General features: G+C 43.1%; 1 protein-coding gene, 1 long non-coding RNA gene and 1 other non-coding gene across 5 annotated transcripts; 1 reads left to right on the forward strand and 2 right to left on the reverse strand.

Annotated features, from left to right (window-relative positions):
* Positions 1-938: 938 nt before the first annotated feature.
* Positions 939-1012, reverse strand: Trnan-guu (transfer RNA asparagine (anticodon GUU)). Its single transcript has one exon. It is a non-coding gene; the product is annotated as a tRNA-Asn (tRNA).
* Positions 1013-7424: 6412 nt separating this feature from the next.
* LOC126335679 (gamma-butyrobetaine dioxygenase-like) lies at positions 7425-119074 on the forward strand. 3 transcript variants are annotated; one of them, XM_049999137.1, is made up of 10 exons: positions 7425-7550; positions 8381-8460; positions 87011-87119; positions 95262-95453; positions 97408-97610; positions 98356-98490; positions 98632-98737; positions 98843-99045; positions 116776-116942; positions 118478-119074. In XM_049999137.1, exons 2-10 carry the CDS (start codon positions 8393-8395, stop codon positions 118639-118641), a joined length of 1347 nt encoding a protein of 448 aa, XP_049855094.1. In that variant the 5' UTR covers positions 7425-7550; positions 8381-8392; the 3' UTR covers positions 118642-119074. The 3 variants fall into 3 exon arrangements, with proteins under 3 accessions (XP_049855094.1, XP_049855109.1, XP_049855101.1); XM_049999152.1 differs by lacking the exon at positions 8381-8460 and having other exon boundaries at positions 7462-7550; XM_049999144.1 differs by lacking the exons at positions 7425-7550; positions 8381-8460 and adding an exon at positions 67021-67129.
* Positions 119075-125198: 6124 nt separating this feature from the next.
* On the reverse strand, positions 125199-132415 carry LOC126335700 (uncharacterized). The gene is made up of 3 exons (XR_007564897.1): positions 131999-132415; positions 127620-127793; positions 125199-126465 (listed from the first exon to the last, which is right to left on the reverse strand). It is a non-coding gene; the product is annotated as an uncharacterized LOC126335700 (long non-coding RNA).
* Between the last annotated feature and the right edge of the window lie 11764 nt (positions 132416-144179).

Genomic DNA, 144179 nt, shown 5'->3' on the forward strand with positions numbered 1-144179 from the left:
AATACTGATTATTGTTATTTATTTGTACCGGCAAGTCTAACTGAAATGAAAAAAATTATGAACACTTCCTTTTTTCATTCCAGAAGCATAGGTAACCGTTTATATTGTTTAATGAACTACTTTTAGTTTATTTTCACAAAAGACCATCGTAGGAACAAGACTGAGACATTAAAAAGACTGGCATTTAGATGCTGCCATAACTGTCAGATTTTATGCTGTTGACTAATTTTTTTTTTTAGCTTAAGCACATTTGAAGGTGATCTCGCATGAAAGTGACTGTAATTGATTATTAATAAATGACTGAAAATATGACTATTTAAAATAGGTAGTCCAGCTGTTAGTGTAAAATATCAGCCTAAATATTACGCCCCGTCCGGCTCTTGTTGTACCTGTCAACCCTAAGTGCACATAATCCTAAACAACAGTCTCTCTACTTTTTTCAATTCAAAAGCTGCTAAGAATTAATTTTCTTTCGGTGCCTGTAACGTGTGTACTTGTGCCCTACAAACAGCCTAAGGTGGAATGGCTTAACTTCTTTCTATTAAACAGTATATTTTGTTTGCCAGCTTTTTGTGGTGTTACTTTCTCAAAAGGAAACGATACACACTTGTTTTTCTTCAGTGATGTTAAACTATTGCCGTAGAAACAGCATTCCCATCGTTGCGAAACTCAGCAACACAGTTAAGTGCGAAGTTGACGGCTGCTAGCAGGCTCCATATTAAGAAATGTATTTAAGAAGTTCGTGTTATTGCTGATATAAAATTTATCCAATTCAGTATAGACGCTATTGACGCTGTGCTGGCAATCGATAACGATAACGGATGACATTTCCTGACGACTCCCGAAGAGACCCAGTAAGGAAAGTTGGTAAACGTGTTTTCTACAAAGTTTTAGACTAAACGCTTACATAGTTATTGAAAGCGGTTGACAAAAATAAACGCCCCCGGGTGGGCTCGAACCACCAACCTTTCGGTTAACAGCCGAACGCGCTAGCCGATTGCGCCACGGAGGCAGTTGCTTCTTTCGCGCCGGAGGAAGGTAATTCAGGCCGCACACAGAGTAACGGACCCTCATTATTTTGTGGTGGGGTCAGTTCTCTGCTTATTAGGCCATCATCAAATACTAATAGCACAACTGTTAATTTCCACGCCCTAAATTATTAAAAATGAATCGTTCTACAATGGTGTGAAGGAAGACTCTGTTAACTAGATTTGGTTACTTGTTAACATTCAAAGTGTCTTTTTCATTAATTAAATTTTTGTTGACCTTTTGGTGGAAACAGACGCATTGCAGTTGCTTGTTAAGGTTAGTGAAGAGAATTAAACCTTGAGATACAGCATCAATATGTTACTTAAAATGAAGCTGTTGGAAAAAAGCGTTGTTAATATTTATCGTAAACAGTCGCGTAAATGACTACATTTACTGAGAGCAGCGCTTAATATGTGGCTTACAGATTACTGATTAAGAGAAAATGAAGAAAGCTACCGGCACCCTGCGAATGAGTTCCCAATAAGCGTGAACTAAAAATCCAACCTTATTTATACAAAAGAGAAAGTTTAGAAAAATAAAAATTGGAAAATGTGCTTAAAATAGTCATTTCAGCAACCTTTAAGCGAAGACATTATGGCAATCGCATTGAAATAAGTCACTATGCAATTGTAAAATTTTATTAAGCGGCATAAGTTTGTTAATTCTTTCTGAAGCCCTTTTGAAATGCGGTACTGGGAACAAAACATTTTTCTACACGGGCGACTAATTCATGTTTTTATGGAACCTTTTCTTCTTTTCCTTGATATTTCGCCGAGTCCTTTTCCGATGTCCATCTTTAGTTTCCCGCTTAAGCATCGAACAGTAGTCAGTAAGTATGGTGACATCCCATCTTCCTTGGTACCGTCTATCGATACCACGGACATCCTGGTGAAATCGCTCTCCCTATTCTTCACTGAAAGCTCCTAGGTTTTCAGGAAAACTGTCTATGTGGGAGTGTGATAAATGGACCTTCAAGAAGATCTTGCAGTCTTGAGCTTCGTATGTTGTTAGCATCCGTTGAACAATGGTTTTGTTTTAGTATTTCCCAAAAACTTTCACACTACATCCTTGAACGATACCCAAGCTTCTTTTTGCTTCGTATTTTCCACAAAGAGGGTGTCGGTAAAAAGTTTCCTTATGTCGGGGCCAGTGAAAACTCCCTCTTTCAACTTTGCTTCTGACAGCTTCGAGAATTTTGTACATAAATATTTAAAACAGTCCCCATCCTTTTGCTGCGATTTTACAAATTGTTTCATCAACCCCAATTTGATATGGAGAGGGGGCAACAAAACCTCTTTTGGTGGTACCAAAGTAGTATTGATAACATATTTCTCTGCAGGTTTTAAAGTTTCTCGGGGTGGCCAATAACTTTTAGTCCATTGCTGTTCTCTGGCTCTACTATTCCACAAGCATAAGAAGCATGGGTATTTAGTATAGTCACCTGCTTATCCAAAAGCATCGTGAGTGTTTTGAAGTCCCGACAAACCATCCATTGATGGTTCTGATATTTGATTTTTTCCAAATGTAACTTCATCCGACTCACTCGGATATTCATCCAAACTGGAAGGTGGCTGTGGAATAGGTATTTCTGAGCTATGGGGCACTGGACATATAGCTAAGTCAAGGATAGGATAAGTTATGCTTCTTGAATCACTTTACGTCAACTGAAGTAGCAATCAGCGGTATGGTTTTTCTGCTCACACCATATCATAGCACTTCCAAATCGAAATGCATTTTTCTTACCCTTAAACCACAAACGAAGATCTTCTTCATATCTTCTACACACCTTATACGGGTCCATGGTTTACCTTGATCACCAAGTTTTAATTTAAAGTAAGCAAAATAAACTTTCCTCACAAAATCACTTATGTTTCTCTGTTGACTTTTAATAGAGTATTCACCACAGATATAACAAACTATTTGGAGAAATAACACAACCTCTTGTAGCCATGACTAGACAGAAACAACAGCACTGCTCACTTGAACAGCAATATGTCTACTGAGAGTTTTTCTTAATTTCATACGAGATATAAATCGTCATTTGACTTGTCACAACATGATAAAACTGAACAATAAGATTGTTTGCATTTGTTTCTGGCGCCTCGGCGTTCATGGTAAAACCTGCAACTGGTAACAAAGAGTAGTTAATATTGTAAATTATTTTAATTTTATTTTATCAATTATAATTGATATAAATTTTAATAATTATTACATTAAAAACATAGGTTTATTACTAATGAACATAAATACTGCAATATACATAAAAGCCTATGTGACAGAATTTTTTAAATATTTTTCCTGTTTCTGGGAGGTCAAAACCTATAAAAAAAATGTTAAAAAATCCTATGCACTTTTTAAGTCATAGACCTGTGTTATTATTCGTTATTCGTGAATAACAAATATCGTTCGAAACAGTATTCACTTGACATGAATAAAACATCTGTGAAGTGGTATGAATAATAGATAAATTTGAAATCCACCTATGTAATCAAACATTAAAAGACATGGCAGATTCATTACAATTTGTAAACGGTTCAGCATCATACTTCACAATATATACTAATGCTGACTTCCTACTCTTACATGATTGAACATCAAATACCCCTACAATAAGACCGAACATCAACTTAGTCCTAATATCAAACAATAGATATATATTCGATGTCTTAAAATACCCATGTAAATGCATCTTCTCACCTTCAGCAAATCTCTCTTCGCTCACACAATGTTTCAGTACATAAATATCTATTAACAAACACTGACCAAAGGCAGCTACACATCGAACACAGTCTGCATTGATTGTAACTAGAAACGACATACTACCCTTTTTATACGTATTGGGGTCTGGAGACACCATTGGAACATATCCAAGCCTGTTTGGCATGCCCTAACCTACTGCCGAAGTGGCTAACCTTGACGAATGCCAGGTGCTGACGTCACTTAATGGGTATTGTGGAATCTTGGGGGTTGTAATACTAGACTCCAGCGAAGACGTTTAGTGGTGGGGGCCTACCAAGGCTCCCAATTGGTCTTGTGCAACAGAGGATGAATCATGCATTGATGAAATATACCCTGGCACTTCATGCAGTCACATCTCCTGGCTTGCATTAGAGGACAGTGAAAGTTGCTTGCTTGACCTCATTCGCATTGCATCACTTTCAGAAATACGTTTCTCTTGCTTCTTCTCTCTAGATAAGTAGAACGATGCCATTGAGCATTAATATATATTATAAAGTATGATGGTGATCTGTTTACAAATTGTAATGAATCCGCCATGTCTTTTAATGTTCAATTACGAAGGTGTGCGAAATGTACAAAGACGTTCGATTACACCGACCCTTTTTTGGTTAGGCATTGGTCGTGTGCGAAATTTATTGAGAAGTATTGGGAAGCATTTCAGCAAAATTGGAAGGAACATTTTGAATTGTCGCATTGTGATTTGTTGTATTCCGGTTGGGCTAAAGAAGTAACGACCCTGCCTAAAATCATAATAACTGTTAGCCCACCTTATACCATTTAGGCATAAAAACATACTCTCGGTAGGCTTCTCTAAATTGTGTTAACAATTGATCCAAATTGGGGTCATAATGCCGCAACTCTTCTAAAACAATAACAGCTGTTGATGCATTTATTTTATTTCCATAAAATGTTCTTTGCTACAGAAGAATACTGAAGATAAGGTGGATAGAGCACGTAACTAATGAGGAGGTATTGAATAGGATTGGGGAGAAGAGAAGTTTGTGGCACAACTTGACTAGAAGAAGAGATCGGTTGGTAGGACATGTTTTGAGGCATCAAGGGATCACAAATTTAGCATTGAAGGGCAGCGTGGAGGGTAAAAATCGTAGAGGGAGACCGAGAGATGAGTACACTAAGCAGATTCAGAAGGATGTAGGTTGCAGTAGGTACTGGGAGATGAAGCAGCTTGCACAGGATAGAGTAGCATGGAGAGCTGCATCAAACCAGTCTCAGGACTGAAGACAACAACAACAAAATGTTCTTGCAAGTTTGACAGTTAGTGTCAGAATCAGAAACCAGGAAAGCTAGCCGGAGACTATCAGGATAATATCGGATATGTTCCCAGTTTATGTAAAAAAATAACGGCGACATCAGCTGAAACAATACGCCTTTATTTAAAATTTTACATTGCCAACATTATCCTGATAAGTCTCTAGCTTGCTTTCCTGATTCCTGATTCCGACACTCAAATTGACTTACTAGCAAGATTATGTTACGGAAATGAAATAAATGAATCAGCAGCTGTTATAGTTTTAGAAGAGTTGTGGTATTACAAACCCAGTTAACACAATTTAGAGAAGCCTACTGAGAAAATGTTTTTATGCCTAATGGTATAAAGAGTGCTAACAGTTATTATGATTTCAGGCAGCGTCGTTACCGACCTCTGTGGTATACATATTAGAGCCTCTATAATACACTACTGGCCATTAAAATTTGATACATCAAGAAGAAATGCAGATGATTAATGGGGATTCATTGGACAAATATACTAGAACCGACATGTGATTACATTTTCACGCATTTTGGGTGCATAGATCGTGAGAAATCAGTACCCAGAACAACTACCTCTGGCTGTAATAATGGCCTTGATATGACTGGTCACTGAGTCAAACATAGCTTGGATGGCATGTACAGGTACAGCTGCTCATCCAGCTTCAACACGATTCTACAGTTCATCAGGAGTACTGACTGGCTTATTGTGACGAGCCAGTTGTTCAGCCACCATTTACCAGACGTTTTCAGTGGGTGCGAGAGCTGGAGAATGTTCTGGCCAGGGCAGTAGTCGAACACTTTTTGTATCCAGAAAGGCCCGTACAGGACATGGAACATGCGGTAGTGCATTACCCTGCTGAAATGTAGGGTTTCGCAGGGATTGAATGAAGGGTGGAGCCACGGGTCGTAACACATCTGAAATGTAACGTGCACTGTTCAAAGTGCCATCAATGCAAACTAGAGGTGACCGTGATGTGTAAGCAATGGCACCCCATACCATCACGCCGGGTGATACGCCTGTTTGGCGAAGACGAAGACACCCTTTCAATGTGCGTTCACCGCGATATCGCCAAACATGGATGTGACCATCATGATTCTGTAAACAGAACCTGGATCCATCCGAAAAAAATGACGTTTTGACATTCGTGCACCCAGGTTTGTCATTGAGTGCACCATCGCATTCACTCCTGTCTGTGGCGCAGCTTCAAGGGTAACCGCAGCCATGGTCTCCGAACTGATATCCCATGCTGCTGCAAACGTCGTCGAACTGTTGGTGCAAATGGTTGTTATCTTGCAAACGTCCCCATCTATTGACTTAGGGATCGAGATGTGGCTGCACGATCCGTTACAGCCATGCGAATAAGATGGCTGTCATCTCGACTGCTAGCGATACGAGGCCGTTGGGATCCAGCACGGCGTTCTGTATTACCCTCCTGAACCCACCAATTCCACATTCTGCTTACAATCATTGGATTTCGACCAACGCGAGCAGCAATGTCGCAATATGATAAACCGCAATCGCGATAGGCTACAATCCGACCTTTATGAAAGTCAGAAACGTGATGGTACGTATTTCTGCCCCTTACACGAGACATCACAACAACATTTCACCAGACAACGCCAGTCAACTGCTGTTTGGTTGGAAACTTTCCTAATGTCAGCACATTGTAGGTCTCGCCACCGGCGCCAACCTTGTGTGAATGCTCTGAAAAGCTAATTATTAGCGTACCATAGCATCTTTTTCTTGTCAGTTAAATTTCGTGTCTGTAGCACGTCATCTTCGTGGTGCAGGAATTTTAATGGCGACACCAGACGCACAGCCGAAGGCCATGCTAGAAATGTGCCTCATGGGTAAAGAGGCATCCAACATTATAGGGTAAGATTGCTAGGCTTACAGTTGTTGTCAAAAAGAAAATTGAACTCTCAGTTTGGAAGTGTCTATATGAAAACTGTGTTCACCAGAGATTTGAAAAAATTCATAAGTTGTATGAAGAAATATCACAGGATGGCGTCATTCTACGTATCTAGAGAGAAGAAGCAAGAGAAACGTAGTTCTGAAAGTGATGCAATGAGAACGAGGTCAAGGAAGTGACTTTCACCGTCCTCTAATGCAAGCCGGGACATGTGACTGCATGAACTGCCAGGGGATATTTCATGAGTCATCCTCTGTTGTGCAAGACCACCAGTGACCTTGGTAGGTCCCCACCCCTCAACATCTTCACTGGAGTCTATTATTACAACTCCAGCGAATCCGTGATGCCCATTAAGTGACGTCACCACTCAGCGTTCGCCAAGGTTAGCTGCTTCTGCAGTAGGTCAGCACGTGCCAAACAGGCTTGGATATGTTCCAATGGCGTCTCCAGACCCCAATACGTATAAAAAGGGTAGTACGTCTTTTCTAGTTACAGTGGATGCAGACTCTGTTCGATGTGTAGCTGCATTTTGTCAGTGCTTGTTAACAGATCTTTACGTATTGGAATATTGTGTGTGTGAAGAGAAATTTTCTGAAGGTGAGAAGACGCATTTACACACATATTTTAAGACATCGAATATATATCTATTGTCTGATATTAGGACTAAGTTGGAATGTATGCTCGGTCTTATTGTAAGTGTATTTGATGTTCAATCATGTAAGAGTAGAATTCAGCATTAATATATATTACAAAGTACGATGCTGAACCGTTTACAAATTGTAATGAGTCTGCCATGACTTTTAATGTTCGATTACGTAGGTGTTCTAAACGTATCAAGAAGTTCGATTACACCGACCCTTCTTTGGATAGTCATTGATCGCGTGTGAAGTTTATTGAGAAGTATTGGAAGGAACGTCGTGGATTGTTGCATTGATTTGTTGTATTCCGATTGGACTAAAGAAGCATACAATGCGTCCTTTCATTCAACAAAGCTGAGGAAACCTCAATTGTATTTGTTTGGTGACAGAAATATAGGGAAGTCGACGTTGATTGAAAAAGGTGTTAGGTCATAAACAGGAAGTGTATGTGTCTTATTGTTCCGAATTTTGATTTGGAGGGTATAATCCATCTATTCATTCTGTTATTTTGTTGAAGAATTTGAGTGGTTTAGATGGAATCCTTTTGCAGGTATTTTGAAGAGAATTGTTGAAGGTAAGCTGGTAACAATGAATGTTAAAAATAAAACCAGCCTAACAATTACTCATTTGGGTCTCGTTATATTTGTGTCAAAAGAAATGGCTATTGGTGATGTGGCATTGTTGTCTCCATTAAATATTGTCCATGCTAATTGCCGTAGCCGGCATTGTATGTTTGTTAAGGATAAGACTGACACTTCATTGTCCCCGTGTGTTTACATTTTTTGTTAGTTACATGTATGGATGTCGTTGTACCCCCTCCCTTGGTCATGGGCTGCAATAGAGGTCAACAACTTGTCTTTAAATCGCAGGTAAAACTTTGCTCCAAATCTTTTTCATTTATTAAGTGAATGTACTTTTTGTTTATTTTAAATTAGTTCTCAGAAACCTTTATTTTTTCAACATCTCATCACAGAGTTTCTTTGATTTCCGCAGATTTACCATTCTGACACTAAAATGTTCTACCCATGAAATGCATTCCTGAATTTGTCTTTTTTCTAAGAATTTTTATTTAAGACATTATTTTTAAGTAACATTTCTCTATATGTATGTATGTATAAAGGCCTGAAGATGAACAGAACATGTTCGAAACGCGTTGCATTATGTTAGATAAAGCATAAAATAAAAAGTGACTGGTAGCAGTAACTTGAAATAAATAATCATCCCACACAGTCAAAGTTCACAACATAGCCATTATGGCTGAAAATAAATAGTTTGAGTTACTTCAAGTAGTGTGTAAGTCCAGGGGACCGATGACCTCAGCAGTTTGGTCCCTTAAGACTTCATACACACACAAAGTGGGACTTTCATACATTTTCTTGGCCAAAAAGTGGGACAATTTTTATTTCTCGATAATATCACTTTTAATGCTAACATTTCTTCTTCCTCTGCAAATATAGCCTTCGCTGGTGTGTGTGTGTGTGTGTGTGTGTGTGTGTGTGTGTGTGTGTGTGTGTGTGTGTGTGTGTACAAAACCAAACAAATAATGGAAAGACTGGAAAGAATACATTTCAAATTTTCTGAAATTTACTTATTATGAAATGTAACATTTATAACACAGAATGTAGAAAGACACACAGTAACAATTACTACAAAAAAAAGTTCTTAGCGACCACAAGGAATTTATGGTTTTGTCGATTCCCCACTGCAATCATATTTTTTCGAAGATGAAACTTCATCCAGCAACTCAGGTTTGCCTAATAGGTATGAATAGAAGTCAGCACAAGTGTATTTACTGAAGTTTAAACAGGTCAGTAAAATACACTTAACGCTCCTCACCGTAAATCTGTTCCTGTCATCTGTCCACTGTGACGATAGTAAGCTGAAAACTCTTTCAACATTTGCATTGTGGGCAGGGAGTGAAAAGAATTACTGCGCTATATTAAGCGATTCTCTGAACTGTTCATTAAACTGGAAAGATCTGAATAACCTACACCATTTTTCATGTGCCATCAACTGATTCAATTGTTCACTGTCTGTTTCCACTTGTTGTTTTACAAATGACTGTATATGAAATATTTCATCAAATACGAGGCTGTCATTTAATAGAATGCCATTTTCATTTAGCCACATTAAAGTATTTTCATCTGCTGACCATTCTGGTGATTCTGTGAGCATCATTCATGAGAATACAGAAAACTCAGCTATTTTTTCTAACCATGAGCGTAAATAGTCTACTGAAGCATCATAAAACATTGATACTGCTATGTCAAATTTCTTAACAGACTGGTCATCACAATCATTCAGCAGTATTTTTACACTTAATGGTACAAAATGTTCATGTTTCCTTGAATTTAGACTTGTCAAAGCTTTATTTAAGACTGCTAATACTTCACATATGGAATTATTCTCTTTCTCAATGCTCAGAATGGATTGTTGGAAAACACTCCTTTGTGAATGTTCAAAAACTAAATAACATTCAATTATAGGATCACTGAAAAAACTCTAAGATTGCAAGGCACTTTGAGTTAGACTGTGAGAAAAATTAAGATTTCAAAGGTTCATGCATTTTCAAGATCCTTTCTATGGTTGGCAACAATGAAAGCCACCTTGTTTTGGAAAAGAAAAGTAAATTTTTGTAAGTGACACCAACAAATTCAGAGAATTCAGTGAGTTCTGCAACACGAATAGAAAAAATATGAAAATGTTTGTACAACTTCATGACCATACAGTCAATGTCAACGAGTAAAACATCACAAGCACTTTGAAGTGTGTTATGAACAACATGTGCTGAACAACCTATGTCAACAATGTTAGAGTTTTTTAATTTTTCTTTCAGATGTGTGAAAACATTATTACCGTCTTTCATTATCCCCCAAAATTACAGTTAGTATTGTCTGCACCAAATGCAACACACTTGGAGATGATACTGTATGACTATATAACATGAGAAAGATAATTGGAAATTGTTTCGGACTTTTCGTTGTGCAATTCATCAAGATCAAGCAATTTCGTCTGCAGTCCACCCTCACTTACAGAAAAATACGGAACTATCACAGGAAAAATTTTCTGATGCCCATAGTTGCCAGCATCAGTAGATATTGAAAAGTTTTTTGCAGTGTTTACAGCAGCTATTACCTGTTTCTGGGAATGCGGAGCTATAACATTGTTGATAATTGCGTCCCACTTTGTTCTTCCGCACGAAACATTTTCTGCAATCTTAGAATCAGGATTTTTTTTATTTAGTTGAACACTGCATCACTAGAATGACAGATTTGGTGGTGTTTAACAACGTGGAATGACAGGATTCCTTCTGCTGCAGCTATGTTTTTCTGTTCCTGTGTATTTGAAGTTAAAAAATATCTCGTCATTTTTTGCGTGGAACCTGCCGATCGAAGATTCTGCCTGTGTTTCTCTGATTCCATATCATGCTTGAGATCTGCAGCACCATCATGAGACACAGTTCCATTTTGCTTTAACAGTCATTAACTGCAGCAGTGAAGCAAGGAAATTTCCTATGAAGCTCTTCCGAAAACTTTGATTTTCGTTTCGGCATCGCCACGACTTGCTTCACGAAACTGATACTGAGTGCTGACAACAATGGCAAGCAAAAGCAAAGAAAATAAGATTACGCAACAATTACAGTGCTTAAGCTGAACATTATCAGGGGGTACCTACGTACGGAATGTCAGTTTAAATTGATAGTTTATAAAATCGATACTCAGAAAATATTTTAACTACTTTGCAAATGTCTGAAAATAATCCTTGAAAATCGGGACATATTGCATGCCTTAAAAAAAAGTCGGGACAAATTTTTGAGCCTCAAAAAACGGGACAATCCCGATTAATCGGGACGTATGGTCACCCTAGGCAGAAAACATAAACCCAGCGGCTGACGGCTGTCACTGAAGTATGTATTGTTCTTGACAATAGGAAAACAATAACGAAACTAAACAGCAATGCTGTATAGATACAAATAAGTTAGAAATATGATGTACTAATGAAAAAAGAAAGAGAGCTTATATGGTGAAAAACGAAACACTGCTCAGTGACAAAAAAAGTTCAGTACAAAGGTAATATTTTTCGGACGGCCGATACTATCACTGTCCATAACTGCGGTGCAGGAGCAGGAGCTCCCCGCAACAACCCTGCCACAGGATGGCGCGCGCGAGAAACTGTGCCACAAACACAACGCCACGTGACCAGCGCTAGAGCATGGCTGCGGTAGCCAATAAAACAATGACGTTTCGTGGCAGCCCGCGCGTTGGGCAGCTAGGATTTCCTGTCTGCGGCTGCCGTCAGAACACGTCGGATTGCACGGCAACCAGCTGGCTCAGCGCAGCCTGTTGTGAGCAAGGTGTCTCTTGGAGAACATAAGTGGCTGTCTGCAGTACCCGTGGACTTGTCGAAGTGGCCAGACCTTGTCGGCATTCCGAGACAAAATTCGCGATGACTCTCGACTGCTTGTAGGACCTAGGGGAATTTCCAGTTCTAGAGGGACGTACAGTGTGTCTTCCAATATATATTTCTTTAAAGTGACATTATCAAGTGTTTCCTGAAAGCAGGTTAGACAATAACAGTGGAATACGTAACAAGTGATATAACTGTATAAAAATCCATATTTGTAATGCTTACTTACAAATGTTATAAATTGCCCAAGATGGCCTACTGTAGTATTAAAACACAGTATTAGAGTCGATATTTCTGGCAGAGCCTAACGCTTTGTTTCATTACTGAGTACACCGTTTTGACTGAATGACAGTTGACTAAGTGTCAAATTGTCTTGGTCAAAGAAACTCCTGTTGCATGCAGGTGACATTTTTCTTGTCTTTGGACTCAGTGTCTGGTAGGATAGGAAAGGTTAGGAGCAATTTATTTTCTTCTATGATATCCATTCTGTTACTTTTTCCTATTTTGTGTAAAATTTCGAGGTTGTCTTCGATTTTCAAAGGGTGGCCTGTGTCTTCAGTGTGAGTTGCTACTGCTGATTTGTTACATTTATCAGGCCTGTAGCAGTCTAAATGTTCTTTGAATCGGGTTCTGAAATTTCTGCCTGTTTGGCAGATATAATTTTATTACATTGGCTGCAGGTAATTTTGTAAATGTCAGATGCATCAAGACTTCTATCTGGTGGTTTTATATTGTGAATAAGCTTCCTACTTACGTTGTTGTTGGTGCTGAAGCTGATTTTTAGCTTCTATGTTTTTGAATAGACTTGCTAATTTTTACATCTTTACAGTACCCGTCTCTCTTAGTATACAATGAAGTTCCCTGTTCACAAACAGTAACAAACCTCTCGATAATATTCGCTGCATCCATAAGTATAGCAGTCCAGCTAGTCATTGACGTTGTTTAAAGTACATTTTAGTGGGTAAACATACAGCTTTGTACGTGAAATTAACACATGACCAACTCTTAAGTTGTGTAATTTTGCCTCAATTCAGAATTAATACAATACAGTGCAAATACTTATTGCACTCGCTCAATTAACCAGTAAGGTTTGAAGCAATATTTATGATGTACATATCATCAGTCATGTAAATCCTGTTATATGTGGTGGAGCATTACTTAGGAATAAGTGCAAATAATTCTTAGACAATGTGTCTAATAGCGTACTTTAAGACGACAGTATGTCATCTTAGGCAGTACAAATATGGATTTTTATACCTTTATATCGCTTGTTATGTATTTCACTATTATTGTCTAACCTGCTTTCCGAAAACACTTGATAATGGCACTTTGAAACCGAAATCATGATTGTGTAAGTGTAAATGTAACACTGCAGATAAACAGTCCAATGGTGGTAAGGACCTTAAAGAAATGTTATGACTGTGGCCCCACATTATGAAAAAAATTATTCAAAAATATAACCACCTGTTTCTCACACATATTTACATAAAACACATACTTACACAGGGTGGCCCACTCGAAAGAGGCTCCACAAATATGTACTTAAATTACACTTAAAGGCTTTGCATAAATATGAGGAAATGAAGATAATATACCTTGATCATTGGGAAATAAAGATGAATCACTAAATGATTTGTTCCTGTAGCCCTCGTCACTTAGGCCACCCAGAGGAAAAAGTCAGGTGGTGTTAAATTAGGGGACCCTGGGGGCCACGATCCTTTCGAACTCACTCAGCTAGGGAAAAATGATTTGACCTCAGCCATGGTTGGTTGTGGCATGTGGCACCGTCCTGTTGGTACCAGCCGAACGTAAATTCTTCATCGTCCAACTGGTTCACAAATTCCCGAAATATTTGGATGTAAACTGCACTTGTCACAGTAGAGTCGAAAAACATTGGTCCCATGATGCCCCTCTGTGATGTTGCACAGGTCACGCCAATCTTTTATGAATTGTGGGGTTGTTCGTCTAGTGCATGTAATTTTCATTAGTCTACACTACAAATGTGTGTTTTGAGAGTTTACATAGCCAGAAAGGAGGAACTACGCCTCAACACTGAAGCGTACTGCAATATTCCTGGCTCCTAAGCAACAAATTGCTGAAACCAAAGGCAAAATGTAATGTGTTTATCTTTGTTATTGGCATTAAGGGGAAATTTACTATCTTTTCGTTCAAAAATCGATTTTCAATTGCATTTTTGTATCCATAAAAGTGTTTAGAATCCATCCCTGAAACATTTTTTTTGTTATTCGCGGTTGAACAAAAAAATGCACCTGCCTGAAATCGGCCTTTTTCACGCACCAGGACTAGTTATTGTACCGGTGCTTGGGAGGAAACACAAAATTCAAATGAAAGTTTGAACGAGTGTGTTTGGGAGTTAGCCCCCAAGCATTTGCATTCTGGTGGGAAGACTGTGGAGATTGCGACTTTCCTGGCAGTGAGCAGCTTCAGCGAAGGGTATTCAGCAATTCTGAAGACCATGACAACGATGGATGTCACCCTGGGACTCTATTCGATGCAGTTCACCAAGCATTCGGACGACCACCGGATTCAAGCGGCCGAAAACCGCTTGTCACCCGCCTTACGAGCGGCTCTGCTGCAGCGCAGGATGGCCCAGATCGAGTAGAACGCCATGAGCAAGAGGAAGGACTAGTTTATGGACTCGGAATAGCAGATTGAACGTACGTTGCATAATATTGCATTTATATGTAGTCAAAACTTCAAACGCGGTTTTCTCGAAATGACGTTTTCTTTATCGCGCGTTATGGTTACTTCAAATCTACTGAACCGATTGGCATGATTATTTGTTTCTGACGAAGCTAACTAAACTGCCTAGGAGTTGTACCGCTTTTATTCCGATCCATCAACTATAAATATTTTTATTTGGCCGACGAAGTCGGAAAAACGATGAAAATACCCTATTTCTTTTTTCAAATGGTCGCCATTTTGTTTACTATAATCAAAATAACTTAAGCGAGGTGCAACTCTTAAAGAATCTTATGCCCTTCGCTAACGTCAACTCAATTTTGATTTCAGACGAGCCGGCTGACCTGTGACATACCACGCGTGGAAGTCTATATCCAAATTTTGTTTTGTTCCGACGGCAGTTCCGCCTTTGCTCTTCGACATTTCCTGTCAAAAAAAATTCCAGTTTGTATGGGAAATATCAATAAACATTTTGACTAAATTTGACATTGGTATCTAAAACACATCCCGAGTAAAAATTCTCAAAGAACATGCTTTTCTCGTGCCAAATAAAGTAAACCTCCCCTTAAGTTCCTAAACAACTGTAAACCTGAATGGGGCTGCCTTTTTTGCAGTTCTGTGTCATGTGCTCCGTAACATTCCACATTCCTGAGATAAAAGTCGAACAGACTTTGCAGGAGAGGCCAACAATCATTGTTTCACGTCAGTCACTTTTTATTTCAATGATGGCAACCGTGCCCCGCTGTGAAGATCCATCTTGTTCACTTTTTGTATAGCACATCAAGGCGGTATATGCCGGTTAGCAAGCCGTGCAACAAAAATTCGCAGACATGTCTTGGTTCAAATGGCTCTGAGCACTACTTCATCAAGAGAAGTGACTGGCGTATTGTGATGACCCAGTTGCTCGGCCACCATTGACCAGACGTTTTCAATTGGTGAGACATCTGGAGAATGTGCTGGCCAGGGCAGCAGTCGAACATTTTATGTATCCGGAAAGGCCCTACAGGATCTGCAACATGCGGTCGTTCATTATCCTGCTCAACTGTAGGGTTTCGCAGGGATCGAATGAAGGGTAGTGCCAAGGGTCGTAACACATCTGAAATGTAACGTCCACTGTTCAAAGTACAGTCAGTGCGAACAAGAGGTGACCGAGACGTGTAAGCAATGGCATACTGGGTCATACGCCAATATGGCGATGACGAATACACGCTTCCAATTTGCGTTCACCGCGATGTCGCCAAACACTCAGGCGTGATGCTGTAAATAGAACCTGGATTCATCCGAAAAAATGTTTTGCCATTCGTGCACCAAGGTTCGCCATTGAGTACACCATCGCGGGCGCTCCTGTCTGTTATGCAGCGTCAAGGGTAACTGCAGCCATGGCCTCCGAGCTGATAATTCATGCTGCTGCAAACCTCGTCGAACTGTTGGTGCAGATGGTTGTTGTCTTGCAAACGTCTACATCTGCTGACTCAGGGATTGAGACGTGGCTGCACGATCTATTACAGCCTTGCGGATAAGATGCCTGTCATCTCGACTGCTAGTGATACGAAGCCGTTGGGATCCAGCACGGCGTTTTGTATTACCCTCCTCAACCCACCGATTCCATATTCTGCTAACAGTCATTGGATCTCGACCAACGCGGGCAGTAATGTCGCGATACAATAAACCGCAATCGCGATAGTCTACAATCCGACCTTCATCAAATTCGGAAATGTGATGGTACGTATTTCTCCTCCTTACACGAGGCATCACAACAACGTTTCACTAGGCAACGCCGGTCAGCTGCTGTTTGTGTATGAGAAATCGGTTGGAAACTTTCCTCATGTCAGCACTTTGTAGGTGTCGCCACCGGCGCGAGCCTTGTGTGAATGCTCTGAAAAGCTAATCATTTGCATATCACAGCGTCTTCTTCCTGTCGGCTAAATTTCGCGTCTGTAGCACGTCATCTACGTGGTGTAGCAATTTTAATGGCCGGTAGTGTAGAAAACATAGAAAATCGACAGCTAAAAAGAAATTCTAATTCTAAATGTATTCGAACGCTTGATGAGCCCATTAGTGCAGAAAGTTGTGACTAAGTTGTGCAGCGTCTGTTTCTTTGCGCGCGTAGCAAGTGAGCGAATGAGTGAAGTGCAAGCTGCGTCCTTCCTCGTGCGCCTGCATAGCGAGTGACGTAACCTATACATAGAGTGACACAGGAATGCAAGTGACTGCGCAGCAGTAACTACGAGCATTTGATGTAGAAAACGTTTTCAAGAAAACTGAAGTTTTATTAGAGTATAAAATACGTAAAAATCTGTTGCTGTTGTGGTCTTCAGTCCAAAAACTGGTTTGATGCAGCTCTCCATGCTATCCTGTCCTGTGCAATACCTCCTCATCTCCGAGTAACTACTACAACCCACACCATTCTGAATCTACTTACTGAACCTATCTCTTGTTCTCCCTCTTCAATTGTTACCCTCCGATTCAATCCAGTACTAAATTGGTGATCCCTTAATGCCTCAAAGTGTCTTACCAACCGATCACTTCTTCTAGTCAGGTTGTATCACAAATTTCTCTTTTCCCCAGTTTTATTCAGTACCTCCTCTTAAGTTACATGATCTACCCATCTAATCTTCAGCATTCTTCTGTAGAACCTCATCTCCAAAGGCTTCTTTTCTCTTCTTGTCTAAACTGTTTATCGTCCAAATTTCACTTCCATGCATGGTTACACTCCATACAAATACTTTCAGAAAAAACTTCCTGACACTCAAATCTACACTCGATGTTAATAAATTTCTCTTCATCAGAAACGCTTTTCTCGCCATTGCCAGTCACGGTTGCAAAATACTAACACGAATCCTTTACAGAAGAAGGGAAAAGCGGTAGAAGCCGACATCGGGGAAGATCAGTTTGGGTTCTGGAGAAATGTAGGAACATGCGAAACAATACTGACCTTACGACTTCTCATAGAAAATAGGTTAAAGAGATACAAACCTACGTTTATAACATTTTTAGACTTAGAGAAACATTTTGACAGTGCTGACTGGAATTTCCTCTTTCAAATTCTAAAGGTGGCAGGGGTAAAATTCAATGAGCGAAAGGTTATTTACGATTTGTACAGAAACCAGATGGTAATTATAAGAGTCGAGGTGCAGGAAAGGGAAGCAGTGGTCGAGAAGGGAGTGAGGCAGGGTTGTAGCCTATCTCCAATGTTATTCAATCTGTATTTTGAACAAGCAGTAGAGAGAACGAAAGAAAAATTTGGAGTAGGAATTGAAGTCCAGAGAGAATAAATAAAAACTCGGAGGTTTGCTGCTAGAGACAGCAAAGGACTTGGTAGATCAGTTGAATGGAAAGGAGGATGTAAGATGAACTTAAGTAAAAGCAAAACGAGAATAATGGAATGTAGATGAAATAAATCAGGTGCTGCTGAGGGACTTAGGTTACGAAATGAGACGCTTAAAGTAGTAGATGGTAAGCAAAATAACTGAAGATGGCCTAAGTCATATATTATGTAGACTGGCAAAGGCAAGAAAAGCGTTTCTGAAGAAGAGAAGTTTGTTAACATCGGGTATAGATTTAAGTGTCAGGAAGTCGTTTCTGAAAGTATTTGTATGGAGTGTAGCCATGCATGCAAGTGAAACATGGACGATAAATAGTTTAGAGAAGAAGAGAATAGAAGCTTTCGAGATGTGGTATTGCAGAAGAATGCTAAAGATTATATGGGTAGATCACATAACTAATGAGGAGATACTGAACAGAATTGGGGAGAAGAGGAGTTTGTGGCACAACTTGACTAGAAGAAGGGATCGGTTGGTAGGACATAATGGCATCAATGGATCACCAATTTATTATTGGAGGGAAGCGTGGAGGGTAAAAATCGAGATGGGGACCAAGAGATGAATACACTACGCAGATTCAGAAGGATGTAGGTTGCAGTAGGTACTGGGAGATGAAGAAGCTTGCACAGGATAGAGACGCGGGGAGAGCTGCATCAAACCAGTCTCTGAAGACGACAACAACAACAACAACAATTTCCTTTCGCCTGCCTCATTTATTGCAATTTTATATTTTGTCCTTTCATCGTTTAATTTTAATATCTCTTGTGTTACCCAAGGATTTCTACTAGCCATCTGCTATGGCCAACAGTTTGAACATTTTCGATAAATGAGGGGTTTCTATGTTCACATTAAACTGGATTTTGAAATTATTCCGTATCTTAATAAATATTAGAGATACACTCATAAAAAGAGAGTACACATTTTTCTGGGACTCCCTGTACAATTATTCTTTCAATGCGGTCTTACGGAGCGGAATTGAATCTCACAGAATTTTCATTTTCCATAATCAGTGAATATTCTCTACTTCTTAAAGCTATGCCAGAGTCTTGTTGTAAACTTCGTGCGATAACCTCGAGAACAACCAGGCTGTATTTCCATGTTTCCTGTCTTTGCCTTCTAAACCTTGTTCCCTTGCTTTCCACTACGCAACCAGGTATTTTTATACTAAATATTACCAAATATTTGGGACTTCTAAGGTTTTTTAAAGAATCACTGAATCTATTAAGTAAAATAACTGTGAAGCAACTTTCGCTAAGTTCCCAGTTGAAATTTTAATACTGATACTATAATTTCCACGGCAAGCATGAATCCACTTCCTATACAAGCATTCCTCTTTTGGACACTTATAATATTTCACTAATGTATCTTTCGTTTTTCTATCGGTGTGGCTCCAGGTAGAGGAAAGCCTTTCTTAGTAGTGGCATAAGGAGAAGGGGGTGGGGGAAGGGGGAGGGGTGATGGCGGGCCCATCGCCCCCGCTGCCTTTTATTCACGGGACAGTTCCCCGTTCTCATTTGAGAGCAGGCTGGCAAGGGGTCCGTGCCTATTCCTCATTACAGATTTCGTCCAAATTTATGGTGTATGCAGGGTTTGCCCTGAAGTAAAAGTGAGATTAGTGGAAGCTCCAAATGGCCAAGAATTTAGAAAAAGGAAAGGAATTATTGGCGCCGACCGGGCCAGATGTGATCCGTTATGTTTGCCTAATTTCAAAGCAGCAATTGGCGCAGCGAAAAAGAGTACGGAACGGTAATACGACGGTCGCTGGTTCGCGTCTGCATGTGAAAACTCTTATTCTGCACATTTTCAGTTTTTTACGCTTCTTATATTGCAAATAAACCGGAATAATCGCCAGTATATTGCATTTATTAATATTTTCATAAAAGGTATCAAAAGGAAAAGCAAAAGAAATTTGGGATTAAAAATGAACTTCCAGGAAGGGTTTCTAATTTTTACACGAGAATTTCGTGTATAAAATTAGATTGTTTTATGATTTTATATTTGACTTACACTTAAACGCAGTGGAACCTGCTGTTCGCCTGCAGCTGCAGTGGGCTAGTCGAAGGTGAAAATGAAGCTAACGGAAGTCCTTATTTACGATTCCTGCTAGGAAAGTTACTTGCAGAATTCTCGTGGACGCTTTAAGTACAATTCTTTCTTGTAGATCATTAACATTCCCAATTTTTCTTTGCCATTCTTTTGTATGACTTTTATGAAGATATTAATAAATAAAATGTGTCGAGCATTTTTCGGTTTATTTTCAATGTAAGTAAAGTACAAATTGAAAATAAAAGATGTTGCACATAGGGGTTAGAACCCACGACCCTAGTGTTACCGCCGGTCTGAGTGACCGAGTTATTCTAGGCGCTACAGTCTGGAACCGCGCGACCGCTACGGTCGCAGGTTCGAATCCTGCCTCGGACATGGATGTTTGTGATGTCCGCAGGTTAGTTAGGTTTAAGTAGTTCTAAGTTCTAGGGGACAGATGACCTCAGATGTTAAGTCCCATAGTGCTCAGAGCCATTTTTGAACCTAGTGTTACCGTTCTGTTCACTTTCCACTGCGTCAACCGCTGCCTTGAAATTGCGCTACCATAAATGGTTCATCTCTCACCCCGACCCGCGCAAAAATCCTCTTTTATTCTAAACGCTTGGCTATCTGAAGTTCTCACCTCCAGCCAAGCCCTGCATATGCCATAAATTTGGCGAGATCGATGATTACTAGCACACGCGATCCCTTTGTGAGTGGACCTGGGGCCGTCCTGGAGGAACTGGAAGGAGTAAAACTTGCCGCCCCTATCCGGGACTGAACTCTGGCTCCCAAGCCCGGAGTCTAGTGCCCTGTCGGCTAAATCAGCACAGCCACACTTGGCATGTACTAATTTAATATTCTTATCTTTTAAGTGTGAGAATAATCAACCTTCAGCAAATATTGTGATTATGAAACGTTTGTGACACGATTAGTATTGTGTCTTGCCTTGTTCTTGGTCGTCGAGCAGACGCGCAAAACTATAGGCCTATATCTCTGACAACGATCCGTTGTAGAATTTTAGAACATGTTTTTTGCTCGCGTCTCATGTCATTACTGGAAACCCAGAATCTGCTGTCTAGGAGTCCACATGGATTCCGGAAACAGCGATCGTGTGAGACCCAACTCGCTTTATTTGTTCATGAGACCCAGAAAATATTAGATACAGGCTCCCAGGTAGATGCCGTTTTCCTTGACCTCCGGAAGGCGTTCGATACAGTTCCGCACTGTCGCCTCATAAACAAAGTAAGAGCTTACGGAATATCAGACCATCTGTGTGGCTGGATTGAAGAGTTTTTAGCAAACAGAACACAGCATGTTGTTCTGAATGGAGAGACGTCTACAGGCGGTAAAGTAACCTCTGGCGTGCCACAGTCGAGTGTTGCTTTTCAACATACATATAAATGACCTAGTAGATAGTGTCGATAGTTCCATGCGGCTTTTCGAGGATGATGCTGTAGTATACAGAGAAGTTGCAGCATTAGAAAATTACAGCGAAATGCAAAAAATGGTTCAAATGGCTCTGAGTACTATGGGACTCAACTGCTGTGGTCATTAGTCCCCTAGAACTTAGAACTACTTAAACCTAACTAACCTAAGGACATCACACACATCCATGCCCGAGGCAGGATTCGAACCTGCGACCGTAGCAGTCGCACGGTTCCGGACTGCGCGCCTAGAACCGCGAGACCACCGCGGCCGGCAGCGAAATGCAGGAAGATCTGCAGCGGATAGGCACTTGGTGCAGGGAGTGACAACTGACCCTTAACATAGACAAATGTAATGTATTGCGAATACATAGAAAGAAGGATCCTTTATAGTGTGGTTATATGAAAGTAGAAGAAACACGAGTTAGCAGTGACTTCTGTAAAATATCTGGGAATATGCGTACGGAACGATTCGAAGTGGAATGATCATATAAAATTAATTGTTGGTAAGGCGGATACCAGGTTGAGATTCATTGGGAGAGTCCTTAGAAAATGTAGTCCATCAACAGAGGAGGTGGCTTACAAAACACTCGTTCGACCTATACTTGAGTATTGCACATCAGTGTGGGGTCCGTACCAGGTCGGGTTGACAGAGAAGATCCAAAGAAGAGCGGCGCGTTTCGTCACAGGGTTATTTGGTAAGCGTGATAGCGTTACGGAGATGTTTAGCAAACTCAAGTGGCAGACTCTGCAAGAGAGGCGCTCTGCATCGCGGTGTAGCTTGCTCGCCAGGTTTAGAGAGGGCGCGTTTCTGGATGAGGTATCGAATATATTGCCTCCCTCTACTTGTACCTCCCGAGAAGATCACGAATGTAATATTAGAGAGATTCGAGCGCTCACGGAGGCTTTCTGGCAGTCGTTCTTCCCGCGAACCATACGCGACTGGAACAGGAAATGGAGGTAATGACAGTGGCACGTAAAGTACCCTCCGCCACACACCGTTTGGTAGCTTGCGAAGAATAAATGTAGATGCAGATGAAATTCCTTCTGGCATCACACATTCTCAAACTCGTCAAATGAGTTGTCACCAAAAATGCCAGTTTTAGAATCTTGATTCCTCTTCGACGAATTATTGCAGACGCCCATTGATGGAAGTTAATATGTCAGCTTTCGTTTAAATTCGTCAACGCTGTCATTGTCACCAATATGGCGCACTCTTCCTGTGGTGAAATACTTCTACATATTGCCAGTTACTTCCTCACTGTGGGAGATCTATCAGCTGAGTAACGTTGTGTGAGTGTGTGTGTGTGTGTGTGTGTGTGTGTGTGTTTGTGGTTTGAGGTTTTCGGCGGCTAAACAGCGTGGTCATCAGCGCCCAGACGCATAGAAACAGGAACACATGCGGTGAAGGGACGAAGGCGAACACCGAACAAGGAGAACGGCTAAAAGACACAGACCTGACGCAGTTCCAAATCCTCACATACAGAAGCAAAACAAGAGGAGCCGAAACGCACTAAGAAGGGAACGGAAACACAAGGAAAAGAGAACAGAAATCGAAGTGAAACAAGTAGGTAATCGTGACTGACGGACCTCTTACCTAACACCTGGGTGAGCCAGTCACCCAGCAGCACATTAAAATCCTCTCCCTAAAATCCGAGGCAACAAACTGGACAGGACACAAAACCGTAAGACCTTAACCACAGTCGTTGCGTCGTCTTCCAAAATAGAGGGCAAATCCGGTGGCAGGGAAACCGCCGCCCTCTGGTCAGAGAATAAAGGACAGTCAAGTAAAATGTGGCGGACAGTAATCTGGACGCCACAAGCTCTGCAGATTGGGGGGGTCCTCCCGCCGGAGTAAAAAACCATGCGTTAAGGGACTGTGCCCGATGCGGAGGCGAGTCAGGAGAACCTCACCCCGCCTGCATGACTGGTTGGACGTACGCCATGGCCGCGTGGTGGCCTTGACCAGACGCAGCTTATTTTCACCGCCGTCGTGTGGCATTCCAAGAACGCTGATTACAGCTCTCCTTGACATTGACAGGGTCGGCAATGACGGAACGAACGGATGCGGTTACACAGGTCTTAATATATCGATTTGTGAAGGTGGCGACCCGTAGCAAGCTGTCAGCCGTAGACCCGTATCAGCATAGGCATAAAAAAAGAGCGCTGGGAGTGTCGTCATTTACATGAAAGGACCAGTGGAGACACCGTCAGTGTTTACTGTTTACTGTACGAGTGACCAACTACACACACACACACACACACACACACACACACACACACACACACAGAGAGAGAGAGAGAGAGAGAGAGAGAGAGAGAGAAAATTCTCTTGAACTCACCGCTCTTTAACAGTCAAACAGCAGTATCATAACTCATCGGATTGCTTCCGACTGGAAGCTTTATTAAGAAACTCAATTAGCTTTAAATTGGAAGATATATAGTTAGGCTTGACTGTTATGAACGTCAATCGAAATTACGAATTGTTGTAACCACTGACATTTATTATACTTTCCACTATGCATGTCTGAGTATTACACTCCAGCATCAGGTGGATACTGGGCATGGATGTGTTGGATGTACGAATTTTTGTGGCCTACACCACTGACTTCCAGTAAGCGTAGGCCTCTTGGTCCAGGGGTAACATCTTTGATTAGTAATCAAAACGTCTTCAGTCCCGGGTTTGAACCACACCACTGCTTAAGTTTTGGATAAAAAACATCAGCAAGGCGGCCGAAGACTTACGGCATAAGAAGTCACCTCGTTCTGCCAAAAGCCACGTCGAAGAGGGCGGAAAGCGGACAGAGGTTCAGGACTCTCTCTTGCTCTATGGTGATGATGATGTTTTGTTTCTGGGGCGCTCAACTGCTCGGTTATCAGTGCTCGGACAAATGCCCAATATTTACTCAGACCAATGTCGTCACTTTCAGGAATGATGATGAAATGATAACACAAACACCCAGTCCCCAGGCGGAGCTCTTGCCCGACGTACTGCGAACAGTTGAGTGATAGGGTTCTTATTATCAGAATCGACAGCAAACCAACAGGGGCAACGACAGTTGAGGTATACATGCCGACGTCGCAAGCCGAAGATGAAGAGAGAGAGAGTCAGCATATGGTAACACTGACCGGGTAATTCAGTATGTAAAAGAAGACGTAAGTCATGGGGGACTGTAATGCGGTCGTTGGAGTAGTAGAAGAAAGGGTTACTGGGGAATACGGGCTTGGTACTAGGAATCAGAGAGGACAAAGACTAATAGAGTTCTGCTATAAATTTCAACTTGTAGTAGCGAATACCCTGTTCAAGAACCACAAGGGGAGGAGGTATATTCGGAAAAGGCCGGGAGTTATGCGAAGGTTCTAGTTAGCTACATAACGGTCAGATAGAGATTTCGAAATCAGATATTGGATTGTAAGGCATATCCAGGAGCAGATATAGACTCAGATCACAATTTAGTAGTGATGAAGAGTAGGCTGAAGTTTAAGACATTGGTCAGGAAGAATCAATACGCACAGAAGTGGGACACGGAATTACTAAGGAATGAAGAGATACGCTTGAAGTTCTCTAAGGCTATAGATTCTGCAATAAGGAACGGTCATCTCTAAAAAGGGCAATCACAGAATTTGGAAAGAAATACATAGGTACAAGGAAGGTAACTGCGAAGAAACCATGGTGAACAGAAGAAATATTTCAGTTGATCGAAAAAAGAAGGAAATACAGAAATGTTCAGGGAAATTCAGGAATATACAAATTCACGTTGCCGAGGAATGCAATAAACAGACGAAATGGCTGTATAAAACGTGTGAAGAAATCGAAAAAGAAATGATTGTCGGTAAGACTGACTCTGTATATAGAAAAATCAAAACAGCTTTCGGAGAAATTAAGGAAGGGTGGTAATATTAAAAGTACAATGGGAATTCCACTGTTAAATGCAGAGGAGAGAGTAAATAGGTGGAAAGACTACACTGAAGGTCTCACTGAGAGGGTAGACTTGTTCGATTACGTGATACAAGAAATACGGGATCCAGTACTGGAATCAGAATTTATAGAGCTGTGGAGGACCTAAGACCAAATAAGGCAGTAGGGACAGAAACATTCCATCAGAATTTCTAAAATCATTGGGGTAAGTGAAAAAAAAATGTTCAGGTTGGTGTGTAAAAGAAATCAACCACACGATTCCGAAGACTGCAAGACCTGACAAATGCGACAATTATCTCACAATCAGCTCAATAACTCATGCATTCGTGTTGCTGCGAAGAATCATGTACAGAACATCTGTTAGACGGCGATCAGTTTGACTTAAGGAAAGATAAAGGTCCAGAGAGGCAGTTTTGATGTTGCGGTTGAAAATCCACACTAAAGACAAATCAGGCATAGGATTTGTCGATCTGGAGAAAGCGCTCGACAACGTCGAATGGTGCAAGGTATTCGAAATTCTGAGGAAAATAGGCGTAATCAATAGGAAGAGACGCTTAATACACAACATGTACAAGAGCCAAAGGGGAATAATACGAGTAGAAGACCTAGAACGAAGTGCTCGGATTAAGAAGTGTGTAAGACAGGGATGTAGTCTTTCGTCGCTAAGCGGCAATGATGGAAATAAAAGAATCGTTCAAGGGTTATTGAGAAAAGTTCATGATAGTGTTGTTCTCATCAGAATCGACAGCAAAACCCACTTCGACAACTATAGTTCAGTTATATATCTCGACGTGCAAGCAGAAAATGAAAAGGTGGGTAAAATATATGAGGATATTGAACATTTAATTCAGAACGTAAAGGGAGATGAAAATATGAATATCTACACTACTGGCCATTAAAATTGCTACACAAAAGAATGCAGATAATAAACGGGTATTCATTGTACAAATATATTATACTAGAACTGACATGTGATTACATTTCCACGCAATGTGGGTGCATAGATCCTCAGAAATCAGTACCCAGAACAACCACCTCTGGCCGTAATAACGGCCTTGATACGCCTGGGCATTGAGTCAAACAGAGCTTGGATGGCGTGCACAGGTACAGCTGCCCATGCATCTTCAGCATGATACCACAGTTCATCAAGAGTAGTGACTGGCGTATTGTGACGAGCCAGTAGCTCGGCCACCATTGATCAGACGTTTTCAATTGGTGAGAGATCTCGAGAATGTGCTGGCCAGGGCAGCAGCCGAACATATTCTGTATCCAGAAAGGCCCGTACAGAACCTGCAACATGCGGTCGTGCATTATCCTGCTGAAATGTAGGGTTTCGCAGGGATCGAATAAAGGACAGAGCCAAGGGTCGTAACACATCTAAAATGTAACGTCCACTGTTCAAAGTGCCGCTTTGGTGGTATATATTCTGTCTATACGGGTTGTAGATCTGCTGTTGGGATACAGGAACATTAAAACATTCAGTCTTATTTTAACCCAAGTGTCTGTTAAGCCCATACTGTCTCCAAATATTTGCAACTCATCACAGAAGTTGTAATGTTTAGCTTGGTTTTCAGGTCGCAACACGCAATTACAGTCACCGTCTGTCAATAGTTCGACGATTTCTTCGTGTCTGTCACTTGTTCCGGTCGAAGCACAAATGTTAACAAGGAGAGTCATAAAGCTGTGCTGTAATTCGTTTACCATTTTCTAAGGCGGCTTGCGCTTTGCATCGTATGTTGTCTATGTGTAGGACCGTACGTGTTTATAATAGCGACGTGTCTCATTCATCTCCTGAAGATTTTTACCACAGAAGCGTCATTAACTGACATTTAAGTATAAGAAATCGTACTGAAGGTGAGGTACTGGCGATAAATCTTCAATGTACCATTGCTTTAAAGCGACATACTACAATAACACGCAAGTTTTCAAAGTTGTCGACTCCCATGGTCGACTTGCCAGTAAACCGAGCGAGTCAAAAACATCTCTCTTATAAGAGTTGAGGAACGTGAAGGGGAAGCATTGGTTGAGAAGGAAGTGATACATGGTTATAGTCTATCCCTGATGTTATTCAATGTGTGTATTGAGCAAGCTGTAAAGGAAAGCACGCACATATTTCGAGAGGAAATTAAAGTTCAGGGAGAAGAAACAAAAGCTTTGAGGCTAGCTGTTGACATTGTAATTCCGTCACAGACAAAATGACTTGAAAGAGCAAGTGAATGGAATGGATAGCGTCTTGACAAGATATTATAAGGCGAACATTAAGGGGAAGGGAATGTAATACAGTTAAGTCAGGTGTTGCTAAAGGAATTAGATTAGAAATGAGACGTAACCAGTAGTAGATGATTTTTGACATTATGGCAGCAAAATAACTGACGATGGCCGGAGTAGAGGCATTGAAAAACACAGACTGGGCATGGCACGAAAAAAATTTTCAAGAAGAATTTGTTAATGTCAAATATAAGTTTACTTGTTAGGATATGTTTTCGACGGTATTTGTCTGGAGTGTAGTCTTTAATGGAAGGGAAAAACGGACGGTAAGCAGGTCAGATAAGAAGAGAATAGAGGTTTTTAAAATGTGGCGCTACAAGAGAATGATGAAGATTACACTACGTGATCAAAAGTATCCGGATACCCCGAAAAAACATACGTTTTTCATATTAGGTGCATTGTGCTGCCACTTACTGCCAGGTACTCCATATCAGCAACCTCAGGAGCCAATAGACATCGTGAGAGAACAGAATGGGGCGCTCCGCGGAGCTCACGGTCTTCGAACGCGGTCAGATGATTGGGTGTCACTTGTGTCATACGTCTGTACGCGAGATTTCCACTCCTAAACATCACTAGGTCCACTGTTTCCGATGTGATAGCCAAGTGGAAACGCGAAGGAAAACGTAGAACACAAAAGCGTACAGGCCGACCTCATCCATTGACTGACAGAGACCGACAGTTGAAGACGGACGTAATGTGTAATAGGCAGACATCTATGCAGACCATCACACAGGAATTCCAAACTACATCCGGATCCACTGCAAGTAGTATTACAGTTAGGCGGGAGGTGAGAAAACTTGTATTTCATAGTCGAGCGCCTGCTCATAAACCAGAAATCACGCCGGTAAATGTCAAACGACGCCTCGCTTGGTGTAAGCAGCGTAAGCATTGGACGATTGAACAGTGGAAAAACATTGTGTGGAGTGAATAACCACGGTACACAATGTGGCGATCCGATGGCAGGGTGTGGGTATGGCGAATGCCCGGTGAACGTCATGTGCCAGCGTGTGTAGTGCCAATAGCGAAAGTCGGAGGTGGTGGTGTGGTCGTGATTTTCATGGAGGATGCTTGCACCCCTTGTTGATTTGCGTGGCACTATCACAGCACAGGACTACCTTTATGTTTTAAGAGCCTTCTTGCTTCCCAGTGTTGAAGAGCAATTCGGGGATGGGGATTTCATCATTCAACACGATCGAGCACCTGTTCATAATGCACGCCCTATGGTGAAGTGGTGACACGACAATAACATTCCTGTAATGGCCTGCACAGAGTCCTGAAAAGAATCTTATAGCCCACCTTTGAGATGTTTTGGAACGCAGACTTCGTGCCAGGCCTTACCGACCGACAACGACACTTCTCCTCAGTGCAGCACTCCGTGAAGACTGGGCTGCGATTCCCCAAGAAACCTTACAGCACCTGATTGAACGTATGCCTGCGAGAGTGGAAGCTGTCATCAGAGCTAAGGGTGGGCCAACATCATACTGAATTACAGCATTACCGATGGAGGGCGCCACGGGCTTGTAAGTCATTTTCAGCCAGGTGTCCGGATACATTTGATCACGTAGTGTAGATGGGTAGATCGACGAGGTATTGAATCAATTGTAGAAAAAAGAAACTTATGGCATAACTTGACTAAAAGAAGGGATTAGTCGATAGGACATATTGTGAGGCCTGAGGTAATGGTCAGATTGATAATGATGGGAAATTTGCGTAGGAGGAGGGAGGGGAGGGGGGTAAATATTGTAGAGGGAGACCAAGGAATGAATACAGGAAGCACATTGAAATGAATGTGAATTGCCGTAGTTGTTCGGAGATGAAAAGGTGGCACAACACGGATTAGCGTGGAGAGCTGCATCAAACCAGTCTTAGGACTAAAGACCACGACAACACCGATATACGTATGTGATGTAAACACACCGGTCGTGTTTACATCACATACAGTCCGAATACAGTGTTTGTGGAGTGCGTCGCAGTCAGCAGCGAACGTAAACAAACGAGAACTTCGACCGACCGATGGGTGAGGAGCGGAGCGGGGGAACAAGACACTCGAAGAGCTGGCAGGGATAGGAAAAACCGAGCGGTTAAAGCCGGTACCGGTATTTTAGCCCTGAATAACCAGTATTTTTACGTATGTCTGGTTGAGGTTCTTACAGATATTTTTTATTTTTTTACAAATAACCAAGCAAAAAATCCGAAATATCAATTAGCCATAGCAGTAGTGCTAACGCGTCATTCGCTTCAAAATATTAAAGATTTAGCTGCCGTTTCCATGAAATAATGAAAGAAGAAGGAAATTATGGTAATAGTAATAAATTAAAAACTTGAAAATGATTCATTCATAGAAGTCAATGGAAATAGAAAGTAGTTGATCTGCTGCCTGTGGTTACATAACATGCCTTCATCTGCTTGTAGCCCTTGAAAACAGACGAATTAACACAGAAACTGAGTTTTTTCAAACCCAGATTTCACCCTTTGCACAAATTATTCATAGTGCCCAAATAGTGGTGTGATCTCCGATAACAAAATAATTTTTGAGGAGTGTTTCAAAAAATTAGTCAAAAGGAGAATACCGGTGATTTTTTGTAGCATTTAACCACTTAGCCGGCCGGATTGACCGAGCAGTTCTAGGCGCTACAGTCCGGAACCGCGCGACCGCTACGGCCGCAGGTTCGAATCCTGCCTCGGGCATGGATGTGTGTGATGTCCTTAGGTTAGTTAGGTTTAAGTAGTTGTAAGTTCTATGGGACTAATGACCTCAGAAGTTAAGTCCCATAGTGCTTAGATCCATTTGAACCATTTAACCACTTAGTACTTTTTGAGAAGAGTAGTTAACGGTGGGTATACTGAGTCTTTTTGTGTGCCTGTTTAGATCAATAATTTGGTTCAAAATGGTTCAAATGGCTCTGAGCACTATGGGACTTCTGAGGTCATCAGTCCCCTAGAACTTAGAACTACTTAAACCTAACTAACCTAAGGACATCACACCCATCCATGCCGGAGGCAGGATTCGAACCTGCAATCGTAGGGGTCGCGCGGTTCCAGACTGAAGCGCGTAGAACCGCTCAGCCACACTGGCTGGCGTTCAATAATTTGATTCTACGTATTTTGAAACTGGGAGGAACAATATTTTTCAATCTGTGTTTGATTTATACGTTTATTAATCTACAGAAAATAATAGGGATCATCATCATCATTTCATCATAAGGATTAGCAAAGACGTTAATTATGAATGCCCGGTAAGGCGCAGACAAATGAAATAAAAACATTTGTTTATTGTTTCTACATGATTTTGTTTTTTACACACTCTCTTGTATGTAGAAGTTCTGTTAAGTAGTGCCGTGGGGAGGATGACGGGCTCCGAGTATTTTGTATCACACATGTTTGAAATAAGAAAGAAATCTGATACCAGTGTTAAGTATTTCTTATTCAATTGAAACCAGATAAGTAGGTTCAAAAAATGGTTCAAATGGCTCTGAGCACTATGGGACTTAACATCTGAGGTCATCAGTCCCCTAGAACTTAGAACTACTTAAAGCTAACTAACCTTAAGACATGACACACACCCATGCCCGAGGCAGGATTCGAACCTGCGACCGTAGCAGTCGTGCGGTTCCGGGCTGAGGCGCCTAGAACCTCTCGGCCACCGAGGCCGGCCCAGATAAGTAGGATGTTGTTCCACAAACGGCAGCCCTCCGGAACTTGAGAGCAGAGCCAGATACAGTGTTACTTAAATCGGCCAAAGATAATTCTACCGTTTCTGGCGTTAGGAACTTGCTTATTAATAATAGTGATGCTATAACTGTTGGTTGGTAATATTTACTGACAAAATGCAACCTAACGCTAGATTGCGTACTTACGCCTATCCTGTGCGGCTGTTTTTTAGTACGACTTTAAAAGAGAGAGAGAGAGAGAGAGAGAGAGAGAGAGAGAGAGAGAGAGAGAGAGAGAGAGTATTAATTGATCACCGATGCGTCGGTTCTCGATTGTGTTCAGGAGACGTACGGATTGATTACGCGAATAATTGCCCTTTTGACCCGGATTGCCTTCACGCAATCAGAATCTTCGATGAAAATATCTAAGGGACCCATTTGAATATAAAAGTGGAAATGAAAGCAAATGAGTGGAATTTCGTAAGAGAAAGATTAACAGATCGAAAGTTGAACACATTAGTGGTCTCCCAAATACAATCGAGACACCGCGATATAGAGCGAACCTGTAACAAAGCTCATATACAATTTTAACATCGTTTTTGGTTAGTGAAACAAAAGAATAAGAAGAAAATTAATGCATCGTAAAATGTTAATACATTTTGAACAAATTGGCTAAAATGGCTCTGAGCACTATGGGAATTAACATCCATGGTCATCAGTCCTCTAGAACTTAGAACTACTTAACCCTAACTAACTTAAGGACATCACGCAACACCCAGCCATCACGAGGCAGAGAAAATCCCTGACCCCGCCGGGAATGGAACCCCGGAACCCAGGAAGCGAGAACGCTACCGCACGACCACGAGATGCGGCGAGCAAATTGGCTTTAAACTTCTACACATTGACAAATACACAATAAATGCATGACCTACATCTGATATTTATTTTGTAAATGGTGCAGTCCAATAATCGCTGCTTTGTCAGTCCGTTCCTTCTTAAAATTAAATTTCCTTGCGTGTGCGTAAGTACGGTGTGTCCTCACCCGAGTTCATGTTTGTTCGTCGTTTCACATAGTTTTTACACAAAATAAAAATACAAGTTGTAGTAATACTATGTAGTACGTCTTAACATGTCGGCGACCAAAAGTACACATGATAATGAAGTCTCTAGAATATTTCTTAACAAAAGATATTGTTCTTTCTTCTGTTTCGCAGCTTCTTGCTATCAAGCGCTGCGGCAATGATTTTAAATATCTGCTCCCAGCGAATCATAGTGTTTATTTAGAGTATTTAAACGTTGGACGCACCTTTTGGTATAAGCGCACATTGAAAAAAGAATATTTCATCTCTTTACTCTCGCGCTGTGAAGCTTAGTATCTTTAAGAAATACAGCTCGTTGGCTGTCCTTTTCTTTAATGACAAATATCTCACATGCAAAGAAGCTGAAATCGAATAATATTACACGTTTTAATGCTACGAGAGGACTATATTAATAAGATCAATGTTTCATTAAACGTCTCAACATATCGCAAAATCGATAAGGACACTACTACCAGAGTGGTGCGGAAAACAGCACAACTTCTAACAGTTCCTTACCAAAGGAGGTAATTAATAAACTGAAACCAAATAGTTCAGTTCCACCTAGGCTGTACGGATTGCGGAAGATCCACAAGGATAACGTGCCATGACGTCCAATTGTGAGCAATATTGGAGCAGCCACCTACGACTTAGCAAAGTATTTGGCGTCTTTGCTCAAACCAATGGTAGGAAAGTGTGCACATCACATAAAGAATTCTGGTGATTTCATCAGCAGACTTAAATTATTGCAGCTGAAAAGTTGTGAATTGTTAGTCAGTTTTGATGTAGTTTCACTTTTTGCAAACGTACCTCTTCTGAAATCACTAAATCTCATTGGCAATAGGTTTGGAGCTGACATTACAGCGCTGTTTGAGCACACTCTCTGCTCCATATACACTCCTGGAAATGGAAAAAAGAACACATTGACACCGGTGTGTCAGACCCACCATACTTGCTCCGGACACTGCGAGAGGGCTGTACAAGCAATGATCACACGCACGGCACAGCGGACACACCAGGAACCGCGGTGTTGGCCGTCGAATGGCGCTAGCTGCGCAGCGTTTGTGCACCGCCGCCGTCAGTGTCAGCCTGTTTGCCGTGGCATACGGAGCTCCATCGCAGTCTTTAACACTGGTAGCACGCCGCGACAGCGTGGACGTGAACCGTATGTGCAGTTGACGAACTATGAGCGAGGGCGTATAGTGGGCATGCGGGAGGCCGGGTTGACGTACCGCCGAATTGCTCAACACGTGGGGCGTGAGGTCTCCACAGTACATCGATGTTGTCGCCAGTGGTCGGCGGAAGGTGCACGTGCCCGTCGACCTGGGACCGGACCGCAGCGACGCACGGATGCACGCCAAGACCGAGGATCCTACGCAGTGCCGTAGGGGACCGCACCGCCACTTCCCAGCAAATTAGGGACACTGTTGCTCCTGGGGTATCGGCGAGGACCATTCGCAACCGTCTCCATGAAGCTGGGCTACGGTCCCGCACACCGTTAGGCCGTCTTCCGCTCACGCCCCAACATCGTGCAGCCCGCCTCCAGTGGTGTCGCGACAGGCGTGAATGGAGGGACGAATGGAGACGTGTCGTCTTCAGCGATGAGAGTCGCTTCTGCCTTGGTGCCAATGATGGTCGTATGCGTGTTTGGCGCCGTAAAGGTGAGCGCCACAATCAGGACTGCATACGACCGAGGCACACAGGGCCAACACCCGGCATCATGGTGTGGGGAGCGATCTCCTACACTGGCCGTACACCTCTGGTGATCGTCGAGGGGACACTGAATAGTGCACGGTACATCCAAACCGTCATCGAACCCATCGTTCTACCATTCCTAGACCGGCAAGGGAACTTGCTGTTCCAACAGGACAATGCACGTCCACATGTATCCCGTGCCACCCAACGTGCTCTAGAAGGTGTAAGTCAACTACCCTGGCCAGCAAGATCTCCGGATCTGTCCCCCATTGAGCATGTTTGGTACTGGACGAAGCGTCGTCTCACGCGGTCTGCACGTCCAGCACGAACGCTGGTCCAACTGAGGCGCCAGGTGGAAATGGCATGGCAAGCCGTTCCACAGGACTACATCCAGCATCTCTACGATCGTCTCCATGGGAGAATAGCAGCCTGCATTGCTGCGAAAGGTGGATATACACTGTACTAATGCCGACATTGTGCATGCTCTGTTGCCTGTGTCTATGTGCCTGTGGTTCTGTCAGTGTGATCATGTGATGTATCTGACCCCAGGAATGTGTCAATAAAGTTTCCCCTTCCTGGAACAATGAATTCACGGTGTTCTTATTTCAATTTCCAGGATTGTATTTTTTATTTAACAACGAGTTTTATGAGCAATCAGATGGTGTCGCCATGGGTGTCCTTTGTCTCCCCTGGTGGCCTATCATTTTATGGAAGACTTTGACGAGTGAGCACTCGCCTCAGCCACTTTTAAACCAACAGTGTTTTGGAGATGTGTTAATGATACTTTTATAGTTTGGCCTCATGGTTTGGATCGTTTCCATGAGATGTCCTACTGGCAAATAAAGCCCCATGAAGAAAGTTGAAAATATACAGCATTTATTTGTGGTGGCAGAAGCTACGAATTCCGTGTTCTATCTTCTGGACTGAACATTAGCGCAGGAGTGTTTGTATCTGAATTGGACAAGGTTTTAGGACCAGGATTGCTTAGCAAAGTCACTGTTTATGTCGACGACATACTTATAACTACACCCACTTGGTTAGAACACATCAGGCTCATTAAACAGGTGCTTCAACGATTTGCAGATCATGGAGTAACAGCCAGTTTAAAAAAGTCTAGTTTTGAAAAGGAGCATGTCAGATTTTTAGGACGTGTTGTGTCTGAACAAGATACGAGGGTCAGTCAAAAAGTAATGCCTCCTATTTTTTTTCTACGTTTAATTGTCAGGAAATTTAAATGCAATTACATAGGTTGAAAACCACAACATTGAGGATCATTTTGTCATTTTTCAATGTAATCTCCGCCCATCTCTACAGTTTTGGTCCATCTTTGAACAAGGGCATGTATCCCAGCACGGAAAAAATCACAGCTCTGCTTCCTAAGCCATTGACGCACGGATGTTTTGACGGTCTCCTCATCTTCAAAATGAATCCCACGACGAGCTTCTTTTAGTGGCCCGAACAGATGGAAGTCTGATGGTGCCAGGTCAGGGCTGTATGGGGGATGAGGCAAAACTTCCCATCCAATTTTGACAATCTCGTCAGAGGTGTGACGACTGGTGTGTGGTCTTGCATTGTCATGCAAAAGAAGAACATCTGCCATTGATTTTGTTGGGCGAACTCGCTGAAGACGTGCTTTAAGTTTTTTGAGGGTTGTGACGTACTGAACAGAATTTATTGTGCATCCCTGCTCCAAAAAATCAACCAGAATCACACCCTCTGTATCCCAGAAAACTGTTGCCATAACTTTCCCTGCCGATCGCACAGTTTTGAATTTTTTCTTCCTCGGCGAGCTTGTGTGACGCCACTCCATTGACTACCTCTTTGACTCGGGTTCAAAAAAATGCACCCATGTTTCGTCCCCGGTCACAATTTTTTTCAGAAACTCATCTCCCTCCAAACGGAAGCGCTGCAAGTGTTGGGAGGCTATTGTTTTCCTTGCCTCTTTATTCTGATCGGTTAACATTCTTGGAACCCACCGTGCACAAACTTTTGAGTACCCCAATTGTTTAATAATCGTGATCACACTGCCTTTATTAAGAGAAATAATGCGACACACTTCATCTGCAGTCACCCGACGGTCACCACGAATGATGTCATCAACTTGCTGAATGTTGTGTGGAGTCACTGCACTCACCGGCCTGCCGCTCCGCTTTTCGTCAGTCAACGGTGTTTGCCCTTCAGCTTCCTTACAACGACGAACCCATCGTCTAACAGTGCTGACATCCACTGTCACAACACCATACACCTTCTTCAGTCTTTCATGAATGCGTATGGGCGTTTCACCTTCTGCATTCAAGAATTCAATCACACAACGCTGTCTCAAACGAACATCGATGTTGGCCATCTTACAAACTTCTGCTGTGCTGCCACCTGTTGACACAGAAAGTTACTACTGCAGTGGATTGCAGAAGAAGGTTTGAGGAATGGCGCCAAATTCAAATTTTTCACTTAACTTAATTTTTTTAAGTAGAAAAAAAATGGGAGGCATTCTTTTTTGACCGACCCTCGTATATTACGTGAGCCGAAAAAACATGATGCCTTACGCAATTGTCCAGCTCCAAGGAATAAAACACAACTAAAAGATATTTTAGGACTAGCGTCCTTTTTTCGTAAATTAGTACCACAGCAAATGATGAACAGTGATGCATTGCTCAACTTGTTACAAAAAAATAGGCTTTGGTTATGGGATGATAAGTGTCAAGAGAACTTTAGTCAATGTAAACATTCTTAGTCACCCTGACATTTCCAAGGATTTTTATCTATGCAAAGATGCCTCATCTCAAGGGCTGGAAGCATGCTTGATCCAGATTCGAGAGGAAGAAGGTAAGGAAGTACGCAAGGTCATTAGTTTTGCTAGTAGTATGTTATCAGAAGCAGAAAGATCTTACTCTGTGTCAGAATTGGAAAGTTTAGAGGTAAAACGGGCATTTAAAAAGTTTGAATATTTTTTGTGGGGCAAGAATACCAAAGTTGACTGTGACCATAAGTCACTGTCATTTCTTTTAACAAGTAAACTATTGCACCGTAGATTAGCCAGATGTTGTCTGTATATACAAGAATTCAATTTGGAAATCAGTTACATTAAAGGAAGTCAAAATGTTATTGCAGGTGCCTTGTCTAGGTTACCACAAGGTTTAGAGGTATTTGGTGAATTAACAGAGCAGGATGCAGAACTCAGAACGTTATTAATGCAAGGTACAGCACAACAGTCTGATTACCATGAGTTTTGTGGGCAAAAGAAAATTATACAACAGCAAGATCGCAGATGGAGGAAAGTCATGCAAACCTTAAGCAAGATGAAGATGTAAAGGTAAGTAAATGGTATCAGGAGTACAAGTGCGTTTTATTTCGTAGGAAACATGAAAAATCTGATCAATGATGTGTGTGTATTCCTGAAAATTATGTCAACGAATTTATAACACACACATGAAGGATGGGGACATTATGGAGTGAGCAAATGTACTGCAAAAATTGCAACACTTTGTTACTTTCCAAATTTGAGAAGACGAGTCCTACAGGTATTAAGAAAGTGTGCAATATGCAACCGGGGTGGGCGAGTGGTTCTAGGCGCTACAGTCTGGAACCGCGCGACCGCTACGGTTGCAGGTTCGAATCCTGGGTGTGTGTGATGTCCTTAAGTTAGGTTTAAGTAGTTCTAGGGGACTGATGACCTCAGAAGTTAAGTCCCATAGTGCTCAGAGCCATTTGAACCATTTTTTGTGCAATATGTCAAGTCAAAACAGTCCATTGTGTCAAAATATACTGAGCTACACCCAATACTCACAAAAAACCCTGTAGATATAGAATCCCTGGTCATAGCTGGTCCACATCCGAGAAGTAAAGGAGGAGTTAGATACGCAGTAGCACTATACGATTTTTCTCGAAACATGTCACAATGTATGCCATTAAAAACGCAACGGCCACAAATATCAGAAAAAGAATTGAAGGAGACTATTTGAGAAGAGTAGGTAAACCAAAGGTACTACTAACTGATTGATTCATATTTCGTTGGGCAAAAGTGGAAACAATCTATGACCTCACAGGGCATGAAGCACATATTAGTAAGCCTTTTTCACCCAGAAGCAAGGCTAGTACAACGAGTCTTTATCTTCAACAGGTTTCACACCTAACGAATTGATGTTTCGGACAAACCGAATGAAATGACACTACAAGACAAAATCAAACAAGCCATGGTTACTCTAGTAAACAGTGTCGAGTACAGAAGGAAAATTTATAACAAGAAACTGAAACGTGTTACACAGTTTTTTGAGGGGGCAATGAGTCCTCTTACGGACGCACTCTAAATCAACAAAATGTGGAAAACTAAATAAGAAGTGGCAATTTCTCTATTCAGGACCATATGTAATTTCCAAAATGTCATATCCTGGGACGTACAGATTAGCCTATGAGAAAACAGGGAGAGACAAGGGTCTCCACCCTCACAAAGATATAAAAGCCTTTATATCGTAGAATGACGAAGCGGGGTAACATTTTTTTTTATCACAAGATAATTGTACATAATGTACATAATTCTAAGTATAATTTTTCTTCTGAGGTGTATTTTAAGATAAGGTAATGTGTATAGGCATAAGTAGTTCCTTTGATATGTACACGTAGGCATAAAATTAACAGCAATGGGAAGTAACACACCGCTTCATGCGAAGCGAAATTATAAACGAAATTAGCTTATGGCTCAGCTGTCCGCGCTCAACAATACGCGCTGACGTCAGTAGTGGGAGAGGAGGCATTGACCTGTGCGCATGCGCGACAGACTGACAGAAGGTGTAACCAAGTAGGAATGCGACATATACAAGTACTTAACTTAAAAACAAAGTAAACGGAAATATTACGCAATTACATCTACTATATAAGAACTAAGGAACCTATTGATATAAGTACACAGAGATTTAATTAATTACTAAGGTATACAACGTATTCACAGGCAAAAAGAAACATTTGAAAAATTATACGAGACGTATAAGCTAAGGACTAACGACAAAATACTGTGAGAAATGCCAAATAATTTTCTTCGTAGAGTAAATGGTCATAAAGGGGAACGGAATAAACGAATGCCTAAGAATTTACACAAAATACGTAAACCTCTGCGGTAATATGCAATGACCAAATGTATCAGTGGCCACCGAGCTAAATAATGCAATTAGTTTTAAGTTTTCTCTTTCAGCGACCACTACATCGTCACGGCGCAGAAGAAGAGAATTACGTCGATAGTAGTAGGTACCAAATGAAGAAACGGGCCGAACCTCGAGTAAACAATTTAGTTGTAAGGATATTTATACAAAGGTCATACGGCAAATGAAAAATGAAATATGCATCGTCGCAGTGTGTCTCCGTGACAATTATCAGTATCTATTCGCTGCAGAGTACACACAAACATTTAAGCGTGTGATTTTACAAAAATCAATTAATTATGTCGCGTCACATGAAAGCTTGAATAATGACATTTCCAGGTAATTGTGAAAGATAAGTCTACGATGGTTAAAACATCACATTTCACACTAAGCTACACGTGAATTGAAGTAAACAGCACTAACACATGAAGAAACAACATGATACTACATCGGTGATAAATCGGTACACATTATATCAATGAAGAAAAAGTTCCTTGCCAACTAGTTCATCATTGTACGAGTAACATTTCCTCATTAATTCTTGAACCGGTAGATGAGTATTTCCTTTCTTCGCTCCAAAACAAGAAGGCGGCGCCAAGTGTAGTTAGGCCAGCAATGCGCAATGTTTTAGTCGTATTTCCAATATTTTTCTCCCTCGTCTACCTAAGGAAGGAATGAGCACCCATAAGTGATAAAAGTCTATCTATAAAATGAACTACAAATGTGTCATATGCTTGTATTGTGTCATAATAATGTGATACGTAATTAATTTGTACATGTGATGTGAATGAAGAGAAGTTGAAACTAACAAACAGACTGTAGTAACAGAACCCAGTTAACGAAAAATTTATGCCATATTAAAACTTAAAAAAAATGTATGTAGTATAAGCTATAGATGGAATGACATCCATAGGTATAAGCTATCATGTTATGTATATTGCTTAAGTCAATACTTGTATGAATTTTCATTGAAAACCAAAGTCTGTATGAAGAAAGGAACAGTAAAGACAAGCAATTTATACAGTGTTGTAGACGGCTATGTGTGTTTTTTAACAAGTGGACGGTCGAGTGTGGCGACAATAACATGCGTGTGCAACGAAATAATTTCTCAGTATCGTGGCTCACAACAAGTGAGGTATAGTTGTTCGAGCCGGTACTTACCTCATCGACGGATGCTGTTGGTCAGGGTTCTGTCTGCTGAAAATGCGAGTACGATGGGTGGTAATGACGCCCGGGCTGTAAAAATGGAGATCTTCTGCCACATAACTTTAAGATTTATGTATCGAATGTACATAAGTAGTTCATGAGACTAATGTAATTTCAGTGTTTTTGAAAAAGAAAGGAACACAAATTTTCACCACTTTTACTTATAATTTCCGGATTTTCTGCAGACGCAGATCTGCTACTGTAAGGATAACAGGTGCATCACAGTGTGCAAGGGAAGTGAATGAAGTTGAAGTACACGGGGCAGTACGATACTTGGGTGTAAAACGTCTAAAGTGCACACAGGTACCCCCGACGTAGGTGCTTGCTTGAGGAATACGATTTACTTTTATGAGAGATCTGTTACACAATCCACACAAGGCAGCTCACATTTCCGCAGTGTCAGTGCAAAGTTTGAAGAAATCACATTGATAAACCACTTTGTTGAAGCAGAAAGGATGGGAAACTGGCACCTCCATCTTGACACTGTTCAAGAAATTGATTCCATATTTTCACGTTAATGGATGCTGTTACTACCCCAAATATGTTCACCTACGTGTGCAAGGTATGGTGACTCTTAAAGATAAGAGATGCATTAGGCTTACAGAAATTCACAACTGGTGGCTATTTCACCATCAGACGCTCTGACAAGTTTTGGACTGGGATAAGGTCGAATATGTCAGCTGAGCAAACCCTCATGAAAAAATGAAGAGTTTGGTGGGCCGACTCGTGAACGAGGTATAAAGGACAGCGTTCTCACTCGCTGAACTCTCGGGTCAGTTGCATTAGAAAATACAACAGAATCACATACTGACATGAGATGTTCCTATGTTGCCTGGGATAATAGTGATGTTAATAAACTAAATCAGTGGTTATCCAGTCGCAGTCCTTTGTCAGCTGTTAAATAAACTAAACTAAACTCCTCACGAACAAGACACGAAGGCCCAACGGTACCGATCGGCCGCCGTGTCATCCTCAGCCCATAGGCGTCACTGGATGCGGATATGGAAGGGCATGTGGCCAGCACATCGCTCTCCCCGCCGTATGTCAGTTTCCGAGACCGGAGCCATTACTTCTCAATCACGTAGCTCCTCAGTTTGCCTCACAAGGGCTGAAGTGCACCCCGCTTGCCAACACCGTCACCCATCCAAATGCTATCCCAGCCCGACAGTGCTTAACGGGAACCGGTGTTATCACTGCGGCAAGGCCGTTGGCAAACTGTTAAATAACTAATGTTAATGGGTAACGGAATTGACTCGAGGTGAAAACGTTAACTGCCATCTGTGTTGAAAGAATGGTTCTAGCGCAGTGGTTCCCATTGCGCCTTCCATTACCCCTGAGTTCAATCAGACATTAGGTAGTGCCCTCGCCCTCCCTCCTGCCGTCTGTCCTCCACCGCCCCCCACCCCTGCACCCAATACTCCACATTATCACCAACTTTAGCACCTAACTAAGCTGTAGAATGAAAGACTTTCCTTGGAACATTTTTATTTTTAAAATGATGAAAGACGCGGAAGACGAATAATAGTGTGTGTGTTTGTGTCAGAATGGAAGAAGAAGTAATTTGCGGCGCATTGGAAGTGCTTCCAGATAAGAAAGCTAAGTATCCACAACGAGGGTAGACACTTGCTACATACAATACATACACCCCCTGTATTACTCCTCTCCATTGCGGCACGTGCGTTACCTGCACACTGCAACCTCATTTAAAATCAAACAATTTCAGATGTGCGCGCTATGCTTACTGTTTCCGAATCATTTGATTGCTGGACTCCTTACTTCTGAACAGGCACAAATTGGGCTATTTTAGACTGTTAACGTTTTTTTGTCGAACAACTTCAATAATAATACTGCGTACAGTCTTATGTAGTTACTGCTATGTCGTGCTGTCAATTAATGCATTTATGTGTTTCGAAGCGAGTAATGAAGTTATTTCTGGATGACTGCAGGTAATACCTACAACTTGGAGAAGATATTCTCTTGAGATATATAGCAATTTTTTATTCGTATGTCTCACTTTTATCATGAGCAACATTTGGGACAAAGCACTACATATGTGTGTAATGGGTGGAGTATGTGAGGAACCTGTAACATCCACCTGATTAATGCTTCCAATTGAGAAAAAGGTATTATTGATCATTTATAGAATTAATATTAGAGTCCTACAAAATTGTGATAATAGTTATGATCTTTCCAAAATAATTTAGTTTCGTGACTGAAACAGAATAAAATCGTTTAGTTTTTACTCCTTAGAAAATTACATTTCGCCCCTCATGGGGTAATTACTCCAGGTTGGGAACCTTTGTTCTAAAGCAATGAACAGAATTACGAACAGCAACTGAGGTCATGAATTTCCGACGTAAATATACATAGTTGAAACTTCCTGGCAGATTAAAACTGTGTGCCCGACCGAGACTCGAACTCGAGAGCTTTGCCTTTCGCGGGCAATTGCACTAGCATCTGAGCTACCGAAGCACGACTCACGCCCGGTACTCACAGCTTTACTTCTGCCAGTATCTCGTCTCCTACTTTCCAAACTTTGCAGAAGCTCTCCTGCGAACGTTGCAGAACTAGCACTCCTGAAAGAAACTGCCGTCTGCTTCACGTCTGCTGTGCAGCGAGCTACCTTAATTTAAGTATTAACTGTATTTTTCTTACTTGTCACTTTTTCTTCCGTGTGTTTTTGCTTTTAGGAAGCTTTGGCTGTCGAGTGCTAGTAATAGTGTTCCATAGATTTCGTGTTTGTTTTGAATACAGTCAGAGAGTCCCTTTAGTCAGCCATAGTGCCAGTAGTGCTAGTGTTTGTTTTGAATACAGTCCAGAGAGAGGTAGTGCTATTTTCATTGTTTTCTACAAGAAGTGGCTAGCAATCACAGTTTAGTCAACAATCAGCCGCCTTTAGTGAATTAGCAGTCTAGTTAAAAGTTGATTAACTCTCTACAGTAAATTGATTTCTTAGGATGGATAGGATGTGTGACTGCTGTGTCGGACGCAGGGGGAGCTGGCCACTGTTCGCGAACAGCTGACTGTGTTGATGGCCGCGGTCAGCCGTCTTCAGGCTGCTGCCTCGGAGTGTAGCGGCAGTTGGGAGTCTGGTGCGTCGCAATGTACACCCCAGGTGTTACATGCTTCACCCACTGTCCCCGCTGTCGAGACATCTTCGCGGGTACCGGGCGCGGTTGGGCCACCCTCTCCCCAAGGGGAGTGGCGGGTTCAAGGGCGTTCGCTGGGCACGAGGCGGAGGGTAAATGTGGACGCTGGCCGTGTGGCATCGCCCGCTCTGCCTGTGAGGGGACTTGTGGCTGCTCTTTCAGCAAGGTCCGAGCAGGCACACGGGGGGAGGGGTTTATTAGTTATTGGGAGCTCCAACGTTAGGCGGGTGATGGAGCCCCTTAGGAAAATAGCGGAAAGGTCGGGGAAGAAGGCCAGTGTTCACTCTGTCTGCTTGCCGGGGGGTCTCATCCGAGATATGGAGGAGGCGCTGCCGGCGGCGATAGAGAGCACTGGGTGCACCCGACTGTAAATTGTTGCTCTTGTCGGCACCAATGACTCCTGCCGTCTGGGTTCAGAGGTCATCCTCAGTTCGTACAGGCAGTTGGCGGAATTGGTGAAGGCGGAAAGCCTTGCTCGCGGGGTGGAATCAGAGCTAACTATTTGTAGTATCGTTCCCAGAACCGATCGCGGTCCTCTGGTTTGGAGCCGAGTGGAAGGCTTAAACCAGAGACCCAGACGATTCTGCGGAGATCTGGGGTGCAATTTTCTCGACCTCCGCTATCGGGTGGAGAAATGTAGGGTCCCCCTGAATAGGTCAGGCGTGCACTACACGCCGGAAGCGGCTACAAGGGTAGCGGAGTGCGTGTGGAGTGCACATGGGGCTTTTTTAGATTAGAGAATTCCCTCCCTAGGCTCGACAAGATGCCTCCTGAGACGCGGCAAGGAAGGGGTAGTAGGCAAAATGCAACACGGAATAACAATATTAATGTGCTAATAGTAAACTGCAGGAGCGTCCATAGGAAGGTCCCAGAACTGCTCTCATTAATAAACGTTCACAACGCCCATATAGTACTAGGGTCAGAAAGTTGGCTGAAACTAGTCGTAAACAGTAATGAAGTCCTAAACTCAGATTGGAATGTAAACCGCAGAGACAGGATGGACAGAGAAGGGGGAGGCGTCTTTATAGCGATAAGAAGTGCAATAGTATCGAAGGAAATTGACGGAGATCCGAAATGTGAAATAATTTGTGTCAATGTCACGGTTAAGGCAGGCTCAGACATGGTAATTGGATGTCTCTATAGGCCCCCTGGCTCAGCAGCTGTTGTGGCTGAGCATCTGAAGGATAATTTGGAAACTATTTCGAGTACATTTCCCCACCATGGTATAGTTCTGGGTGGAAATTTTAATTTGCCGGATATAGATTGGGAGACTCAAACGTTCATAACGGGTGGCAGGGACAAAGAATCCAGTGAAATTTTTTTAAGTGCTTTATCTGAAAACTACCTTGAGCAGTTAAACAGAGAACCGAATCGTGGCGATAACATATTAGACCTTATCGTGACAAATAGACCCGAACTATTTGAAACAGTTAACGCAGAACAGGGAATCAGCGATCATAAAGCGGTTACGGCATCGATGACTTCAGCCGTAAATACACTCCTGGAAATTGAAATAAGAACACCGTGAATTCATTGTCCCAGGAAGGGGAAACTTTATTGACACATTCCTAGGGTCAGATACATCACATGATCACACTGACAGAACCACAGGCAGATAGACACATGCAACAGAGCATGCACAATGTCGGCACTAGTACAGTGTATATCCACCTTTTGCAGCACTGCAGGCTGCTATTCTCCCATGGAGACGATCGTAGAGATGCTGAATGTAGTCCTGTGGAACGGCTTGCCATGCCATTTCCACCTGGCGCCTCAGTTGGACCAGCGTTCGTGCTGGACGTGCAGAGCACGTGAGACGACGCTTCATCCAGTCCCAAACATGCTCAATGGGTGACAGATCCGGAGATCTTGCTGCCCAGGGTAGTTGACTTACACCTTCTAGAGCACGTTGGGTGGCACGGGATACATACGGACGTGCATTGTCCTGTTGGAACAGCAAGTTCCCTTGCCGGTCTAGGAATGGTAGAACGATGGGTTCGATGACGGTTTGGATGTACCGTGCACTATTCAGTGTCCCCTCGACGATCACCAGAGGTGTACGGCCAGTGTAGGAGATCGCTCCCCACACCATGATGCCGGGTGTTGGCCCTGTGTGCCTCGGTCGTATGCAGTCCTGATTGTGGCGCTCACCTTTACGGCGCCAAACACGCATACGACCATCATTGGCACCAAGGCAGAAGCGACTCTCATCGCTGAAGACGACACATCTCCATTCGTCCCTTCATTCACGCCTGTCGCGACACCACTGGAGGCGGGCTGCACGATGTTGGGGCGTGAGCGGAAGACGGCCTAACGGTGTGCGGGACCGTAGCCCAGCTTCATGGAGACGGTTGCGAATTGTCCTCGCCGATACCCCAGGAGCAACAGTGTCCCTAATTTGCTGGGAAGTGGCGGTGCGGTCCCCTACGGCACTGCGTAGGATCCTACGGTCTTGGCGTGCATCCGTGCGTCGCTGCGGTCCGGTCCCAGGTCGACGGGCACGTGCACCTTCCGCCGACCACTGGCGACAACATCGATGTACTGTGGAGACCTCACGCCCCACGTGTTGAGCAATTCGGCGGTGCGTCCACCCGGCCTCCCGCATGCCCACTATACGCCCTCGCTCAAAGTCTGTCAACTGCACATACGGTTCACGTCCACGCTGTCGCGGCATGCTACCAGTGTTAAAGACTGCGATGGAGCTCCGTATGCCACGGCAAACTGGCTGACACTGACGGCGGCGGTGCACAAATGCTGCGCAGCTAGCGCCATTCGACGGCCAACACCGCGGTTCCTGGTGTGTCCGCTGTGCCGTGCGTGTAATCATTGCTTGTACAGCCCTCTCGCAGTGTCCGGAGCAAGTATGGTGGGTCTGACACACCGGTGTCAATGTGTTCTTTTTTCCATTTCCAGGAGTGTAGAAATATTAAAAAAGGTAGGTAGATTTTTCTGTTTAGCAAAAGTAACAAAAAACAGGTTACAGAGTACCTGACGGACCAACACAAAAGTTTTATCTCAAGTACAGATAGTGTTGAGGATCAGTGGGCAAAGCTCAAAACCATCGTACAATATGCGTTAGATGAGTATGTGCCAAGCAAGATCGTGAGAGATGGAAAAGAGCCACCGTGGTACAACAACCGAGTTAGAAAACTGCTGCGGAAGCAAAGGGAACTTCACAGCAAACATAAACATAGCCAAAGCCTTGCAGACGAACAAAAACTACGCGAAACGAAATGTAGTGTGAGGAGGGCTATGCGAGAGGCATTCAATGAATTCGAAAGTAAAGTTCTATGTACTGACTTGGCAGAAAATCCTAAGAAATTTTGTTCTTATGTCAAAGCGGTAGGTGGACCACAATAAAATCTCCAGACATTCTGCGACCAAAATGGTACTGAAACAGAGGATGACAGACTAAAGGCCGAAATACTAAATGTCTTCTTCCAAAGCTGTTTCACAGAGGAAGACTGCACTGTAGTCCCTTCTCTAGATTGTCGTACAGATGACAAAATGGTAGATTTCGAAGTAGACGACAGAGGGATAGAGATACAATTAAAATCGCTCAAAAGAGGAAAGGCCGCTGGACCTGATGGGATACCAGTTCGATTTTACACAGAGTACGCGAAGGAACTTGCCCCCCCCCCTCCCCCCTCTTGCAGCGGTGTACCGTAGGTCTCTAGAAGAGCGTAGCGTTCCGGATTGGAAAAGGGCACAGGTCATCCCCGTTTTCAAGAAGGGACGTCCAGCAAATGTGCAGAACTATAGACCTATATCTCTAACGTCGATCAGTTGTAGAATTTTGGAACACGTGTTATGTTCGAATATAATGACTTTCCTGGAGACTAGAAATCTACTCTGTAGGAATCAGTATAGGTTTCGAAAAAGACGGTCGTGTGAAACCCAGCTCGCGCCATTCGTCCACGAGACTCAGAGGGCCATAGACACGGGTTCACAGGTAGATGCCGTGTTTCTTGACTTCCGCAAGGCGTTCAATACAGTTCCCCACAGTCGTTTAATGAACAAAGTAAGAGCATATGGACTGTCAGACCAATTGTGTGATTGGATTGAAGAGTTTCTAGATAAAAGAACGCAGCATGTCATTCTCAATGGAGAGAAGTCATCCGAAGTAATGGTGATTTCAGGTGTGCCGCAGGGGAGTGTCATAGGACCGCTGCTATTCACAATATTCATAAATGACCTTGTGGATGACATCGAAAGTTCACTGAGGCTTTTTGCAGATGATGCTGTGGTGTACCGAGAGGTTGGAACAATGGAAAATTGTACTGAAATGCATGAGGATCTGCAGCGAATTGACGCATGGTGCAGGGATTGGCAATTCAATCTCAATGTAGACAAGTGTAATGTGCTGCGAATACATAGAAAGCTAGATCCATTATCATTTAGCTACAATATAGCAGGTCAGCAACTGGAAGCAGTTAATTCCATAAATTATCTGGGAGTACGCATTAGGAGTGATTTAAAATGGAATGATCATATAAAGTTGATCGTCGGTAAAGCAGATGCCAGACTGAGATTCACTGGAAGAATCCTAAGGAAATGCAATCCTAAAACAAAGGAAGTAGGTTACAGTACGCTTGTTCGCCCACTGCTTGAATCCTGCTCAGCAGTGTGAGATCCGTACCAGATAGGGTTGATAGAAGAGAGAGAGAAGATCCAACGGAGAGCAGCGCGCTTCGTTACAGGATCATTTAGTAATCGCGAAAGCGTTAGGGAGATGATAGATAAACTCCAGTGGAAGACTCTGCAGGAGAGACGCTCAGTAGCTCGGTACGGGCTTTTGTTAAAATTTCGAGAACATACCTTCACCGAAGAGTCAAGCAGTATATTGACCCCTCCTACGTATATCTCGCGAAGAGACCATGAGGATAAAATCAGAGAGATTAGAGCTCATACAGAAGCATACCGACAATCCTTCTTTCCACGAACAATACGAGACTGGGATAGAAGGGAGAACCGATAGAGGTACACATGGTACCCTCCGCTACACACCGTCAGGTGGCTTGCGGAGTATGGATGTAGATGTAGATGTAGACATGGCTTAGCCACAGCCTGGGGGAGGTTTCCAGAATGAGATTTTCACACTGCAGCGGAGTGTGCGCTGATATGAAACTTCCTGGCAGATTAAAACTGTGTGCCCGACGAGACTCGAACTCGGGACCTTTGCCATTCGCGGGCAAGTGCTCTACCATCTGAGCCACCGAAGCACGACTCACGCCCGGTACTCACAGCTTTACTTCTGCCAGTATCTCGTCTCCTACATTCCAAACTTTACAGAAGCTCTCCTGCGAACCTGTAAAGGATACAATAGTTGCTAACTATATAAACACGATCAAAGGAAAGTAGCTCTGGGTCCTCTGATGCTTTCCCACAGGATGATCTTCTACAAGAAATCTGATATGAAAAAATACTTAGAGTACGAGCTTGCTCCCTTCCCATTCTCACTTTTTTTCTGAGGAAGGTATTCGCAATGGACAAAGTCTACATTTTACTCTGCCTTCGGGCCCTTATCAAGCGACTCAGAAATGGGAAATAGCGAAATAAAAATGTGACCTACGTACAGTGACATCATGTTCAGAATGCTGTAGTAGTCTTCGATGGGTACCCCACAGAGGAAAATAAAAGCAACACAAAAAACACCGAAAGGCCACATCTTTTGCAGAATTTCTCTTTGATTGTACCATGTTCCCGCAGATGCCAGGGGATAAATTGTTATCGAATGGAAAAAAAAATTGCCGCTTCATCTCATTGCTTCAGAAGGAAGCACAAATGGTCACCAAGCAGGAAACAGAAGATGCACATTTGTTAATTGTGAAAACTGCCGTTTCGTTGTCTTCCGATCATAGTTCTGTTGTTGTTATCGGAGAAGACATCGATCTTTTGGTTTTGGCGACGGCTTTATCGTCAGACAATGTGTTCTTTTGCAAATCTTGGAGGGGCTACATAGGAGATGCGCTGTATTCCAAAACACCCTTCAGATACAAAGACATTGGGGAAAACATTGCATCTCTCCGTGCAATAACTGGTTGTGACGCCACCTCCACTCTGTCTGGACAGAGGAAAACTAAATTTTCCGCCGCACTTGAAAGTTATGCTCCCGACAATAGAAGTGCAGGAAAACAAAAGAATGTGAAAACAACTGAAAATTTCCTTGTGGGAATTTATTGAGGTGTCTCGAACACTTCTATAGACGAGTGAGATATCTTCGCTTTTCTAAAGTTGCTGCAAACACCAGATTGTATTTGGCACAACTACTTCCAGCAAGGGATGCAGTTCAATATTATGCATATAGAACTTATCCATAAGTTCCAACTTAGATGGGGCACAAAAAGACATCCTCAAGTGGCCTGGAAGAAGGGTATTGGTGGTTTAACTCCAGTGCCAATGAATAACGACCCAACTCCACAGGCACCGATACTCTACTCTATGCAGCCACTGTGCATTCGAATCACGCGGGAATACACCACAGGCTGAATTCAACATGGAAGGGGACAAGTTGGATGATCCACTGCCTGTGGGTAGATGTGATGAGTTGTATACATCAAGCACATTTGAGTCAAAACAGCAGAAAATGGGGAACTTTTAACTTCATATGTAGTGTATATCAGTAAAATAAAATTTGAGATGTAATTTTAAATTTAAACTATATTTTGTTGAAATATAACTGTATCTAAAAGTGTTAAAATTTGTGTTCTTCTATTTCAGAAATACGTATTTCCCAGAAATTATATGAATCTAATTAACTCCTTATATATATATATATATATATATATATATATATATATATATATATTGCACCCGTAATGGCTTAGAGATGATGTTACATTCAGGAATACTGTTTTTGACTGTATTTTCTGTTTCGAGTCCAATTGAACTGAAATTGCGAACGTAACGGTTCTAGGTGTGAATAGCGAGTAGTTACAAATATTTTGCGTGAATCTTGAAGGAAATTAAATCCTCTACAACACTGGTTAATATGCATTGTGCACAAAACTGCACTTGAAATGTTATTACGAAACCACTAACATACCTAATTTTTTTGTGATTTCTTGACTTTTTTTTCAGACTTCCACAGTAGCTGTTCCGAATTTTTGCACCATGTTGTATACGAAACTTACAGGAAACTAAACGCTCTTTAAAACTGATAACGGCATATATTTGCTTAAAACGCACTGGCATCGCGTTACTGACGAGAAACTAAAAAGTGTGGCATTTCGTAGTGGTTTTTTCAAGACGCTGGATAACGCACAAGGGGGACAAGATCTAAAAGTTGGATTTTTCACGAAAGCGGTTTTACATAAAACGAACCTGAAAATCAAAATTACTCCACATTTTGCAGTCCAATCCTTCACTGTACTGGATCATATAACGCGCTTTGGTCTTACTGAACCATTACTGTCTATCGAAGTAAATCCGAATTTAATGTAACTGTCGCCTTATTCCCTCTTAGAAAAAGAAAACGAAAATGCAAACGAATGCAATCATTGCAAACTAAAGCGTATAAATAATACTTTTTTAATAAAATAAATAAATAATAAACTAGTATATATACTATCTTTAGTTTTAGCTAGCTCTATTCGGCAACGCTTTGCTGTAGGTCAGTCTGCTTAAACAGGAACGAAATAAAAGAGAAAGCACACTTTATAACGTGTATGGGAGTCGGATGTAGGTCCTAATCTCCTACTCTCCCTTCTGTCCGTCCCTCTCCCCTCTTTCCGCCCTCCTCTCTTTCCGTATCCTGCTGCCCTCCCTCTCTCTCCATCTCCTCCTTCCTGTTTTCTGTGTCCATTTTCTCCCACTTCTTCGTCCATCTCCTCTTCCCCTCTCTCTCTGGCCTGGAAGCTTGTTTATCGTTATTGCAAATTCAGATTCTGTAGCAATATTCTAACGGTAAATCGAAAGGTCTTAAATACAACTTTCCTGTTTGCTAAGAACGTTTCATGACAAAGTTCTATAGTTTATGTGTTTACACATTTATCACACACACACACACACACACACACATATATATATATATATATATATATATATATATATATATATATATATATATATATATATATATATATAACAAAGTTATATAGTTTATGTGTTTACACATTTATCACACATATATATGTTTTATAGTATATGTATTAAAATACGCATATGTTAATGAACTAGATATGTAAAAACACTCTCGCATTAGAATTCAACGTTATTCAAAATTTCAAGGCAATCGGCCAAGACCAATAGCAGATTAACGATTTTGAGCAGACCAACATCGACATTTTTATAACGTTCCCCTTTTATTACATATATTTAATACATATACCAGATGGCGTTCCAGTGGATATACAAAGCGAGTGAGTATACGAATACAGTGTTGTGCCAAAATCTGTGGAGAACTTTCGGAAATTTGAGAGTATGAAGAAACGAAATCTCCGCTCGTGCTTATATAAATATATACTAGAAGACGTCGACGTAGTAATACTAAACACATGAGTATTCGAATGCAATGTTGTGTCAAAATTTCAAAGCAACCCTTGGAGACATTTACGGAGATTTGAGATTTTGAAGAAACGAACGTCTACGTACTTATGACAAAATGTAGATGTTCCTAATCGCAAATCTCCGAAAGCTTTTGAGCGAAAGCCTTGAAATTGACTCAGCACTACATTGGAATAGGCATCTTTTTTTATACGTCTATTTTAAATGTGTATAATATCTATTTTTTAATAAATTTAATAATAGGGAGACATTTTCACAGGAAATCTCAAAGTTATTTATGTATGTATATATTACATGTCATATATTAAAGAAAAAGGTATTTAAAAACACGCCTGTATTAGAATAGAAATTAAGCAATCGGCGAAGAACTTTCGGAGATACTCGATTTTGTACAGACATTTACATTTTTATTTATATAGACTGCATACCGCTATGTGATGCGCTGTTCTAAGTAGGTAGTCAACGACGTGTACCAAACAGTTATGACCTTGTAGTACAAACATAGGTAGACTCACGCCTATATTTCCTTTTGAATTATCTAGTTTTGATTAAAAAAGTTTAATGTAGAAAAATGTGTACTTGCTACTTACTTTTATGTCAAGTCATAAATTGAGAAGAATGTCGAGGACTGTCAGTTAAACTACTGAAGCCGCCGAACCACCAAACAGCTAAGCAGAATCACTGACACTGCCGAGCAAGACAAAAGCAAGCGAGTGATTAACTGACCGGCTCGTGCCATGCTGTGACGTCAATCACCAGCGATCGTACACACGCGCCGCTGCTCGCCGGCCGCGAGGCGCTACACCGCCCGCTTAACGCGGGACTAATAATTTAAAAAGAAAAAAAGTCTGGAATTCTACATCTTTCACCGAACATATTTTACATCTTGCGCAACACTGATAGCCCGCTGAACACTGGTTTGGAACCAATGGTCTTGTGCGTTTATGGAACAGTGAGTGCTTATTCATTTTACACAGATTCAGATTACTTGTTGTTACTATTGTTTATCTGAAATGTATTAAGAGATAATGTGTCGTTGTATACTCATAGCCATGGATATTCTATAATTTGCCCCGTCATGACGCAAGTTTCTTACGTAGTCACATATGTACATTTTGGTTTGGTTAAATTATTTACCGATGTTCTACATATCTCCTACCCCTCACAGTCCATTTCTTCCCACCCCGTATTCCCTCACCCCTCCCACTGTTACACCTTGAACCTTGTTTATTGTTAATGCAAATTCAGATTCTGTAATAGTATTCTAGTCACAAGTCATTAAACGTGAAATACAACTATCCTGTTTTCTGTGGAAACTGCAGAGGAAGAAAACAAAACAGTATAATGTTCTGCATCCAATCTATGTTTAAAAATATATGATGGGAAAGAATATACAGTGAAGCGCCAAAGAAACTGGTGTAGGCAAACTTATTCAGATACACAGATATGTAAACAGGCAGAATACGGCGATGCGGTAGACAACGCCTGTACAGGGTGTTTCAGAAGTGATGGTCAATACTTAGCGATATGACAGGGATGCTCATTCTAACAAAAAAAGTCAAATGAACAAGGGCTCTAAAACGCATACCTTAAAAACTGTGAGCAGTTCTTGAATATCAGTACTGTGAAACAAATCTCTTCTTGTGCAAGCTCTTTGCTTTCCATAATTTGCGAAGTGGCAATACGGATCAAAACAAGAAAGAAATGTCTAGTAAACATGTGCTCTAAAATGCATACCTTAAGAGCTATGAGCACTTGTTTATCTTCGCTACTTTGAAACTCAATCGTTCTAATGAACAAGTGCTCGTAACTTTTGATCTTTGCATTTTCGAGAACATGATTACTGGACATTTTTTTCTTGTTTTGGTCCATACTACCACTTTACAAAATATGGAATGAAAAGAGCTGGCAGCAGAAGAGTTCTGTTTCACAGTATCGGGGATCAACAATTGCTCATAGCTCTTAACGTATTCGTTTTGGAGCCCATGTTTAGTTCACTTTTTTGTTTCGAATCATCATTCCTGCGCCGACCGCTGTGGCCTAGCGGTTCTGGGCGCTTAAGTCCGGAACCGCACTGCTGCTAAGGTCGCAGGTTCGAATCCTGCCTCGGGCATGGATGTGTGTGATGTCCTTAGGTTAGTTAGGTTTAAGTAGTTCTAAGTCTAGGGGACTGATGACCTCAGATGTTATGACACATAGTGATTAGAGCCATTTGAACCATCATTCCTGCCATATCCCTCAATATTGAATCTCACTTCTGAAACACCCTGCATAAGACAACAAGTGTGAGATTTAAGTGAGTTTGAACGTGGTGTTATTGCCGGCGAACGATCGATGGGACAGAGCATCTCAGAGGTAGTGATGAAATGGGGATTTTCCGGTACGACCATTACATGAATATACCGTGAATATCTGCAATCCAGTAAAACATCAAATCTCCGACATCGCTGCGGCTGGAGAAAGATCCTGCAAGGATGAGACCAACGACCACTGAGGAGAATCCTTCGACGTGGCACAAGTGCTACCCTACCACAAATTGCTGCAGATTTCTATGCTGGGCCATCAATAAGTGTCAGCGTGCGAACCGTTCACCGAAACATCGTCGACATGTGTTTTCGGAACCACAGTCTCACTCGTGTAACCTTGACGACTGCACGACACAAAACTTTAGGCCTCGCCTGGGTCCGACATTCGACTGTTGATGACTTGAAACATGTTGCCTGGTCGGACGAGTCTCGTTTAAAATTGTATCGAGCGAATGTACGTGTACGGGTATGGAGCCAAGCTCATGAATCTATGCACCCTGCATGTCAGCAGGGGACTGTTCAAGCTGGTGGAGGCTCTGAAATTGTATGGGGCGTGTGCAGTTGGAGTGATATGGGGCCCCAGATACGGACTCCGACAGGTGACACACACGTAAGATCCTGTCTAATCACCTGCATCCAATCATGTCCATTGTGCATTCCGACGGACTGAGGCAATTCCAGCGGGACAATGCGACACCCCATATCTCCAGAATTGCCACGGAGTGGCTCCAGGAACACTTCTACTGGCCAGCAACCCCCCCCCCCCCCATATCTGGGATGTTTTGCAATGTGCTGTTCAGAAGAGATCTCTACCACGTAGTATTATGGACAATCCAACAGGATTCATGACGTCAGCTCCCTCCAGTACTACTTCAGACATTAGTCGCGTCCATGTCACGTCGTGTAGCGGCATTTCTGCGTGTTCACGGGGGCCCTATTCGATATTAGGCAGGGGTACTAGTTTTTTTTGGCTCTTCGTATATGTGTGGGAAACAATTCGTCTAATGGTTTATATGCCACGCTATCGTAGTTAAAACTGCCTGCGGCAAAGGAAGCAAAATAGCACATTTAGTCGGTTTTAACAGAAAACATGTGTATTGTTGATTGAAAAATATATAATTGATTTCCATCTGAAAGTTAAATGGGGTGTGTTTTAAAATGCGAAGTGAATTGGTCAAGAACATTTGAGAGTTTTGGCAGCATGTTTCCTCGTTATAAATTACACCAATCTGTATACTAATTGACAAATCCGGCAATTCCAGGGTATTGATTTTGCCACTTTTCTGTTAGAAACGGAAACAGAAAATGAACTGTGTTTGTAGAGCCGTATCGAAAAAATTTCGCTTTTATGTATTGGTGGAAACACCTTGAAATTATAAAACAGTCGTACAAAGAAATATGCATACTGCAGAAATGTTTAAGTACGGCTGCTTCGCGCGCGTGTCTACAACGCGATTTTGTAAACGTCTGGGAGTTACAGTGGCTGCAACAACACCTATAAGACACCAAGTGTTTCACAAACGGGCAAGGGGTCTTATTTTTAAAGAGTTCTCGTTCTTCAAACATAAGGCAGTTTCAGGAAAGCCAGTCTGGGAGGTTACCACAGTGGAGCAACGCACTGCAGGGTCCTATGGCGATATTGGTGTACAGACTGTCAGATGAATTTGCAAGAGGCCAGGTTGTGTTGCAGGCAACAGGAAGAAACTTAGCACGCCAAAGCGCCTAGCAGGACTCGACGACTTCGATCAAGATGTTTTACATCGAAAAATTTTCGAATTTTATGAAAGAGGCGAGTTCCCCACGTCAGCGATATTGCTCCCTCTTCTGCGTGAAGCTACTTGGATTGAAGGAAATGCAAGGTCAATGTAAAGAATACTGAAGAATATCGGATTTAAATGTGTAAAATCTAATGAGAGATGGAAATTTTTAATGGAACAAAGTGATATTGGTGCTGCTAGGATGCGGTTCTAACAAGGGAAACGCCCCATCGCACCCTCCTCACATTTAGTAGTAATTTGGCACAGTCAAAAACACAGATCAAGCAGGGAAACAGGAAAAAGGTGTAGCGAACTGTGAAAAAAGATGCAAACTAGAAAGTGAGCGGTCCAAGCACAAAATATGCAACATAGAGCGATGTACGCCAGTAATGACGTAATTGTGTGGTCACGGTGTTGGACTGTAAAACGGAAGGTCAGTGTTCAAATCTCCCTCGCACCTCTCTTTTTTACGAAATTACAAACTTTGTCCGGCCACTGACGTGTCTGTTTTCCTTCAGTAGGCTTGGAACTTGCCGTACTGTACTTTGCTGTATATGGTAAGAATATATTACCTTCGCAAGTGAACAGTGACAGCAGCCGAGTGCCGCATAGACCTCGCACAGAAATGAAAATAAAGTAAACGGATGTGAGCTATGTTAGAACAAAGGAATTCAAGAGTCAAAACTTCCAAAATGGAACGTAAGAGTTATAACAAGTGGTACTTGTAGGTCAAATAAGAGGTACGTACGTCTAGAGGTCCCTTCCTTCCTCGCTGTTGGAAGCGACCGTTACACCACAGAACACAATCAGATTTAAATACAGTGAGCAGACACATCAATGGCCGGACGGACAGCTAAAAATTTTGTGAAAGAAAAGCGGGGCACGAGGGAGATATGAACCTGGTTGGGGTTGGTTTGGTGGAAGAGACCAAACAGCGAGGTCATCGGTCTCATCGGATCAGGGAAAGATGAGGAAGGAAGTTGGCCGTGCCCTGTCAAAGGAACCATCCTGGCATTTACTTGAAGCGTTTTAGGGAAATCACGGAAAACCTAAATCAGGATGACTGGACGCTGGATTGAACCGTTATCCTCTCGAATGCGAGTCCAGTGTGCCAACCACAGCACCACCTCGCTCGGTATGAACTTGGCTCTCCCCCCTCCCACATATCCACGACGTCATGGCCACCAAAGCTCGATCGATGTTGCAGATTTTAACTTCGACCGTTCACTGATTCAGTTTTGCTTCTTTTTCCATAGTTCGGTACACCTTCTTTCTGTTTTCTTGCTTGATCTGTGTTCAGTTTTTGACGGGCTTTCCGCTGGACCATCTTACAACTAAATCTGGGTGGATGCGATGGGGATTTTCCATTGTAAGAACAATGCATGAAGTCAGGTCAAAGGGAATTTCAGCTGTACGTTACCTGCACGAGACTTGGCTAAATCAAAACCACACTAGAAATTTAATTTGGTAAATAACAGAGGGACAAGGTGCCTTGGAAGTTCCAGTGCGGAAAGGACGGCATCTTATAATATGTCACGCGGGTTCCGTTGCTGCCGGATTTGTGCCTCAAAGTAAACCTGTATTCTGATCAAAATCGAAAACCAACTCTGACCACCACTCCGAAATGAACAGAGAAATATTTCGAGGATTGTTTCAGAATCAACCGTTGTCTTATTTGCATCCAGGCCCTCTCTTTGTTGTGGAGATTTCAAGCTATGACGTTGTCATAGTAGACAGGCTTCTCAGTACAAACACGGGAAAGTTATTCTTTCACGCCTGCGAAGTAAAATTATACGACTTCTTGAAACACTAACGAGAGCAGAGCTGTTGGAGCGCGTTAATATTTCAAAAGGCAGCGGTAAAAAAATACGAAATTCTTTCCATAGCTCTGCAACATGGCAACAATCTAATACGAATACTACCTATAACTGCCATTATAATCCAATAGAACTGGTGTGGGCAAAGGTGAAGAGATACGTGGCAGATAAATATGCTACCAGAGTCGTTCAATAAGTAATTACCCGCCCCCCCTGTTTTTTTTTTTTAAAGCCATTAATATAAATAGACAAACGTCTTTCCTGGCGCTTCACATTTGATGTTTGTTCTGTGCACCGATGAAGTTTCGAAGCGTTCAGGCAGATGGCAGAGCCGCAGTACAGCGTCAAAATGGCGTCTACATACGACCCACGTTACAAGCAGTGTGCAGAAAAATAAATCGTGGTAAACATCCATAAGCGTTTGTGTGCAGTGTGTGGAGATGCTACAGTTGATAGGAATACAGTTGGGCGATGCCTAAACAAAGGTACAGCCTCAGGAAATGCAGAAACAGAGCTCCATGATCAGCCACGCTCGGGACGTCCTGTCACAGCCACTGCTCCAGACATGCTCAATCGTGCGGATGCCGTTATTCGTGCCGACCGGCGCATCACAACTCGACAATTGGCTCTACAGTTGTCGGTCAGCATTGGAAGTGCGTCTGCAATTATCGAGATTCTCGGATATTCAATGAGCTGCTCACAATGGATTCCACGAATGTGGACCACAAGATTCAAAGAAAGGCCATTTCATCTGAATTGTTGGAGCGTTCTGAAACAGTCGGAGAGGTTTCTATCGCGGATCGTTAGGGGGGACGAAAGCTGGGTGCACCACTTTACGTCGGAAACAAAAAGACAGTCCATGGAGTGGCATCATCCTCATCACCACACCAGAAGAAATTCAAGACAACCCCCTCTGCCGGAAAAGTCATGTTGACAGTCTTCTGGCATTGTGATGGCGTCATTCTCGTGGATGTGATGCCATGAGGGTCAACCATAAATTCAGAGGCATACGTGAGGATTCTGAATAAACTCCAGAACCGTTTACGACGTGTTCGATGGGACAAGAATCCAGCAGAAATCTTGCTTCAACACGATAATGCATCACACACAAGACTGAGAACCCGGGAACGCATCCCCATATTGTGTTGGACATCATTGCCTCATGCACCCAACAGTCCAGGCCTGGCACCCTCTCTTTGGGCCGCTTAAAGATTCTCTACGGGGAATACTGTTTGAAGATGACGAGAGTGTTAGTCATGCAGTGAAAACATGGCTACGCCTCGAGGTCAAGAGCTTTTACTAGCAGGGAATATACACTCTTCCACAACGTTGGCGTACGGCCATAGAACGTGTTGGAGACTACGTAGAAAAATAGGACATGGACAAGACATGTTGATGTATATTGTCACCAAATTCTGACTCTTTAACAGTAAATATGTTCTGAGAAAAAAATGTGGGGCATTACTTACTGAACGACCCTCGTACGATTTAAGTAGCCGACAATGAAAGACTGATCCATGAAGCAACAGGTAGAATCACCGTTGCTGATTTGGAACCTTGCGTACGTCACACTGACAAACTGGAGAAAGAAGATATCCAGAAGGAAGTTGTTAGACACGAAATAACGGATTCGTTAGTTGTCAATCTGGCACCCACGTCCAGAGGCTCCAGTTCTGAAGGCAATGGCAGTGAAACATCTGAATAAAAAGGTAAGTGAATGGAATGAAAATTTATTTTGTAATTTTCACTAAACGATTACTTTCCTGTCTAGCTGTCTGTGCAGTAGAAAGTAGTTCAGAGCATAATCTGTTCTTTATTTACTTATCCCGCTCTTCTGACTGCAGTACATCATAGAAGGTTCTTTAAGGACCAATTTATTATAGAATCCATTCTGCAGTGCGAGAATCTGTATCACTGGTTTCTCTTCGTGTCTTTATGACAGGGAAAGACTGAATACACATTCCATTCTTTCATTAGAATCTCATACTTATTGGCTACACTTAATGAATTTATGCCAACTGCTTTGCCGCAGCGGTAACACCGATTCCCGTCAGATCAACGTAGTTAAGGGCTGTTGGGCTTAGATAGCACTTGGATGGGTCACCGTCCGGTCTGCTGAGCGCTATTGGCTAGCGGGCTGCACTCAGCCCTTGTAAGACTAACTGAGGACCTACTTGATTGAGAGGTAGCTGCTCTGGTCACAAAAACTGACAACGGCTAGGGAGCGGTGTGCTGACCACATTCCCCTCCGTAACTGCAGCCAGTGAAACCTTTCGGAAGAGAATGACATGGCGGTCAATAGGCAACGTTGGGCCTTCCGAGGCCTGTTTGGACGTAGTTTAATAAATTTATCACGAAACGGGTTGTGGTGCACAGTCAAGCAGACCGTAGCAAAGTAGGTTAAATTTCCGCTATTGCAGCCGAGCTGACAAAGCAGCAGTCCTTGCGAGTTGTGCGGCCAGAGGCCATTAACGTTGTTGCCGGGTATACGTCATCAGAGCAGGAGCAGTAGCTCAACTCGATAATAACGGGCAAGACAGTTGGTAGTGGCCTTGTACCAGGAACCGTTCAAGTATCTGCCTGTTTGATTTACGGAAAGCCGCGCGGGATTAGCCGAGCGGTCAGGGCGCTGCAGTCATGGACTGTGACGCTGGTCCCGGCGGAGGTTCGAGTCCTCCCTCGGGCACGGGTGTGTGTGTTTGTCCTTAGGATAATTTAGGTTAAGTAGTGTGTAAGCTTAGGGACTGATGACCTTAGCAGTTAAGTCCCATAAGATTTCACACACATTTGAACATTTACGGAAACTATAGCGTATCTACAACAGAATGACAGGATGGTAATCTGAACTTTGCACTTTCCGAGAACCTATGACATCTGAGCCACTGAACTGCCTTGGTAAATACAATCACTGGCTCAAATATATCGTAGGGCACTTTATGTTGAAAACTGGGGTATCTCTAGTTTAATAAATAATACTAGTTTGGTATAATAAAACTGACCCGCAAATATTTACAATAAGAGACCGGCAATATTTTCTGGTGTTCGCACTCTTTTCGGGTATTTACGTTTTTCATTTGCTACAGAACTCATCATTTTGCCTCTAAGTTTTGCGTTGCAGACTTGGCTGGAGGTTTAAACTCTTGACCAAACAGTTCGCAGGGGAGCTTCTGTGAAGTTTGGAAGGTAGGAGACTATGTGCTGGCAGAAGTGAAGCTGTGAGGATGGAGCATGGGTCGTGCTTGGGTAGCTCAGATGGTTTGCCCGCGACAGGCAAAGGTCCCGAGTTCGAGTCTCGGTCCAGCACACTGTTTTAATCTGTCAGGAAGTTTCAGTTCTCCACACGTTTTCTACAAATTGTACTTTGCTTATCACTCGACAGCGAAAACGTCTTGTTTTATCGTGACTACCCTTTTGTCTTACGTACAACCGCTCATTAAAACACGTCTGCTTCTCTTACGTTCTCAAACGTAATGACACAGCGAAGTACTCGGAACAGAGCATGAAGGAGGTGCGCATGAGCAGATATGTGACAGCAACAGAATAGTGCATCGAAGATGCGGTTTCAGGGATTTGCTGTGATGGGCAAGTCTCCTGTTCATTAACAAGGCCCAGTTCTGCGGGCCAGTCTTCTTTTCCTCAAATCATGTAATAACAATTACTGTAATGGTAATTACAATAACTCCGGTTGCAATATTCCTCGGTTATCATCCTATTGGGCGGTTTAATGCCGTTGCTGGATGGGGAAAAAGATATAGGAATGTTATGGAGCGCTACCCGCAACACTTATGGACCAGTAAAGCTGGAAATGCATCGTTGAATTATGTGAGGATCTTAATTTGTACATGATTTCCACATATTGTCGCCACCTACCCATAAAACAAACGTCATGACTAGGAATATTTCAAACAGACCATGTTGCTATATCTCGAAGGCGTTTTCCAGATATAATGAATGTTTGATTCAGAAAGGAGATAAGGATAGACGTGATCAATATGTATCTGTCATATTCGTTAGACTCTTACTTTCGAATATAATGAGCAATACAAAGTTGTGTCAACATTCGACACCAAGAAATTAACCAGAAAAAGAAAATAAATTTAGAGAGCTTACTCGACCGACAGAGAAAGACTTCGAAAATACTAAAACGCAATTAGTACAAGTTGTAAAAGATATAGCGGGGATGAAAAAAAATTTCGAACAAATATTGAAAAATCGTTTAACTGCCTGGAGAAAATACCACAGAACCAAGAAAGAAGCAGATAGTGGCGCGGATCAAACCCTATGAGCAAAACCAGCAAAGAAAATACGCAGGTAGACGCGAAAGTATAAGAAAGAACCATTGAACAAGATGGAACACCACAATCATCTAAATGAGTACAACGAACATTACAGATACTTTTAATAAGAGGATAGGGTACAAGGATACATTCCCCTCCCCTCCAATCCTTTCCACGGATTTTAGGAGAAAGATGGAAGCTGTACAATTTCAAACGAATAAAACTGTAAAAGCCTTGTCGAAAACTTTAAGAGACTTCCAAAATGTGAAAATCCCACTAGCCCAATTATAACTAATAAACCATAAGATCAAACATCATTCCTCAACGCCTCTGTCAGTTTTCGAAGGAAAGATGAGATCTTAGCAACGTCAAACGACTAAAACAGTAAATTCTTTCTCAAATACCTTCAGATTTTTCCAAACGGCGAAACCCCAACGAATCCAATTGGAACTAATAAATCATGAAATCTGAAACCAGTGGCCCCTTTTACGGATTGCTGTGAGGTCAAAGTCTCAGACGAGTAAAAAGCAACAGGGCAGCATGACAAGATTCCATACTAGCACGGTTATGGAAACTTATACCTGAAGAACAAGTAGATGCTTTTCTCAAAAACCGCAGTAAACATTACTCCTAGTAAGGTCATTGTCCATCCTGTAATGACTAAGGCAAGTCGCGCATAAACCGCGAGAATGTCAAGAACAACTGTCATAAAAAGGTCTGATTACAAACACTGTCAAAAATTTGTGGAACAAGTGATTCATTGTAATTTACGAGAAAAATATCATATGGCATTGGTAAACAAATGGCGTGATGATAAGCTGAAAAAAAGGTCGAAAATAACAAGACTGCTCATCCAGACTTGTGGAACTCTGAAATAAAATGCACCACACATTACAATCGTGGAGTAAATGATGGATGTTGATCGAGGAGTTCGCTGTTCCAGCCAGTAGTAGCAAAGACGATAAACAATAGAAGAAACTTATGAGACACCAAGACCTGACATTGAACTTCAGATTCTCTGGTAATCCAGTGAAAGCGATTCCGTTAGCTATTAGCGCACGTGGTGGTCTCTTAAAACTATTATCGTTGATAAAATACCCACCTGCCATTTATAAAAAGTCGCTTCTCTGATATCCACACACATTATCCGACACATCAAGCAAATATGAAATCTAGCGTAGTGACCTTTTTTCCTGTGTTTTCTGTTGTCTTTTATGCCAATAATAATAATAATAATAATAATAATAATAATAGTAATGAAATCGAGTAACACAGACCTAGAAGCACTCAATACACTTACACGATCACAATGCCACAAATATAGAATACATCACATACATTCACCAACAGAAGGATTCACATTAAGCAGAAAGGAAGGAGGAAGGGGATTTATCGACATAAAAAACCTACATTATGGACAGGTAGACAATTTAAGAAAATTCTTTCTAGAACGAGCAGAAACTAGCAAAATACACAAAGCAATCACTCATATAAATACATCGGCTACACCACTGCAGTTTCATATCCACTTCTACAACCCTTTAGATCACATAACATCAACAGATACGAAGAAAGTAAATTGGAAAAAGAAAACACTACATGGCAAGCACCCGTATCATCTAACACAGCCACACATCGATCAAGACGCATCCAACGCATGGCTAAGAAAAGGCAATATATACAGTGAGACGGAAGGATTCATGATTGCAATACAGGATCAAACAATAAACACCAGATATTACAGCAAGCATATTATTAAAGATCCCAATACCACAACAGATAAATGCAGACTTTGCAAACAACAAATAGAAACAGTAGACCACATCACAAGCGGATGTACAAATCTAGCAAATACAGAATACCCCAGAAGACATGACAATGTAGCAAAAATAATACATCAACAGCTTGCCTTACAGCATAAACTTATAAAACAACAGTTTCCCACATACAAGTATGCACCAAAAAATGTACTGGAGAATGATGAATACAAATTATACTGGAACAGAACCATTATAACAGGTAAAACAAACACCACATAACAAACCTGACATCATACTCACCAATAAAAAGAAGAAATTAACACAACTAATCGAAATATCCATACCCAATACAACAAATATACAAAAGAAAACAGGAGAAAAAATTGAAAAATACATCCAACTGGCTGAGGAAGTCAAGGATATATGGCATCAGGATAAAGTTGACATTATACCAATTATAATATGAACTACAGGAGTCATACCACACAGTATCCACCAGTACATCAATGCAATACAGCTACATCCAAACTTATATATACAACTACAGAAATCCGTAATTATTGATACGTGTTCAATTACCCGAAAGTTCCTAAATGCAATATAACATATACCGTACAGTTAAAAGGAAGTCACGCTTGATCAAGATCCACGTCACTTTCTACTTCTGACCAGACATAACGTCTGAGATAAGAAAGAAATGATAATATTAATAATAATAATAATAAATATATAACATCACCCTGGATGTCAAGAGATTCAGATGAATTGTTTCCTGTAATTTCATGATTTAGTTTCATTGCACGGTAAAAACGTTTGAGTATAACGAACTGAAGACTCATTATTTATTAAGGAAGACTTACAAACCATAAACGGGACCGGAAAAAACTTAAGTACAATAGCTAGCCGACACACTGGAGTGTCTCAAAGGTGTCTCTGGTTGACCCCACAAAAGTGAGAAGATGAATTTGTTGGAAGACAGGAAGAACAAGAAGACTAAAGGTAAACAATAGCCTACGTACTCTTTAAAGAGCCGAACGAAATAACAATAGAAATAAATAAAGAACGAAACATTGCATTATTCACTCACTACTTAAAAAGGGAGACAAGCAAAATGTCAACAGCTACGGAGAGGTGCCACTTCTACCAGTGGCACACAAAATATTATCAAACTTTCTAGTGAAGGGATTCGAAGAAACATGAGACAAATAACTGTGAGAAAGCGGGGGTGGCTTACGAAAGATGAGATCCTACACGGAACAGATTTCTAGCTTAAAATCAATTACTGACTACAGAATGTTTATCAGCAGACCAATAACCGTGTCATTTACTCTTTTCAAGAAAGCATCTGATGCTGTGGTAGAGAAAGAATCTTAAAATGGCTAGAAAACTTGGTATTAAAGCAAAATTAGCAAACGTACGTCGTGTATCTCTAACAAAACGATGTCTAAACTGAATTTATGGGAGAAATATCTTACTTATTTGAAATAAAAACAAGGCAAGGAAAATGCGCATCGTCTTTGCTGTTCACCTGCGTTTTATTAAAAGTTGTAAGGATCTTGAATTTGAAACAAAAAAAGTCACAAAATTGAACCAATCGCCGAGTGGTTCTAGGCGCTACAGTCTGGAACCGCGCGACTGCTACGGTCACAGGTTCGAATCCTACCTCGGGCGTGGATGTGTGTGATGTCCTTAGGTTAGTTAGGTTTAAGTAATTCTAAGTTCTAGGGGACTGATGACCTCAGAAGTTGAGTCCCATAGTGCTCAGAGCCATTTGAACCATTTTTTTGAACCAATACTTCTGGGAAGAAAATAAAATGAAATTAAGATCAACTGGCTGGTCTGTGCGTACGATTTTGTAAAAATTTCAGAAAATCTGACAGAAGCAGTTACTCAAATCAATATTCCCGAAAAATAGCTGATAGAAATGGTCTCCGAATTTCAGCTGAAATAACAAATTTTATGACAAAAATTTAACAAATACACTGAAGTACATATAAATGGAAACAGCTAAAATAGTGTTTAGTAAATAATCTTACAGAAGAATGGACTAAAAAAATTTATAGTACATGTACGTGTTAATAATATGGAAATAACATACGTTTTGTCGAAAACACCTGCACAAGAAATCCTTGTCTAGTAAACGAAAACTCTGCACCGTGGATGTAAGAGCACTAAGTTTATATGCATGTGAATGCTTAACGATGAACTATAAGGTGGACAGAACAGAGATAACTGGAAGACGTATTATTAGGAAGGTGACGGATGCAATACAAATTACAGTTGTTTGGTAAACGAGAAGTAACGAGGAGATATACCAAAATATACAGAACGTATAAGAAGTAATGACAAAGTGTAGATTAATCTTCTTTGGACACCCCTGCCGAATGTGTAAGAACAGGCTAACGAAACAAATATCCCCATGGTCCTGGAAAAAGAAGTCAGCTGGAACATGGATTACAGAAATAAGAAAAGAATGACAAATCAACATCAAAGAACAGAACAGAAACGTTTATTAAATTTAGAAGGCTTTCAAGGCAGAGAAAATAAAAACCAGTACTGTCAACACGTATGATGGATTTACGGTACCTCCTTGTTCTCGTGGGTAACCAGCGTTCGTGTTGGACTAGCGAAAAACCGGTGCCTGGAAACCGAGAGGTCGTCGGTTCGAATCCCGGCCGGACTACGGAAATTTTCAGTCTGCCCGTAATCTAGCTTTCATCCCTCAAAGATGTAATGAGCCACCAGGAACGACACGTGGTTCGGACTCCACGGTAAACTGTAGTTTCTCTTACCCCGTTAGATAGCAGGGACAGATGAGGGACACACAGGTAGCCGATGTGGGGCCCAGTTGAAAGACTTGCACCCGGCCACTGAGGCACACGGCATTGTTATTGGCAGCGTGCGTGCTGTCAGATTACGGGGGACAGGCCTCATAGGTCAGAAGCTCAGCTCGCTGATAACGCGCAAGTGATATGCGCTCGTTTGGAAACCCACCTCCAGTGGGACAGGTCGGCTTATATAAGGCCCAGTCGCCACTTGGTGGGCTCACCCTCACCAGAGCGACACGTTTGGGGCTTCTCGTACTGACTGTCCGAATTTGCAGGGTTTCTGGTTTCGACCTCTACTAGCAAGACAACAGGTAAGCTGCCACCCAGTCATGTCTGATATGTCTCAGTGCCTGTACACTGGTTCATATTTTTATGGTAGCGAGAGGAGAAACCAACCGACGTGAGTCAATTACCTGTCTGGCCATTCAGTTTGATAAGGAGAGGTCCTTCACGGTGCAATCGACTTTTTGAAACCATCTATACGGTTACGTAGATTACGGTTCCAGGTATCACACACTGCAGCCATTCAGCCTGGTGGGCGCTCCTTCGCGAGCAACTGACGAAAAAAAGAATCGAATTTTTACGTGCGGCTGCGGCTCAATAGCATTAAAAAAAGTAGTATCATATAGACTGGTTGCATAGTGTATTTTATGGGTTAAGGCCTTCAGCTGCGTAAAATTTCTTTTTACTTTTAATTTTTCTCGAAATGACTCTCTGATCATTATTTTTACTCAATTAATTGACGAAATTTTTTATTTCTGTTCCTTCGTCACATCATTTTAATCATTATATCAACTTCTTCATTTGCTCTCATTTTTCATTGTCACTCTTTTTCCGCTTGAAATTTCTTCATGTTATTTCAGTTAATTTTATCTTTTAATTTTCATTTAATTTCTTTCGTTTTATCATCCTGTTTTCTTCGTTCATATTGTTGGATTCATTATTTCTGTCCCTTATTTTGCTTGAATTTCGTTTTAATGATAATCCAGTCTTTCGTTTAAATCTTCAACTGCGTTGTTTTGTCCATAGTGCAGTAGGAATTTACGCTACGTTTTAAATGTTTGTATGACGATTATCATCCAAAAAGACAACACACCTTTTAGCGAATAATACATTTTTGACATAACTGTACAATAAGTATAAATATATTATTTCGACTTTTGTTTTTTAATCGACAGATCGGCATTTTCAAATATTTAAATAAGAGATTAATATCACTATATACACATTCACAAAAATTCCGAGTGGTAAAAGAATGATATAAGGATAAAGCGACAAGAAATGAAAAAGTTCATACGATGATTAAAATGATGTGACAAAGGAACAGAAATAAAATATTACATTTTCAGCAATTCACTGACTGATATAATGGACAAAGCCTATTCAATAAAGATTTTAAAATAAAAAAATATTCATGAACCTGACGAGATTCAAATCGACACATGAAGGTCTTACCTACACCACACAACGAGTCTGTGTAATACTACCTATTACTGTTATTGAGCATCAAGCAAAATTACGATTTTTTTTCTTCAATTACTCGCAAGCCAGGGCCCGCCACGGTGAATGGCTGTAGGGTGTGAAACAGTGGATCTTAGCCTACGTCATCGTAGAGATAGTTTCAAAAATTTGATCTCACCGGTGGTGACACCTCCTTACGAGATGTTTTGCGGTTGCTCTAATCACTTGAAAGGCTTGCAAGACCCCCCCCCCCCCCCGCCCACCCCCCCCACCCCCCCCAAAAAAGAAAAAAAATCTTAAAATAAAAAAACCAACTCCCATGTGTAACACAGTTTCGTTTTAAGAAAATCTAGTTTTTCACCCATCTCCATGACTTATGATGCCATATCTCATGAACTACGTGTCGTGTAATGATATAATTTTGCAGGTATATTCAGTGATATACCTGATTACTACCTGCAAAATTTGTTGCGATTACAGCTGGTGGTACAGAAATAATAAATTTAAACGGCGGGCCTGATGCTGAAGTTTTCCTGCACGAATAGCGAAAATGAAGAAAGCGATAATCCTTTTTCCTTTCGCTGTTTCACGAGGTGTGCCTGTGAGAAAACGTTTCCTAAAGGTTTGAAATTATACGTGAGGTTTGCTGGAACTCGCTAACGAGACGACCGCCTCTATACGTCGTCACTGAATACGTCGAAATTTATGGTGTGTACAGTGCTCGGCCAGACGTGAAAGTAACAGAAGTGGGAACTCCAGATGACAAAGCGTTCAGAGAGACAGCATCTTTGGCACGGATCGGGCGAGGCACGAGGCATAGCTTAGCTTCCAGGTAGCCGTGGGCGCGGCGGAAACTACAGAACGGCAATGCGAGGTTCGTGCGGTCGAATGCCTATGCGGCAAACTCATTTTCAATTTTTATGTTACGTTGCAAATAAACTGAAATAACCAGAATGAGATTTTGACTCTGCAGTGGAGTGTGCGCTGATATGAAACTTCCTGGCAGATTAAAACTGTGTGCCGGACCGAGACTCGAACTCGGGACCTTTGCCTTTCGCGGTAGAGCACTCGCCCGCGAAAGGCAAAGGTCCCGACTTCGAGTCTCGGTCCGGCAAACAGTTTTAATCTGCCAGGAAGTTTCAAAGTGAAATAAAGTCCACTATATTGTATTTGTTAATACTTTTATAAAAGGCATGAAAGGAATAGGGAAAGTACAATTTAGAATTGGAAATAAATGTCCAAGAATTGATTTTAACGTATACACAATATCTTCGTAAATAAAATTAAATAATCTTATTGTTTTACAGTTGCTTAGGTAATGTTCACTGTAAAAACAAAGGAAGCAGTAGTATTCTCGGCATCCTGCTCACGTAATGAACACCGCATTTTCAGAGTTACGTGGTTTTCTGTAGAAAAACTTTTTTTTGCATTCATAAATGATTCCCTCTCATGTACGCGTAATACATCATATCGCCAAATGTTGGCGAGGATAACTCGTGATGTACAATGGGATGTATTTTGACGCTGTCTTCTCTGGACGTGAAATCTTTTTCTCTCTGAATGAGGAAAGAGAGTTTTGAAGCTGTTTGATCAAATTTTTTTTTCTGACTATAACAAAATGACATCACAGAGCTAAACTAGGAGAGAAGATTTGGGAGAGAATCACATTAATACTGCACAATGGTAATCCTTCTTCACTTTGAAAAGTGAAGTTGTGGATTTGTTTCTCTTTCCACGAGCTGGCCGCTGTGGAAGAGCGGTTCTAGGCGCTTCAGTCCGGAACCGCGCTGCTGCTACGGTCGCAGGTTGGAATCCTTTCTCGGGCGTGAATGTGCTGTCAGTCTTAAATACTGGCTGAATATGATCTGGGTAATTTGCGCGTCATGGGTTACGCTGCCCAAGTTGTATACGCAGCTCCTAAGAGTAATACCTGCCTTATTGCGTTACACTTTCAATGTAAGATTATACCTCTTAATAAGCATATTATAACAGCATTTAAAAATTTTAATTTCGGCCGAAGTACATAAAACCAAATTTTTGTTACCCCTGAAAGCTATCAGAAATGCAACCTGCAACAGCGGGATCGTTTGATGTAGAACTGGAAATGTTTTGTGCTCGCATATTATGACATTTCTAGAGACCGAAAAATGTCCTCTTTAAGAATCAACATGGATACCAAAGATGGTGATCGTTTGAAACCCACCGTGCTTCGTCCACGAGACCAAAAAGAAGTTGATACTGGAGTCTAGGTTGATGCAGTGCTCCTTGACTTTCGAAAGCCGTTGGATACAGTTTAAATCACGCACTGAATTAGGTTTTCGCTGATGATGCATTACGAGAATCAAACCTCCCCAACACAGCAGCAGCCAGCAGAACGACTACAAGCTCTTACAACGACAACAGTAAACCAAGCGTTACCATGACTGGAAGTGTCTGCATCTACAGCTACATGATTGCTCACCAATTCACAATTAAGTGCCTGGCAGAGGGTTCATCGAGCCACCTTTAAGGTACTTATCTACCATTCCACTCTTGAACAGCGCGCGGCAAACACGAACACTTAAATCTTTCTGTGCGAGCCCTGAATTTTAGTATGATGATCATTCCTCTATACAATATATTTTCACACGCCGAAGAGAAAGTTGGTGACTGAAGTTTTATGAGAAGACCCTGCCGCAGCGTAAAACGCGTTTTGTTTGAATAGCTGCTCCCTCAATTCTTGTATCACATCCGTGGCACTCTCTCCTGTGTTTCACGATTATACAAAACGAGCCAACCTTCTTTGAACTTTTTCGATGCCGTCTGTTAATCCTATCTGATGCGGACCGCACACCGCACAGCAGTACTCCAGAAGACGACAGACAAGCGTCGTGTAAGCAGCCTCTTTAGTAGGCCTGTTACATTTAAGTGTTCTGCCAGTAAGTGGCAGATATTGGTTAGCTATCCGCACATAATTATCGACGACTCCGATCCAATTTAAGTTATTCGTAATTGTAATCCCTAAGTATTTCGTTGAGTTTACAGCCATTACATTTGTAAGATTTACTGTGTAACTGAAATATAGCGGATTCCTTTGAGTTTTCAAGCGGACGACTTCACATTTTCCTTTACTAAAAAGTCAATCGCCACTTTTTGCGCCATACAGATGTTGTTGTTGTTGTGGTCTTCAGTCCTGAGACTGGTTTGATGCAGCTCTCCATGCTACTCTATCCTGTGCAAGCTTCTTCATCTCCCAGTACCTACTGCAACCTACATCCTTCTGAATCTGCTTAGTGTACTCATCTCTCGGTCTCCCTCTACGATTTTTACCCTCCAATGCTAAATTTGTGATCCCTTGATGCCTCAAAACATGTCCTACCAACCGATCCCTTCTTCTAGTCAAGTTGTGCCACAAACTTCTCTTCTCCCCAATCCTATTCAATACCTCCTCATTAGATACGTGATCTATCCACCTTATCTTCAGTATTCTTCTGTAGCACCACATTTCGAAAGCTTCTATTCTCTTCTTGTCCAAACTAGTTATCGTCCATGTTTCACTTCCATACATGGCTACACTCCAAACAAATACTTTCAGAAACGACTTCCTGATACATAAATCTATATTCGATGTTAACAAACTTCTCTTCTTCAGAAACGCTTTCCTCGCCATTGCCAGTCTACATTTTATATCCTCTCTACTTCGACCATCATCAGTTATTTTACTTCCTAAATAGCAAAACTCCTTTACTACTTTAAGTGTCTCATTTCCCAATCTAATTCCCTCAGCATCACCCGATTTAATTGGACTACATTCCATTATCCTCGTTTTGCTTTTGTTGATGTTCATCTTATATCCTCCTTTCAAGACACTGTCCATTCCGTTCAACTGCTCTTCCAAGTCCTTTGCCGTCTGTGACAGAATTACAATGTCATCGGCGAACCTCAAAGTTTTTACTTCGTCTCCATGAGTTTTAATACCTACTCCAAATTTTTCTTTTGTTTCCTTTACTGCTTGCTCAATATACAGATTGAATAACATCGGGGAGAGGCTACAACCCTGTCTCACTCCTTTCCCAACCACTGCTTCCCTTTCATGCCCCTCGACTCTTATGACTGCCATCTGGTTTCTGTACAAATTATAAATAGCCTTTCGCTCCCTGTATTTCACCCCTGCCACCTTTAGAATTTGAAAAAGAGTATTCCAGTCAACATTGTCAAAAGCTTTCTCTAAGTCTACAAATGCTAGAAACGTAGGTTTGCCTTTTCTTAATCTTTCTTCTAAGATAAGTCGTAAGGTCAGTATTGCCTCACGTGTTCCAACATTTCGACGGAATCCAAACTGATCCTCCCCGAGGTCCGCATCTATCAGTTTTTCCATTCGTCTGTAAAGAATTCGCGTTAGTATTTTGCAGCTGTGACTTATTAAACTGATAGTTCGGTAATTTTCACATCTGTCAGCACCAGCTTTCTTTGGGATTGGAATTATTATATTCTTCTTGAAGTCTGAGGGTATTTGGCCTGTCTCATACATCTTGCTCACCAGCTGGTAGAGTTTTGTCATGACTGGCTCTCCCAAGGCCGTCAGTAGTTCTAATGGAATGTTGTCTACTCCGGGGGCCTTGTTCCGACTCAGGTCTTTCAGTGCTATGTCAAACTCTTCACGCAATATCGTATCACCCATTTCGTCTTCATCTACATCCTCTTCCATTTCCATAATATTGTCCTCAAGTACATCACCCTTGTATAAACCTTCTATATACTCCTTCCACCTTTCTGCCTTCCCTTCTTTGCTTAGAACTGGGTTGCCATCTGAGCTCTTGATATTCATACACGTGGTTCTCTTCTCTCCTAAGGTCTCTTTAATTTTCCTGTAGGCAGTATCTATCTTACCCCTAGTGAGATAAGTCTCTACATCCTTACATTTATCCTCTAGCCATCCCTGTTTAGCCATTTTGCACTTCCTCTCGATCTCATTTTTGAGACGTTTGTATTCCTTTTTGCCTGCTTCATTTACTGCATTTTTATATTTTCTCCTTTCATCAATTAAATTCAATATTTCTTCTGTTACCCAAGGATTTCTAGCAGCCCTCGTCTTTTTACCTACTTTATCCTCTGCTGCCTTCACTACTTCATCCCTCAGAGCTACCCATTCTTCTTCTACTGTATTTCTTTCCCCTATTCCTGTCAATTGTTCCCTTATGCTCTCCCTGAAACTCTGTACAACCTCTGGTTCTTTCAGTTTATCCAGGTCCCATCTCCTTAATTTCCCACATTTTTGCAGTTTCTTCAGTTTTAATCTACAGGTCATAACCAATAGATTGTGGTCAGAGTCCACATCTGCCCCTGGAAATGTCTTACAATTTAAAACCTGGTTTCTAAATCTCTGTCGTACCATTATATAATCTATCTGATACCTTTTAGTATCTCCAGGGTTCTTCCACGTATACAACCTTCTTTCATGATTCTTAAACCAAGTGTTACCTATGACTAAGTTGTGCTCTGTACAAAATTCTACTAGGCGGCTTCCTCTTTCATTTCTTAGCCCCAATCCATATTCACCTACTATGTTTCCTTCTCTCCCTTTTCCTACACTCGAATTCCAGTCACCCATTACTATTAAATTTTCGTCTCCCTTCACTATCTGAATAATTTCTTTTATTTCATCGTACATTTCTTCAATTTCTTCGTCATCTGCAGAGCTAGTTGGCATATAAACTTGTACTACTGTAGTAGGTGTGGGCTTCGTATCTATCTTGGCCACAATAATGCGTTCACTATGCTGTTTGTAGTAGCTTACCCGCATTCCTATTTTCCTATTCATTATTAAACCTACTCCTGCATTACCCCTATTTGATTTTGTGTTTATAACCCTGTAATCACCTGACCAGAAGTCTTGTTCCTCCTGCCACCGAACTTCACTAATTCCCACTATATCTAACTTTAACCTATTCATTTCCCTTTTTAAATTTTCTAACCTACCTGCCCGATTAAGGGATCTGACATTCCACGCTCCGATCCGTAGAACGCTATCCTGTGTAAATCATTGTGCCATTGGGTTTGATCATTTGATGACTTTACAAGACCGTAAATGACAGCATCATCAGCAAACAGCCTAAGAGCGCTGTTCAGATTGTCTCCTAAATCGTTTATGTAGACTGGGAACAATATAGGGCCTATAGCACTTCCCTGAGGACGCCAGATATTACTTATGTTGTACTCGATGACCTTCCGTCAGTTATTACGAACTGTGACTTTTCTCACTGGAAATAACGGATCCAGTCACACAATTGAGGCGATACTGCACAGGCACGCAATTTAATTAGAAGTCACTCGCGCGGAACGGTGTATTTTCTTTAAATTAATAAGCGCGCTGTAAATTATAAAAAAAATATCAACTCAATACTAAATCCTGTGTCGCTGCTGGCGGACACGGCAGTACGGCAGCTCGGTGACGACCCCTCGCCCAACACACGTGCGCACTGCAGCAGGCGGACTCCTACACTGGCTTCAAAACTGCCAAAAATTGCCGGCCGGAGTGGCTACGGTCGCAGGTTCGAATCCTGCCTCGGGCATTGATGTGTGTGATGTTCTTTGGTTAGTTAGATTTAAGTAGTTCTAAGTTCTAGGGGGCTGATGACCTCAGAAGTTAAGTCCCATAGTGCTCAGAGCGATTTGAACCATTTGCCACAAATTAATCCGTGCGCTGCGAAGTACGACAACAATATCTTAGATTCCAGAGCTTATGTATGCACGCTGTAGCCAACCTTTAAATCCTAAGAGAGTATTGACAACTCTCAGTACCACCATACAGCGAGACCTTCAGACGTGGTGATACAGATTTCTGTACACACCGGTACCTCTAATACAAAGTATCACGTTCTCTTGCATTGACCCATACCTGTATTCGTCGTGGTATACTATCCACAAGCTCATCAAGTCACTGTTGGTCCAGATTGTCCCACTCCTCAACGGCTATTCGACGTAGATCTCTCAGACTGGTTGGTCAATCACGTCGTCCATAAACAGCCCTTATCAATCTATCCCAGGAAGGTTAGATAGGGTTCATGTCTGGAGAACATGCTGGCCACTCTAGTCGAGCGATGTCGTTATCCCGAAGGAAGCCATTCACAAGATGTGCACGATGGGGGCGCGAATTGTCGTCCATGAAGACGAATCCCTCGCCAATATGCTACCGATATGGTTACACTATTGATCGGAGGATGGCATTCACCTACCGTACAGCCGTTACGACGCCTTCCATGAACACCAGCGGTGTACGTCGGCCCCACATAATGCCACCACAAAACAGCATTGAACCTCCACCTTGCTGCACTCGCTGTATTGTGCGTCTAAGGCGTTCGATCCGTGTTACCTATAAATACGTCTCTGACGATTGCTTGATGGAATATGCGACACTCATCGGTAAAGAGAACGTGATGCCAATCCTGAGCGGTCCATTCGGCATGTTGTTGGGCCCATCTGTACGCGTTGCGTCGTGTCGTGGTTGCAAATATAGACCTCGCCATGGACGTCGGGAGTGAAGTTGCGCATCATGCGGCCTATTGACCATGGTCTAGTCATAACACGACGTTTGTGGCTGCACGAAAATCATTAGTCAACATGGTGACGTTGCTGTCAGGGTTGCTCCGAGCAATCATCCGTACGTAGCGGTCATCCACTTGGGCGGCCTGAGCGAGGTACGTCATCGACAGTTCCTGTCTCTCTGTATCTCCTCCATGTCCGAACAACATCGCTTTAGTTCACTCCGAGACGTCTGTACACTTTCCTTGTTGAAAGCCCTTCCTGGCACAAAGTAACAATCCGGACGCGATCGAACCGCGGTATTGACCGTCTAGGAATGGCTGCACTACAGACAACACGAGCTGTCTACCTCCTTCCTGGAGGAATAACTGGAACTGATGGCTGTCGTATCCCCTCCGTCTAATAGGCGCTGCTCATGCATGGCTGTTTACATCTTAGGACGGGTTTAGTGACATTTCTGAACAGTCAAAGGGACTGTGTCTGTGATAAAATATCCACAGTCAACGTCTATCTGCACGAGTTCTGGGAACCGGCCTGATACTGGCAGAAGTAAAGCTGTGAGTACTGGACGTGAGTCGTGCTTCGGTAGCTCAGTTGGTCAGTCGGCTTTCGGCCGTGGTCGCGTGCGGACCGGCTCCGCGCGCCGGACAGCGCACCGTAGTTTGTTTACTTCCGCGTCGCGGTATTTCGTGTTGTGTAGCGTCCATTTCTATTGCACCTCATGGCGCACTGTTACCGCCGAGCGACAGTTAAAGTAACATTCCAAGCCGAACATGCTAGACCACGCGCTTTTGAAATTGAGCAATTCATTCGCGAAGAGCTACGTCTGGACCCTCAGGAAGTGATAGGTATTCATTTCTCTATCACTAGCAGCATCGTCTATATTAAGATGACGACGGAGGAAGCGTGTGCTAACGTAGTTCGACAACACGCACGCGGACTCAAGTTCAAACATTCTGACGGGCATATTGGAGAGGTGACGGTCGATCACGCTGGTTTCGGACTTCGAACAATCCGGGTTTTTGAGCTCCCTTTCGAAGTGCCGCAAGATGTGGTCGTCGAAGCTTTCCGACCCTATGGCAATGTTGTGGGGCACATCGCGGAGAAATGGCAGACATTCACGACATACAACGTGTTGAATGGTGTCCGCCAAATCAAAATCGAACTCTCCAAACATGTACCATCCTATCTGCTGATAGGTGGTGTGCGAGCCATCGTTATGTATGATGGCCAGCCGCGGACGTGTGCCGGTTGCGGACAGGAGGGCCATGTTCGGTCAGAATGTCTCCGCCGACGTTTGCTCCAGGTCCCGACCAGTGACTCAGCTCCCAAAGTGACGGCCGCTTCTTTACCAGATAGCTACGCCACAGCCGTACGCAGCCCCGATGCGTCACTTCAGGAAGCACCTCTTCTCCACCCGACACTCCCCACTGGAAATGACGGTGCTGCCATGGCCTCACCGGCACCATCTCCTCTGACGGCTACGACACCACCAACTCTCCAGAGCTCGATGGACATCGACGCGAATGCGGTGCCTACCTCTGCCTTTCTTCAGACTGGCGCGACCTCGGACATCGAACATCCACATTCTGATTCAGAACAGCACCTCCGAAAGCAACGGTCGCCCAGAAAACGGAAGAAGAGGAGTCAAACGCCATCTGACGACACACTTCTTCATGTGGCATCACAGGCAGTGGAGCTGATACACGACAGTGATCTCCCTTCGAGCGTTCTGACGACAGGAGAGGCTGCTCCTGATGTCCCATCTGAAGAACGATCTCACACGAATATGACGGATTCCAAGGAGGGTGCCTCCCTGGACCCCACTACAGCAGCGTCGCTACAACTCGCCCTCGAGGAGTGTGACAGTCGCTCACCGTCTGTTCCAGTCTCCTGGGCTGATGATATCGACGAAGGAGCAGTTCGAGATGGTGGTCCTCCCATCAGGCAGTGCCCCATGGAGGTGCCTGACCCACCTTCCAGCCAGTGATTACGACAACGGTGACTACGTCAGATGTTACACGCCAGCCAGACATCTCTGCCAGAACATCTGTGCCAATGGTGGGAGCACGCCCCCAACATTACCGCATAGTGACGATGAATCTGGCCACCATTCGGGCCCCCCATAAACTGGCAATGTTCCGTGAGACCATTTATGCTGCTGATGTCGACATTGCCCTCCTCCAAGAAGTGTTTGTCGCCGATTTCCATGCCCCCACTGGCTACGTGGCACACATCTCCCATGCTTCTGACAACGGTAGTGGAGTTGCCATCCTCCTCCGTTCTGGACTCCCTGCTGAAGATGTAGTGTACCTTGCTAATGCTAGGGGTATGGCTCTCACGCTGTTCGGCGTCCGTATCGTCAATGTATATGCGCCGTCCGGCTCCAGTCGACGTCGTGATCGACACACTTTCTTTGCTGACGAGGTAACGCCGCTGTTTGAGGGTCCCCTAGATGATATGGTCCTCGGTGGCGATTTCAACTCCACGCAAAGGCCTGAAGATCAATTACCGCATCATTCCCCTTGTGCGGCCCTCTCCGTCATCATCGACAGACTCCAGCTTGTTGACACATGGACAAAGGTGCATGGCACCCGTGCAGGTTTCACATATTATACGGGGTATTCATCTAGTCGTCTCGATCGTATATACCTCACACGTTCCCTTGCTGCCGACACTCGACATGCCGAAGTATGGCCTCTGGCTTTCTCTGACCATGACGCCTACATCTGCGATGTCGTCCTTGCCCGCCAACAAGTGTGGCACAGCCGCGGCTTGTGGAAATTCAACGTTTCCCACCTGACTGTCCCTGACTGTCGACGAATCGTTGAGGATGCGTGGGCCCTCTGTCATCGTCGTCGCCCCGCCTACGCATCCACCTTATCGTGGTGGGTATCATGCGCGAAACCAGCTCTGCGCAGGGCGCTGATAGGATATGGCAAAGACTTCAAAGCCTGGCAAGCGAGCACCATGGACTTTTATTATGCAGTCCTTCGTGACTGCACTTCGATGGCCTTCTCTCCTGATCGTCAGGTGATGGTGCATCGTGCTAGAGCGCAGATCACTTCCCTCACGCGACGACGCTTAGAAGGGACTCTTGTCAGATCCTGCACCCGTGACCATATGCCTCATGAAACGCCATCGATGTACCACCTTCTCAGGGAACGTCGACGTCGTCGTCGAACCCTCATCCACGATCTCACAGATGCGGAAGGACGACGACACACTACGCAATGCGACATTGGTCACGCTTTCTATTCTCATTTCCGTCAACTGTTCGCTGCCGTCCCTCATCCCCCGACCTTAATTGAGGAGGTAGCAGCAATGACTGTCAACACCATGCCAGAGGATGTGGCTCAAGAACTTCAGGAACAAGTGACCTCTGATGAAGTCCTAGATGCTATCAAGGTGGGGGCTGCCAACAAGTCCCCTGGACCTGACGGCCTCCCCCTCGACTTTTACAAGTATTTTAGCTACCTTTTGTTACCTGCTTGGACGTCCATCTGTCGTGAATTGATGTCACCCACAACGATGATCCCAGCCACCTTCCTTGATGGGGTCATCATCCTGGTCCCTAAGCCACATGGGCGATCACGGATCTGTGATTACCGGCCCATCACTCTACTCAACAGTGACATGAAAATTTTCACCCGTTTGTTGGCCTCACGCCTCAAGAAGGCAGCAAGATCCGTCACCTCCCTTGATCAGACTTCGTTGGGCGGTGACAACAACATCCATACGGCCCTTTGCCGTTATCGGGACATGATTGCGCTCGCGCGCTCGCGACATTTACCTGGCGCATTGGCATCGCTTGACTTCCGTCAAGCTTTCGACCGTGTCGACCATACTTTTCTGAAATCGGTCCTCCAACACATGGGTTTTCCGGTTCGTACAATCACCGTGGTAATGCGGCTCTTGAGCGGCGCAACTTCAAGAATACTCTGTAATGGTCGCCTCACCGCGCCTCTAGCGATCGAGCGCTCTGTCCGACAGGGATGCCCACTTTCCACGATACTGTATGCTTTGGCATTAGAGCCCCTCCTACAGGGGCTTCGCCAACGCCTGGTGGGCCTGACATTGCATGGGCACCGCTTCTGTTGTACAGCCTATGCTGACGATCTAGTCCTCTACCTCCGCAATGAAGACGATGTTCGCGCTGCTCTGACTTGGGTGACGACTTATGGGGAGGCATCGGGCAGTTCTCTTAACATTTCCAAATCGAAGGTTCTGCTCATTGGTGAGGGTCTACCAGAAAGATCTGTCGCTCCTCTAAGTGTGGCCACCAGCGTCCGCTGTTTGGGCATTGATTTTATGAATGACCTCCGTCGCTCAGCGGCAACCAACGGTCGACGTCTCCTACAAACGATCAGGGCTGGCCTTGTGGACCACCGGCTTCGATCCCTCGACATTATACAGCGCGCGCAATACGTGAATGTTTATCACGTCTCACGCATCCCCCATGTGGCACAAGTGTTCCCGGTTCCGATTACCCTCGCACGTCGTATGTTGATGGCGATGGGATCCTTTGTCTGTGCCGGGATGTTATTTAAAGTTCAATATTCCTCCCTTGCCCTCCCGCGGGAGCGTGGTGGAGTGGGCTTATTCCATGTGCCAGACAGAGTTACCGCACTTTTTGTTAGCTCCCAACTGAAAGTCTGGCGTCGCTGCCCGACGAGCCTGACCGGACTGCTTTTGCGTGAATACGCACCAGTCTCCATGTCAGCCCCGGTCATGTTATCCGACATTCCACCCCCCTTTTATCACTTTCGGTACTTCTTCTTTGAAATCAGTTACATTCTGCACTCCTTACCCCTTCTCCGTATACTCCAGACAAAGACTGTATACGACACCTTACAAATGTGTCAAACCCCCAACCCCATTGAACACAAGTTTCCCCAGATCATATGGCGCCGTGTGTGGAAAGCAGTGCATGCTGGTTACCTCGACACCAGCGTTCAGTCCACCTGGTATATCACCGTCAATGGCAAACAGGTCAACCAGTTTCGTTTGCACCGCATCCGCCTTGCTGACACACCACTCTGTGTTCACTGTGGTGTAGAGGACACGGACGCTCATCGGTTCTCATGTGGTCCGTCTGCTGACGTCTGGAGGCTCGCGCAGCGTATCCTGGCTTTCCTCACCCGACAGCCGCCTGCTCAGATTATTTTCCTGACGCTTCTATTCCCGGATGTGATTCATTACCCCACAACAAAAACTAATGCCGTGAATTGGATACGCGGTCATACAGTCCGCTACCTTTTTGGGCCCGATGAGAAATCAGAACTAGGTTATTGGACGTACCTTAACGATCGACATTGTGCACTTGTTCGCAACCCCAGATACAAGCAGTTCTTTTCCAATTTTCTACGGAGCGCCTTTCATGACCCGCCTTCCAGCTGGAACGTCCAAGCCATGAGATGCTGATGCTTTTTTGCCGATATGATGTTCTGAACGTACTACACACGGAATCCCCACTAAAATTTCGAGAAGACACGTTTGGATGTTCCGCCAATCAGACGGCGCAAGCGACTGGTGCAACGACTGCCATAATACAAAAAAATGAATAAATAAAAACATACATACAAAAAAAAACAAAGAAAAATAAAGAAAACAAAAATGCAATACAATAAACTAAAAAAAAAAAAAAAAGTTGGTAGAGCACTTGCCCGCGAAAGGCAAAGGTCCCGAGTTCGAGTCTCGGTCGGGCACACAGTTTTAATCTGCCAGGAAGTTTCATATCAGCGCACTCTCCGCTGCAGAGTGAAAATCTCATTCTTCTTTTGATATGTTTATAGGCCTATGAAGACATTGTAATATCTCAAAAATAGCACGTCGGATCACAAAAAGTTATAATTCCAATTTGTTTCTCTCGGAGGGTGACATCCAACAATACCACACTCGACCCGCTACCCAAAACCCCTGCGTGGGTGGCGGGGTGCAGCTTTGAAATCGTCAATGGGAACCGCCGTTTTTTATTGCAAATTACGATTCTACGGCAAAATCTATACTCATTTTTTATGAGGACAGTAACTGTTCTTTAAAGAACAGATACCATTGATGACCGTGCAGCTTCTCTAGAATAATTGATAATTAATTGAAACCCTCAGCTGCCGATAGGTGTTGTTGATTTACCTCGATGGGGATAGCTGTCCCCAACGAGGTATATCGACAACACGTGTCGGCAGCTGAGGGTTTCAATTAATTGTGATCTATACTCATTTTGTTTGAAGCATTTTCTTAGTATCGCCACAGATGACACTGTAATTGAGGGAACAGAAATTGGTACACAGTCGTAATTTACTACTTGCTACTCAGTGGCCCTTGAATATTACTCAGTGGCCCTTGAATATGCATTGTCATGTGAGACTCCAATTCCATGCTGCGAGGGTAGAACAGCGTATTCGGTTTCTGTATTTTTGGAGCCCTGCAGGAAAACATTCGTGACCATCGATTGCTTTGGACGAAGAGGTGCACGTCTGGGTACTACCCTGGTAACGTTGGCAACCGCAAACATATTTCAGTGAAGGTATCGACCGTCTTGTCTCACACTGGGATAAATGTATTAACAGATATGGTGACTACTTGTGAAATAATAAACGATTAACTTACTTTTTTTCTTTTGTATCGTTTTCATTCTGACGTCTTCTGACGTCTTTCATGCGATCCACTTTCAACGGAAAGCGTTGGTTTGTTTCCCGTTTCGTGTTTTCCTGTCCCTGATAATACATACCGATAGACCGAGTATCACACTACACTAATTTAGGACTGCCCTATGGACCGTACACGTAAAATTTCACTTTAAAAATCATTTTGTTTATAGCGGGAAGCAAACGGAAGTTTTCTTTCGACACTGGGCATCGCATAAAAGACGTGGTGAGCAGCATTTATTTTGGCTGACTAGCTACACATATCAAAGACGAAATTGCAAATACGTGCCGAAAATTCAGAGAAAATGCGCCTGACAGTTCCTAGGAGAGATACATAACATTCCACAGCCAACTAAAAACTTGTAGGTAACGTGACCACTCTTACAAATAATTTATTAGGCGTGACCCAGTATCACAAACACTGTATTTCGCCTCTTCCAACTCGGGTGTTCCGCGTCTCCGTGGAGTACCACAGTTACTCCTGTTGACGATGAAATTACCCCTTTCTCGTAGCCGTTGCGTAGTTGTGGCGAAAGGGTATGCGATAGAGTCGGGCGTTTTGGATGATGATCTTGATGAAGGTGGCGAGAAGCTCCTCCATTACCATGAGATTGGTGGTACAGAAGGCTCATGTCGGCGTATTCTGCAAACGTATACTCAACGATGCTGCTCTAACTCTGAGACACTTTAATCAATTTTTTTGGGATTTGTTGCCCGCCAGTTACGCAAAAATCCGTTTTTCTCAGTACCCAAATATGTTTCGGCACCACTGCGCCATCATCAGTGGGTTTTCGTTTTTATTTATTCTCCAATGTGAATATTTATGTTACATGATAATAAAACTATGTGCCTTTTTAGTTCAAACAACAGATCGTTTTTTTTTTTGTAAATACATTTACATTTGGTGAGCATGAATTTTCTGGACCACTTTTGTGTTAATTATTACAGGTAGCTCGTCATCTGCAACCAAACGATGTTGATGAGAAATTTTTTTCTTTTTTTTTGTGGAGTGTTAACCTATCTTCTAGAGTCTAATTTTGTTTTTCGCTATGTTTTCGCGCCTATTTTCGTATTTACTTACTTTTTCGTGTGGAAAGCACTTACATTCTCCGCATCATGCTGAGATGTTGTGATGCATACGTAGCTGTAACAAGTATGTTCCACAAATAACGTAGTAAAACGCTTTTCACTACACCAGAACACAGTGTGTTATGTGTCCCAGCCCAGACAGTGTTCATTTGTTCACCAGAGAGTTCGGCACCAAATGTGTATTTTATTTGCATGTTATCTGTTTATCTGTGTGTGTGTGTGTGTGTGTGTGTGTGTGTGTGTGTGTGTGTGTGTGTTTTCTGTGTGTTTCTTAACTGTGTGTGTTGTCTTTTATATGGCATTCCTATTTGTGTGCAAATGGTGCGTCTTTGCAGATTTTAGTGTATTTATTTTTCGTGTGTGTGTGTGTGTGTGTGTGTGTGTGTGTGTGTGTGTGTGTGTGTGTGCGCTTGTGTGTGTGTGTGCAGACTTTATTTGTTTGTCCTTTTTTTATTTGTAAAGTTCCTTTAATGTGTTAAATATTGTGCCCTTGAAGAGTGTTGTGTATTCGCTTAAGATCTGTTTTCCTTCCGCTGTTGAATTGTGTAAAAAATGGTTCAGATGGCTCTGAGCAGTATGGGACTACGTATACATCACAACATCTCAATATGATGAGGAGCATGGAAGTGCTTGCTACGCGAAAAAGTAAGTAAATACGAAAATAGGCGCGAAAACATCGCGAAAAACGAAATTACACTCTAGAAGATAGGTTAACTCTCAGAAAAAAAAGATATCATGTTTGAACTAAAAAGGCACATAATTTTATAATCATGTAACAAAAATATTCACATTGGAGAATAAATAAAAACAAAAACCCACTGATGATGGTGCAGTGATGCCGAAACATATTTGGATACTGAGAAAAACGGTGTTTTGCGTAACTGGCGGACCTCAAATCCCAAAAATTTTAACTGCATCGCGGAAAATACAAGGAGCTGCAAATCAAAAGATGAACTTCAATCAAACTTGAACCACGTTAGACAGGGGTAGGACAGACGTCAAATACCATCAGCCAATTCGAAGTAAACACCCTCCATCGTTACTACCCTTTTGCACACCAACATGGCAAACATGTTTTCAAACGGCTGCAGCTCGGAAACGGTATGTTTTCGGAGATAGGTTCCAGTTCACAATATATGAAGACATCGGTGACCATGCAGCTCTCTTAGAACCAAATGATAATTAAATCAAAACCATGAGCTGTCGACAAGCGTTGATATACATCAACGGGGACAGTTGAAATTGTGTAACCCGATGGGACTCGATCTCCTGCTTACATGACAGACGCTCTATCTATCTGAGCCACCTATGGCACAGAGGGTAGTGCGACTGCAGGGATTTATTCCTCGCACGCTCCCCGTGAGACTCAAATTCTCAACTTAATGTCCACACACTAAATTCATAGCGCCCCTGTCCACTACACTCATTACTCGTGGCACACAATCTTACCGAGTCCCGTAAGAGTTTGGGAAATGCGTGTGCATCCAGCACCGAAGAAGAAGGTCAGTGGCCGGTAAGCCTTAACTACATGAAGATTGTTCTTTCGAACATCTTCTTGTAGTCAAGGCTAACCGGCCATTGACCTGTGTCTTCTGTGCTGGATGCACACGCATTGTCAGTGGCCGGTAAGCCTTAACTACATGAAGATTGTTCTTTCGAACATCTTCTTGTAGTCAAGGCTAACCGGCCATTGACCTGTGTCTTCTGTGCTGGATGCACACGCATTGCCCAAACTCTTACGGGACTCGGTAAGATTGTGTGCCACGAGTAATGAGTGTAGTGGACAGGGGCACTATGAATTTAGTGTGTGGACATTAAGTTGGGAATGTGGATCTCACGGGGAGCGTGCAAGGGATAAGTCCCTGCAGTCGCTCTCTCCTCTGTGCCATAGGTGGCTCAGATGGATGCCGGCACGGTAGCTTAGCGTGTTCGCTCAGAGAGCCGGTTGTCCTCTGTGATAAAAAAAAAAAAAAAAACTGAGTGGAAGGATCAGCAAACGAACTTCAACGGAAGTCATGTGACGTCCGCAAAGACCAAACACAAAGATAACAACGAACAAAACGCAAAATAATAATAATTATAATAATAATAAATGGATAGAGCGTCTGCCAGGGGATTCCGGTTCTGGCACACATTGTGAACTGTCGTCGTTGATGTATATCAACGCCTGTCAATAGCTTACGGTCTTGATTTAGTTATCATTTCAGTTCCAAATATTGTCTTCTCAGTCCCCTAGAAGTTTGTAACGAGCGTTTCCGAACACGCTATGTATTGGACAAAGGACAACGTTGCCCGAAAATAAATTAAAATAGCTCCAATCCCCTAGATTCGACAAAGGTTTTTCGGCAGTTTTCCTTGGCTACCAGGCGAATGCCAAAACTGGAAATCTCATCCCCAAATGTTGCCACTTGGTATCCCTTCTGCCACACAGCTAGCCTGCTAGAATATTTGGCTGAAAAGGATAACGTTTCACAACAGCTCTCTCGCTCTAGTCAGAATCGAATGGAAAAATGCGTAAAATAATTACTTTTATTATTTATTCACTTATTTAATCTGATCTGATTAGTCTCTGTAAGTCCATCTTAAATAGATAGTTGCGAGACTTCGGCTGTTCAGTATAAAATGACAAATTAAAACACCTTCCAGTAGTTATTCTATTTGAGGTACCAGTTTCGGCGCTACATAGCGCCATCTACAGGCCCCTGATCGACGTGTAGGAAGAATCACAGCTCTGGCCAACATTCAGTTGAATGGTATTCATAGATTACTTCTTAACACAGGAATTCCTTCGATCAGCACTAGCCAACAGTTGACAAACATAACATTGCATGTAACGTTTGTCTAACAGACGGGAAGTGATGATCGAAGAGATCGCTGTGTTACGAAGAAATCTAGCCTACGGCTACCAGTCACTGTATGCTGGTCCCTACTTCGCCTAGACCAAAGGTGGCATTCCTCCTACATGCCGGTAAGGGGCGTGAAGATGGCGTAATGTAGCGCTGAAACTGGTGCACAAGTAACATAACTGGAAATTTAGACTGCTGAAGATGTTTTCGATTCGCCACTTATTATTTTGCACCGATTAGGGTCATCAGCCCCTCTCCTACACCGGACCAGGGTTTCACACGTGTACAGTATGTATTACATCATAATTACCTCAGAAAAGAACAGTTTTAATATCACAACTAGTATTAAAATGATTTTACTGCCTGAAATGGCGGTCTGAATATCTTATATTGAATATGAACTGACAAAGCTAATACTGGCGTTACTTGTACTATTACAGCTCCAGCCACTAATAATAATAATATTACAGTAATGACAATAACTGTGACATTAATACAAATAGTGATCAACAACCAACAACATTATGATACTGTATGTTACAGCGTACATTACTTTGAGATCGGAGCCGGACACTACTTCCCAGTGAGCAGTGTTCACTGTTATAGGTTTGTTCTCTCTGTGTTGCAGGACAAAGAAAATGCTGCGTAACCTGGTGGCGAGTGCGTCTCGCTCTCTGGTGTCTGTGAGCAGGAAGAGTCGTTTGGTGTCCACTCAGACTGGAGTAGCAGCTCAGCAGGTACGGCCAACACTGCTAGAACTCCAATGGCTTAGCCTCTGTTCTGCATGTATGACAGTTAATCACGCACCTGCCACTGACTGTGTTCAGCACGTGGGGCATCTCACCACGTTCTTTTGTAAAGGTCCTGCTGAAGATGGTCTGCTGTTCCTAATAGTGCTAACTTTTTCTGTACGAGACTACTGCCTTAATCTAAATAAGTAGATATGTAAATAGAATGAGATTTTCACTCTGCAGCGGAGTGTGCGCTGATATGAAACTTCTTGGCAGATTAAAACTGTGTACCCGACCGAGACTCGAACTCGGGACCTTTGCCTTTCGCGGGCAAGTGCTCTACCAACTGAGCTACCGAAGCACGACTCACGTCCGGTACTCACAGTTCATTTTTTCACAATCTTAAATGTCTGGATGTTGTTTACCGAGGGCTTTGAAATTTCGATACGACGTTGCTTTTGAATACGTATGTGTTCTTGTGCTGGATGTTCGGAAATTCCCGTTACAAACTTTAGGACTTATGCAGGGGTGTGATTACATAATATTTAGTATAGGAACTCGTGTCCGGAAACGTACCGTCTCCGTTCTACGACTATTTCAATTCATATATGTAACTCATCCACTTCTGCTTGAGGAACTGAATTACGAGGTGCATTCAAGTTCTAAGGCCTCCGATATTTTTTCTAGTTAGCTACTTACCCGAAATCGATGAAACTGGCGTTGCTTCTCGACGTAATCGCCCTGCAGACGTACACATTTTCCACAACGCTGACGCCATGATTCCATGGCATCGGCGAAGGCTTCTTTAGGAGTCTGTTTTGACCACTGGAAAATCGCTGAGGCAATTGCAGCACGGCTGGTGAATGTGCGTCCACGGAGAGCGTCTTTCATTGTTGGAAAAAGCCAAAAGTCACTAGGAGCCAGGTCAGGTGAGTAGAGAGAATGAGTAATCACTTCAAAGTTGTTATCACGAAGAAACTGTTGCGTAACGTTAGCTCGATGTGCGGGTGAGTTGTTTTGGTGAAACAGCACACACGCAGCCCTTCCCGGACGTTTTTGTTGCAGTGCAGGAAGGAATTTGTTCTTCAAAACATTTTCGTAGGATGCACCTGTTACCGTAGTGCCCTTTGGAACGCAATGGGTAAGGATTACGCCCTCGCTGTCTCAGAACATGGACACCATCATTTTTTCAGCACTGACGGTTACCCGAAATTTTTTTGGTGGCAGTGAATCTGTGTGCTTCCATTGAGCTGACTCGCGCTTTGTTTCTGGATTGAAAAATGGCATCCACGTCTCATCCATTGTCACAACCGACGAAAAGAAAGTCCCATTCACGCTGTCGTTGCTCGTCATCATTGCTTGGCAAGATGCCACACGGGCAGCCATGTGGTCGTCCGTCAGCATTCGTGGCACCCACCTGGATGACACATTTCGCATTTTCAGGTCGTCATGCAGGATTGTGTGCACAGAACCCACAGAAATGCCAACTCTGGAGGTCATTCGGCGATCCCCCAAAACAATTGTCTCCACTTTCTCGATCATGTCGTCAGACCGGCTTGTGCGAGCCCGAGGTTGTTTCGGTTTGTTGTCACACGATGTTCTGCCTTCATTAAACTGTCGCACCCACGAACGCACTTTCGACACATCCATAACTCCATCACCACGTGTCTCCTTCAACTGTCGATGAATTTCAATTGGTTTCACACCACTCAAATTGAGAAAACGAATGATTGCACGCTGTTCAAGTAAGGAAAACGTCGCCATTTTGAGTAGTTAAAACAGTCCTCATTCTCGCCGCTGGCGGTAAAATTTCATCTGCCGTACGGTGGTGCCATCTCTGGGACGTATTGACAATGAACGCGGCCTCATTTTAAAATAATGCGCATGTTTCTATCTCTTTCCAGTCTGGAGAAAAAAAATCGGAGGCCTTAGAACTTGAATGCACCTCGTAGGCGTGACGCAGTGCAGTTATTCGGCAAGAATTCGAAAGCAAATGTAACGAAACACCCATTTATCACATAACCACATTTGTTTGTTTTAACACTTAAACATTGTGGGTTTACATTATTCCAGTACTACAAACAACCCAGAACACTGTACGTACAGAACAGTTTTGATGCATTACAACAGCGGCTCGATGTCGCTACCGCCAACGTTGTTACAGACATTGTACATTCGGAGCATGTCCTGGACACATACGTCATCCCACCTGATGTCTCCACAATGTCCAGTGCAGCGGCCAGCACTCGCACCAGCAAATCACCCTCTGTATCTACAGGAGACTCGTAAATTAAACTTTACATACAATCTCAGAAGAAGTAGTCCATAGGAGTTAAATCCCGCGATCGCGGCGGCAACGCAGTTGGACCACTTCGGCCTATATTCTTTCACCATATCGCCTGTTGAAGGGTGAGGTAATGCAACATCACACTAAAAACGCGTCGTTTCCTGAAGGACATTCAGTGGCACAGCTTCCAAGAAGGGGTGCAATACGTTTCGTAGGAAGCTCAAGGATGAAGGACCAGTTAGCTTGAGTGGAAGCAGATGTGGACGCGCTACACATCTGAACTGATACCATTGACATGGGTTTCTATTCAAAATATTATGTACCCACTCCCCTCTGCAAGTCCTACAAGTCTGTAACAAGAATTTCCGAACACCTTGTATACCGGCTGAGCGTCTTCTCTTGAACGTAAATATATTTATAAAGTACACACATCAAAAAAGTTTTACATCACCCTGGCTCCCAGAACTGCTGATGATATTGTATCACAGTCCTTTCGACTGTTCAGAAATGTCACAAAACTCGCCCAATGATGTAAACAACCGTGCATGAGCAGTGCCTATTAGACGGGGGGGGGGGGGGGGGGGGAGGGGTGGGGAAGGGGGCACAGCCTATCAGTTCTAATCATTCTACCGCTCGCCTGTAGTTCAACCATGCCTAGACGGTCAATACCGCGGTTCGATCGCGTCTGCATTGTTACTTTGTGCCATGTGCCAGGAAGGGCTCTCAAGAGGGGAAGTGTCCAGGCATCTTTGAGTGAGCCAAAGCGCGACAAGAACTGGCGATGACATGCTTCCCTCAGAGGCCACCCAAGGGCTACTACTGCATTGGATGACCGCTACCTACGGATTATGGCTCGGAGGAACCATGACAGCAACGCCACCATGTTGAATAATGCTTTTCGTACAGCCACAGGACGTCGTGGTACTTCACTCCCGACGTCCATGGCGAGATCCATCTTTGCAACCACGACACCATGCAGCGCGCGGCACAGATGGGCCGAACAACATGCCAAATGGACCGCTCAGGATTGGCATCACGTCCTCTTCACCGACGAGTGTCGCATATGTCTTCATCCACACAATCTTCGGAGACATGTTTGGAGGCAACAGGGTGAGGCTGAACTCCTTACACACACTGTCCAGCGAGTGCAGCAAGGTGGAGATTCCCTAATGTTTTGGGGTGGCATTATGTGGGGCCGACGTATGCCGCTGGTGGTTACGAAAGATCCCGTAAAGGCTGTGCGATACGTGAATTACATCCTCCGAACGATAGGGCAACAGTATCGCCAGCATATTGGCGAGGCATTCGTCTTCATGGACGACAATTCGCGCCCCCATTGTGCACATCTTGTGAATGGCTTCTTTCAGGATAACGACATCGCTCGGTCAGAGTGACCAGTATGTTCTCCAGACATGAGCCCTATCGCACATGCCTGGGATAGATTGAAAAGGGCTGTTTATAGATGACTCGACCCAACAACCACTCTGAGGGATCTACGTCGAATCGCCGTTGAGGAGAGGGACAATCTGGACCAACTGGCTGTGGATAGTATGCCACGGCGAATACAGGCATGCATCAATGCAAGAGGACGCACGGGGAATGGGGGTATTAGAGGCACCAGTGTGTACACCAATATGGACGTCCACTTTTCACGGTCTCGCTGTACGGTGGTGCAACATGCAATGTGTGGTTTTCATGAGCAATAAAAAGGGCGGAAATGATATTTATTTTGATCACTATTCTAATTTTCTGTACGTGTTCCGGAACTCTTGGAACCGAGATGATGCAAAACTTTTTTTGATGTGTATATAATAGCGAACACAGAAACATTGTTAGCAACACCTTGAAAAGCTCTTGCCTGATTTACTTCAAATATATCTATATAAATCGACTAGGAAAAAGGGGAAGGAAGAGATGCTCAGAGAGAGTGAGTAGGGGGAAACGGAGTAAGAGGGGGGAAAGTGATCTACAGTGAGATGTGGTCGGAATCGAGGGACAGAGACAGGAGAAGGAGATGCGGAGGGGGAGAGGAGGAGATTAAGACATATATCTAGTTCCCATACATAATTAGCAACTGCAAAGCATAGCCTAGTACATAATGAATTCAAACTTGAAAACGTTAAATTGTATCTTTGACAAAATATAAAAAGCAATATAAATTGTAATTCACTCAGGACGGATAGTTATTGAAAGTCTGTTGGTAATGGTTATGATTTATTTAGAAAGAGACTGAACTTCTTTCTTCATGCATCTGATTCTGCACTGAAACAAAAAAATACTTAACTGTAACTAAATATTGATTAGCAATAATTCATTAGCAATAACATCAACGATAAAGGCAGTCGTTTCGTAACACTCAGCAAAACATGAATTTTTATTATCTCTAAATATAAAATGGGAACTTCGTTGCGTGTAACAAAGCGACGTTTCTTGTCAGTATAAAGGTTAAAAAAACAACGATATTACTTTTCGAAATCCTCCCCGAAATAGGGGTCAGCGAGCAAAAGTATATGCGATGGCAGAGATTTAAATTACCTGCGTTGCATCTCTGATGTAGCCAACACACACTGCTAGACCACAGGCATAAGTTATTTTCTCATAAAGCATAGTATTTTATGCTTTATTTGACTGTGACTACAAAGCCCCCAATGGGAAAAGACTTCCTGCTTGTAAACATCTCTGACACCGTTCTAGCATTACTCACTTTCTGGCCACTACTAATTTTAAAATCATTTCCTTTTAAAATATCTCTGTTGCGGAAGGCCTTACTAAAATTATGTTATCAGAGTGATTTTTATATGCAACATTTCTTGTTTTTTGAGAGGGGGTGTTATTCTTCTTTAGTAACAATCTTTGACTTAGTATTAGGCAAAACCGTAAGCGATATCTCTGGATAGACACACATGTCAGCCGTTACTGACTCGTAAAACAATTCCTTATGTACAATTAAACTGAATAAAGTTACACCAATAAAATGAAGTGAACTTTTCAAGTGTAACTTTGCATACTGTAGACAATTATTTATGGATATTATTTTAAAGAGTGCAGTTCGAACATGTACAAAGAAGTGACTAAATATAATGCAACTCAACAATACAAATTACATTACGATAGCAATTCTTTGTAATTTGGTGGACACAGATGTTTTTACGGCTTTAGCAGTTTCTGTAAAACTGTTATACCTTTAGAAAAAAATGGTTCTCTTATGTATATATTCTCTCTCCATATATATATATATATATATATATATATATATATATATATATATATATATACACAACAAAAAGTGCATACGTAGCTGTGTACTGATTTGTTTTCTTTCTGACAGATTTCACAGAAAACAGGAAATTTGTATTTATGGCTTATCGGCTTATGGTTACACATGTTTTGACGTTGTTGATAAATGAAGAGATGTCACTCACGATTCGTTGGTATATTTAGATACTGGTGACATTGATATAAAGGGTAAGATCACGGTGCTTGATTTGCAGAGAAAAATCCTCATCTAGTGTGGTCTGAGCCAGTGTTTGGAGATATTGTGGGTTAAGTGAGGAAAAAGTATGAAGCATCAGACCATACATGGTGTGGTCTCACCTGGCGGAATATCTTAGATAAGGTTGTCCGTTTTCATGGAAATGTGGGACTATGAAACCAAGAATGGACTTCTGCGAATTTAAGTGTTACAAGGAGAGCGTGCAGCTTAAACTGACTTGTTCAAGTAGCTGAAGATGGAGTGGTCTTCCATATGAGAGCTGATACAATTGACATGATGATGAAATATAGGGCAGACATCCGAGTTTCCCGAGTGGATGGATACATTCTGTAGGATGACTGTTAGAAACCTTCATCTATTGGCTTCTAGTGATGGCGATCGTTCGTTAACAGGGCACATACAGGGTGTTTCAAAAATGACCGGTATATTTGAAACGGCAATACAAACTAAACGAGCAGCGATAGAAATACACCGTTTGTTGCAATATGCTTGGGACAACAGTACATTTTCAGGCAGACAAACTTTCGAAATTACAGTGTTTACAATTGTCAACAACAGATGGCGCTGCGGTCTGGGAAACTCTATAGTACGATATTTTCCACATATCCACCATGCGTAGCAATAATATGGCGTAGTCTCTGAATGAAATTACCCGAAACCTTTGACAACGTGTCTGGCGGAATGGCTTCACATGCAGATGAGATGTACTGCTTCAGCTGTTCAATTGTTTCTGGATTCTGGCGGTACACCTGGTCTTTCAAGTGTCCCCACAGAAAGAAGTCACAGGGTTTTATGTCTGGCGAATAGGGAGGCCAATCCACGCCGCCTCCTGTATGTTTCGGGTAGCCCAAAGCAATCACACGATCATCGAAATATTCATTCAGGAAATTAAAGACGTCGGCCGTGCGATGTGGCCGGGCACCATCTTGCATAAACCACGAGGTGTTCGCAGTGTCGTCTAAGGCAGTTTGTACCCCCACAAATTCACGAAGAATGTCCCGATAGCGTGATGCAGTAATCGTTTCGGATCTGAAAAATGGGCCAATGATTCCTTTGGAAGAAATGGAGGCCCAGACAAGTACTTTTTGAGGATGCAGGGACGATGGGACTGCAACATGGGACTTTTCGGTTCCCCATATGTGCCAGTTCTGTGTATTGACGAAGCCGTCCAGGTAAAAATAAGCTTCGTCAGTAAACCAAATGCTGCCGACATGCATATCGCCGTCGTCAATCCTGTGCACTATATCGTTAGCGAATGTCTCTCATGCAGCAATGGTAGCGGCGCTGAGGGGTTCCCGCGTTTTTATTTTGTATGGATAGAGGTGTAAACTCTGGCGCATGAGACGATACGTGGACGTTGGCGTCATTTGGACCGCAGCTGCAACACGACGAACGGAAACCCGAGGCCGCTGTTGGATCACCTGCTGCACTAGCTGCGTGTTGTCCTCTGTGGTTGCCGTACGTGGTCGCCCTACCTTTCCAGCACGTTCATCCATCACATTCCCAGTCCGTTGAAATTTTTCAAACAGATCCTTTATTGTATCGCTTTTCGGTCCTTTGGTTACATTAAACCTCAGTTGAAAACTTCGTCTTGTTGCAAAAACACTGTGTTCTAGGCGGTGGAATTCCAACACCAGAAAAATCCTCTGTTCTAAGGAATAAACCATGTTGTCCACAGCACACTTGCACGTTGTGAACAGCACACGCTTACAGCAAAAAGACGACGTACAGAATGGCGCACCCACAAACTGCGTTGTCTTCTATATCTTTCACATCACTTGCAGCGCCATCTGTTGTTGAAAATTGTAACTACTGTAATTTCGAAAGTTTGTCCGCCTGAAAATGTACTGTTGTCCCAAGCATATTACAACAAATGGTGTATTTCTATCGCTGCTCGTTTAGTTTTTATTGCCGTTTCAAATATACCGGTCATTTTTGAAACACCCTGTACATTTAATTCAGTTGTAAGTTAAGAAGTTATGGTTGCTATGTCCAGCTGTATGTGGGGTGGGATTGGTTGCATATACTATGTATGGCCCAAGGGAAACATGCGTGAGGATAGTTTCCGCATGATGTAAATTTGGAGTTAAGTCATTATGCGAAAACATCTGCGTAGTTGCGGATGGGAGCTGAGGGTTCAACATTAAGACTCTGTGGTAAGTCTCCTTTGTAATGAGTTGATGATTATCAGGTGCAGTTTCGGTGATGAAGTGGCCTTAGTTAGATGAGTGGGCACCATTTAACGTTTTCAAGAGTTTTAGGACTAACGTAAGTTTACAGTACTGTGTACTATAACGTGGGATAATGAAGAAGTAATAATAATACTCGCGACAGTAATAATAATATATTTGTCGTATGCTGTGTGCAGCACCCAAAACCTGTGGCGACGGTGGACGGTGAGCTGGTGTCGCTACAGCTGCCCTCTGGGGAACACCACAAGTTTCCCGTCATGTGGCTCAGGGACAACTGCCAGTGCCCTAAGTGCTTCAACAGCCAGCAGATGTCGCGCATCATCTACTGGGACGAGCTGGACACCAACATCAAGCCAGCTGACATACAGGTAAGTCTCAATGCCTTGTCCCTTGGATCGGTATTAACGTCAGTTCTCTAGACATTACGAACTGTTTTATAATAAATGAAAAGCAACAGTTTGCTTTTGTTCTACAATATAACTTTTATTGTTAACCGGTTTTCGGCTTACAAGGCCATCTTCAGACATTTACTGAGTATTATCAACAAAGTAGTTACTATATTTGCAAACAACATTGGAAGAGAAGTAACACGTCAAGACTGAAGTAGAAACATACAGTAAGTAACATCTTTGACAGCGTGGTGGTAATGGAATGAAAAAGTAAAAATTGAACAGTACATAAATAACAATGAAGTAGACAAGAAAACCTTTAGCACAAAATAAGAATGGCATGCCTTCATAACAGTTTCTATTAATAAACAGAACTAATAAAATAAAATAAAATTAGTGCTAGACAAGGATACATCAGGAGGTCTGAAACATGGAGAGTGATGCACAAACCAAATAAAGAAGAGGCAATTATCAATGTAACTACAGAATACACAAGGAACTTAAGCAATATCAATAATATAAACAGAAATAAATAAATGCAGGAAAGTGGAGGTGTTTGAGGGAACCTACAGTAAGTGCAATCTTTGAGAATGCGGTGGTACCGCATTTTAACATTAACAATATAATGTGGTCCAACTAAAACATTTGTATCTCTTTACGTACTACACTAATATGTAATAAAATTGGGGTTCTTATTTTTAAAAAACTCAGTTGTTATCCGTTTGACCTTTGGCAGCACCATCTAGCGGGCCAACCATAGCGCCATCTGGTTTCTCCCATCAAGCTAGACGAGTTTCGTTCTTTGCAGTTTTTTCGTTTGGCGCTTATTTCGTGAGGTATCTGGCCCAGTCACGATCAATGGACCACCCAGTATAAATAAGCTGGAGAAGATTAAAGCATGGGAGGCATCATTTCATGGAGGCAAACGTCCTTCATAGAAGAGGATATCTGGTGTGCCATGACAAACTGAACATATAACACATTTTTAGTGTCATTAAACGACTAACTAGACAAAAAATGTTTCATTTTATTGGCATTTTGAGCAAGGACATCAAAGATATTTTAAAACAATCGTGGTAATTGCCCCCCTGTGCTGGTAACGTATTCTACAAATTCGCCACACACACCATTCACATTCCTTGCTGCTTGCGTTGGACCTGTTGACATTTAACGTAAACCACAAGTAGTCAGAGTGTCCTCAGATCTGTATTCATCTCAATCACGTACATAATTGTGAAACACACACGTGCTTCTTGTAATACGAGGACTGTTCGGAAATTAAGGTCCGATAGGGCGCGAAATGGAAGCCACTGTCAAATTGTTTAATTTCCAACAGTTAGATATACTTTCCAGATACTTCTCTACATAGTCGCTGCTCCGACTCGACATTGCATATGATCAAGCACTTCACATCTTCATTGACCCTGCAGAGCGCGGCCGAGAATTGTCATGAAGGAAACGCATGACAGCTCTGCTATGCGGGCTGCATGACATCAAGCGAATCTCTCACCAGGCCTTCATACTTGGCAGGAGACATTGCTTTCTAGGCATCTTTACGTGCTCACTGTGCCCTCAGAGCAAAGAATGACGTGACACGATCAAAAGGGCACACAAGAGATACTGCCCAACTCCTCCGTGCAAAGCCTCAACAGGTTTTCACTGTCATTTCCATTTCGTGCCTTGTCGAGCCGTACTTTCCGAATACGAATAGCCCCCGTATCTTCGGGAATTTCTAGAGATTGATTGTCGATGAAAAAATCTACAATCGTTGAAAAGTATGCCGAAAGCACTTTCAGCAAAGTTCGTCAAAGGAGCTCCGCAACATTCAGAAATACGGAGAAAGACTTCCCGTCATCCTGTATGTGGATCATCGACATTCTCAACAATACTATTCAGTGAATTTGAGCTGTGGATATCTTCCTCTTTCTTACAGGCCGACAGAGAAAAGTTATCTGTGAAGTGGTCAGACGGCCATAGCAGCCAGTACAAGCTGGAGTGGCTCCAGGACCGCAGCTTCCACCCAGAAGACCAGAAGAAGTGGCTCGATGAGACCTACAGGCTGCCCAAAGCTGGCTGGAATGCCGAAAACTTCGAATCCATCCTCCAGAGATTCAAGTATAGCGACGTCGTAAACAGGTAAAAGCTACGACATGAAATGAGCCACGACTGTGTAGTGGAACGAAACAATTTCCAACATCTTCATGACCGCATTTAACATCACCTTGCTCTGCAGTTTTTCTTCTTTGGGTTGCTGCGTAGGTATTCATCTACTTTCATTAACTTTAAAACTGACAGTAACTGATGTTTTACTGGATAAATACTTAGATGTTCTCTGGAGAGGGAAGAACGTCCGTTACAGTTCGTCAGCAACAACGAAAATTTTCTCTCGGCGTTAATTCCTTGCTGTTTCCACTTCTTGTCATGCATTACTTCCTTTTTAAGTTCGCAGTATTCATTCTGTCGAAACGCCAAGCTTTCCATTGCTTTTCGTTTTCTATTTCTTTTGTATACCTCCTTTCAGTCTCTATTCTTCTTACGAGATATTTGCTTTCGCGAACATAATTTTCAACGATTTCTCTTAAGTGCATCGTATCTTTTTTTGTACAATGATTTTTATTATGTGAGCAACACTGTCCTATTCCTATCGTTTTCAAAAGTTTTTATGTTTTCTAAGAGGACCATTCAGTCTTCATGGTTGGTCTACTCCACACACGCTTTTTAAAAATTACTACCTCCAAATATACTATAATTTTTAGTAAACTCAAGAGACACAACCAAAGGATGATACCAGATCAGTTTTTGTTATTTTTCTTACTCAAAAAATAAATTTTTGCGTTTTATTTACTTAGCTACTTTATCGCCTCCCGCTCTTCTTTTCTAGCCAGGAACATTTTCGTGGGTGGCTAGAAGCAATGGCCAAGTATGGTGTCGCTATTATGTACGACACACCTCCAACGGTAGAGTCATTGCGTGAACTGGGAGACAAAGTAATGTACCCTAGAAGGACTCATTATGGGTAAGATCTTTTTGTTTTTAATTGTATGAAACACTGGATAGCACTCTGTAGTGCAACGTTTTCTCTTCGTTACCTTGTGGCGACTGGTGAACATGCAAAACCCACGTAGACTACACACGTTCATTTTTCGTTACTTTGCAGTTTGCAGTACCATGTGAAGATCAAACCCGACGCTACAAATGTGGCGTTCCTCAAGGATAAGCTAGAGATGCACACGGATCTTATGTATTGTGAAAACAAGCCCGGGGTAAGATATTCTCACTGATATGGTGGAACGAGTGAAGACTACTAAAAGTCTAGTCTACATAAATCCCACAGTATGATAACTAATAAAACATATATTTTTTTCCAGATAAATATGCTTCACTGTGTGGTGCAGACGAAAGGAGTTGGAGGTGATAACCTCTTGACTGACGGTTACTATCTGAGCGAAAAGCTGAAAGTTACCAACCCTGAGGCGTACAAAACTCTGAGCACCGTCCCTGTAACGTGGTCAGACGTTGGAAAGCATGGAGGGAGGCTCTTCTACTTCTTGTACAGGACACCTGTCATCACGTAAGTCTGGTGCTATACTTCCGTGCTTTAAGGACGGGACCTCCTACGAGGGTTGGAACTTTAATAGAGCAACTATTTACTTACAGCTCGTACAAAATAGATACGTTAAGGAATGCATTAAGGAACACGAACGGCACATGCGGCTAAAACAAAGTTCAAAATCGGCAGTAACGGAACATCATGAGAACTGTGGCTCTGACATCGATTTTAATAACGTACGTGTTCTGGCTAAGGAAACAAACTTTTATAGAAGAAAGGTCCGAGAAGCGATTGAAATTTCTAAGAATGCATCTAGTTTCAATAGAGAGGACGGCTATAGGCTTCCGGCATCGTGGCTCCCCGCCATCAAGGAAGTAAATACGCATAAACAACGCGCTGCAAGTCACCTCTGCGGACAGTAATTTGGCTAAACATTCCCCCTCTCTTGCTCTGTTCGTTTCGAATTTAGCCACTGATGACGACTAACTAATAGCGGTAGCAGGAATTTCAACCAATAACCCTATTTCCAGCTTAAGTGTGGAATAGCGCCCTTCTATCCAAAGACGATGGGCCGCCAATGGTATCCACTGGAGATTAGCTAACAACGCCCCTTCTTCTGCGTCAGAGCGGGAATATTAGTGTTGTGGCGGCGACCGGACTTATCTTAGAAGAAAGATTAAGGAAAGGCAAACCTACGTTTATAGCATTTGTAGACTTACAGAAAGCTTTTGACAATGTTGATTGGAATACTCTCTTTCAAATTCTGGAGGTGGGAGGGGTAACATAGAGAGAGTGAAAGGCGATTTTCAATCTGTATATTGAGCAAGCAGTGAAGGAAAAAAAGAAAAAAAATTGGAATAGGAATTAAAACCCATGGAGAAGAAATAAAAACTTTGAGATTCGCCGATGACATTGTAATTCTGTCAGAGACAGCAAAGGACCTGGTAGAGCAGTTGCACGGAATGGACAGTGTCTTGAAAGGAGGGTATAAGATGAACATCAACAAAAGCAAAACGAGAATAATTGAATGTAGTCGAATTAAATCGGGTGATGCTGAGGGAATTTGATTAGGAAATGAGTCACCTAAAGTAGTAAAGGAGTTTTGCTATCTGGGGAGCAAAATAAGTGATGATAGTCGAAGTAGAGAGCATATAAAAAGTAGCCTGGCAATGGCAAGGAAAGCGTTTCTGAAGAAGAAAAATTTGTTAACATCGAGTATAGATTTAAATGTCAGGAAGTCGTTTCTGAAAGTATTTGTATTGAGTGTAGCCATGTAGGGAAGTGAAACGTGGACGATAAATAGTTTAGACAAGAAGAGAATAGAAGCTTTCGAAATGTGGTGCTACAGAAGAATGCTGAAGATTAGATGGGTAGATCACGTAACTAATGAGGAGGTATTGAATAGAATTGGGGAGAAGAGGAGCTTGTGGCACAACTTGACGAGAAGAAGGGATCAGTTGGTAGGACATGTTCTGAGACATCGAGGGATCACCAATTTAGTACTAGAGGGCAGCGTGGAGGGTAAAAATCGTAGAGGGAGACCAAGAGATGAATACACTAAGCGCATTCAGAAGGATGTAGGCTGCAGTAGGTACTGGGAGATGAAGCAGCTTGCACAGGATAGAGTAGCATGGAGAGCTGCATCAAACCAGTCTCAGAACTGAAGACCACAACAACAAACAACAAACGACGACCGGAACGGTCGCGGGGTTAGTATTGGAGGGCAGCGAGGAGGGTAAAAATCGTAGAGGGAGACCAAGAGATGAATACACCAAGCAGATTCAGAATGATCTAGGCTTCAGTAGGTACTGGGATATGAAGAAGCTTGCACAGCATGGAGAGGTGCATCAAACCAGTCTCAGGACTGAAGACCACAACCTAAGGACAATACACAACACCCAGCCATCACGAGGCAGAGAAAATCCCTGACCCCGCCGGGAATCGAACCCGGGAACCCGGGCGCGGGAAGCGAGAACGCTACCGCACGACCTGCGAATGTCTGAAGTTTCTGTATAGTCTTGTGGTGAGTTTGTGGATTACCTCCGTGAGAGTCTCAAGTCGGTGTTCCCGGTGAAGGTCCGCGATGCGTGTGTATCGTGGAGCATTGCTTATGATTTTGAGTACTTTGTATGAGCTGCAGACGGCGCAGGCGTGTGGGCGCAGCGTATCCCCAGACAGGGGCTGCGTACGTCATCAGGGGTCGAATAAGTGTCATGTGCGTGGACCTCGACACCCTTCTGTTCAGTGTGCTACGCCTGTTCAGCATAGGGTAGAGCTATTTGAGCCTCGCGCTTGCTCGGTTGGTCATGTGTTGTATGTGGTCCTTCCAGAGTAATTTCTGGTCTAGCCAGACACCGAGGTATTTGACTTTCTCACGGAAACGTATTGGGCGTGTATGTAGAGTTATTGGTCTGCAGTATCGGTGTTTGCGCAGTTGCTTCGGTCTTCTATTGAACAGAACGGCTTCGCACTTGTCGACGTTTACTCTAACACGCCATTTCTCCAACCAAGGCTCAGCCACTCTGAGTGCAGTCTGTAAGCGTGACGTAATGTTTGATGGTTTTCAATCTTGCGCGAGGATGGCAGTGTCATCCGCGTCGATTGCCATCGTTGTGTTGTGTGTGGTTGGGAGATCGTTTATGTAGAGGTTAAACAGTAGGGGCCCTAGGATGCTTTCCTGGGGTACTCTCGCATGTATACCGTGTCGTGTTGATTGTTTTCCCTGCACGTCTGTGTTGAAACTCCTATCTGTGAGGTATTATTATTTAGCGTATGGCAAGTACAAATCACGTTTATAGAGAAATAAGCTGCTACAATAACTTTATAACTTTGGCACTAAAAAACAAGACATAAAGAATTAAAGACAGTTATGTCATGAACAACATATATATAATTACAAATTAACATTTAGGTTTTTAATATATTGAACTGCACTTCGGGTCGCATCCAGGAAGTCCGTTGTTTGACCTGGTTAGGCTCTCAGAGGGCACTATGCAATGATGTGCCGGATCGTCTGCTTCTCAGCGCCGCAGTCGCACATTGGGGATGGTGCTCTTCCCCATTTGTGTAGAGAGTCCGCACATCGACCGTGGCCCGTCCCGATCCTGTTGAGGATGGTCCAGGTTTTACGTGGTAACCCAAATCCTGGAGGTCTGTTCGACGGTTTCAGTAAGGTGTTTGCCTGTGGTGGTGCTGATTCTTCCCATTCCACTTTCCAGCGTTCTTCAAGACAGAAACCATTTTCCTCCAAATCTTTGGCCCTTATAAGAGGTGGATGTCTAGAGCGCAATCTATCACCGTCAATGCCATTGCTCAAAGCGTGAATCGGAAGTTGCGGGTTGTCTTGTATTTTTTTAAATTCTCTGAGAAGCGCATGTTCTCTTTGCAAGTGAGGTGGCGGTATGTGGCTCAGTACAGGTAGCCAGTGAATGGGGGTTAATTTTATTGCACCTGAAATAATCCTCATAGTTTGGTTCAGTACTGTGTCCACCATCTTGGTGTGAGCGCTCTTTAGCCGAACAGGGGAACAGTACTCTGCCGCAGAGTAGACAAGTCCCAAAGCAGAGCATCGCAAGGTAGAGGCGGATGAGCCCCAGCTGGTACCACATAGTTTCTGAATGATATTGTTCCTAGTACGGATTTTTGCAGCAGTGTTGATGAGGTGTTGTTTGTAGCTCAGGGTTCTATCTAATGTCACTCCCAGGTATTTTGGATTTTTATTATAAGGCAGAATATTGTTATCAAAATATATCTTAAGGCGTCTGTTAGCCAACTTATTATTCAGGTGGAGACACATAGCCTCAGTTTTAGTTGGACTAGGTTGTAGTCTCCATTCACGAAAGTACGTTCCCAGCAACGACAAGTCGCTTGTCAGGCCAGTCTCAGTATGCTCCATATCTCGATGTTGTGTAGCTGTGGCCCAGTCATCTGCATATTCAAACTTTTCAGATTTAGTATTAGGCATGCTATATACATGTTGAAAAGTAGCGGTTCCAGGACTGATCCTTGAGGCAAGCCATTATTGAGCTTCATTGTTTTGCTCCTATAATTTCCAAGTATCACCTGGAATGGTCTGTTGCAGAGCATCTCGTTGGTAAGGTTAGCCATTTTCAAACATGGCACGATGCGGAGTAGTTTGTAAATCAGGCCTTGCCTCCATACAGTATCATAAGCCGCCGTCAGGTCTATAAATACCACGGATGTTTTTTCTTGTCTTTGGAATCCTGCCTCGATGTAGGAAGTTAGTGAGAGGACTTGATCTGTGCAGCTCCTGTTTGGCCGGAGGCCTGCTTGTTCCACAGGGATACACTTTAGGATATCTTGACTTATTCTGTTACATATAAGTCTCTCCAGTAGTTTGTAGATCATGCTAAGAAGGGCAATTGGGCGGTAGCTGTTTGGTTGGTCATTCGGTTTACCTGGTTTCAGTATCGCTATTATTTTTGCTTTCTTCAGGGTATTTGGTATTCTTCCAGTTTCTATCATGCTGGAGAAGAACTGTGCAAGCCATAATTTTGCAAATTTACCGCAGTGAATCAGAAACTCTGGATAAATTCCATCAAAACCTGGGGCTTTCCGTGGCTTGATATCTCTCAGAACCAGTGTTATCTCTTCGATTGAGAAGGGCTGCGAGTGTAGTGAATTGTTTCCTACTAAGGATTTCAACTTTTTAAGTTCCTTTTTAACTTTTATGGTATGAACTTGATCCCCTGGAGCTCTAGAGGTTTTACTGATGTGCGCCGCAACTGTGTTTGGAGAAATAGAGCTTGGCCGTTGGTTCCTGCTACGACCAGCAAGCTTCCGAAGTAGCGACCATGCCTTTCTACTTGATTTTGTGAAGTCCATTTCCTCAACAGTCTCTATCCATTTAATGCGCCTGGCAGCGTCCAGACTGTGCAATAAGTCATCTGCAATCTCCCTATCCCCATGCTCTAGGAACTGTTTATAGAGCTCTCACTCTCTTCATTCCACCCCGGCACGTATTCTTTTTGTAAATCTCCGAGGAAAGCTGTTCTTAGCTGAGCTGATGACTGCTCCCACAAATCTTTTGTAATTTTTATAAGTTGGAGGTATCCATCCAAGGCGTTTATCAAGTTTTTCTGAGAAAGTAGCCCAGTCTTCTTTCCCAAAGTTCCATCTGGGCCGAGGATACGAGGAAATTAGGGGGATAGTAAGGCCTATTTCTATGAGCACTGGACGATGTTGGGAGTGAGGGAAGTCCCCAAGTATTCTGCAGGAGGCTGGTATAGGTTTGTTATTAGTGTCAACCGTAACAAAGCATTGATCAGGGTGGGATTCAGTTCCCCATGCAGCTGACTTAAACGTACTCTTTGGTCTTTGGCGTCAAAGATTAACTGTGTATTGCAATCTTCAGCCCATGAGCCTGTGAGGTATGAGTGTGTCAGACGGACCAGCTCATCGGGGAATCCTGCGTCGCTGAGTTTGCGAATTAGGCCGTTGTGCCATAGACGGTCGAAAGCCTTTTCGATGTCCAGGAATACCGCCCCTGTTCCTTTGTTTGTGTTCAAGCCATGTGTTGTATGTTCAATGACCCATAAGAGTTGTTGCGTTGTGGAGTGGTGATTCCTGAAGCCGAACTGCTCCGGTCTCAGGATTTCATTTGTTATGCAGTGCCTAGTGATGCATTTGACAATCACCTTCTCAACAATCTTGCTGAACGAGCTCAGAAGGCTGATGGCGGGACCCGCGGAGCAGCCCGCGAACAACAACACAACGGAAGAGGACAGACGTAACTAACGATGGACAGAAGAACAACAACAAGATCGAAACAAAAACAACGGAGTCACAAGAAAACCTAACAACCGCGTCCACTTGTACACAGAACCAGAAAGTAAATAAGCTGTCTAAGGCGAGGCGATGTGTCCAGAGACGTGCGCAAGATTAGACTGGCTGGCTGAGCTTTTTTTTTCTTTATTGCTATTTTAAACACGTTGTACAAAAGTGGGCTGTCAGCAGCATAGTATGCTGCTCTTCACCCGCGAGTGGTACAATATATGACATAAAGGAGGTACAGATAATACTATAAAAATTGTGGGCAAAACCTGTAGACACGAAAAACAATATACATGAAGCCGTTCATGCTGGACAAGAAAAAAACACTAAAACCTGTTGACACAGCGCACAAAACATGGACGACTGCGATGGCACAGGTGAACAGTGGTGGCGTGACAGCGAAAGAACACTAAACACAAACTCGAAGGCACACACACGAGACACTGATGGCAATGATCTCCGGTGGGCGAATGTCCACCGAGCGTGTATGAGTCTGGGGACCTGCCAAGAGAGGAGGAGGGGGGTGGGAGATGGAAAGGGGAGGGCAGAGATGCCAAGGGCAAGGGAGATAGGGGGAGGAAGGAAGGGAGGAAGGGGGAAGAGGGGTGGAGGAATGGGGGATGGGGGGGGGGGGGGGAAAGGAGAGAGAAGGGAGGGAGGGTGCCCAAAGGAACAAACACAGGAAGAGCGAGGGAGGATCAAAGTTGGTAGGAGGGGTAGATGGAGGGGAGGAGAGCATCATCAGGGATGGGGAGCTGGCGGAAGCCACCTTGGGAGAGGGTAAGGAGAGTGGAGAGATAGAGAGCATGTGGGATGTGGGAATACAGGCGCAGCAGTGGGCGGGGGTGGGAGAGGATGGGTGACAAAAGTGGGTGAGGAGGATCGAGTTTAGGCTGGCTTAGCAAGAGGCAGGCGCTTAAATACTCTATCGGGGGCGCTGCTATTGGCCGCTGGAACCACGTGTTCCACTGTGGCACCCGCACACTAAATGCGGGCCAGGAGGCGCGCGCCACCATAGCATACGGCGCGATGGCCCAGAGACCTCTAGGGGTCTTCGACGTCCATGACGTCTGGCGGGGATTCAAATTCCGTGACGCGTGGTACCAAATTTAGCCTATGACTATGGCTCACCAATGGTAGCCATATGATTTTTAACCAATACCATTACTTCTCTGACACGAAAACCTGACAACTCCTCCTTTATAAGAGGACGCGACACTCGTTCTAGCAGTAGATCGTAAGGAAGATCCCAGCAGAGGGGTCGGAACGTCGATCATTTTAGAAGACACATGACGCGGTCTAATACCCCAGAAGATTTTAACTTCAGTGACAACGGCCACGAAAGCCAGCAGACTTAAATAAAACAGATACGTGTTTCAAAGTTTTACTGACCTTCAAAGTAGTCACCAGAATTGTGTATAACGCTTTGCCAGCGATGTGGAAGTCGTAGGATACTCTTAGCAGTGTCAGCTATGCTGCCAGTTCGGGCGACGCGGTCTATTGTCCGACGAATTTGTAGCAGTTCTGAGGCGAAGCCGTGGTGAGGTTTTTCCTTCAGTTTAGCAGGACGTGTTTGAGCATTGTCCTGCAAAATGATGGTCAGGTCCTGCAGAATGTGTCATCGCTTCTGTCTCTAAGCTGGTCGTAGGTTGTGTTCCAAATATGAGCAGCATAGAGACAGAAGTGATGACGCGAGGCCGTTGGGATCCAGCACGGCGTTCTATATTACCCTCCTGAACCCACCGATTCCATATTTTGATAAGAGTCATTGGATCTCGACCAACGCGAGCAGCAATGTCACTATACGATAAACTGCAATCGCGATAGGCTACAATCCGACCTTTATCAAAGTCGGAAACGTGATGTTACTCATTTCTCCTCCTTACACGAGGCATCACAACAACGTTTCACCAGGCAACGCCGGTCAACTGCTGTTTGTCTATGAGAAACCGGTTGGAAACTTTCCTCATGTTAGCACGTTGTAGGTGTCGCCACCGGCGCCAACCTTGTGTGAATGCTCTGAAAAGCTAATCACTTGCATATCATAGTATCTTCTCCCTGTAGGTTAAATTTCGCGTCTGTAGCACGTCATCTTCGTGGTGTAGCAATTTTAATGGCCAGTAGTGCAAAACTCTATCACAATAGCATTCTGATATCAATTGTAGGATACAGGTGAGCAGTCTGGGGCCACAGGGTTACGAGGGTGATGCCTGCCATGGCCGTAAGGAGAGTGCAGCGAAATATGCTCCTGCGCTCTGTAGGGGCATGTAGGACAACTCCAAGGGGTAGCATTATCAGTGTCGATGGGACTTTGTCCTCTTAATATAAATATTGGTGTAATAGGTAAGAAAGGAGAAGAGAGACAAAATAATTTAATTTCTGGGGATTCACGTGGGGAACAAATCAGAAATTAAACGTAGGGTGGAGGATCTATGGCACGAACACTGGGACAACGACGAAACGGGTCGTAGAACACACGAGTTGCTGCCCAACATTATGGAGCGATTACAGCTACACTACTTTAAGCCATCAAGAGGACTGCAACACTTCCTTACTGGACATGGACCCTACCTGGCATACCTATGCCGGTTTGGGAAGCGGGCTACACCTACGTCTGACTGTGGGGCCACACCAGGCACCCAGGACCATGTGGTGTATCAGTGTCACTTCTTCGACGAGGTAGCGGCACATTTAAGACATCAGCTACCCAATTACGACACATACCACCTGCTCAGACAAGAGGACCACTTCCATATCCTGAATAAACTTGCAAATGAAATATCAAGCAAGGTTATAAAAGAATTCCTAAGGAACAACCATTAATAGATCATACCCGATCTAAAATCCGTACACCTATCTCGTTCCGCCAAGGCGTGGACCTGGCCAGGCGCTTCACGTCTAGGATTGGGGAGGGGGGGGGGGGGGGGGGAAGGGGGCACGTTCTAACCGATTCAGACATTCACCAAATATGACTATAGAATTAGTTTAGGTTAGACGTAGGATGAGACAGGATAACTCCATTAGCACAGTACTGCAGCGATTCACTGTTCTGGGCCAGCCTGGTGCCAGGGGCATGCCCACTAGGATTAGCTAAGTGGGCACGCCCAACTATGCAGGTTTGTAAACGATGGCACAGCTGTAACGCTGCAGGTAGAGTAGACTAGCAATAAGTAGTGGATAAGTAAGACCCTGGTAACCAGAAACACAGCAAGTAATGCCCATAGTGGAAACAGGAACAACACCACATTCTAGAACTAGATAAGCTGCAGTAAGTGTAATTGTAATAAGCATAAATTAGGACCCACTAATGTATTAGGTAGGGGGTTATTTTGTATCATGTATTTGAAGAATCTATTTACAATTTGTACAGAAACCAGATGGCAGTTATAAGAGTTGATGGGTATGAAAGGAAAGCAGTGGTTGGGAAGGGAGTGAGTCAGTGTTGTAGCCTATCCCCGATGCTATTCAATCTGTGTATTGAGCAAGCAGTGAAAGAAACAAAAGAAAAATTTGGAGTAGGTATTAAAATCCATGGAGAAGAAATAAAACGTTGAGGTTTGCCGATGACTTTGTAATTCTGTCAGAAACAGCAAAGGACTTGCAAGAGCAGTTGAATGGAATGGATAGTGTCTTGAAAGGAGGATATAAGGTGAACATCAGCAAAAGCAAAACGAGGATAGTGGAATGTAGTCGAATTAAGTCGGGTGATGCTGAAGGAATTAGATTAGGAAATGAGACACTTAAAGTAGTAAAGGAGTTTTACTATTTGCGTAGCAAAATAACTGATGATGGTCGAAGTAGAGAGGATATAAAATGTATACTGGCAATGGCAAGGAAAGCGTTTCTGAAGAAGAAAAATTTGTTAACATCGAGTATAGATTTAAATGTCAGGAAGTCGTTTCTGAAAGTATTTGTATGGAGTGAAGCCATGTATGGAAGTGAAACGTGGACGATAAATAGTTTAGACAAGAAGAGAATAGAAGCTTTCGAAATATAGTGCTACAGAAGAATGCCGAAGATTAGATGGGTAGATCACCTAACTAATGAGGAGGTATTGAATAGAATTGAGGAGAAGAGCAGCTTGTGGCACAACTTGACTAGAAGAAGGGATCGGTTTGTAGGACATGTTCTGAGACATCGAGGGATCACCAATTTAGCATTGGAGGGCAGCGTGAAGGGTAAAAATCGTAGAGGGAGACCAATAGATGAATACACTAAGCAGATTCAGAAGGATGTAGGCTTAGCAGGTGCTAGGAGATGAAGCAGCTTGCACAGGATAGAGTAGCATGGAGAGCTGCATCAAACCAGTCTCAGTTCTGAAGACCACAACATTAACATTTGAAGAATAAAGATTTAAAACAAAAACAAGATCGTACATAAATAAAAAATTAATTACCTGCCGTGAGGTCTGTCACTGAATGCGGCGTCGCATGCACGATTGACAGTTATTGCCATGTGGCTATCGACACACAAACATATTTATGTATTGTTCGAGGCATACAGTTATATCACTAAGTGATTACAGTTATAAATTAGGGCAGTAAACAAAGTCCAAACAATAGAATCAAATGATCACTTTAAATGAGAATTCTGACGCTAAATCGTGGAACTAAAGTTCATTTGTGTTCTAGTACAGTTACTGTACGTTAATCAATTACTTGGAGGCTACATCTAAATGAATGTTATCTATTCACCTAAAGATTAATTTCAATTAATGCTAGGTATTCTGTCACTTGAACGCTACGCCCAACTGGAAGACTGTTTACGTGGTGACTAAGTCCAACGAGGTAGTGGTCTCTCGTAATAGCAAAGATTCATCGTAGGAATAGCTTGACAGCTCGTTGACTTACTGGAGTAGCGTGTATCCTGCACTAGCTCAGTAACTGGAACTCGTTCACTAGGTGCTGGGCGGCCTCTTAAATGCTCGCTGTGCTGGTTCGTCATTCTATTACCAGTCGCCGGCCGCGGTGGCCGTGCGGTTCTAGGCCCTTCAGTCCGGAACTGCGGGACTGCTACGGTCGCAGGTTCGAATCCTGCATCAGGCATGGATGTGCGTGATGTCCTTAGGTTAGTTCGGTTTAAGTAGTTCTAAGTTCTAGGGGACTGATGATCTAAAATGTTGAGTCTCGTAGTGCTCACAGCCGTTTTTTATTAACAGTCGACCACGTGATCGGCCTAGAAATAGTCTGACGACTGTAGCAGCACTGGTGGCCATAGGTTGGCACGCCAGTAACCATGTTTATATTTAAAACTGTGTGCGTGACCGAGACTCGAACTCGGGACCTTTGCCTTTCGTGGGCAAGTGCTCTACCATCTGAGCTATCGAAGCACGACTCACGCGCGGTACTCACAGCTTTACTTCTGCCAGTATCTCGTCTCCTACCTTCCAAACTTTACAGAAGCTCTTCTGCGAACCTTGCAGAACCAGCACTCCTGAAAGGAAGGATACTGCTGAGACATGGCTTAGCCACAGCCTGGGGGATGTTTCCAGAATGAGATTTTCACTTTGCAGCTTCTGTAAAATTTGGAAGGTAGGAGACGAGATACTGGCAGAAGTAAAGCTGTGAGTACCAGGCGTGAGTCGTGCTTCGGTAGCTCAGATGGTAGAGCACTTGCCTGTGAAAGGCAAAGGTCCTGAGTTCGAGTCTCGGCCGGGCACACAGTTTTAATCTGCCAGGAAGTTTCATATCAGCGCACACTCCCCTGCAGAGTGAAAATCTCATTCTGAATGTTTATATTTATTTGCTATTGACGCCTGCCGGTGTGGCAACCTGTCAGCCGTGGCTGATAGACAGTGAAGCCGAAGTCGTAGGGTACAGCAAAAATCTTGCTAACTCCTTTTCTGTTTCTGCTGCGCGTCTCTGGAACAAGTTGTCGTACACTCTCTGCACAATTAATTACCCTGATGCATTTTTTAAATAAAGCTGAAGCACTTCCTTTTATGAGTGTCGTAAATTTTCCCTTTAAAATTAATATTCATGACCAGTTTCTCTCTGTCAAACAGGGAAGCAAATGCTCCCGTTTTCTCTGAGTTCAAAATGGTTTAAATCGCTCTGAGCACTGTGAGACTTAACATCTGTGGTCATCAGTCCCCTAGAACTTGGAACTACTTAAACCTAGCTAATCTAAGGACACCACGCACATCCATGCCCGAGGCAGGATTCGAACCTGCGACCGCAGCGGTGACGCGGTTCCAGACTGAAGCGCCTAAAACCGCACGACCACACCCACGGCTTCTCCGAGTTACTCCTCTTTGTGTCTTTACCTTTCACTACAAGATGTGCTATATTATTCGCCACTCTCTTCAATACTTGTGTTCTGTCAAGTTCCTCCTTTTAAGCACATTCCATCCCTTATCTCAGTCCATTGCTACCAGCGCTCTCTACCGCACATCAACTAGTCTTTGTCAATCTACTTTTGAAGAACTATTTTTTTCTGCTGTAGCTACTACTGTTTACACTGTTAATGGTACTGTTATTTCTAATTCGAAATAAATAAATAATAAAAACGTGCTGGGTCCGGTGGACAACGAGGTTGTGGCCCTCACAACTACAGCCCCTGGATCCGGAAGTGCCTGCGTGATGCCAGCGGTGCAAGCATGTCCTCGTGCTGCCGGACCTCTCTGCTGCTCCGTCCCAACCGAACTCGCGACACACCCGACCCAGAAAACACTTCCCGTCCTTCCAAAGACAGTACGGGTACTATATATCGATAAACACTGCTGCTGCCACTTGCGGACAGACAACGCTAGCAAACGTAGTGGCGCCAGTAAACAGAAGAAGAAAACGAGACGCCACTATCCCTATTACACGATGCCTATCTACCAACGGCACCAACCCGAGCCGCACATTGCTCAGCCGAAATCGAATTTCTTGACATCAACTTCATTAGGTATACAGGGTGTTACAAAAAGGTGCGGCCAAACTTTCAGGAAACACTCCTCACACACAAATAAAGAAAAGATGTTATGTGGACATGTGTCCGGAAACGCTTAATTTCCACGTTAGAGCTCATTTTATTACTTCTCTTCAAATCACATTAATCATGGAATGGAAACACACAGGAACAGAACGTACCAGAGTGACTTCAAACTCTTTGTTACAGGAAATGTTCAAACTGTCCTCCGTTATCGAGGATACATGCATCCACCCTCCGTCGCATGGAATCCCTGATGCGCTGATGCAGACCTGGAAAATACCGTATTGTATCACAGCCGTCCACAATACGAGCACAAAGAGTCTCTACATTTGGTACCGGGGTTGCGCAGACAAGAGCTTTCAAATGCCCCCATAAATGAAAGTCAAGAGGGTTGAGGTCAGGAGAGCGTGGAGGCCATGGAATTGGTCCTCCTCTACCAATCCATCGGTCACCGAATCTGTTGTTGAGAAGCGTACGAACACTTCGACTGAAATGTGCAGGAGCTCCATCGTTCATGAACCACATGTTGTGTCGTAGCAGCATGGTAGAGTATCCCGTATGAAATCATGATAACGTGCTCCATTCAGAGTAGGTGGAAGAACTTGGGGCCCAATCGCGACATCACCAACAATGCCTGCCCAAACGTTCACAGACAATCTGTGTTGATGACGTGATTGCACAGTTGCGTGCGGATTCTCGTCAGCCCACACATGTTGATTGTGAAAATTTACAATTTGATCACGTTGGAATGAAGCCTCATCCGTAAAGAGAACATTTGCACTGAAATGAGTATTGACACATTGTTGGAACCATTCGCAGAAGTGTACCCGTGGAGGCCAACCAGCTGCTGATAGTGCCTGCACACGCTGTACATGGTACGGAAACAAATGGTTCTCCCGTAGCACTCTCCATACAGTGACGTGGTCAACGTTATCTTGTACAGCAGCAACTTATCTGACGCTGACATTAGGCTTATCGTCAACTGCACGAAGAATTGCCTCGTCCATTGCAGGTGTCCTCGTCGTTCTAGGTCTTCCCCAGTCGCGAGTCATAGGCTGGAATGTTCCGTGCTCCTTAAGACGCTGGTGAATTGCTTCGAACGTCTTCTTGTCGGGACACCTTCGTTCTGGAAATCTGTCTCGATACAAACGTACCGCGCCACGGCTATTGCCTCGTGCTAATCCATACATCAAATGGGCATCTGCCAACTCAGCATTTGTAAACATTGCACTGACTGCAAAACCTCGTTCGTGATGAACACTAACCTGTTGATGCTACGTACTGATGTGCTTGATGCTAGTACTGTAGAGCAATGAGTCGCATGTCAACACAAGCACCGAAGTCAACATTAACTTCCTTCAATTGGGCCAACTGGCGGTGAATCGAGGAAGTACAGTACATACTGACGAAACTAAAATGAGCTCTAACATGGAAATTAAGCGTTTCCGGACACATGTCCACATAAAAGCTTTTCTTTATTTGTGTGTCGTAGCAGCATGGTAGAGTATCCTGAAAGTTTGGCCGTGCCTTTTTGTAACACCCTGTAGATGTAGAATATAATAGTGACATATGAAAATGTATGCCAGATTCGAACCTGTGTTTCCTGCTTATCATGAGCGGTTGACTTAATCACTTCAACTGTCAATGCGCCTCTCAGGCCGATCCAACTTCCGCGTGTCACACTGTTTACATCTATATATCACAGTCCACTGATTTCATCATCAGTGATCTACGAAATAGAGATGTGGACAGTGTGATACGTGGAAGTTTGGGTCGGTCCGGGCAGTGCGCACGAATAGCTGAAGTGGTTAAGGTGAGCACTCATAGTAGGCGGTAAATCCGGATTCGAGTCCTGGTCTGGCACATATTTTCACATGTCACTACAATGTATTAGATCTATACCTAATGCTGTTCATGTCAAGAAATTCGAGTCAGTGAATTTATTTCGAATTATTTCGTCACCTGTGGGTTTTAAAGTGTCTGTTCTTTCAGACGTACGCGTAAAAATTATTTCCAAGTATCCGATTTCATATTAAATGTAGAACTTATTATAACATGTACATTAAGGTGACAAAAGTCATGTGATACCTGCTAATAGCGTGGTGGAACTCCTTTTTCTTGACGTAGGGAAGCAAATCTACCTAACATGGACTCAACAAGCCGTTGGAAGTTCCCTGCAGAAATATTGAGACATGCTGCCTCCGTAGCGGTCCATAATTGCAAAATGTTACTTGTGCAGGATTTTGTGCACAAAGTGACGTCTCGATTATGTCCCATAAACGTTCGATGGGATTCATGTCGGGCAGTCTGACAGGCCAAATCGTTCGCTCTAATTGTCCAGAATGAGCAGTGCTGAGGCTCGTGTTGGTGCTGTTTGTAGGTTTCCGCCCTGTGTTGGAAGTCAGACCGTATCCATTAGTTGACTTGATTGCGATTTTTTGTCTTCTTCTCATCTTGACCGGCGCCACGCGTTTCGCAAGCGTTGCCTGCCCGCTAGTGGCAGCAGTGGCGGTTATCGATATGTAGTAACTGTTGCCCTATCTTTGGGGCGACGTCATTGTTTTTCCGGGTCGTGTGAGTGTGGCAGTGCTGGAACACGCCGGGACCGCTGGCGGAACGTATGGACTGCCGGATGAAGGGCTGTGGTCACGAGGGTGCACGACCTCGTCGTAAACCGGAGCCGGCAAGCTTTAAGATGAGAGCATTTCAATCCAAGTAGAGAAATCTCCACCATTGTGATATCTGGCGATTCTCCAGTGACTTCGTGTTACTGCTCGTAGTGTTCCAAAGGCGAAGAGCAGCGAGTGGAATGCTTGGGGAAGGCGGATCTGATTAGCTTTCCTCGACTTCTTATTACTATTTACTGCGTTCAACTTGGTACAATTTGTTAAGTTCAGTCAGATAACGCCCCACTTACCTGCCCTGGGGGCCGGTTGGTGATTCTTCTACTCTGGTGGTAGTGATTCCTTTCTCGTTCTGGGCACTCTAAGCACAGTATTCTGTGGACGTAGTGCACCCCGCCGGTTCCGGCTTTGACGTGTTACTCCGTTGTAGGATTTGGTTTATCGGACGTCAGGTAGCTTAAGCAAGATTATCATTAGTCATTCGTTAGACTGCCACTAGTCTGAGGTACCATCTTCTAAAGTGACTGCAACTCTTGGCTGCCTATCTCATCGGTCGCGAAAGTGTTTGTTGTCTGACATTCTCAGAGGTCGATTTCTGGAGCATCGCCTGTGACTGTTCGTTGTGTTTTATTATCGTATTATTTATTACCATACCTTGTAATTCCTACATTAAAGGTTATGTATGTCTAGTTAATAGTTCCAGTCGCCTTCTGGGATAAATATAGCAGTGTAAGGGTTGTGTTACAAGGTTACCATCATATTTCACCAGTTTGGTGGTTAGTTGCTTGTTTCTTTTAATTAACCTTTGCTTGTATTTGCTGTTTTACAGTAGGTTCCTAAAATTTTTATATAATTGCCGTTCATGGCGTGTAAAGCCTTCAGCCTTGGTTGTGGTCATTTGGTTTTGAAAAAATAATTCGATATTGGCATTTTAGCAGTAAGCCTTAAAACATTATTTACTGCCATTCCTGGCGTCTGATACCTTGTGCTGAGTTTTTGGCCACTTAGTTTTAATATTTCAGTACCTGTAAGTTGTAATTGCAGCAAGTTATTAATCATTCCTAATTTATTGCCATTCTTGGCGTGTAAGGCCTTCAGCCGTGATCACAGTGGCTTGTTTTTTTTTTTTTTAACATTATCTGTATCTATATTTTATGGTGATTCGCTAAATAGTAACGCACTGAAAACACAGTTGTTTATTCCTGTTGTGTCTGGAATTACTGTTTTAAAAATAAATGTGTGTAACTGATCACGGCCCCGTCCACAATCGTAGCCGAATCCTATCTTCCCTTGACCATCAGGTTTCACAGAATGTTCAAACCAGTTGCGAACAACTGTGGCCTGATGACGTGGGCATTATCATCCAAAAAAATTCCATCGTCGTCTGGGAACAAGTAGACGAACATAACTATTTCCAGTCGATGATCGATGCATTTGCACCAGAGGACCCAGCCAATTCCAGCTTGTACAGTGCATCGTCGACAACTTGGGTCCATGGCTTTGTGGGGCCTGCGCCACACACAGACCGTACCATTAGCTCTCACCAGTTGAAATCTGGACTCATCTTCCCGGGCCACGGTCTTCCAGTCGTCTAGTCCAACCGATATGGTCACGAGCCCTGGTGAGGCGCTGCAGCTCACGTGCTGTTGGCAAAGGCACTCCCGTCAGTCGTCTGCTGTCATAACCCATCAACGCCAAATTTCGCTCACTGTCCTATAAGTTCGATGTACGTCACGCACTCATGTCTGTGGTTATTTCACGCAGTGTTGCTTGTCTGGTAGCACTGGCGACACTACTCCAACGCCACGGCTCTCTGTCTTTAACTGAAGGCCGTTGGCCACTTCGTTGACAGTGGTGAGAGGTAATGCCTGAAAGCTGGCATTCTCGGCTCACCCTTGACGTTATGGATCTAGGGATACTGAATTCCCTAACGACTTCCGGAATGGAATATCCCGTGCGTCTAGCTGCACCGACCTTTACGCGTTAAAAGTCTGAACTTTCGTCGTGCGGCCATAACCACGTCGGAAAACTTTTCACATGAATCACCTGAGTACAAACGACAACTCCATCAAGGCACTTCCCTTTAATATCTTGTGAACACGATACTACCGCCATCTGCATATGTGCGTATCGTTTTCCCATGACCAGTCTATATCGTAGTGAACGTAGTGTAAAATATGTACAATATATCATTTCGTGTAACAGAGGGCCAGATAACTATAATACTGCCAGTATAAATAAATAAATAAATGAATAGTCCGTGCGAGTGTATGTTGCAAAGTATTGTGTCGGAAAGTCCTGATTCCCACTTGTGTCTCTATATATAAGAGAAACTTTGTCACTTCTCCAGATTTGGTGTGTCCAGTTTCACGGCTTTCTGGTTCAGTTACTGAATGCAATATTCCTTTTTTTCCAGCAATGACTTGTATGGAGAGTTCGTGAGGATAAATTACAGCCAGCCTCAGAGATCCTCACACTTCACTGCCCCCCTTGAACAGGTAGTCGCCTGGTACAAAGCATACGACATCTTCACCAAAGAGCTGAATAGTCCAGAGAACCAAGCTCGCATCAAGACAAGACCAGGTAATTAGATAGCTCCACACTTGCAAGGAAGGATGACTGATACACTACCTACAACGTGCAACTTTGAAATACACTACTTGCCATTAAAATTGCTACACCAAGAAGAAATGCAGATGATAAACGGGTGTTCATTGGACAAATATATTATACTAGGAGTGACATGTGATTGCATTTTCACGCTATTTGGGTGCATAGATCCTGAGAAATCAGTACCCAAAACAACCACCTCTGGCCGTAATAACGGTCTTGATATGCCTGAGCATTGAGTCAAACAGAGCTTGGATGGCGTGTACAGGTACAGCTGCCCATGCAACTTCAAAACGATACCACAGTTCATCAAGAGTTGTGACTGGCGTATTGTCACGAGCCATTTGCTCGGCCACCATTGACCAGACGTTATCAATTGGTGATATATCTGGAGAATTTGCTGGCCAGGGCAGCAGTCGTACATTTTCTGTATACAGAAAGGCCCGTACAGGACCTGCAACATGCGGTCGTGCATTATACTGATGAAGTGTAGGATTTTACAGGGATCGAATGAAGGTTAGAGCCACGCGTCGTAACACATCTGAAATGTAACGTCCACTGTTCAAAGTTCCGTCAATGCGAAAAAGAGGTAACCGAGACGTGTAAACAATGGCACCCAATACCATCACGCCGGGTGATACGCCAGTATGGCGATGACGAATACACTCTTCCAATATGTGTTCATCGCGATGTCGTCAAACACGGATGCAACCATCATGTTGCTGTAAGCAGAACCTGGATTCATCCGAAAAAATGACGTTTTGCCATTCGTGCACCCAGGTTCGTCGTTGAGTACACCGTTGCAGGCGCTCCTGTCTGTGATGCAGCGTCAAGGGTAACCGCAGCCAGGGTCTCCGTGCTGATAGTCCATGCTGCTGCAAATGTCGTCGAACTGTTCGTGCAGATGGTTGCTGTCTTGCAAACGTCCCCATCTATTGACCCAGGGATCGAGACGTGGCTGCACGGTCTGTCACAGCCATGCGGATAAAATGCCTGTCATCTCGACTGCTAGCGATACGAAGCCGCTGGGATCCAGCAAGGCGTTCTGTATTGCCCTCCTGAACCCACCGATTCCATATTCTGCTAACAGTCACTGGATCTCGACCAACGGCAGCAGCAACGTCGCGATACGATAAACCGCAAACGCGATAGGCTACAATCCGACCTTTATCAAAGTCGGAAACGTGATGGTACGCATTTCTCCTCCTTACACAAGGCATCACAACAACGTTTCACCAGGTAACGCCGGTCAACTGCTGTTTGTGTATGAGAAATCGATTGGAAACTTTCCTCGTGTCAGCACGTTGTAGGTGTCGCCACCGGCGCCAACCTTGTGTAAATGCTCTGAAAAGCTAATCATTTGCATATCACAGCATCTTCTTCCAGTCGGTTAAATTTCGCGTCTGTAGCACGTCATCTTCGTGGTGTAGCGATTTTAATGACCAGTAGTGTACGTATGCTACATAATCTATAACGCAGCCTAACTGGATATCGTGTTCCGATTTCAGGAGAAATTCTGATTTTCGACAACATTCGGCTGATCCACGGTCGAGCAGCGTACGACGACAATCCAGGCAACGAGAGGCACCTCATAGGCCAGTTCGTCGACTGGGACGAAGCGTTAGCCCGCCTCAGGGTTCTCCGAAAGGATGCCGGCCTCGTCAAAATCTAACGCAACTTCTCCAGAGCTCCGATGCAACATTCAGTGGTGAACAACAGCAGTTAAGCCACATCACCATAATGTACAGGATATATCTGAAGAATTGAGTGAGACAAATAAGACATTTTCCTGTTGACAGGCAGAAATATGACTCATTTTCTTCCAGAATGCAACACTGACTTATAAGATAATCTCTACTGTTGGACTTGTTTTCTGTAGCTGTTTGTGTATGAATGTGTTTTTGTGTCTATTTGTGAATGACAGCATTACGTGATTTAATGTATTACAAACGTAATAAAACTGATGTCCTTGTTTAATTATTGAACCGCTCAGTCACTGCGCTATTGTTAGTGACTTTCAATGCATTTCATTATCGTTGTGCAGCAGTTTTTGTCTATTTTTATTCTCAGAATGTAATAACAATAAATTATTTTTATGTTCATTATCTCCAGTCGAATTACCGACCAAAATCGTAATTTCCTTCTTATACCTTCTTACAAGGTTACTACAATTTAAGCTGTAGCACACCACAAATTTCCTTCTGAAACGCTGCTAACACATTTGTTGGAGAAATTCTTGTCTGTGATGTACCTAGTGCGTCAGGTAGCATGTCAAAAAACGTTTTAAGCTTCAATTAATTATTCATCTTATTTCAGGCATTTGACGGGACATTCAATCCACCCCATAAAAAAAAAAGAAAGGCTGCTCTTCTAACTATTAAAAGGAAAGGAGAGCATCATAATCAAATCTCTCTTTTCTGCACACGCACACGCACGCACACACGCACGCACACACAGACGCACGCACGCACACACACACACACACACACACACACACACACACACACACTACCGCTCGCGCGCTTTTCCGTGTGACTTACATTACTTGCATAGAGTGATATTCTTTACTGAAATGGAGATCGTTTCGTCAAAACACCTTGGCATGGAATTACATTTCCTTTGCACGAGTTGACCAAGCAGCCCGCTTCCATCGATCTCAGTCTTTCTCCTATGTACACTCGCTTCTACCATCGCATGCAATTTTGATCATCCAGCATTATATACCCTTCTGACTGTCGACTCTCAGAACTAATTCTGTTCAATTGTAGTTGTAGTTGAGAGCTCCAATGTCAGGCGCGTAATGGGGCCCCTTAGGGATATGGCAGCAAGAGAGGGGAATAAAACCAATGTGCACTCCGTGTGCATACCGGGGGGAGTCATTCCAGATGTGGGAAGGGTCCTTCCGGTTGCCATGAAGGGTACAGGGTGCACCCATCTGCAGGTGGTCGCTCATGTCGGCACCAATGACGTGTGTCGCTATGGATCGGAGGAAATCCTCTCTGGCTTCCGGCGGCTATCTGATTTGGTGAAGACTGCCAGTCTTACTAGCGGGATGAAGGCAGAGCTCACGATCTGCAGCATCGTCGACAGAACTGACTGCGGACCTTTGGTACAGAGCCGAGTGGAGGGTCTGAATCAGAGGCTGAGACGGTTCTTCGACCGTGTGGGCTGCAGATTCCTCGACTTGCGCCATAGGGTGGTGGGGTTTCGGGTTCCGCTGGATAGGTCAGGAGTCCACTACACGCAGCAAGCGGCTACACGGGTAGCAGGGGCTGTGTGGCGTCGACTGGGCGGTTAGATGGCCTCGGGCAACTACAGAAAGGGCAACAGCTTCAAAGGGTGCGGGGCAAAGTCAGGACATGCGGGGATCAAGCAGCAATCAGTATTGTAATTGTAAACTGTCGAAGCTGCATTAGTTAAGTACCGGAACTTCAAGCGCTGATAGAAAGCACCGAAGCTGAAATCGTTATAGGTACAGAAAGCTGGCTGAAGCCAGAGATAAATTCAGCCGAAATTTTTACAAAGTCACAGACGGTGTTTAGAAAGGACAGATTGCATGCAACCGGTGGTGGCGTGTTTGTCGCCGTTAGTAGTAGATTATCCTGTAGTGAAGTAGAAGTGGATAGTTCCTGCGAAATATTATGGGTGGAGGTTATACTCAACAACCGAGCTAGGTTAATAATTGGTTCCTTTTACCGACCTCCCGACTCAGCAGCATTAGTGGCAGAACAGCTGCGAGAAAATTTGGAATACATTACACATAAATTTTCTCAGCATATTATAGTCTTAGGTGGGGATTTCAATTTAGCAGATATAGACTGGGATACTCAGATGTTTAGGACGGGTGGTAGGGACAGATCATCGAGTGACATTATACTGAGTGTACTATCCAAAAATTACCACGAGCAATTAAACAGAGAACCGACTCGTGGAGATAACATCTTGGACCTACTCATAACAAACACACCCGAACTTTTCGACTCTGTAAGTGCAGAACAAGGAATCAGTGATCATAAGGCCATTGCAGCATCCCTGAATACGGAAGTTAATAGGAATATAAAAAAAGGGAGGAAGGTTTATCTGTTTAGCAAGAGTAATAGAAGGCAGATTTCAGACTACCTAACAGATCAAAACGAAAATTTCTGTTCCGATACTGACAATGTTGAGTGTTTATGAAAATAGTTTGAGGCAATTGTATAAAGCGTTTTAGACAGGTACGTGCCGAGTAAAACTGTGAGGGACGGGAAAAACCCACCAACCCTCCGCGGTTCAACAACAAAGTTAGGAAACTACTGCGGAAGCAAAGAGAGCTTCACTCCAAGTTTAAACGCAGCCAAAACCTCTCAGACAAACAGAACCTAAACGATGTCAAAGTTAGCGTAAGGAGGGCTATGAGTGAAGCGTTCAGTGAATTCGAAAGTAAAATTCTATGTACCGACTTGACAGAAAATCCTAGGAAGTTCTGGTCTTACGTTAAATCAGTAAGTGGCTCGAAACAGCATATCCAGACACTCCGGGATGATGATGGCTTTGAAACAGAGGATGACACACGTAAAGCTGAAATACTAAACACCTTTTCCAAAGCTGTTTCACAGAGGAAGACCGCACTGCAGTTCCTTCTCTAAATCCTCGCACAAATGAAAAAATGACTGACATCGAAATAGTGTCCAAGGAATAGAAAAGCAACTGAAATCACTCAACAGAGGAAAGTCCACTGGACCTGACGGAATACCAATTCGATTCTACACAGAGTACGCGAAAGAACTTGCCCCCCTTCTAACAGCCGTGTACCGCAAGTCTCTAGAGAAACGGAAGGTTCCAAATGATTGGAAAAGAGCACAGGTAGTCCCAGTCTTCAAAAAGGGTCGTCGAGCAGATGCGAAGAAATATAGACCTGTATCTCTGACGTTGATCTGTTGTAGAATTTTAGAACATGTTTTTTGCTCGAGTATCATGTCGTTTTAGGAAACCCAGAATCTACTCTGTAGGAATCAACATGGATTCCGGAAATAGCGATCGTGTGAGACCCAACTCGCTTTATTTGTTCATGAGGCCCAGAAATTATTAGATACAGGCTCCCAGGTAGATGCTATTTTCCTAGACTTCCGGAAGGCGTTCGATACAATTCCGCACTGTCGCCTGATAAACAAAGTAAAAGCCTACGGAATATCAGACCAGCTGTGTGGCTGGATTGAAGAGTTTTTAGCAAACAGAACACAGCATGTTGTTATTAATGGAGAGACGTCTACAGACGTTAAAGTAACCTCTGGCGTGCCACAGGGGAGTGTTATGGGACCATTGCTTTTCACAATATATATAAATGACCTAGTAGATAGTGTCGGAAGTTCCATGCGGCTTTTCGCGGATGATGCTGTAGTATACAGAGAAGTTGCAGCATTAGAAAATTGTAGCGAAATGCAGGAAGATCTGCAGCGGATAGGCACTTGGTGTAGGGAGTGGTAACTGACCCTTAACATAGACAAATGTAATGTATTGCGAATACATAGAAAGAAGGATCCTTTATTCTATGATGATAGCGGAACAAACACTGGTAGCAGTTACTTCTGTTAAATATCTGGGAGTATGCGTGCGGAACGATTTGAAATGGAATGATCATATAAAATTAATTGTTGGTAAGGCGGGTACCCGGTTGAGATTCATTGGGAGAGTCCTTAGAAAATGTAGTCCATCAACAAAGGAGGTGGCTTACAAAACACTCGTTCAACCTATACTTGAGTATTGCTCATCGGTATGGAATCCGTACCAGATCGGGTTGACGGAGGAGATAGACAAGATCGAAAGAAGAGCGGCGCGTTTCGTCACAGGGTTATTTTGTAACCGTGATAGCGTTACGGAGATGTTTAGCAAACTCAAGTGGCAGACTCTGCAAGAGAGGCGCTCTGCATTGCGGTGTAGCTTGCTCGCCAGGGTTGGAGAGGGTGCGTTTCTGTATGAGGTATCGAATATACTGCTTCCCCCTACTTATACCTCCCGTGGAGATCACGAATGTAAAATAAGAGAGATTCGAGCGCGCACGGAGGCTTTCAGACAGTCGTTCTTCCCGCGAACCATACGCGACTGGAACAGAAAAGGGAGGTAATGACAGTGGCACGTAAAGTGCCCTCCGCCACACACCGTTGGGTGGCTTGCGGAGTATGAATGTAGATGTAGATGTAGATCGCGAAAGGAGTTCTTCTCCGAATGTCGAAAATACACTGAGGGGGAAAAAATCACAACAGCGAAAAACAATTAATGTAGAGAAATGAAATTTCGGGACTACATTTGTCTAGGCAATGCATTTGAGTGACTGCCGTCGTAAGATCACAGGTTAATGAAAGCCCGGGATAAGCCATTGAAAATGCGAAATCCTGGTACATTAATAACCGGTGTAACCGCCAGACAGTTTAATGCAGGCATGGAGATGTCCTTGTTAATGACTGAACCGTTCAGTCATGTACAGGTGCTGGATGTCAGTTTGTGGGCCGGTGTTCCATGCCCGTTGCATTTTGTGAGTCAATACAGGCACGATTAATGCTGTTTGTGAATGACAGTCGAGTTGTCGTTCGATGATGTCTCACATGGCTCCATTGGAGACATATCTGGTGATCTAGCAGGTCAAGTCAATATATCGAAACTATGTAGAACATATTGAATTACAACAACGGTGCCCGCCGATGTGGCCGAGCGGTTCTAGGCGCTTCAGTCTGGAACCGCGCGACCGATATGGTCGCAGGTTCGAATCTTGCCTCGGGCATAGATGTGTCTGATGTCCTTAGGTTAGTTAGGTTTAAATAGTTCTAAGTTCTAGGGAACTGATGACCTCAGATGTTACGTCCCATAGTGTTCAGAGCCATTTGAACCATTTTGAACAACAACAGTGTTGTGTACACAGTTCCGCGTAGTCAGCGTGTACACAACTTTCCCCCTAGAGCGCGCCCCACTAAGCATAAGAGCGCAGGCGCAGCACTCGTCCATCTCCGCACTACGAGATGGCGCTGCCTTAGAGACAGACCAAATTCTGCTTCCGCTGATCCGCCTATTAATATGTAACGCAGCCAATGAGATTGCTGCTAATGTAGAACCTTTTCTCCTTGTGGATCACACTCATGCAGTGATACTTGAATGCACGAGGTATTATAATGAGTGTACAGACCTCTGATTAGTCAGTCTGCATTTGAATGCATTAGTCTGTACCAGTCTGCATTGGTCTGCACCAGTCTGTACCAGTCTGCATTAGTCCGTACCAGTCTATAGTCAAGTTTCAGTCTGCACCTAAGAGACTGTCATATTCCTGTACATATCCATGAAAATAAATGTATAGACACTTTGCCAAGTATCAGAGATATGTGAGAATAAGATTAACGTGCCAAGACCAAAGGAACTTCAGACTGTCAATTGTAAATAGCATCCAGAATCAAGTTACGTAATTTTTATACTTGTTATTATTTTACTAAATGTGTGTGAAAGTTAATCAAGTTCTGTTTAAAGTTGGTCACCGTCAATCTGCTGCTCTAAGCGTGCAAGTGGCATTTCTATCGTCGGACCTAAAGGCAGCAGATAAACACGCCATGATGAGACCACAAATAGATTGCTGACACTCGCCTACTTCGGTAGAGCGACAAGTCAAATAATCTGATGTTGTGTGTACCGAAGGTATCACAGTATGCACACCACAAACGGTATTTGATCGAACGTTATCCTGTTAGTAAACGCCCACAGGAAAGCTGTTTAAGAATGGCATCACGGCAGTTCGAGTCACCAGACTGACGTACAATTTTCAGTCTGGCTGCATGGGATAACCACGAGAGTACTCTTGCTGTCATGGGAAATTGAACCCCAAACCATAGCTTCAAGTGTAAGTCTAGGATGTGTAGTAGGTAGACAGGTTGGTTGCGGGCCCTCAACTAATCTCCTTCGAACCAATACACAACCATCACTGGCACCGAGGGAGAAACAGTTTATCAGGAAACAACACAACATGCACCCAGCCCTCCAGTGAACCTCCACTTTCTCACCACCGTTACGTGTGCTTACAGCGACCTGTTTTGCATCCTCATAGCGGCACTATTGGTGCCACTCTTATGCGACTATCGCGAAATTTGAATAGACGTCATCTTTCAGATGAGAAACACGCCAGCAACTTTCGTTTACGTCACATAACTTCACCTTGCTGTTGCGATATTTTTTTCCGTCTGTGTATACCTTTCTTTTTGAAAACCTTATTAATCATTGCGTCCCAAGAAGTTTTATTTAATTATATCTGTATATGTCATACATACAGGGTGTGTCAAAAAATGTATACACACTTTGAAGCGTCATAGATAATTTATTTCCCGTTCTACAACGTTAAATTTCTGGAAATGGGAAGCTTAAAGTCCAATTGGAAAAATAAATGTACTTTGCAAATGTGATTAATGTTCAAACTGGTGGCCTTCAGCATAAATACATTTCTGAGTACAAGTCACCACCACTGATTCTGTACAACATACCAAAGTGTCGAATGAGATTTCTGCGCACACCGCCTGAATCTCATTCCAAAGTGCGTCCAGGTTACGTGGTTTACGTTTGTACACCTCATATTTTGCTGTGCCCCATAAGAAGAAATCCTTTGGCGTGAGGTCTGGAGAGCGTGCAGGAAACTCGATTGGTTCCCTGCGTCCCATCCACTGGCCTGGCACACTGTGATCCAGGTATGCTCGTACGTCCCTATGATAGTGCCACGGGGCGCCATCTTGTTGGAAATAAAACTCATCATTACCGTATAATGCACGAATGACAGATAATATGGAGTCAGAAAGCTTTGTTAGGTAAGTTTCTCCAGTAACAGTACATTCAAAATGGAAAGGCCCAATGAGTCCCCTTGGAGACAAACCACACCACACATTTATGTTGGGCAAATTCACAGCCTTTTCAACAGTAATGTTAGGATTATCTTCAGCCCAGTACACACAGTTGTGCCTATTGACAGTTTCATTGAGTTTGAACTGGGCTTCATCCGACCAAATTATGCTACCCATAAATCTCGGTTCACGTCTCACTATCTACTGAACCCATTCACAAAATTCTAACCTTCGATCTGGATCGTCGTCACTTAGCTGTTGCACCAGCCTTGGAATGTACACATGAAACTTGCCTTTCTTCAGAATGCATAGCACACTACTAGTACCTACATTACTCTCACGTGCCGCTTTCCTTGAAGATTTTTGAGGCGAGGGCTGAAACAGTTCCAAAACGGCAAATCATCACTTGTAGCTGTACGAGGTCGCCCTGGTCGACCTTTATGCACATCACACATGTTCCATGGATTTGGAATTTGTCTCGTAGACATGTAATTCTTATCCTTGAAGGTGGTTCTGTACCATACTCACTTCTCCACTGTCTTCGAACCGCAGCTACAGTCTCAAACTTCCAGTACCACTTAATTATCTGCTTCCGCGCTTCAAAGCTCAAACGCACGTCCGCCATGTTGCAGTTACTTCCTAGCCACTGCTGCCACCTGTTGAAGAAACATAACATTACTTTCTCACAAATATTTAACCTTGTAGAACGGGAAATAAATTGTCTGACAGTTCAATGTGTGTACACATTTTTTTGACGCACCCTGTATATTTCAGGTTTTATGAAGACCAACGTTAGGATGCATAACATGAAGCTATATTCTCGAGTTTTTCCCCATTTTAAAGTGTCATACGTCGGCCTTTTTTCTCCATCGTAATAAATAAATATGTTTATGTCCATACTTCTTAAAATCTTTGGCAGCTCAAATTGTTAGAAGTGTGACGGCACCTCCCTTGTTCATGTCAGTTTTCACCGGCAGCTGAGAAACTTTTTGTTTCGTACTCCAGCCCAGGTGAAATCCGAGAACATTTTTCGGCACAAGCAACGCATAATTTGGCGTCCTGCTGCCTCCTGCTGCCTACCTTTGCTCAGGTATTCAATAACTTTCCATGGACTTTTACTCATTTTGCTGCCTGTTGCTGAATAGTGGCTTTCACCCTTTTCCCACTGTGGACCTGGGTTCGATTACTGGAATGGTTACAGTTTAAACTGACACGTCCATCACAGAGATGATATCAGATGGTAGAACTGCACCAATTTATGAGCAACACGAGATTTATTATTTTCTTACCTGCAGTAAGGATAATATTGAAATACGATGAAGGAAACACCTCCTAACGTTCCGCAAAATTATATTTATTCGCACAGGAATCGGCTTTCGGCCTCTCAAGCAATCTTCATGTGACAACTGAATGTCGCAAACACTAATAAAATGACGAGCGATTTACACACACATTATTCACACGGATGATAGAAAAGACACAAAAATGGTGACGTGTTGGGTGTTAACGTTGGAAAGTTATACTTTTTTTGTCAGATAGAAATAATTGGACCAACTAAACAAAATGAAAAAAAAAATATATATGCTTTTGTAATGACGTGATAGGCTTTCAAAATCCAGAAACTTCAGTCAAATCTCGAACTATGAAAGGTTTACGCTTCCGTCAGACAAGCACAAGATGCCTGCCCTCTTCTTTTGCTCTCAACTTATTAAAGAAAAATCCGTGCCAAAACTCAAGCAAAGTTATTCTAGAACAAAGCTAGTCATTCAAATTCCATTACATGATAACGACTGTTCATAAATATTCTTACCTCCGTCATTTGTTCCGCTGAGAGATTCATACGCCTATCCGAGGGTGTGGTAGAATGAGTAGTCGCTGGAAAAATGCTTATTACTTCCTTAATCGCTCGATGGACTTTGTAATGCTGATTCATTTTTCTGTGCAAAGCGTCTGTTACTGTTGTGCATTTCACTGACGCGCAGCTCTAATTCCGAAAAGATACAAGCAAACAACAACGTTAGACTTGTGTGCAGCAAAGAGTTTATAATGCACAGGAACAATTGTCGAAACCAAAGAGAATATGAGTACTGTCGAAACTGAAAAAATAAGGGACATGAGACTTTGACATAAACAACAACTCTATACTAATTTTTACAAAATATGCATTCGATCATTGTTATAAAAAATAAGCACCTATTTTGACTTTAATATAACAAGTTACACGAATTCGAAACTATAAATCACAATCGTAATAATATCTTGCACTTGGATCACTTCAGCTATGGCACCAAATTAGTGCCGTAATTTGGAGCCATAGCGATCTGGTGTGGTTTTTCACCTGGACTAGTATGACGGAATGTATTTTTCAAAGGAAGATCAATTCTAAACTGGGAGGTTCAGACGTTCTTGCGGAGAACAGTGGTTTTTATACGTGGATAAATGTGTCATGAAAATTTATATTTTCTCCAGTGCATCCATGCGAAAAGCTCGAACAAAGAAAAAACGTCACTTGGATCAGTATGATTCTACGGTCCCCAACGTTTTGGTTAAGTTTCAATTTAACTTGGCTCGAATTTCACCCTTGGGTCGTGGTTGAGGAATGTGATACATTTATGATGGGCCAGCGGCACATTTTACTGTTAATGGGAAGCAACATCCAATGCGTGAGTTTGCTCCTAGTTAGGTAGACTCAGCACAGCCTGTACTTTTGCCTCCAAGCTCACTTGACCTTAGTTCTCTGGATTTTTATCTCTGAGATAATCTAAAAAAAAATGAAGTGTGCAGAACTTCTTTCCGCATTACTGAAGGACTGGAGCAGCGAATTATACATTCATGTCAAGATTTTCGACATGATTCAGTAATTTCTGAAAGAATTCGTACCTCACTGAAGAGACTTGTTCAGTATCACATCCAAATGTGAGGATGCCCTTTAACAGACAGGAGTGTACTTTAAAGTAAAGTTTACCATATAAAACACTAAAGTAAAGGGTGGGGCGAATAAAATAGCCCAAAGGACAGAGCTCCCGGCCGCAAAGAAACACAGCAATGGAAAGGAAATACAGTACTAACCTCATTATAGCTGATTTTGAAAGTGTCCACCGTCATCTGTTGCCACTTTTGGGCCCTGGTCAGCTAGGTTCTGAAGGCGGATCGAAGGTGGACTGCTGGAATTGCTTCAGTTTTCCCCGAAATGTTGTGCTGCAGTTCTTGAAGACTATGTGGACTGCTGCGATACATCTTAGACTTTAAGGTCCCCCACTCAAACGAATAGCACACTGACAGATCAGCTGTTCCAAGATTCGGTCAGCTGTATCGGCAATTGCACCATCCTATTGGAAGTAACTGTAGGCCTTTTCCTCCTCCGATATTGCTGCCAAAAATGGCTTCAATATGTTGGCAATGCTGTGCGCCAAAGACCAGGCCACTTTTACTTGTCCCATCCTGTAGTTACATATTTCTTGTCAATGTAGGCCATTTAGGTCGTGTTTTAATAGTAAAGTTTATATTTCAAATATTAATCAGGACAATATTTGATATTAAACTCAGTGGCAGCTCATAACCACAGATTAGCGATTATCTTGCTCCACATTTGTGGATCCTTGTTTACTGAAACGTTTTTGATTCAGTTCTCATATACTTTCACTTATGACAGTTTTCACTCCTGAGTAAGATACCATGAGCGCAAATTCTGCACTTGCATGTCACAGGCTTCTCTTTCAACTCGGCACCCCGAGTCGGTGCTCGTATCGCTTGGACCTTAAAACCAGACCTGTTTCGGTCAACGAATTTAGTAAACTCGAAGGTCACTTACTGGGGTCTTCCATAAGAAACAGACACTAGGGTTATTTCAAAAGTGCTACACACTTCACACGTAAGACCGTTACGGTGGTTTGATCAAGGTGAAATTCGTGTGAGTTGTGAGCGAGCCTTTAGACGCGACGGTCGTATATATGTTTAATGGTCCGCGCGGCTGTGCCGTGAGTAATTAACTTTTAAACTGAAACCGAGTCAGGTCGGATACATATAGTTACTTGCGTTCCTACATCAAAATAGAATCCCTAAATGAAAATATACTAGAAGGTATCAGATAGATTATATAATGGTAAGACAGAGATTTAGGAACCAGGTTTTAAATTGTAAGACATTTCCAGGGGCAGATGTAGACTCTGACCACAATCTATTGGTTATGAACTCTAGATTAAAACTGAAGAAATTGCAAAAAGGTGAGAATTTAAGGAGATGGGACCTCGATAAACTGAAAGAACGAGAGGTTGTACAGAGTTTAAGGGAGAGCATAAGGGAACAATTGACAGGAATGGGGGAAAGAAATACAGTAGAAGAAGAATGGGTAGCTCTGAGGGTTGAAGTAGTGAAGGTAGCAGAGGATCAAGTAGGTAAAAAGACGAGGGCTAGTAAAATCCTTGGGTAACAGAAGAAATATTGAATTTAATTGATGAAAGGAGAAAATATAAAAATGCAGTAAATCAAGCAGACAAAAGTGAATACAAGCGTCTCAAAAATGACTAAGCGGAGATGGCTAGACGACAAATGTAAGGATGTAGAGGCTTATCTCACTAGGGATAAGATAGATACTGCCCAAAGGAAAATTAAAGAGACGTTTGGAGAAAAGAGAACCACTTGTATGAATATGAAGAGCTCAGATGGAAACCCAGTTCTAAGCAAAGAAGGGAAAGCAGAAAGGTGGAAGGAGTATATAGAGGGCCTATACAAGGGCGATGTACTTGAGGACAATATTATGGAAATGGAAGAGGATGTAGATGAAATGGGAGGTAAGATACTGCGTGAAGAGTTTGACAGAGCACTGAAGGACCTAAGGTGAAACAAGGCCCGGGGAGTAGACAACATTCCATTAGAACTACTGACAGCCTTGGGAGAGCCAGCCCTGGCAAAACTCTACCATTTGGTGAGCAAGATGTATGAGACAGGCGAAATACCCTCAGACTTCAAGAAGAATATAATAATTCCAATCCCAAAGAAGTCAGGTGTTGACAAATGTGAAAAACCTACGTTTCTAGCATTTGTAGACTTAGAGAAAGCTTTTGACAATTTTGACTGGAATACTCTCTTTCAAATTCTGAAGGTGGCAGGGATAAAATATAGGGAGCGAAAGGCTATTTACAATTTGTACAGAAACCAGATGGCAGTTATAAGAGACGAGGGACATGTAAGGGAAGTAGTCAATGGGAAGGGAATGAGACAGGATTGTTGCCTATCCCCGATGTTATTCAATCTGTATATTGAGCAGGCGGTAAAGGAAACAGAAGAAAAATTTGGAGTCGGAATTAAAATCCATGGAGAAGAAATAAAAACTTTGAGATTCGCAGATGACATTGTAATTCTGTCAGAGACAGCAAAGGACCTGGAAGAGCAGGTGAACGGAATGGACAGTGTATTAAAAGGAGGATATAAGATGAACATCAACAAAAGCAAAACGAGAATAATGGAATTTAGTCGAATTAAATCGGGTGATGCTGAGGGAATATGATTAGGAAATGAGACACTTAAAGTAGTAAAGGAGTTGATATTTGAGATGCAAAATAACTGATGATGGTCGAAGTAGAGAGGATATAGAATGTAGACTGGCAATGGCAAGGAAATGGTTTCTGAAGAAGAGAAATTTGTTAGCATCGAGTTTAGATTTAAACGTCAGGAAGTAGTTTCTGAAAGTATTTGTGAGGAGTGTAGCCCTGTGAGGAAGTGAAAGATGGACCATGAATAGTTTAGACAAGAAGAGAATAGAAGCTTTCGAAATGTAGTGCTACAGAAGAATGCTGAAGATTAGATGGGTAGACCACATAAATAATGAGGAGGTATTGAACAGAATTGGGGAGAAGAGAAATTTGTGGCACACCTTGACTAGAAGAAGGGATCGGTTGGTAGGACATGTTCTGAGGCATCAAGGGATCACCAATTTAGTACTGGAGGCCAGTGTGGAGGGTAAACAGATTCAGAAGGATGTAGGTTGCAGTAGGTACTGGGAGACGAAGAGGCTTGCACAGGATAGACTGTCATCTGTCATGGAGAGCTGCATCAAACCAGTCTCAGGACGGAAGACAACAACAACAACAACAACAACAAAAAAGTGGGTAAATTATTTTAATAAAATATAATAATAAATATAACCTTAACTATTAGTTAATATTTCATAACATAAAATGGGTACTTTACTTTTTTCATAGGAAGTATAGGGTGTTGACATTGTTAAAAACAATTCAGAACTATGAGACTGCTAGTTTGTCTATAAATTGGATTTTCACAAAACTCTATTTCTGTCATAACTTCGATAGTGCGCTTTGGAGCCTTAAGGTTCTCAGTGCCTCAATTGTCGTGTATAGAAGCAGTGGTGGTAATATTTCATTTAAAAATTAGAACTTCACTCTATCATTAAAATGGAGACAGAAGATTTTAATAAAAAACGAAACACAGTTTTCAAAAAAGTAAAAAGTAAAGTTCAGATTTGAGTGTTGACATTCTCGGCATATGCTGTTGATGAAAAGCTCTCCGGTTTCCAGGCGGGTGGCAGTGTTATAAAGCCGCGACGCTTCGACAAGTGAAATACGCATCATTTTCTGGCAAAGTGTCCAGAGAGTTTGCGGATGCCGTCGCACTTATATCTGCAGTGTGACCCCCCCCCCCCCCCCCTCCACCGCGCTCCGGGAGGTTGGGTACAGTGAGGCCGGCGAGTGGGTGGGGGATGACGTCGCGGTGGTGGGGGTAGCGAGAGCGTCGTTCGCATCTCTGTCAGAGCATTCCGGCTCTGTCTCACGAGCAGGACGGCGGAGGGCGCGCTTTCGACGAATTGCTGCTATCGCTCGATTCCATGCCGCACTAATATCCTTCGTCTCTGTTAACCAGATTTTCGATGGACTCTTTTATGGCGCTGTCCCAATCGGCGGCTCGGCAGAGCACCTTGGTGTTCTCGAAGTGAAATGTGTGATCTTTCTTGATGCTGTGTTCTGCTGTCGCCGATTTCTTCGTCTGTCCCAGCCGCACATATCTGAAATGTGCTCGCAGCGTTTGGATCTAGAGCCTCGCCGTACATTTGATTATAAAAATCGTTCGTCTTCTGTTCGCTGCAATGTGAAATGTAGCCGCTTGGAACAGTAGCATCGCTACAGCTATTTGATGTCTCTGCAGTGTGTTTGTATACATGTCTCAAAGTTTCGTTGGTGTGTTCCTTCGACTTTTTTTAACGAACTTGCTTCGACTGGGCAGAGGGGTCAGCAAGGGGCACTACGCATGCTCTTAACGGTGTGCCGATATTCAAGTGTAATATGCTGCAGGCGACTTGTCCACAGTCACAGCTAAAGCCATCCACCTCTACATCTGGAAACATCCAGGCAGATATTCAGCAAGCCGAACTAGAGAAGGTGGTCACAGTCCAAAATTATAAAATAAAAAAAAACTTAGCTTTTCCTTCCACTTTCCGAAGTGAGGTGGCTCAGTGGTTAGCACACTGCACTCGAATTCGGGAGGACGACGGTTCAAACCCGCGTCCGGCCAACCTAATTTAGGTTCTCCGCGATTTCCCTAAATGGCTTCAGACAAATGCCGGGATGGTTTCTTTGAAAGGACACGGCCAACTTCCTTCCCCATTCCTCCCTCATCCAATGGGACCGATTACCTCGCTGTATGTTCCTTTCCCCCGAGCCAACCAACCAAGCAACCCTTCCACTTTGTTTACTTTTGAACTCTGCATGCTGCAAGTGAAAAAGTGCTTCACCTGCTTCGTACTTTTTGTTAATATTGTTGTTGTTGGAACAATAATACTATTAATTAAATTATTCAGAAACAAAAATAGTTCTTATTGCCCATACGGTGTACTAAACATTTATTTTCCTTCAGATATTTCTCCTTCGGTATTTACAAATCGCTTCACACGTTTCTGGAATTATTTTGGTTAATGTGCACTGTGGTATTCGAGTACTATATTGTGAACTATGGTAGCTCTCTTCTGTATCAAGAAATCGCAGTGTTACGGTGAGACTGTCTTCTGAGCATATAGCATTTCTGAAGTGAGTATTCTGTTTTGTAATACGAGAAGCCACTTTACTGAGCAAATACTGAAATGCACTCTTATCTTTTCATAATTAATTTATATAAAACTTAACGTCCCCCATTTACAGCTCTTATAACAAATTTTGCTAAATGCTTTTATCGTCTCGTCGTAAAACCCACGGCTTCACCCAGGTACGTTTCCTTTTTTTTCCCCCACTTCTCTTCCAAATGTACACACAGTGCAGTAGTGGTCCATGCAACTGCCGCGGTTAATAACAAGTTCTTGTTGTCAGCCATCTTGAACTTTGACGAAAACTATGGTGGCAGTGTAATACCCCTTTTCAGCGCCACGTCAAAGATCTTTGTAAAATACATTTGACGAATATTTGATCATATTTCTTTGTCAAAGAAATATAATAGTGGAACACCGGCCTAAGGCCGGTATTACACTATCAAATTTCTTTGTCAAAGATTTGATCAAAGAAATGTTCAAATATTCGTAAAATATATTTGACAAAGATCTTTGACGTGGCGCTAAAAAGGGGCATTGCACTGACATCATGCTTTTCCTAAAAGTTCAAGATGGCTGACAGCAACAACTTGTTATTAACCGCAGCAGTTGCTTGTACCACAATTGCACTGTGTGCACATGTGGAAGAGAAGCGGGAGAAAATAAGGCTACGTACCTGGGTGAAGCCGTGGGTTTTACGACGAGAAGACAAAAGCATTCGCCAAAACTTGTTACGTGAGCTTGTAGTGGAGGACGTCAAGGCGTACATAAATTACTTAAGAATGGATGAGCATACATTCCAGTATGTGCTCAGTGAAGTGTATCCTCATATCACAAAGCACGATACTCACTTAAGAACTGCTATATCTGCAGAAGACAGGCTCATTGTTAACACCGATTCCTTGCTACAGGAGAGAGCTATCATAGTTCACAATATAGTACTCGAATACCACAGTGCACATTAACCAAAATAATTCCAGAAACGTGTGAAGCGATTTATAAATACCGAAGGAGAAATATCTGAAGGAAAATAAATGTTTAGTACACCGTATGGGCAATAAGAACTATTTTTGTTTCTGAATAATTTAATTAATAGTATTATTGTTCCAACAACAACAATATTAACAAAAAGTACGTAGCAGGTGAAGCACTTTTTCACTTGCAGCATGCAGAGTTCAAAAGTAGCTTACAGTACAGCACTAGAATACCACAGTGCTCATTAACGAAGATAATACCTGAAACGTGTGCAGTAATTTATAAAGCACTAAAGGGCATCTCGTGGTCGTGCGGTAGCGTTCTCGCTTCCCACGCCCGAGTTCCCGGGTTCGATTCCCGGCGGGGTCAGGGATTTTCTCTGCCTCGTGATGGATGGATGTTGTGTGATGTCCTTAGGTTAGTTAGGTTTAAGTAGTTCTAAGTTCTAGGGGACTGATGACCACAGATGTTAAGTCCCATAGTGCTCAGAGCCATTTGAACCATTGAACCAAGCACTGAAGGACCAATGTCTGAAGGTAAATAAATGTTCAATACACTTTATGGACAATGTCTTACACATTAGTAAATGACGTACCTTTCACTATGAATTGACGTAAGAGGTAATAAACAAATTGTAGTTACTGCCTGATGGGGTGTTTTTAAAATGCTACTACGAACGCTGCCGCACCCTGTACTACATATATTCAGAACAACACAGGTATTCGGTATCGTGTTTATCTACAGACACCGAGCAAGCGAATTTCGAGTAAAGTGTCTCACCTGAACAGTAATATGCAGGGTGATTATAAGTTAACTTTCAAAAAGCTGTAGAAGTTACACCAGATGACGTCAAATTGGAACGGAATGTTATCGGAGAAGGGAAAAAACATATGGTAGAAGAAAAATAAATAGTTTCAAAATGTAGAAATAGATGGTGCTGTAAGCATCATATGCAGTCATGGACTTTGCGGCTGGTCCCGGCGGAGGTTCGAGTCCTCCCCCAGGCATGGGTGTATGTGTTTGTCCTTAGGATAATTTAGGTTAAGTAGTGTGTAAGTTTAGGGACTGATGACCTTAGCAGTTAAGTCCCATAAGATTTCACACACATTTGAACATTTTTGATAAGCATCGTAAATTAATAGTGGTCAGCTACAAATGACAAATGAATCATAAAACAATGCCTGAGAGGTACGTTTGACGTTAAAGAAACTGTACTACTCAGTGTGCATGGGTGGATAGGTGTGATACTGTTAGTTACGTAAGCCCATCCACCACGGCAAGGTCATATCTCATCGCATGGTAAAAATCGGTTTTCAAATGTCCCTAGGCCAAAAACCGCAAAAAAAGCATCAATCACATCGCTTTTTAAGTGTCATGAGGGCAAAAACCGCATAAAAAGTATCAATCAAAATCAGATCGGATTATTAATTTCCATGTAGCTGGCGCAAAACATGTTCAGTATGCTGTCCACCGTTTCCTGCAACAAGTTGAAATCGAGAAACAGCATGTCACACAACTGAACCAAGTGTTTCCGGGCTCACGTTCAGAATGTGTTGCGCAATGCGTGCCTTCAATGCAACTACGTTTGCAATCGCGGCACTGAACACAATATCTTTCATATAGCCCCACAGCCAGAAATCACACGGATTAAGATCTTGTGATGGGGATGCCAGGCTGTAGGAAAATGGCGGCTGACAACTCTAGCATTTCCGAAATGGCGCTTCAGCAACTGCTTAACTGGATTTGCAATGTGCGGAAGTGCTCCATCTTGCATAAAAATGATCTCATCCGTACGTCCACACTGTTGGGGAGCTGGAATGACGTGGTTGCGCAAGATACTAACAGCGCTTACCAGTGACGGTACAGTTAACAGGACCGGAAGCACCTGTCTCTTCGAAAAAATATGGCCCTATGATAAGTGATGCCGTAAACCCGCACCACAGTGACATTCTCAGGATGAAGTGGTACTAGTTGATTTGCTTGTAGATTCTCCGTTGCCCATATTCGACAGTTCTGTGTATACACATATCTTGTCAGATGGAAGTGGGCTTCATCTGTTCATAAAATCTTCCTCGGCCAATCATAGTCCACTTCCATGCGAGCAAGAAACTCTAAAGTAAAGATCTCTCTTGCTGCCAGGTCAACAGGAAGTAGCGCTTGCACGTGGGTAATTTTAAATGGACAACAAAGGAGGATGTTTCGCAGGATTTTACGCACCGCGCTCACGAGTAAGTCTAATATTCGGGCAATTCTCCGTGCACTACAAGTTTGTCCACCACCACTCGTCTCCTCCTGCACTGCTGTGGCCGCTGCTTCCACTGACGTCGAATCAGCCAATTTGTAAGGCATTCACTCGTGATAAGCGGGACATGTGAGTTCGAGACCCGGTCCGGCATAAATGTTCACTGTGGTTGCTCCATTATACAGCTGACGGTCGTCCATATTCTCAGCTGGGAACCCATTTATGTGTTTCGTAATGGCCGTAGTCGCTGCAGTGCCTGTTCCATCTGACATGAGTCGCAATTCTGAACAACACAGGCACTGCAATATAGTATTCTCTGGTTTCGTATCCGAGGGAGAATGAGTTTCCACTCCTCCACAGACATTCAGACACTTCACTGGAAGTGTCCAAACCTGAAATCAAGCCGTCACAAAGGCAAGGCTGGACACATCCGATATTAATGTCCTATAATAGCCGTCCGGATACTTTTGACCAAGTGGTGTACATCGGCAGCTTATAACTTTTCTTGCAAATTTTTCAAGTTTAATTAGCTGCAGAGCTCGACTGTTTAACGTCGCGATTCCTTATGTTCGCATAAAGGTCATGCAATCTATTCGCGGTAACGTCTCACGTTCTTCAATTATCAGATCTGGACTACGACTCCTGCCCCATGCCCTGTCCTCTCGGAGCTGATTATACGGTTCTTGTGATGTTTGAAGCCTCCGTCGTCCGTACGTCTGTGGGGGATTCCTCAGTTTCATCAGCCCAGTTTCCCGTAAAAGTGCGTTTCGACGAATCCTTTCCACTTGAATCGATAAAACCAGAAACTCCCCAGGTCCTCACTTTTTTGCAAAATGAGATAACGGCAGATTTTGGATCTTGGAATATACCGACAGTGATTATGGAAGGAATGCTTAATGTCTACTTAACGGTTCCATGTTGTGAGACGATAAATTTTACTGGTTTGTTCAGAAATGTCTCTTTGATTTGTCGTTGGTTTCCTTGATGGTTTGCTTTGTTTTCTAAGGTTGGTGTACCTGACTCCTAAACAGCTAACAGTCAATAATATAAGGAAACGTTGTATGACTGTAGTGCAACCAATACTATACTTAGATTTCATTACATTGTTGCATTGTTTAACTACATTTACATCTACGTGACATCTACATCTACGTGATTACTCTGCTATTCACAATAAATTGCCTGGCAGAGGGTTCAATGAACCACCTTCAAGCTGTCTCTACCGTTCCACTCTCAAAGGGCGCGGGAGAAACGAGCACTTCAATTTTTCTGTGGGAGCCCTGATTTCTCTTATTTTATCGTGATGATAATTTCTCCATTTGTAGGTGGGCGTTGACATAATGTTTTCGCAATCGCAGGAGAAAAATAGTGATTGAAACACCCTGTAAATATGGGATATTTCTCAACAACTTTCAGTTATTGATTCAGTCACAACCCGACAATAGAATAAGCTTCGTCAGTAAACCAAATGCTGCCCACATGCATATCGCCGTCATCAATCCTGTGCACTATATCGTTAGCGAATGTTTCTCGTGCAGCAATGGTAGCGGCGCTGAAGGGTTGCCGCGTTTGAATTTTGTATGGATAGAGGTGTAAACTCTGGCGCATGAGACGATACGTGGACGTTGGCGTCATTTGGACCGCAGCTGCAACACGGCGAACGAAAACCCGAGGACGCTGTTGGATCACCTGCTGCACTAGCTGCACGTTGCCCTCTGTGGTTGCCGTACGCGGTCGCCCTACCTTTCCAGCACGTTCATCCGTCACGTTTTCAGTCCGTTGAAATTTTTCAAACAGATCCTTTATTGTATCGCTTTTCGGTCCTTTGGTTACATTAAACCTCCGTTGAAAACTTCGTCTTGTTGCAACAACACTGTGTTCTAGGCGGTGGAATTCCAACACCAGAAAAATCCTCTGTTCTAAGGAATAAACCATGTCGTCCACAGCACACTTGCACATTGTGAACAGCACACGCTTACAGCAGAAAGACGACGTACAGAATGGCGCACCCACAGACTGCATTGTCTTCTATATCTTTCACATCACTTGCAGCGCCATCTGTTGTTGAAAATTGTAACTACTATAATTTCGAAAGTTTGTCCGCCTGAAAATGTACTGTTGTCCCAAGCATATTGCAACAAACGGTGTATTTCTATCGCTGCTCGTTTAGTTTTTATTGCCGTTTCAAATATACCGGTCATTTTTGAAACACCCTGTACTACTATGCAGTATGTTATCCTAGACCTAAAACGTTGCATATGCCCATTACAGGAACCGAAATATTAATATGTATAACTACTGGATGTGAGGAGTCTCTGCTCAAAATGTGAACTTGAGGTTTCTACATCAAATAAACTGCAACAAATAGCGTTTTAGTGGTAGTTATTAATGTATTAATAACAAAATAGTTTACAATATGTGCTGCATTGTAAATCATGAGCTTTCGGCAAAATGTCTTTCCCTTGTAGTTGTGTATTTTCTTTGGTTCACTCTAGCTTACTTTATAATATGACATTTATGTTTGCTGCGAACGCTTTTCCTTCCCTTTCTTGGTTTGTCTGCATCACTCATATTACAAACGCCTGAATAATGCAATACATGTTTTTACGAGCTTCAAATAGGATCGACTTATTTTCAGTTACCTGTGTAGTTACTAGTCTATTTTTGCAATTTCTTGCGTGTTTGAGTGCTTACTGGGAACAACCTTTTATTTTAAAAACATTGTGGCATACAGTACTAACGTTGCAATCGACTCTTGTATCGATCCTCATATCGTACAGGCTTTTGTTTGTTTTGGTTAGAACAGCTCAGTGTCGTTTAGACCGTAACTGAGAGAGCACTTCGAATTCCTGCTCCTAATAAGCTGAATACACCATTTGTTTATTACGTATTTTTACGAGTTTCAAACAGGATCGACTTCAGTAATGGATAAGAACTGTGATTGCTGTGTACATATGCGAGCTGAGTTGGTGACCCTTCGCTCACAGCTCCAGGCTGCATTGGCTTCCGTCACACAGAATGAAGATGTTGCCAAGGGATGGAGGGCCGGGCGCAGGGATGTGAGGGACGTCGAGCATGTCCCACGTGTCCCCCAATAAGTCCACTGCTGTGGCCGCCCAGGATACTGCCTGCACTGAGATTGACCCCTTACCCATGGTCAAGTGGCACCCAGTGAAAAACTTCCCGAGGGGCGGCCGATTATAGGGCCTCCCCGGTTCATTTGACGAACAGGTTTCAGGCGTTATCTGTGACTTACTATGCCTCTGAGCCTGATGCAGTCGTCCACCCTGTTCCCGAGGAAGCCTCTCAGCCCACAAGGTCTTGACATTCACAGAGGGTGTGTTTACTGGTAGTTGGGAGCTCCAACGTTAGGCACGTAATGGGGCCCCTTAGGAAGATGGCCACCAAGGGGGGGGGGGGAGCCAGTGTGCATTCCGGGGGGAATCATTCCGGATATGGGAAGGGTGCTACCAGATGCCATGTAGAGTGTAGGTTGCTGTGAACTGCAGGTAGTGGCTCATGTCGGTCCCAATGACGTATGTCGCTTTGGATCGGAGGAGATTCCCTCTGGTTTCGGGTGGCTAGTGGAAATGGAAAAGCTGCCAATCCTGCTTCCGAGATTAAGGCGGAGATCACCATCTGCAGCATCGTCGATTGAACCGACTGTGATCCTTTGGTGCAGTGCCGACTGGAGGGTCTGAATCAGAGGCTCAGGCTGTTGTGTGACCGTGTAGGCTGCAGATTCCTTGACTTGCGCCATCGGGTGGTGAGTTTTCGGGTTCTGCTTTATATGTCAGAAGTCCAGTACACACAGGAAGCGGCTACACGAGTAGTGGGGGCTGTGTGGAAGGGACTGGGTGTTTTTTTTTTTTTTTTAGATTAGAGGGTCTCAGGAGGCCACAGAAAGGGCGTCCGTCTAAAAGGGGGCAGGTAAAACACAGTAAGGTAGTTGTAGAAACGATCGGTATTGTAGTTGTAAATTGTCGTAGCTGTGTTGGGAAAGAACCAGAGCTACAAGTAATAATAGAAAGCACTGAAGTTCAAATAGGTATAGGTAAGGAGAGCTGGCTAAAGCCGGAAATAAGTTCAGACGAAACTACTTTAAACGACCTAATATTGTTCAGAAAGGATATGTACCCCACTCATACAATTATAGTCAGTGGCGACTTCAATCTACCCTCGATATGCTGGATAAATCATACGTTTAAAGCCGGCGGCAGGCATAAAACGTCATCCGAAATTATACTGATAGCTTTTTTAGTAAATTATTTTGAACAATTAGTTTACGAGCCCAGTCGAAGCGTAAATGGTTGCGAAAGTATACTTGACCTCTTAGCAACAAATAACCCTGGACAAATTGGAAGTATCATGACGGATTCAGGGATTAGCGATCATAAGGCAGTTGCTGCTAGCCTGAATGTCGTAATACCTATAATCATTGTAAAGAATTGCACAGTAAATCTATTTAAAAAAAGCTGATAAAAATGCTGTTAACGCCTATTTAAGAGAAAGTCTGCACTCCTTCCGATCTGATCACGTAAGCGTAGAAAAGATGTGGAATAATTTCAAAGAGATAGTATCGACGGCAAATGAGAGATGTATACCACATAAATTAATATGTGATGGTATTTATCTCCCCATGGTACACAAAACGGGTCAGTTCGCTGTTGCAGAAGCAACGAAAAAATCATGCCAAATTTAAAAGAACTCAAAATCCTCAAGATTGGCAAAGTTTTGCAGAAGTTCGAAATATAGCGCATACTACAATGCGAGATGCTTTTAATAATTTCCACAACGAAATTCTGTCTCGGAATCTGACAGAAAACCCAAAGAGATTCTGGTCATACATAAAGCACACCAGTGGCAAGACGCAATCAATACCTTCACTGCGCGATAACAGCGGTGAAGTCACTGATGACAGTGCCACTAAATCAGAGTTATTAAACACGATTTTCCGAAACTCCTTCACCAAAGAAGACGAAATAAATATTCCTGAATTTCAGTCAAATATAATTGTCAATATGTGGAACATAGAAGCAGGTATCCTCGGTGTAACAAAGCAGCTTAAATCACTTAATAAGGGCAGGGCCTCGGGTCCAGATTGTATACCAGTCAGGTCCCTTTCAGAGTAAGCTGATGCAACAGCTCCATATTTATCAATTATATACAACAGCTTGCTTACAGGAAGGTCAGTACCTAACGACTGGAAAATTTCTCAAGTCACACCAATACCCAAAACGGGGAAATAGGGGTAATCCCCTGAATTATAGACCCATATCACTAACGTTGATTTGCAGTAGGGTTTTCGAACATATACTGTGTTCGAACATTATGAATTATCTCGAAGAAAACAATTTATTAACACAATCAACACGGATTTAGGGAACATCATTCTTGTGAAACACAATTACTTCTTTATGTTCATGAAGTAATGAGTGCTATTGACAGAGGATGCCAAATTGATTCCATAATTTTAGATTTCCCTGAAGGCATTCGACACCGTTCCTCACAAGCGTCTTCTAACCAAACTGTGTGCCTCAGTTATGCGACTGGATTCGTGATTTCCTGTCAGAAAGGTCACAATTCATAGTAATAGACGGAAAGTCATTGAGTAAAACAGAAGTAATATCCGGCGTTCCCGAAGAAAGTGTTATAGGCCCTCTATTGTTCCTGATCTATATTAACGACATAGGAGACAATCTGAGTAGCCCTCTTAGATTATTTACAGATGTTACTGACATTTTCCGTCTTTTAAAGTCATTAGATGACCAAAACGACTTGCAAAATGATTTAGACATCTGTTCGGTGCGAAAAGTGGCAGTTGACCCTGAACAAAGAAAAGTGTGAAGTTATGAGTACTAAAAGAAATCAGCTAAATTTCGATTACACATATCTGAAGGCTGTAAATACAATTAAATACGTAGGGATTGCAGTTACAAATAACGTAAATTGGAACGATCACATAGATAATGTTGTGGCTAGAGCAAATCAAAGACTGGGATTCATTGGCAGAACTGTTAGAAGGTGCAACAGATCTCCTAAAGAGACTGCTTACACCACACTTGGCCGCCCTATTCTGGGGTATTGCTGTGCGGAGTGGGATCCGCATCAGGTGGAACTGACGGATGACATCGAAAAAGTTCAGAGAAAGGCATTCGTTTTGTATTATCGGCAAATAGTGGAGATAGTGCCACAGACATGATACGTGCATTGGAGTGGCGATCATTAAAACAAAGGCGTTTTTCGTTGTGACGCCCTACCTTTCCAGCACGTTCATCCATCACGTACCCAGTCCATTGAAATTTTTCAAACAGATCCTTTATTGTATCGCTTTTCGGTCCTTTGGTTACATTAAACCTCCGTTGAAAACTTCGTCTTGTTGCAACAACACTGTGTTCTAGGCGGTGGAATTTCAACACCAGAAAAATCCTCTGTTCTAAGGAATAAACCATGTCGTCCACAGCACACTTGCACATTGTGAACAGCACACGCTTACAGCAGAAAGACGACGTTCAGAATGGCGCACCCACAGACTGCGTTGTCTTCTATATCTTTCACATCACTTGCAGCGCCATCTGTTGTTGAAAATTGTAACTACTGTAATTTCGAAAGTTTGTCCGCCTGAAAATGTACTGTTGTCCCAAGCATATTGCAACAAACGGTGTATTTCTATCGCTGCTCGTTTAGTTTTTATTGCCTTTTCAAATATACCGGTCATTTTTGAAACACCCTGTAGATAAGGCGGGATATGCCTTTGCAAATCTTATTTAGATCTGGCTCTATTTGGGACAATAAATTTTTGGAAAGTTGTCTGTTTTTCCTCATTGTTACTTACGACAATTCCCACACACATTTATCTTCTCTATATAAGATTCAAATGGTAGATCAAATATCTAGAGAGGTGTAATTCCAAGACCTGCGTGAGTGACCCTAACTTGTATACTTTCATCATACCGGTAACTGAAAGAAATACGCAGTGGGGTGGACGGAAATGACGCTTTTAACCAAAGATAAAAATTACACTGAAGTCACCGCGATGTATTATGGTGCCCTGAATATTACATGCACTATGTGATAAAAAGTATGTGAACACCCCCAAAAACATACGTTTGCATATTATGTGC

Source organism: Schistocerca gregaria, chromosome 1, assembly GCF_023897955.1.
Source record: "Schistocerca gregaria isolate iqSchGreg1 chromosome 1, iqSchGreg1.2, whole genome shotgun sequence".
In the NCBI taxonomy this organism is placed as follows: Eukaryota; Metazoa; Arthropoda; class Insecta; order Orthoptera; family Acrididae; genus Schistocerca; species Schistocerca gregaria.

What these genes read in the sequence shown, in the direction of transcription:
- LOC126335679 (XM_049999137.1), top strand. Translation starts at nt 8,393, where the DNA reads ATGTCGTTGTACCCCCTCCCTTGGTCATGGGCTGCAATAGAGGTCAAC. An exon ending in AACTTGTCTTTAAATCGCAG is followed by an intron (nt 8,461 to 87,010) that starts GTAAAACTTTGC and finishes TCTGTGTTGCAG; the next exon opens with GACAAAGAAAATGCTGCGTA. An exon ending in TCGCATCAAGACAAGACCAG is followed by an intron (nt 116,943 to 118,477) that starts GTAATTAGATAG and finishes TTCCGATTTCAG; the next exon opens with GAGAAATTCTGATTTTCGAC.